Below are 141258 nucleotides of genomic sequence, written 5' to 3' on the forward strand. Positions count from 1 at the left end.
TCTGCATGTGACACAGGCCCCAAGGCAGTCCGTGCTCTGGCAGACGGGCCAGTCCTGTCTGCAGCTGCCCCTCGGCGTCCTCAGCTGCGCTGAGGCTGCTCCCAGCGCGGTGTCTGATAGGTTGGACAGTGGGTGTGTTTGCCTCCACAGCATAGGACCTTTTCTTTTGGCCCTGCCTTCCCAGTGTCTAGGCCTTGCACAGATGTTAGTGTTTGCTTGTATTATCGTCCAAGGAGTTCTGTTTTCTATTCACTCACAAAGTCCCTGTTTTTTAAAAACCTTCTATTTAACGGATGTAAGTTACTGGTAATTTCCCCATTCATTGGGAAAGTACCTGAGTGTCTGTGTCTTCCACGTGCAGCTGGAGTAGGCTGATGGAGAGGAGGTGAGGTCCGGCGGGAGCAGGCACCAGGTCACAAGTTCGTCTGCAGTCTCGGTGAGAAGCTGCCCCACCGGAGACGTCCGGGGTCACTGGAGGGCGCCTGGAGGCTTTGTGCGCGGCCGCCCCGTGTGGTTCCCACTCCAGCAGGATGGCTGCCAGTTGAATGAATTGAACGGGGCCCAGGGCAGAAACAGGGAGGTCAGGTATCAACTTTATCAATGCATGTCCTGTTGGCTCTGTTTCTCTGGAGAGTCCTCAGTAACACATCATCCAAGCAGGAGAGAGGAAGGGGGTATAGACCAGGACAGGGGCAGTGGGGTGGTGAGCGACGGTGGGATTCAGGATGGGTTATTAAGAGACAGGAGCTCTGTAGCCGGATCAGATACAGGATAGGAGTTGGGGAGCAGGCTCGGGTGACCCCGGGTTTCTGGCTGAGCCTTGGAAGTCGTTGCCCTCCGCTGAGGAAGGCCAGACCGCAGGAAGAGCTGGCTCAGGGGGGAGTACCAGGAGCTTGAGCTCGAACATGCTAACTGTGAAATTCCTATCAGATAACGGTAAGTGCAGGTGGCCTGGGGTCGAGGAGAGAAGCCTCGCTGTGGGCTGGACCAGTGGGAGTTTATGGCTCTGGGTGATGGAGCCCCAGGCCTGGAGCACGTGATCATTTAGAGGTTGGTGAGATGAAATGTGCAGAGGAGGCTGAGAAGGAACACCGGCAGGGCCCGAGGAAAAGCAGGGGGGAGAGCCTGTTTTACAGGGTGCGAGCTTAGTGCCCTGAGGGTGTATCTCTTAGTGCTTTCAAGGAATTATTTTATGTTGTTTTCCCCACATAACTCCTTGAGGGTGGGGATTTTCAATGAATCTCCACTTGAGCACAGTACCTGGCATGTAGCGGGAACTCAGGTGTCTGAGTGAATGAATTGTCTTTGTGGGTCCCAGTTATTTTCTAAAAACAATGAGAGTTGCTTCCCCATTTGCTCCCATCTTGAATAAATCCTGAATCTGTCTTTACTCCTCTGACCAGAGCTGATTTCCCTCAGGTTGGGGCGGGGGGTGGGTTGGGGGCGTGTGTGTGTATAATACCCTGGCAACTGTACCATAAAGTGTTTGCAGAATAAGTGTGTTTCACGGTGTAATCTGTCACACACAGTCTTGTTTGCGATGTGTTTTTTGGCTCCTCCGCCATAGCAAGGGGATCAGAATGATTCTGAGATGTCTGGCTTATAAAATTGGACGGATGGGTGGTGGTGTCATTTCCTGAGAAGTGACTGGAAAATGCTCGGTGAAGTGTTGAAGAGTTACGCTTTTAGTCCGTGTCAAGTGTGTTGTTTTGATTTCTCTGTTCCTTTCCTGAATTTTATTTATCCTGTTAGTGAGCGAACTGCTGTGATCTGGGTTTGGAACATGTTGATTTTAAGTTGCCCGTGGGCCTCCAAGAGGAGGTGTCAGGTAGGCAACCGGCTGTGTGCATCTGGGGCTGGAGGGGCCTGCCAGGCAGATGTGAATCCCGCTCTGCCAGGCAGCATCTCTGTGCTGTCGGGGTGAGCCGTCGGACAGGCATGCGGCTGTCTGCTCATCTGCCCGATGGGAACAGCGTCACGTGCTTTCAGGTTCAGGACTGAGCGAGCCAGACGTGCGGTGCTTAGCACGGTGCCTGCGTGGAGAGGAACGGCCTCATGTTACTAAGTGGGTCAGCCTGGGGAACAGTGCCGCCTTCTGAGAGCCGGCGCTGTGTCAGCTTACCAGAGTCCTATCAGTGGGGTAGTGTGTTTATTCCTTCCTGTTCCCAAGCGCAAACTTTTAGCTGCTGTGCCGATACTTCATCTTTGTAAACCATACCTGAAGCGTTCCTAGTAGCTCTCTCCCCCGTTTGTACCCCCCCTTATGTTTTTAATCCTCATTCTTTTGCCAATTTAAAGTACTGTAAATACCCCAGTGTATAAATGTGTGGATCTAGTAAAATTTCAGGAAGCTATTTGTGTTATAATTTCTACTTGATTTGTCAATTTTTAAGAAACAACTCTAGGTTTAAATTATGCACACTGATACGGACACGGGAAGCATGGTTATTAGGTTATTGCCAAAAATGAAAGTGGGAGGTGGGCACTGAGAATACCGACGTCAGTGCGTCTTTCCACTCCCTTTCCAAGTCTGGTTGCACGGTCGGCTCGTGCCTTGTGGGCGACTCAGTGGTGTGGGGTTTGTCTTCTTCCTGGGCTACTGGGATGACCTGCCATCTACAGCCGCTTCAGTCACTGTAAGCTTTTTGATAGGAACTATATTTAAAAATTTATTTTCTTCCCTTCTGAACAGAGAGGATGGCCCTTTCTTGAAAGTGCTGTAGACTTGGTCATTTCTTTTGTTCAGTGGCTGTTTGAAGTGCCTTTGTGGGAGGAAAATCTTTTAAGCCTCTTCACGGTGTGTATTTTCTGATACACATGGTGAGGCTGCCAGTTCTAGTACTGAATTTCATAGACAAACTCCAAATTCTATTTAAAACAAAAATTCTATGAGGACCTACCGTATAGCACAGGGAACTCTACTTAATACTCTGTAACGGTCTTTGTGGGTCAAGAATCTAAACAAGAGTGGGTGTGTGTATATGTGTGATTGTACAGAAGAAACCAACACAACATCAAGTCACTAGGCTCCCATAAAAAGTACTTAAAAATCCTGTTTCCGTCACTGACGCAGTGCTGAACCTCTTATTTTCTGCTTCCTACATCCCTGCTCAGTGAGCAGCGGTGCACTTCGGGGAACGTTTCTCTTTCCCACAAATAGTTCTCACTCTGCGAACTCTGACAGTGATTGAAGAAGCCATAGTTACGTTCTGAAAACCGAACTGAAAGGAAACAGGAGTGAAAGGTGTCTTTATTTTAAATCTGCTTGGGGTGTGTTTCCATTTGCCTTGTCTTATTAAACCCTGGTCATGTTGACAGCAGGATGGCCTGGAGATGGGAATGGCTACCCACTCCAGTATTCTTGCCTGGAGAATTCCATGGACAGAGGAGCCTGGCAGGCTACAGCCCGTGGGGTTGCAAAGAGTCAGATATGACTGAGCGACTAATACAATATTGGTTTAAAGTATAGATCGACATTGATTATTTTCTTTGAGAGTAGCAGTTACCAATGTTGTTAAACCAGTTCATTTCCTTTTATTTATAATGTAGATCTGTGTTTTTTCTACTTCTCTTAATGTTGGTTGAGATGCAAGATGAATGTGCGTATTGAGATGAAGCACTGCTTGGCTTGCAGACCACACACTGTTTTCTCCCTCCCTGCTGCCTTTCCCCAAAGAGAATGATTGATTCAGTCTTATATTATGAAGATAAGATTCACATTAATCATTTATTTTATTCAATACATAGCTTCCTTTTAGAATAAAAGTCAAAGTTAATGTCAAAGTCAATTTGTCAAATTTCATACTTCATACTTTCATATAAATTTCATATTTCAAATTTCAAAATAAGTCTTAGTTCCTATGAGTTGTGTTTGAGGTATAAGAAAATACTTCAAACGTTTTTTTCAAAATATTTAGGAAACATTTTAGTTAAAAGCATACTATTCAGTGAAAACATTGCATTTTAAAAGTGGCTAAAAAAGGGATGCTATTTCAAATACTGGCTACATCACATAAATTTTAGCTTCTGATCTTGCAACATTAACACTAAGTCACATCACTTTCTCTTAATGTTAAAAGAGTTCTGATGCTAAGATGGTCACAAAAAAACTCTTCTCTCTGGTTATAGGTAACTTAACTTGATGGGTAGTAATACGGTAGGTTCCATATTCGATGTGAGAGTGTTGGGAACCTATTCTTTGTGTTTCTGTCTACGTAACTTGAGATGGTGGGGATTTCATCCTTGTCTGGCCCCTCGGGGCCGCCCCCTGGGGTCCCGGAGAGCCCGGGGCGCGCTGCGCTCGGGGCCCCCTCGGGGCCCTCCTGCGGGCTGGCCCTGTCCGCGCTGCTCAGGAAGTCTCGCAGAACCTGCTTGAAGATGTAGACGATTTCCCACGGCAGGACATCGTTTTCTGCCAGGACTTCTCGAAATCTAGAGGCAAAGCACTTGTGAGTGTTCAATTCGGAAAATCTCTCTTGTCATAACCCTTTATCTCAAAAATTGAGCTTAAATAATGTGCTCATATAGTCGTTATCCATCTTTTGAGTAAGCTGCTTTAAAATTTTGCGTCTAGTGAAGAAATTTTGAAAGTGATTTTAAAACATTTCCTAGCCAGTGAGATATCAACAGATTTTCTTTTTTCTTGTCCAGCCCATTCTTAGGGATTTTGGTTGCTGAGTGTTTGATACACACGGTTAAAGGATTTATATGGTAAATAACAATTTCCACTCTAAATATAAGAGGAGCTTAAGAATTGATGGCAGACATCACGAGAAGAGAATGTAGTATTTTACCTGCTGAGAACAGTTCCCGTTTGACAAGGTTGAACCTGTGAGCAGAGAACTTCGAGCTGTCTTTGTTCAGTAGCTGGAATGGCTGCATGGGGACTCTGGTAGCTTCTCAGCCAGTTGTAGTCCACACCTGTTTTTTTCACTTTTTGCTCATTTTCGATCTCTTGAATCAGTCTCTCCCGTTCCTTCAGATGCCACTTTAATTCCCGAAGCAGAGTCTTTGTTACTACGTCTGAGTCAGGGTAGTGTGTGGATTTGTAGGAATCATATTTTGGCCATTTCATCCAGCCAAAAAATGGCATTTTAAGCCTGTGGAAAAGCTCTCACTTGCTTATTTGCATAAAATATTACGGTTCTGATCAGCAAATATTTGTTTCTCTACAGTAAATTTGCCAGAAAAGTGCATGAATTTTTCACTGGTTAGATATACAGGTCAGAGTAAGATTAGAATGGATTATTTCTAACTAGGTCAGTGCCCAAAACCAGGCTTTCGAAATACTTTTATGTAGCTAAGCAGGAATGAAATGCAGTCAGAGGTAATCTACAGACTGAACACTTTCTGAAAATAACACCAACACTTGCTATTAAAAGTTCTTAGGCGTCTCTGCAATATTAACATATAGGAAAATGCTGTCTGCAAACATACTTCTGACTTAGGTTTTATACAGAAACGGTTTAAAGGTTACCTGTGAAGTTGCTGGGTCCAACGTGGCCTGTTGCTGAAGAGTTTACTTGAATTGGTGACGGAGCTGTGCTTCACACAGGCACGTCTCCTCCTGGATGGGTCCCCTGTTGAGAGAATGAGCCGCCTCCTTTCCCCACTGAAACCGCCTTTGAGATAAATAACTTTCTATGTTAGGAATGAGGCTGTGATGTCTTCATTTGGAGAGAATGCTCATTAATTCACCTTGTAAGTAAGCTAGAAGAAATGACAAAAATAACTTATTATTTAATCTTTACAAATTACATAACGGTTTGCCTTTTGAATGTAGCTCAATCTCTTTGAAAAAGATGCTGGCAGCTACAGATTCTGGTCCTAAATGCATTTAGACATATCTTTGGTAAAGAGATGAAGAAAGGTCGTCTGAAGCACCACAGATGCGCTCCCAGCTAAAGAGAAGACGGTCGCGTGATGGGATGCTCTGCTGTGCGTAGCTGCAGGTCACAGTTAGTGCTGTATTTTTATGCCTGTAGAGCTCTAAAAATAACCATGTTGCTTTTATTCTTCAGCTTAACTTTCAGGCCATTTAGAAGCCAGGTCACTGTCCCCGCTAATGAAAGCATGGGAAAGGGATCGGACTTGACTCTTTGCACAATATACACACAGCATACATTCTGAGAAAACGCGTTACAATTGCGCAAAATAGGCAAAGAATGCTAGATATTAGTCATGTGTGAAATATTTAGTAAATGTTACATTCTGTACACATTAGTATTTCTTTCTAAATATTATTTAAATTTGTATATTTAAACAAGTTGCAATACATTACATATGATGTTATATACACTGAAGTAGATAACTTTAAAATATACTTTGTAATCTCTAGAAACATGGTGATAAGGCAATCTATTGATTAAGGTCAGAAAAAAAATAGAAACATAAGAACATATAAAGTTCAAAACAAAATCTTACAATTCATTATAGAACATAGTTTCTGTGTTTTCTTCTGGAGCTGAAAGTGAAACTCGCACTTACTGTTTGGGCGAGTGCGGACATGTGAGGTCCTTGTGAGGATCTTCTGTCTGAGAGCCCGTGTGTCTTTCCCTCGGGTGTGGACAGGTTCTTGACTCTCTAGGTCTGTGTTAAATGACTGCACAGCACTTCCCTTTTGTAATTTTTGTTTCTCGTGTTGCTCTTTGCTTCGTCTGAACTGTGACGAGTAGATGTTGTTCGTCCACATCAGACCTGCATGTCACACCCGATGAAGAGGGATGCGTGTGGCCACCCTGCAGCTCCTGTTACTCACGTGTTAGAAAACCCAGATGTCAGGATTCATTATCTGCAACGAGCAGGTTTTCACATTGCATCGTGCATAGCGCCATGAGAAGGACGGGAGGAAAGTTTCTTATGACAGAACTGTCCTCTTGGATTTCCTCCCAGTGGTACCGTGAATCATGCGGCTTCTCCCTCTGAATAACCTCCTTGTTGTCATTGCTTTAGTTCTTAACATGCTTGCCTCTGAAGTGTCAGAACTGTATGGGATGTGGAAGATAACCCACGTTTCTGTCCCGGGCTTGCTTGCTTGCACACCAGTGTCTGTCCCGCGTGTGCCCGGCTCTGACCCTTCAGCTGCGCTCACAGTGACTCTGCTGAGGGGCTTGTCTTTCTTTTCCATGTACCTGTACTGTAACTCTCTTTTTCAGGGCCCCATTTAAATACCAACTAATTTTTTCTTCGGTCTGAGGGAAAAACATCATTTTCCCCTTGATCCCTGTTTGTCTGAGCTCCGGTTGTATTTCTCTTCACTGCTAAGCTACTGTCCTTTGAGACCAGGTTCTGTTCTGCCCGCCCTGGGGTTGCAGCTCTCCTTCCCTCAGCAGGTATCCTTGAGTGTGCCCGACTGTGCCAAGGCCCGGGTGCACGTCGGGGACTGTGGGGGGCGGGCAGCGAGGGGCAGGGGGCAGCGGTGGACAGGTCTTTCCCTGCCCCGTGGGCCCCGTGGGCCCCGTGGGCAGATGAACTCGAGTCCCCGAGGGGTCAGTGAGGTGGTCCTGGCACACTCGAGGCCTCCCTGGTTGGCTGCGGGGGTCGGGGAAGGCCTTCTTGGGAACGGGCTGTCCTTTGAGCAGAGACTTAAGGGTCAGTGAGCAAGCCATACGGAGAACTTCTCGAGGGTGGTCTCGCACCTCTCCTGGACCTGTTAGCACCTAGCTGGCTATCGAGACTTGCCCAAGTCTGACCTTCACAGAAGGTTCCCTACCACCCTGACACATTCAGTACATTTTCCTTTGATCATCCTCAGATAAGCCAGTTTTTCTAATACTTAGGGTGTGGTGCCTGTAGTATTGTAAGTTTTGTTTCTTTTGTCCTAGCTCCTGAGATTGTTAGACTGAAATAGAGCCCAAATGCCATTCTCTGATCACAGCAGGTTCCCCTACTGTAATGTACATAGAGAACAGAAATATTTGTAGATCCAGGTAAGGAAGTACCTTTGCATTAATCCTGCCTGTTCATCAGAGTATAATCAGAATAATGTTGGATTTTATTCATCAAACATTTTAGTAAGTTGAATAAGTGAATTCTTTCTAATTAATTGTAATCTCGTGAGGCTGTTTTGTGTGGAAGACATAAAACTTGACCTGTGGAGCAGTTAGGTTAACTCCTTTTTGGTCACGGTCATGGTTTTCTAGGCTACATCTCGGCTGAATTGTAGAAAATTTTATAAGACAAAGTGAAATAGGATCATGTCATCTCTAGTGTGCATGTGTGTAAAAGTCTAAGATGTATTAGGAAGTACTTAAATTTAAGTCTAAAAAGACAAAATTTTGGAATCCTGGAGGGCAGGCTAAGGAGTCAGACTGCGTGTATGCAGATTTTATATCTTTATGGTCAGGGCCGCCTTACACAGTTCTCAGCAGCTTTCTGTTGCAATGAAAGGGAGATTTCTCATTGTAAGGAGACTACTCTCTTTTTAATCCCTTTGCTGCCGACCTCAAAGTTCTAGATTATTGGTTCTTTTTTTTTTGGTCTATTAAAGATGCAGTCAACATTTGGGAAACTGATGTAAAATTTCTTTCCCCAATGTTATTCCCTCCACAAGACATTTCACATTAAAAGCCACAGTTGTGCTGGCTGCGTTTGTGTCTTCCCGGAGGGAGGGGACTCTCGGCGTGCGCCCGGGTTGTGTGCTGCGTGCCCTCTGTTCTTGCCCTTTACCTTTGTGGACATGTTCACAGAGTTCATAACTTGCTCATTAATATTTTTCTTTCTTGTGTTCTTGTTTAAAGACTTCTTTACTCCAAAGATATAACGTAGAGGAAGATCAGTGTTTTAGGCTTAAAAAATAAGTACCTCCTGGGTGTAGAGTTGGTTTGGAGTTGATTTGCGGTTGGTGTGAGGTGGGGGGTCCCCAGGTTGGATAGCCATTATCCAAAGTCAGGGGTCGTCGCTTCGCCCAGGAGCGCTCCTGACGGCTCCTAGCGCAGTCCCTATGGGTACGCCCTGGGCGCTTGGAGTATCATCATATCATGGGCGCTGGGTCTTGCCACAGCCTGTGGGGCTGCAGGTTCCACCCGGCCTCTTGTGGGCAGCGATCTGCGGTCTGTTGGGGCCTCTGAGCCTCGGTAGGGCTGTCCGGATCTGTGCGCGGTTCTCCCAAGTCCGTGCCGGGCTGTCTGGGCTTGGTGCTGCGCCCAGCCCGGGTGAGCACGGCGGTTCTAGAGGTCCCGGGGGTCTGCAGCGTCCCGGGTGCTGTCCCGCCCAGGGCCTCCCTCTCCTGGTCCTCTGCCGGAAGTGGGGGCTTTCTTGTCCTGTTTTGCCAAGCACTTCCTGCAGCAGCCTCTGCCCTCTAGGCCGAGCAGTGGACAGACAAAGAAAAAGGGCCGTGAGAGTTTGCGCTGCCGACAAAGGTCCGTGTCGTTAAAGTGGTTGTATACGGATGTGAGAGCTGGACCATAAAGAAAGTTGAGTGCCAGACAACTGATGATTTCGAATTGTGGTCCTGGAGAAGACCTGAGAGGCCCTTGGACTGCACGGAGATCAAACCAGTCCGTCCTAAAGGAGATCAGTCCCCCCACACCTCTGCTGTGCCAGGGCCCACGTGCATGTTGTAGTGTGGGGAGTCCAGGCCAGGGGCTGCCGGGGTGAACGCGATGCTCTGTGCCCGGTGTGTGCTCTGAATTCTCATCTCTCCCCAGTCTGCCGCCACTGCTTGCTGGTCAGCACCCCCGGCAGCTGCCGCGCGTTCCGCCAGGGGCCCCAGCTCTCTTCTGCGCGGGGTGCAGAGTGCTCACCCGTCTCACTGGAAATGGGAACCTTGAGCTCGCTCCTGGTTCCTCTGTTTGGGCTTCTACATGTGCCACGCTTGTGCCTCGTCGCTCAGTCGTGTCTGACTCTCTGCGACCCCGTGGGCTGTAGCCTGTCACGCTCCTCTGTCCATGGGATTCTCCAGGCAAGAATACTGGAGCGGGTTGCCCTGCCCTCCTCCAGGGGATCTTCCCAGCCCAGGCCTCCTGCATGGCGGCGGATTCTTGACCATCTGAGCCACCAGGGACGCGGTTGTTTTACACAATGCAGGTCTAATAGTGACAGCATATTCTGTGGGCTCTGCTTTTCCTGCTGCCCCTCTGGTCTGAGCAATGTCCTCTCTGGCCTTGGTTATGTGGTGGTCTGTTAGGGGGTCTTGTTGCTTTTCTGCTGTGTCTGAGCCTCCATCATTCCACCCCACGTTACCCGGTCAGAGCCATCCTGTTAAAATAGGAGTCAGGTGTTGTTATTTCTCTCTCTATGGCCAAACTCACCTCACTCAGAGCAAAGGCCAAAATCTAGGATTTGGCCCTGCCAGTCGCCTGGTTCCCCTCCACCCAAATCCCTGGCTCTTCTGTAACTCCAGCTGCCCTCCCCGCCCCTGGCCACCGAGCTTTCTCTGCTGGAGCCACATGGGCCTTCTGCCCACTTTCCTGGCACTTTGGCTCAGGGCTTCTGCTTTCCTGACTGCCTCCCTCACAGAGCTGCCCAGTCTTCGTTTCTGTCTGGTCTTTGCCCGAGTGTCCCTGTGTATATTTTATACCACCCCCCCCTCCCCCCCCACACCACATCTTCTTTATCCATCCCTCTGCAGATGGTCATTTGGGTTGCTTCCATGCCTTCAGTTCAGTTCAGTTCAGTTGCTCAGTCGTGTCCGACCCTTTGCAACCCCACGGGCTGCAGCACTCCAGGCTTCCCTGTCCATCACCAACTCCCAGAGTTTGCTCAAACTCACGTCTGTCGAGTCGGTGATGCTATCCCACCATCTCATCCTCTGTCATCCCCTTATCCTTTTGCCTTCAGTATTTCCCAGCATCAGGGTCTCTTCCAAAGGGTTGGTTCTTAGGATCAGGTGGCCAAAGTATTGGAGCTTCAGCATCAGTCCTTCCAGTGAATATTCAGGACTGATTTCCTTTAGGATTGACTGGTTCGATCTCCTTGCAGTCCAAGGGACTCTCAAGAGTCTTCTCCGACACCACAGTTTAAAAGCATCAGTTCTTTGGTGCTCAGCTTTCTTTACAGTCCAACTCTCACATCCATACATGACTACTGGAAACACCATAGCTTTGCCTAGACGGACTTTTGTCAGCAAAGTAGTGTCTTGGTTATTGTAAATACTGCTGCTTTGAACACTGGGGTGCATGTATTTTTTCAGATTAGAGTTCTTTTCTGGGTTTATGCCCAGGAGTGGGATTGCAGGATTATACAGTAACTCCCGTTTTTAAAGGAACCTCAGACTGTTGTCCACAGTGGCTGCACCATTTTACATTCCCACCAGCAGGGTAGGAGGGTCCCCTTTTCCCACCCCCTCTCCAGCATTTATTGTTTGTAGACTTTAGAAGAAAATGATTTGGCGGTGTCTGGTCTTAGTTGTGGCACCCAGGCTCGGTAGTTGCGGCATCGAACCCGTGTCCCCTGCACTGGAAGGCGGGTTCTTAACCACTGGACTGCCAGAGCTGTCCCTATTATTTGTAGACTTTTTGATGATGGCCATTCTGACAGGGGTGAGGTGGTACTCACTGTTGTTTTGACTTGCATTTCTCTTATAATTATCAGTGTTGAGCATCTTTTCATGTGCCTGTTGGCCACCTGGATGTTGTCTTTGGAGAAATGTTTATTCAGGTCTTTTGCCCATTTTTTTTTACCTTTTTTTAAAAAAATTGAGCTGTGTGAGCTGTTTGTATAGTTTGGCAATTAAGCCCTTGTTGGTTGAATTATTTGCAAATATTTTCTCCCATTCTGTAAATTGTCTTTTCTTGGTTTCGTCTCCTTTGCAAAAGCTTATAAGTTTGATTAGGTCCTATTTGCTTACTTTTGCTGTTATTTCTGCTGCCATGGGAGACTGACCTAAGAAAACATTTCTATGATTTATGTCAGACAATGTTTTGCCTTTGTTCTCTCTGAACCTGTAGCATCTTGACTGCCTTTAGTTCAAAATAATCCTCATGCAAAAATGACCCGTGTTGGGGAGGCTCGTTCTGAAACCCCGCGGCCTCCACGCGTGTCTCTGCACATGCTCCCGTGTCTGCGGGCGCAGTGCTGCTCTTGGGAAGACCCTGAGGGAGTTGTGACAGATGCCGTAGATTGCCCTGCAGAGCGCATGGCTGTGTCTGTTACCACCCTCTCCTCCTGAGCTGAGACCATTTGTTCTTTTGGCCAGTTTGAAGGGTGGAAACACTTTCTCATTGCTTTAATTTGCATCTCTTTGGTGACTGACTGTGAATTTGATTGTATTTTCATTTGTTTATTGATGATTTGCAGTTTTTCTTGTAGGGCTTAATGTAAAAGTTAACTATTCAAGAATTCTCCCAGCACATGGAAATTTCTTGGCTTTTTATAAACTTTAAGTATACTTTTTATAGGCCTTTTATAAACAGTATACTAACTTTTAATATTATTTGCAGGCTCCTGGGCGAAAAGAGCGCAGAGATGGAGTATGTTGACAAATACAGACAACTTGAAGCACAAGAATTTTATCTGTATTTCCTTGATCACTTAATCAGTGGCTCAGGTAAACAGGTATCTTTAAATATCAGAAAATATAAGTGAGCTGTTCACAGCATTAAGCTCTTAAAAGTCCTTAAAAATGTAGTAATATTTTGATCGATGAAGAATCCATGTTGCTTGTTAATTCAGGATTTTTAGGGGAGTGAGTGTATGATAGATTATAAATCGTGAGTGTGTGATAGGTTGTAAGTTGCTCATTTTTTCTCTTCTAAGTATAGTGTCTAAATAGTCTGCCTTTTGGAAGACTAGTAATGGTCCCTTACCTTACTATTAATTAGAAATACTTAAAATTGTTGTGAAAGTTATTATATGGAGAAGGAAATGGCAGACCACTCCAGTCTTCTTGTCTGGGAAAGCCAATGGACAGAGGAGCCTGGTGGACTCCAGTCCATGGGGTCACAAAAGAGTTAGACACAACTGAACGACTAAACAGCAATACCAAGAATACCTGTGTGACTTTGTGAATATACTACAGCAAATTATTTACTGTAAGAGGGTGGGTTTTATACTGTATGAAACATATCTTGATGGAAATTCAATTGGAAGCAACAGTTACGCAAAGAAGGAAAATATATCCTTGGATAAGAGAAGAATCAATCAATCAAAATTCACCCAGAACTGACACTGGTGTTGGGATTAGCAGATAAAAACGTTTATTGATAGGTAGTTTTTATAACTACATTCCATATGTTCAAAAAGTTAAATAGACCTGAAAGATTTTTTTAAAGACCCAAATTAAACTTCTAGAGATGGAAACTATTGCATATGAGATAAAAAGAATTCTGGAGATGTCTCTCTTAGTCCAGTGGTTAAGACTCCTTGCTTCCACTGCAGGGGGCGTGGGTTTGATCCCTGATCAGGGAACTAAGATCCCACATGTCCTGCAGCAAAAAAAAAAAAAAATAGATTAGATTTTGCAAAAGAATTCGTGAACTAGAAGGCATGGCAGTAGAAACTATGTAAACTGAAATGCAGAGAGAAAATAATAATGAAAAGTGAATAGTTAGGGTACCAATGAGTTGTGAAAAAGCTTTAAGTCTCAAAAATATGTGCACTTGCTATCCCAAAACGGGAGGAAAGATTGGAAGAGGGGACAAAAAAGACTATTTGAAGAAATAGTGGCTGAATTTTTTTCAAATTTGGTGAAAACTACGAACATACTAATCAGTGAATCTCAGTGAACCGTAAGCACAAGAAACAAGAACGAGACTGAACCAACACAGGGCATAACCAGATAACTCAGAAGCGAAGATAAAGAGAGAATTCTTAGAAAAGAAGTAGCCAAAAGCAGAAGTCATATTATGTATAGAGGAACAAACATGATCATAGATTTCTCATTGGAAACAATGCAAGCAAGAATACAGTGGAGTAAAATCTGTAAAATAATAAAAGACCTCAAATATTGTACCTGACAAAAATATTCTTCAAAAATGGAAGTAAAGGAAAAAACATTTCAGATACATGAAAGATAAACGAATTTATCTAAGTCACATGTAGAAATTTAATGATGTTCATTAGCCTATAAATGTGAATTTTCTGTTTTATTTTTTAAAATCATCTGTATCATTAAATAGTTAATGAAAAAAGTTATAGTTTTAAAAATAACTATTAAAACACAATTTTAAATAATGCATAAACGTGTAAAATAGATAAAAGTCCCTTTTAATCTCTCCCCCTCCCAGGGGTGCAGCTGTTCAGAGTTTACATTGAGCTCGTCACTTCCTGTGAGCACGCGCTCTTCTTCTGTGCAGGCTTCCTTGTTAGCGTTCGGCCTGGTTCATATGGTAGAAGTAAGTTTCAGGTTTGTTTGCTTTACGCAAGTTCATCCATCACAAGCTTCCCACCGATCATCAGGAAGCTCTTCCCCCTTTCCTTCTCCCCTGTGTGTTAGGCTCTGATGTAGGGGTAGAAGTTGGGATTCGAGTAATATTTTCCTTTTCTTTTCAGCCTTTTTGAAAATTGCAAAATACAGCCCATATATAAAGGTATATTAATCCTTATTCTGGTCTTCACTTGGACTTCTCGATATAAAATACTGATATCTTTCATCAATTCTGAAAAATTCTGAGCCGTTGTCTCAGAGATCCCCACACTCATTCAGTTTGTATTTTTCATTTTCTGGCCACTCTGCTGCCGGCCGGTTCCTTTCTCCTTGCCGGTCTCTTTCCTGAGGCAGAAGCTTTGAGTTCTTCGTTTTCCCCTCTGCATTCCTGCCTTGCTAGAGACTGTGCCCGGGTGTTTTCCTCTCTCACCAGACTTTTGGCTTTTTAAAGATGGTGTTTATGTATTCAGTCTGGCATCTTTAGTTGTCCTCAGGGGGAATGTTTGTCTGCACAAGCCGGTACCTTATTACCAGAAGTGACAGTTCAAAGTGATAGTGTGTGTCCTTTGATCCAGTGTTTACTTACGCTAAGAAAAGTACAACGCAGCACGTGTAAGAACGTTCACTGCATCACTGCTTATGTGAGGGAGGCCTTTCGAGTCTCTTCAGTGTCAGTGAACAGAAGACTGGTGATTTTTTCAAGTCATTATTTATTTTTTTAATTGAAGGATAATTGCTTTACAGAATTTTGTTGTTTGCTGTCAGACATCAACATGAATCAGCCGTAGGCGAGGACTGGTGATTTGACCTGCAGACGTTGCTGGAAGCCCGCCACAGTGTGTGTTCCCGTGGACAGGCGGCCGTCGTTTGCCGTCTCCTGGGGAAGTGTGTTAGTTTTCAGACAGTGCTGGTATCGGGGCCCTTCCTGTTGCCCCTGCATACTCCGCGCCCGGCGCGCACCTGTTGGCCCCTGTGCGGAAACCGCTAGGTTCCAGAGGGATGCCTGCGAGTCCCAGGGTCTGCTCTTGGAACCTTTGATTTGGGTTCATATTTGAAACTCTTTGTGTCCTCTGCCCGTGGCGCCTTTAATGTGTTTGGAAATTTTCACTAGGGAGTCATACAGCTTTGGCTGCACTTGGAAGATTCACTCCAAGACCAGTGTTTATCAAGATGTGAGCCAGGGACCGTGGGGAGCAGTGAGCGGAGGTTGCCTGGGCTCTCCTCTTAGAGAGGTTATCATGTAATCACACAAGGTACCCGAAGGGTGCTTTAGAGGTGAATGCGCTGGAACGTAGCTCTCTGGGGACCTGGGACAAGAGTTGTGACTTGAGCTGGGGTTCAGGAAAGTAGTAATTGGGACTGGAACTGAAGGATGAGTAGAAGTTTTGGAAGTTACCTAGGCAGTGTGGGGATCGGGGAGAGGGGAGTATGTGCCAAGGGCCTATAATGGGAGAGAGTGAGGCTCTGGCCCTGGGAGAGTGAAAGGTGCTCAGTCGTGTCCGACTCTGCACCCCCATGGACTGTACAGTCCATGGAGTTCTCCAGGCCAGAAGACTGGAGTGGGTAGCCTTTGCCTTCTCCAGGGAATCTTCCCAACCCAGGGATCGAACCCAGGTCTCCCACATTGCAGGCGGATTCTGTACCAGCTGAGCCAGCAGGGAAGCCCCCAGCCCTGGGAGAGGGCCGGCACTGCTGGGCGTGGGGGGCCTGGGCGGGGGCAGCGGGGGCCTGAGTCGCAGCCCTCCCGAGAGGCCCACACCTTCGCCTTCAGAGCGGTGGTGCCTGTGCTGCGTCCATGGTAGAAGGGGCTTCGCAGCTCCGATGACGTCAGGAGCCTGAGACGGGGCTGCTGCTGGGTGGGCCCGGTGTGAGCACGGGGCTCTTCCCAGGGTCAGTAGTGGATGTGATGGCAGGTGCCGCGGGCTGCGTGATCCAGGAAGATGCGGGGAGCCAGGGGACGCAGGCCTTCCGGAAGCTGAAAAGGTGTGGGGAGGGTCCTCCCCGGAGCCTGCAGAAGGAGCCAGCCAGACTGCAGTGGGCCTGGGATGCTCAGAGCTGTAGGAGAGGCAGGGGGTGTGGTGTGAGCTCAGCGCTCAGGGTCCGTGTCGCCGGAGCAGGGAAGCTAAGCGCGCTCGAGGGGGAGATGCGGGTGCAGCTGCTGGCTGGGCCGGGCTGGGCCGGCGAGCTCTGATCCTAGAGCTCAGAGCAGTGGGCTGGAGGTTCTGGGTTTATCCTGGGTGGGTCTGAGGGGAGGAGTGTCCAGTGAGGAGTGTTCTGAGGAGACTGCGCCGCTCATACCGGAGAGACTGGATCGGAGGGGCCGGTGTGGACCCGAGAAGCCCGGGCAGCACTGGCTGGTGATGGCGGGGCGTGGGGAGCAGGTCTGGGGCCAGCTGGGCAGGACTCGGGGCGTGTGGACGGGGACGTGGGGGCAGAGGGGCTGTGGTGAGCGGCGGTGCTCACGCTCCGGCTTCTGAAGTGTGGCAGTGCCTGTGAGGCAGAGAGGCGGTTCTCTCGAGAGTGTGTGCACGCATGTGTGCGCGTGTGTGTGCAGCACACACACGCGTGCACAGCAGCTTCTATCCCTATTCTGTCTGTTTGCATTAAAACTGTGAGATTGCGTCAGTACCCCTAATTCTGGTCCAGCACCAAGGTTTCAGAGTGAGCATTTTGTCATGCCCAGATACAGAGCATGTTTGCTTTTGGTGTGATGCAGGTGATATTTCCTCTGTATTAACTCTTTTTAAAAATTATTTCTAAATAGAAATCCAAGAACGCACATTCACTAAATTTCTATGAGTAACATTAGAATTCTTTTGTATGATTAAAGGTAAATCATTCTTTCAAAGTAGAAATTTAGCAGCATCTCTGAGCAGCTTGGTCCCAGACTGGAGCCCTGCCGGGTCTCTGCTGTTTTCACACAGCAGTTTTGAACTCGTCCTGGGTGTGTCTGTAGTCGTGATGAAAGGCCATGGCATGGCCTCCCTTTTTGTTTGGTGATATTTCTGTTGGTGATTTTCATCCCTCTCAGAACTTTTCTTCTGGGTTTAAAAAATGGCCTTTATGGAGTTCTTAATAACTAAGAAGGAAACAGTCAAATTAAGTTTAATTTTGTATTTGGAATACCAACCCTTACTTGGAGAAAGTGATATGTAATTACTTATTTTGAAGATTTAATTTTATGGTTAAATCAGTAATGTAGTAATTAAGCTTCTTTCCTATAGTGTACAGTGTCTAATAGATTTTTTGATAAGCAGTGTTATGTTCTTCAGTTAAAATCCGTCATATCCATTGTATCCTATTTGGAGCCCTGAACTGCTGAATTTTGGGGTTAGATTTTAGATTTGGTTGATGCCAAAATAATGGGGTGACTTAGTAAAGAGAAACTAGCAATTTTCATGGTTTCCCATTTTTTCCAGGTCAAGTGAAATATCTTAATGATAATAACCTAGAGTAAAGAGAAAACAGGAAAATAAAAACCGCGGGCTCTGAGGGGAGGTGTTTCTTACGTCCCTTCTGAGTTGAGACCCGGCCGCGTGCAGCGCGCTTCTTCGCCCTGAGTTGCCCCGTCCTCCCCCACGTGCCGCTCGCGGCGGTTGCCTGGACCGCTCCGCTATCGGGCTGCTGCCTCACGGATGCAGGAGGTGCATGGCCGAGCCGCTCTCTGGTTCCCGGTCCTCCCTCTGGCGGTGGACGTGGAGGCTGGATTGGCTCTAGCCGCTGACCTAGAAATGTCAGCCCGTGTTTCGTGTTAAACAGAGGAAGGGCTATGGTTTAGACAATACAGTTAGGCCTTTCGGAATTTTTTCTTGTAGCATTTCTGTGTTTAAGTAGCAGCCTTCAAAATGCATGTCATCAAGGAGTGTGAGTCACGTTAGCGTGGTTAATATGATGGCTCGTTCAGCGGCTCTGGGAGCCGTGGCTGCCGGCCTCTGAGCGAGAAGCACCGCTGCCCGCCTCTGGTCTCTCTGGAGAGTCCGTGCCGCCTCGTGGCCCCGGCAGCCCCGGCCACTCACAGTGTCCCTCCCTCTGTCACCGCCTCCCTACCGCGTCTCTCGGGGCTCCCTGGGCTGTGGAGCCTCAGCCCTTCTGTTTGTGCTGGAAAGGCTGATTATTGATGGATAAGCCTGCCGGCCCCAGGAGAGGGAAGGGCCAGGTTTTTTCCCTATTTAGGCATGTATTAGCTCAGTTCTTGGATTTGTAGAGTCTGGGTACCCAGCCATCATTTAGAATTCCAAATAATTTAATAAAATGTTGGAACCATTTGTAAATTAGGAACTGTTCACACTCTGAATTTTGCTCAGTGTTTTGAAGATAGCGTGGTTAATTTAAGGGCTTTTGAGCCGAGTGCTTCTAGAAGGGCTGAGACGGGGAGGGAGTGCCCCGGTGGGAGCAGGGGGCAGCCGCACGACTGTGACTTGTGAAGGCGGGGAGGAGGGAGGGGAGGAGGGAGGGGGGGGGGAGGGGGGGAGGAGGGAGGGGAGGAGGGAGGGGAGGAAGGGGGGGAGGAGGGAGGGAGACGAGAGGCTTCTGAGTTCGCGGTCAGCAGTGAGGTGACTGGAAGGTCAGAAAGCTGTCGGGGGCAGGACTTGGAGAACTGCCTCCTGAGGTCGGTGCCTGGTGCCCCGGGAGGAACTCTGTTTCCACAAAGGGGAGCAGAGCTGGCCCCTCTGCTATCAAGGCTCAGAAGAAGTTCTTGGTTCAACGGCAGGAAAATAGTCATATTGTAATTATATAGCTAGGCCAGTTTTGAAGCTGAGGGTATGCGTAGGGGAGCACGTAGGAGAGCAGAAGAGAAGCCGGGACACGTGTGTTGGGTGGGACCAGCAGTGGCCGGGCAGAGAGGGAGAGACAGGCTGGGGCAGCACAGCGCTGGGGGGAGCAGGAAGGGGCATCGAGAGGAGGGTCGGGAGGGCCAGCCCCGTGCTGAGTCTGGGAGAGACAGGGAAGCTCCAGAGTTTACTTTGGAAATAAAATTATTTCCCAATAAAAGCTTGTATGCTGTGACTTTTGATGATTCTCAGCTTGTCAAGAATTTGTGCATCATCAGAGAGGAGCGTATGTTTTCATAAGAGAACCTTCACTGGGCTTCCCTGGGGGCTCAGATGGTGAAGAATCCGCCTGCCACGCAGGAGACCCCGGTTCCATCCCTGGGTCGAGAAGATCCCTGGAGGAGGGCATGGCAACCCACTCCAATATTTTTGCCTGGAGAATCTCAAGGACAGAGGAGCCTGGCAGGCTATAGTCCATGGGGTCACGAAGAGTCAGACATGACTGAGCAGCTCACACTTTTATTCACTCGCAGGACTGGGCAGAGCTCCCCTGGGGAGTCTTTGTCAGCGCAAAGACGGTCCCTCTCAGGATCCCTGTCCACAAGGGGGTGTGTGGTTGTCTACTGCTGATTTGTTCTAGTAGCGAGGAGTGAAAATTGATGTGAATTTTCAAATCAAAGTTAGTTCTTTAAGCTAATCATTTTTGTGCTGTTTGCAAGTGATGAGCTTTGCGCTCTGCAGGTCTCTTGCCTTAGAAGGTGGCGCTGGCCTGCAGTGTTGATGGCTGTGATGGATGGGGAGGTGTCGCTCCGCTCCTGTGCATTCCTAGTGGTGGGTGCTCAGGGACTTTGTGATGACCCTGCTCTCATTGTTAGCTGGTGAATGTGTGTGTGTGTGTGTAAACAGCTTGCTGTGTATATGCTGTATGTATAGACTAGATAAAACATGGGTTGTTGATCTTGCTTTTTTCACGTAAGAAATAGCATTGTGTTTGTTTGTTTTGTCTGAATCCAGGTCCAAGGCCACCTGTAGCTAAATCGAGCAATGTGATATGCATCCCACAGACAGCCTATAAATATCCTGATTTGCCTATAAGCCGATGTAAAGAAGAGGTAACATTATTTTTCTCATGATGTGGTTTTGTTGTTTGCATGCCAGCGACCCAGCCCTTGGTTTCTAGTCTGAAAGTGACGAGGGGCCGGGCGGGCACCGGGAGGCTCAGCTCCCCCCAGCTCCCCTTTTCCTGTTCAGTCCTTCGTCCCGTCTCCCCTGCTCTGAACTAGATGTGAGTGGGCACCTGCCGGCCCAGGGAGCTGCTGCTTGCAAGCACAGCTGCGCAGACCTGTTAGAACGCAGATGCTGCCTGCCCCTGGCCGCAGCCTCCTCTAGCATTCCCCTGGGGCTCCGTTACACGCTGGCTGTTTGTGTTGCCTGTGATCGATCAGCCCTTGATACATCATTTTATGAACAATGTCAGGCAATACAGCAGCAAGGTGATTGCATTTTTAATTAGTTGTGTGTTACTAGACCTGGTTGGGCTTCCCAGGTGGCGCTAGTGGTAAAGAATCTGTCTGCCAATGCAGGAGATGTAAGAAACGCCCGTTTGATCTCTGGGTCTGGAAGATGCCCTGGAGGAGGCCCTGGCAACCCACTCCAGAGTTCTTGCCTGGAGAATCCCATGGACAGAGGAACCTGGCGGGCTACAGTCCATGGGGATGCAGAGAGTCAGACACGACTGAGTGACTTAGCACGGCCTAAACCTGGTTAAAAGTAGATGCATTGAAATCGTGATTGCCTGTACTAATGGAGGAAATGGTCATAGATGACAGGAAGCTGTCAATGTTCTAAATTCATTTTTACTTTGTCTTAGATTGAATCCTGCAACTGTGTAGAGGAGATATGCTTCGTTAGTTTTAAGAGGCCAACATTAAAATTAATTTGCATTCCCTGACCATTTTGATGGCTAGAGTGATAACTGAGTGGCATTTTGGGTGGAGGTGGGGGAGGGGTGGATAACTGGATTAGCGCTGTAGGCTGCTCACACAGTCTGTGTGGGGCAGTGGAAGTTACTTGTTTTAAAGTGTGTCTGAAGAATTTCAAATGAGAATTGAGTGTACATTTCTTATGTGTAACAGCAGCTGTGTTTTCATGTTTCTCAGTAGAATTAGATGGAGGCTCATCACATAATTTAAAAATAATAGAAATTTAGACTTAGCAAGAGCTGTAGAAATTCAGTTTGGTATTTTCATTTTTATAGATGAAGAAGCTGAGACCTAGGGGGGCAGTGAGCTTGGCCTGGATTTCTGTAGCCGTTCGTCACTGCTCACAGTGGTCAGACGTTTCAAGGGCAGCAGCCACTAGTAACCTGTGTCCCTTTTGTGATGCTTAGGTGGTTAGGTTAAGGATTTAACCTGTAAGGATGAAGAGAAAAGAAATCCTGAAAGTCTTCCTGAGATTAAGCTTTCGGTTCGTCATTGTTAGATTTGTGGCAATTTTGAAGGAATTCTCTTGTCCCTTCTAGGTGATTTCTTTGATAGAAAGCAACTCCGTGGTGATCATACACGGCGCCACGGGCAGCGGTAAGAGCAGCCAGCTCCCGCAGTATGTCCTCGACCACGCCCTACAGCGCTCCGCCTACTGCAACATCGTGGTCACCCAGCCGCGAAAGATCGGGGCCAGCAGCATCGCCCGCTGGATCAGTAGGGAGCGTGGCTGGGTTTTGGGTGGATTGGTGGGCTACCAGGTGAGCTTCTCTCCTTGTTCACTCTGTCTCTTATGTAGGTCGATGATAGGATGTGATTTATTTTCTGCTGGGAAAAAAGATGCAATCAGTTGCTTATGGAGCAGAATTACGGCATAATTTCAAAAATAGTGAAAATCGGAAGTTCTTGGAAATAGCTTAATTTCTTTCTCAGTTGGATAGAAAAGAAGTGAGAATTCTCAGACTCATGGCTTTTATAATTGTATCTTTAATTATATCTTTATGTTGAAGAGGTCTTCGTATATAGTCATCTCAACATAAAAATGATACGGGCAATATGACTAGTAAGCCAATCTCTTCCCTCATCACCAAAGAAGAAGAAAAATCAATTTGAGAATTTATGTTGGTTTAGAACCTATATTTTTTGCGATATATGATAATTTTTTGTTCCCTTTCTTAGCTTCCTTATGAAATTAACAGTGCCTTCTTTGTAGTTAAGTGTAAACCATTTAAATGGAAAATTCTTTCTTTTTTCCTTTCCCAATTTTAGGTGGGGTTGGAAAAAATAGCGACAGAAGACACCAAGTTAATTTACATGACGACGGGGGTCCTGCTGCAGAAGATAGTCAGTGCCAAGAGCTTGACGGAGTTCACACACGTCTTCATTGATGAAGTGAGCGCCCTGCCCTCATGCTCCTGTTTCTGTTTGCTGAGAGAACACAGTGCGGGTTGCCTGTAAAGTGTCAGAAAGCTCTCTGAGTCTACGTCGGCTTACTCTGCTCTTGGAGGTTGATGTGCTCTTTTCATCCTTTGCTCTTCCTTCCAAGGCATGAGTGAGGAGGTTGAGGAGAATGCAGAGATTCCTTGTTTAGATCAGGGGTTGGCAGACTGCAGCCCTCATGCCAAATTTGGCCCATTTCTACAAATAAAGCTTTGTTGGCACACAGTTTTGCTCCATTTATGAGTGCTGTGAGGCTACTGCAGAAGGGGTGGGTAGTTGGGATGGGGCCATATGTTCCGTGAAGCTGGACATATTTGCCCTCTGGCCTTTTACAGGGAGCGCCTGCTGACCCTGGTTTGGAGTATTAGCCACATCAGACAATTAAAAGAACTTTAATTGTCTGTAGGTGTTTTCAGCACCTTACAGATACTTTGCATCTAATAAAACAAGAATAATAAGAACAATAAAAACATCTTTTAAGAAAATGAATAGATGATATTAATCTATTCACTTTTCTAAAAAAAAATCCCTAATGATGTACTGTGAACCCTTTCTCTGTGCTAGTCTTAGCTTTTTCAACTTTTCTCCATAAGGATGGAATATTTTAATTTGATTTTCATTTGATTTGACTTTATTCTGTCTTCTTTTAGCCATGCCATGTGGCTTGTGGAATCTTAGTTCCCCAACCAGGGATTGAACCCGCGCCCTCTGCATTGAATGTCGAGTCCTATCCACTGGACCTCCAGGGGATTCCCAATTTTGTTTATATGTTAAACAAGGGTTTTTGAGGTGAAGTGATGTTGTGTTCTAACAGTTGTCCCAGGAGCTCTGGAAGTACCTCCCCCCAGACTCTGGATGTTTAAACCTCAGCAGTAGTTATGCCTCGAGAAGCTTCACTGGTTTCTGGAGGCCTTGGAAACAGCAGGCAAGTGGGATCTGTGGGAGACTGCGAGGTGGCTCTGGAGCGCCCGGCAGAGGCTGGAGTGAGGCCCCTGAGCGGCCCTCAGGAAGGCCTGTCCACTCTGTTGGTACATGTGTGCTCAGCATGGAACCCAAACGTGCTGTCAGCGGGAATCATCAGCAAACAGTCTGCAGTAGGAATAGAGAAGGGTGCTATCTGAGCCAAACTGAGGATGATTGCCTGGGAGACCCAGATTCATGAAGCACTTGAACTGTGTTCTGGGCTACAGGATGGGGGCCTGGAAAGGCAAAAACAAATGTAACGCGAGCTGTTGTCAAGAATCAGGATTGGAGCTGGGGAGAAGGAAGGGCGCTAGTTACGCAAGGGTTGCTTGGGGTTAGACGGCTGCAGGGTTAGCGGAGACCTGAGACCATGGGGTTGCTGCTGGCAGAGCCCGTGTGAGAACGTGGTGGAGGCCTGGAGTCCGGCACACTTAAGGACATGCAGGTCCTCGGGGCTTCAGGGCCGTCTGGATTCATGTCCACAGCGGCCTCCTGCTCCGCCCTGGATGACTGAACCACAGTTACTCCATTTTGACTTTCAAATGCACCGTCTTCTTTAGTGGACAAAGAAGATGCATGATGCCTGTGTGGCAGGCCACCAAACACGGCTGCTCTAACTAGTGTAAAGTTCAAGCCATGTCGTGTATCAGCCAGAATGACTTCCCCACACCTCAGTATGTGAGCGTTTCTCCCATCGGCGCTGCAGGTAAAGCTGAGTGGGTGCGTTTCCTAGGCCGAGCACGTACCTGGTTTTGTGTGACTCTTGGGTGTTTGGGAGAGGGAAATGCCGAACATGTTCTATTCTTTGCAGTACAGTGGGATGCGCAGTGTGGCTCATATTTTCTTCATGACTTTTGGCAGCTTTAAGTATCTTTAGGTGGTGATGAAATCAAACTTCGACAGTATGCCCAAGGTGGTGTCAGTGTGATAAAGTTCACAGGAGTCACCGTTTGTCCCTGAGCCTTTCTCTCAGGCCTCCAGGAGGCCTGGCAAGGCTCACCCTGGGTCACCTCCTCCAGAGCCTCTGCTGCTCAAGCTTCTGCTCGTCTCTGCAGACCCAGCATCTTTCTGACTGTGTAGGGCGGTGTTTCTGCACTTGCACACCTGAGTGTCGTGGACACGGCTGTGTGCACTTTGTTACTGGCGTCCCCCTCTCCTGAAGCTGCGTGGTGGTACCTGAGCACGTCAGCTGCCCTCTGTGGGAACTTGCCCCCGCTGGAGCGTCTTGTCACTTGGCACTGTGATAACTGTTTGCTTGAAGAATGAATAGGTTTGGATAGGCCTGAAGTTTCATGTTTACGAAGAATATTGTTCCTGTTGTGTGGGATGATTTGAATTTAAAAACAAATATAAGAGCAGAAGTTGAAGGCAGCAGGCAGGAGAGAATGGAGTGTTCCTGTTGTTCTGTGTGTCTGACTCCTTGCAGCTCCAGGGACTGCAGCACGCTGGCTCAGACTCGTGTCCACTGCATCCATGACGCCATCTGACCATCGCATCCTCTGTTATCCCTTCTCCTGCCTTCAGTCTTTGCCAGCATCAGGGTCTTTTCCCGTGAGTTGGCTCTTGGCATTAGGTGGCCAAAGTATTGGAGCTTCAGCTTCAGCATCAGTCCTTCCAGTGAATATTCAGGGTTGATTCCTTTATGATTGACTGGCTTGATGTGCTTGCAGTCCAAGGGACTCCCAAGAGTCTTTTGCAGCACCATAGTTCGAAGGCATCAATTCTTTGGTGCTCAACCTTCTTTATGCTCCAACTCTCACATCCATATATGACTACTGGAAAAAATCATAGCTTTGACTAGATGGACCTCTGTTGGCAAAGTAATGTCTCTGCTTTTTAATATGCTGTCTAGGTTGGTCATAGCTTTTCTTCCAGGGACCAAGCATCTTTTAATTTCATGGCTTCAGTCACCATCTGCAGTGATATTGGAGCCCAAGAAAATAAGATCTGTCACTGTTTCCATTTTTCCTCATCTATTTGCCATGACGTGATGGGACTGGATGCCATGATCTTCATTTTTTGAATGTTGAGTGTTAAGCCAGCTTTTTCACTCTCCTGTTTCACCATCATCAAGAGGCTCTTTAGTTTTACTTTCTGCCATAAGGATGGCATCTGCATATGTGAAGTTATTGATATTTCTCCTGGCAATCTTGATTCCAGCTTATGCTTCATCCAGCCTGGCATTTCGCATGATGCACTCTGCATATAAGTTAAATAAGCAGGAAATGGAGTGGTCATGTCCTTAACTTCTTAGCTCCGGAAAGAGAATAAACTCACTTCAGGTGAACCATTCATTCAGTAAACATTTGTAGAGTACCTGCCTCGTTCGGTGCTGAGGTCATAAAGTTGGAGAAGCTGTCGTTTCTGCCTCTCTGCTGGGGGACAGGTGTCTGCTGAGGTGCGATTATGTGGACGGAGGAAGGCCAGCGTCAGGGAGAGGACCGTGGGACCCTGGAGTGGAGGGCCGAGTGGGTCCTCGGGCAGGAGGGGCTGCCTGGCCTCCAGCAGCGGGGAGAGGCGGTCAGGTGAAGTCTGAGCTGTGGGGGCTCGTCAGGGTGGCGTGGGGGCCGGGGGCCTCGGTGCTGAGGAGGGCCCCCTTGGGGCTCTTACCGAGGACAGCCCTTGTTTCTGCTTCTCAAGTACAAGGCAGCACGTTCGTGTTGCGGTGCTGCGCTCAGCGCTGAGTTTGCAGAGGGAACGAGCGAGAGGGGGGTTTCTGAGAGGTCCGGCCAGAGAAGCAGCCGTGGAGCCTCTGGCCCTGCGGAGAAGGGGCTCCCTCTTTGAGACTCAGGGGCTCGTCTCTCCACGTCAGCAGAGACATGGCCCAGGGAGGAATCCCCTGTGCCCGGGGCAGCCTGGTCAGTGTGAGAAGCGCCACGCCTGACTCGGCCCTTGGCGTTACCTGGTGGGGGTGGGCAGGCCCTGGGGGGATTCAGCTGGACGGCACTGTCTGCGCGGGGCAGCTTTCCACAAGCAGCAGGCCCCTGGGGCCCTGTAGCCCCTCGTCCCAGACACTCCTGCAAGGCTCTGGGCTGCCCTCTGCTCCTCCCCAGCCCTGCCCTGCTCGCTCCTGCCAAGCTCGCTCTTCCCAGGCCTCTTGTCAGTCCCCGCCCAGCCGAGCAGGCGGCCTGCTGCCCCACACACTGCTCGGCTGGGCCCGGGGCAGGGGCCGTGGGCCGGGCTGGCCGCGGGGGGCTGCTCTGTGCTTCTCCGTGTTGTCACAGGGGCCCAGGGCGCTGTTGGCATTGAGTGGGTGGGGCTGAGAGTGCTTGACGTTCCCCTGCCCGGATGCCAGTCGGGCCTACTGGGAACCCCAGGGTGAGGGGGGCAGTGGCCCACACACCTCTCCTGCACGTCCTTGTTTGGGGCTGAGTGACAGCGTCCGTCGCGGAGCCTTGGCCCTGGCCCTGGGCGCGGCGGTGAGCCCCTTCCCTCCGGTCACTCAGCACTGACCGATGCCTTCCCACGTGGGGGCCTCCCTTCTTATTTTGTAGGTACACGAGCGAACTGAAGAAATGGATTTCCTGTTGTTAGTTGTCCGCAAACTTTTAAGAACAAATTCACGTTTTGTGAAGGTAAAGTTGATTTCATGAGTAACTGAAATATTTAGGGTTAAAGTTTATTATGTAGTTTTGTTCAGTAGAAACGGTTGAAAGCACTGGCTCTTAAAACCGTTGTCTCTGCAGGCCTCCAGATCTTGCTAGGAAGCTGGCTAGAGGGCCTTCTTTTGGGATCAGACTGTGAAAGAGTTTTTCGTTATGATATTGCATTAAATTGTAAAATATTCTCCAGACTTTAGAAAATAATGAAATGCTGGGTATTGGAGCATGGCTTTGGGCTGAATAAGTACCAATTTGAGGGAATGTGACTCGTGTCTGTCATCTCTGTTTTACAAGCAGTGCTGAAGTTAGTGGTTATGTGCCCTGCTTTTATAGGAGACTTATGCTAGGAGCTAACCAAAAGTCTGTGGGAATGGCCAATATTGTTTACATTTTATCTGAACAGAAAGGATGAGGACGTGACCTTGGCCAGAGTAGCAGAGGGTTTATAATTATTGTGCAGTCTAGACACTGATCAGCCTGGCTCTGCTCTGCGGGAGCCTTCAGCGCTGCGGTGACTGGTGCGGTCATTCGTCACGGGAAGGGCTGTGAGAGGACTTGCTGTTTCCGGGACGCAGGTGCCCTCTAGACCGCACGGTGCCTTGTCTGCACATGTTCCGTCTCTCGGCTCGCTTAGGGAGACGTTCCTCCCTCCCCACCTTCCAGGGTGGGTACGTCAACCTTGGGAGGGTCACAGTCTCACCTGGTGGGCACTGAGGAAGTAGAACCCGAGGCTTGCAGTAGGCTGACTTATTGCTTAAGATAGGCTTTCCTGGCAGCTCAGTTGGTAAAGAATCCGCCTGCAATGCAGGAGACCCTCGTTCGATTCCTGAGTCGGGAAGATCCACTGGAGAAAGGATAGGCTACCCACTCCAGTATTCTTGGGCTTTCCTGCTAGCTCAGCTGGTAAAGAATTCGCCTGCAATGTGGGCGACCTGGGTTCAACCCCTGGGTTGGGAAGATTCCCCGGAGAAGGGAAAGGCTACCCACTCCAGTATTCTGGCCTGGAGAATTCCATGGACTGTACAGTCCGTGGGGTTGCAAAGAGTCGGACACGACTGAGCAACTTTCACTTTCACTGCTTTAGATGACCATCACATGATGCAGAGAATCAACAGAAACAGACCTTTCTTGATGACCATGTTTTAATAGTAATTTTATTTGTTTCTGGCTGCACTGGGTCTCCATGGTGTGTGGACTTCCTCTAGTTGCCACGGGAAGGGGCTGCTCTCTCGTTGAGGAGCGCAGGCTCTGGGGTGCTCAGGCTTCAGTGGTTACACTCTGGGCTCTGGAGCACAGACTCAGTAGTTGATCCCATGGCGTGTGGGATCTTCCTGGATCAGGGATGGAACCCGTGTCCCCTGCATTGGCAGGCAGGTTCTTTATGACTGAGCCACCAGGGAAACCCATGATTGTCATTTTAAGACTACTGTAAGATAATAACTTGATTATGGGTTTTTTTTTTCTAGTTTTTAGGAGTTAAGAGAGTTAAGACTGTTGGTGAATTTTAAAAAATCTGCTACACTACTGGAAATGGTGCTCAGGGATTTAGTACTGATCATATGCATAGTAGGGAATGGCTTGTCAGTTTCAGTCTTTTCATGATTTATTAAAAAAATATTTGAAGCATAATGCTTTCTGAGTATAGAACCTGGTAATGGTGTATGTCGTTGGGCTAAGAAACTAGAAGTCATGTTCTGTATGGCTTTGTAGTAAGTGTTTTGAAACTCTTGAAACTTCTTCCCTTACTCTGTTTTAAAAAGAGAGCTGCCATGGGGGCCTTAGATGCAGGAGCCTGGGCAGATGGGCCTTCCGGTCCCCCTTCTGCTCCGCACCCAGACCTCCAGAGGGCCCCAGCTTCGTGCTGACCCCGCCTGCCGACACTGCTGTTGGCGCTGGCTGCCCAGACTCAGCCGGGCCCCCCCCGCCGGACAAGCAGGTGTCAAGGCAGGCTGCTGAGCATCTGCAGGGATGAGCGGAGAGCTGAGCCGCGGGGAGGATGCAGGCGGGGAGGCTGGGGCAGCCTGGGCCAGCCGAGGCCGTGAGCAGTGCAGACTCGCGTTTAGGTGGGACAGAAGCCCTGAAGCACCCTAGCCTGGCGGCTCTGGCAGATGCGTTAGAGCTCTTCTGCTGGGACAGGTGTGCCCTTGGGGGCCTCACAGAGCCTGGCATCTGAGTGAGCTCTGGTCAGTGGGGTTTTGACCTTTTGTTTCTGACATCAGAGGGGAAATACAGACATTCTGTCTGCCCAATAAGTGTATTAATAATATCTGTGTAAAGTTTTTACTTTGCTGCGAAGACTTAGACTTCAGAAATACAGTCAGCAGCTAGCAGACAGCTGTGTCTGCCTCCCGCTTAGCATTTTGGAGCCTGGCGGGCGGTGGAGACCCTGTTAGTGCCTTCTCCAGGGCACAGCTGGCGGGCTGCGGATGCTGCTTCTGGCAGTCACAGCTGAGTTCAGGATATCATCCCAGATTTGCTTTCTGGCAAAACTGAAACCTGCAGGGAGCCCCCTAGCCTCTCCCGTCCCACTCAGTTGGGACTGGTTGCCGGGCGCCTCCCGTTTCTCTGCTTAGGGTCAAGGTTTCCTGGCTCCCTTGTCCTCTTCCTCTTTGCTGCTCTGCTCTCTCAGCTTTCTGGGCCACACCGTCTAGAGCTTGTTCTGTCCTAAGTTAGTTTTCTGATGCAAAGTGTCCTCTTAGGTAAATGGTTGTAATTGAGCTTTATTGGAGAAGTGTAGTTTCTCACTTGATAAAGTAATTGAAGAGAAATTGTAAAAGTTGACATCTCTGAGCATTCTTTAGATTGTAATAATTTGTATTACACTGGAGATCAAGTCAAAGTATTCAATGAAAGTTTTGAAAATTACTAAAACAAGAGAAGCCTGGGCTTCTAAAGAGCCTTTCAGTCATCATCACCATTGTCATTATTTTGTCTGTCTTGATGGTTTCTCCTCCTCCAGGTTGTCCTCATGTCAGCCACCATCAACTGTAGAGAGTTTGCAGACTACTTTGCTGTTCCTGTTCAGAACAAGATGAACCCAGCTTATGTTTTTGAAGTGGAAGGAAAGCCCTTTTCAATAGAGGAGTATTACCTTAACGACTTGGAGCACATCCATCACGGCAGGGTATGTTGGAACGCATTGTTTCTTTTACAGTGATTGTACTTCTGTGTTTGATCGAATCTGCATTCATTAGCTACAGTTGCAGACCTCTATTGGAGCTTAAAATTGGAGCAGGGCAATGGTGTGAAATGGGCCTGGAGAAGAACAAGAGGAAGCAAACAGCTGCGCTTGTTGTCATAAACTGTGAGCATAATAAACCCTCACATTGTATATCCTGGTGAAAATTATTTGGACTGGTTTTACACTTCATTGAAGAATAAAATGTAAGAGTTTGATTCATTGCAAAATCATAGATTCAGCTGGGGGTGGGTGGTAATTTTATTTCAGTTAAATTTTGTAATATAAGTTGTATTGCTGTCAACTAAATGAGTACATTGTGGGGACTGTGCATGATGATCTGTTCTTATGAGAAGCTGCAGGTGTTTCATAGTTGCTTTCACGTGGGTTATACATTCATAGGATTGGAAGATCAGAAAGTATTTGCAGGTATAAAGTAGCTCCTTCCTGCTCCTGTCTTCTGTCTGCCCAGTTCCCCTGCCAACAAGAGGACACAATTATCATCAGTTTCTTTGGATCCTTCCATAAATTTTTATGCTTATAGAAGCAAATATGGATGTATTGTTTTCCTTTTTTATAGAATGATTTCAGCCTATGTGCATCTTGCTTTTTATCACTTAACTGTGCACATTTTTTACATATCATTATATGATTTCTTCATTCCCTTTTTAGAGCTATATAACATTCTTTTATGTGAATATAGATATTTATTTTTTATTTACTGAAGTATAGTTGATTTACAATATTGTAAAGAAACCCTGGCCTATAACATATACTTTGACATTGCAAAGATGTACGCATGTGAATGCAAACATTATATATATATATGTGTGTGTATATTTATATTCTTTTCCATTGTGGTGTATTACAGGATATTGAATCCAGTTCCCTGGGCTCTAGGACCTGTGGTTTATTTTGTGTGTGGTAGTTTGTGTCTGCTAATCCCAAGCTCCTCATTTATCTCCCCTAGTCCTTTTCCCCTTTGTAAGCGTAAGTTTGTTTTCCATGTCTAGGTCTGTTTCTGGCTTGTAACTAAGTTCATTTGTGTCATGTTTTAGATTCCTATAAGTGATGTCACGATGCTTGTCCTTCTCTTCGTGACTCACTTCGCTTAGTATGGTAATCGCTAGGTTCGTCCATGCTGCTGAAAGTTACACTGTTTCATTCTTTCCTGTGCTTGAGTGACAGTCCCTTGTGTGTGTGTACCGTGTCTTCCTTACCTGTCTGTCTGCTGATGGACACTGAGGTTGCTTCCGTGTCTTGGCTGTTGTGAATGGGGCCGCTGTGAACACTGAGCACTTATTATCTTTATTTAGTAATCTTCAGTGTTTCTGATCTTTTCTTATTAAAAACAGTGCCAGAGAGAACATCTTTGCACATGTGAAAGTGTATCTTGTAGACCACGGTTTCTTAGCCTCAGCACAGCTGACATTGTGGGCCAGGTCGTTCTGTATGGTGAGGGCTGTCTTCTGCGTTGCAGGATGCTTGCTGGCCTTGATGCACTAGATGCAGGTGGGCCCACCGGGGCTCTTCCCACCCCCACCCTCTTTGTGACGACCCGGACAGCCCTGGAATGGGGGTGAAGCATCGCTTCTCAGGGGCCCTGTGTAGGATGTGCCCTCCTGGAATTTAAGTTCCTGGAAGTGGCTCAAAGGATGTGTATGCATTTGGGAATTTTGATGGATGCTGCCAAGTCGCTCTCTAGAGGAGTTTGACTTCTATTAAAAGCATCTGTAATGTTAAAGCAAGCAGTCTCTACTACAGTGAGTTGGCAGACTGGGGTTCACCTACTGTTAGAAGATGCATTTTGTCAAATCTGCTTATGTCAAAGGGAGGCCAGTGATGACCATTAGAATGTGGCACTTCTTTTTTCTTCCAATTTTTAAAATGACAGTATTTCAAGACAGCAAAGTTGAAAGAATTTTGTAGTAAGCACCTGTGTGTCCATCACCTAGGGTGTAGAGACAACATTTGCTTTGTAGCACTTCAAGAAAACCCCTGAATCTGTCAGAACAAAGAACTGACGTGGTGGATCACTGTGAGCCAAACTTGACTTGTTTGGAGTTCACTCGTTTTCCCAGTGTTCTTTTTCTGCTCCAGGATCCCACGTTGCGTTTGTTTAGCTGTTGGGTCTCCTCAGGCTCCCCTGGGCTGTGACAGTCTCTCAGACGTCTCTTGTTTTTGTGGCCTTGATGATGTAGGAGTAGCAGCCAGGTATCTGATAGCATGCCCTCCTGTTAGGGGCTTTCAGGTGATTCCCCATCGGACTGGGCTTCGCTGTGAGCTCGGGGCAGAGGGCCGCAGGGTGAAGTGCGGCTCGTCACTGGTGACGGGACCCTGACCCGCTGGCCGAGGAGGTCTCACCAGGTTCTCCCCGTAACGTTCCTCACTCCTCCTTTCCTTTGTCCTTTTTCTTTTTCCATGTGTGTGTGAGTGTGTACATACACACTAGGTGTGCTTGTGTGTGTGTGTGTGTGTACATACACAGTAGGTGTGCTTTGTTTGTGTGTGTGTACATACACACTAGGTGTGCGTGTGTGTGAGTGTGTGTACATACACACTAGGTGTGTGTGAGTGTGTGTGTGTACATACATACTGGGGTGTGTGAGTGTGTGTACATACACACTAGGTGTGTGCATGTGTGTGTGAGTGTGTATACATACACACTAGGTGTGCGTGTGTGTGAGTGTGTGTACATACACACTAGGTGTGCGTCTTTGCTTACTGTGTGTCACCCCCACCCCAAGGTAGGACAGAGTAGGGGGTACATTCTCCTCTCTCCTTGCTGGTCTGTGGTTGGAAACGTCCCTTAATGCAGCCTGTATTCAGGATGGAGGGAGAGCGCCCGTGTTTATAATGTTTGAACACTGCCTTGTCTCACTCACCCTTTCTGGAATACGAGTAGACATGCTTTACACTCTCTCCAGCTGACCACAGTCTCACTAACTCCTGTCGATTCCCCCAGGTCCTGCCGAGGAGGGATCAGGCCTGGACACAGGTGTGAGCCCCGGCGGCGGGCTGGCGGGTTGTGCTCCCGTTCGGAGGACGCCTGGCCCGGCCGTGTTTACATCTCCTGGTTACTGTCCGTTACTGTCTCAGTGAACGGACACTCAGGGCGTAACTCTGGATTAATTTTTACGTGCTTTATGTAGCTTCTCTTCTAACCCTTGGAGTCAGAGGACCTGCGTTAACATCACAGTCTTCTTGCTGAGATGCCTGGCGCTGTTGTGGTCCCTCGGTGGGCGGTCTCGGGTCGAGAGGGAGCATGGCCTCCCTGGGGTGGCAGCCTTTCCGCCGCGTGTCAGTCCCGTCCCTTCCCACCCCCTCGGGGCCTCAGCTTACCCACTGCCCTGCATCCCACACCTTTCCTGGCATCTTGTCCACATTTAAAGAGCACTGAGTCTCTCATCTTAGAAAACCCCTTCATTCGGTACCCTGCCGCTCACAGCTTTTGACACACCGAACTCTCATTGCTTACTTGGCGCCACGCTCGACTCGCTAGCATCTCTGGTGACCGCCTGGTGAGGTCCGGAGCGCTCGGGCCTGCATCGCGTGCCCCACGCTCTGGTTCTTGGTACTGTGGGCACCATGTATATGGAAATGCACCCGTCCCGTGGCCCGTGATGGCCTCCTGGTCTTTCTGTCACCAACTCGGCAGCTCCCTCCAGGGTCCTTTGAAGAGTCTTTCTTGTGCTTGATTTTCAGCTTGTTTTAATTGCCAAGAGCCCTTACAACCTGCTCCCCCACCCAGGGAAGTTCATGAATGTACCCGTGTCCTGAGATGAGCTGTGGCCACCATGACCTGCAGCTGGGCCAGAGGCAGAGCGGGTCCCACTCCCTGGGCCTGCCCTTCTGGAGGACGCTTAGTCTGTTGAGGTGATTTGGGAGGAGGGTATTTGTTGTTCAGTCGTTCAGTTGTGTCTGACTCTTTGCGACCCCCATGGACTGTGGCAATCTGGGCTTCCCTGTTCTTCACCATCTCCCGAGCTTGCTCAAGCTCTTGTTCATTGAGTTGGTGATGCCATCCAACCATCTCATCCTCTGTTGTCCCCTCCTCCTTCTACCTTCAATCTTTCCCAGCATCAGGGTCTTTTCCAATGAGTCAGTTCTTTGCATCAAGGAGCAAGCATCTTTTAATTTCATGGCTGCTGTCACCATCTGCAGTGATTTTGGAGCCCAGGAAAATAAAAGACTGTCACTGTTTCCACTGTTTCCCCATCTATTTGCCATGAAGTGATGAGACCAGATGCCGTGATCTTGTTTTTTGAATGCTGAGTTTTAAGCCAGCTTTTTTACTCTCCTCTTTCACCTTCGTCAAGAGGCTCTTTAGTTCCTCTTGGCTTTCTGCCGTGAGGGTGGTGTCATCTGCACATCTGAGGTTATTGATGTTTCTCCCAGCAATCTTGATTCCAGCTTGTGCTTCATCCAGCCCAGCATTTCGCATGATGTACTCTGTGTATAAGTTAAATAAGCAGGGTGACAATATACAGCCTTGATGTACTCCTTTCCCAATCTGGAACCAGTCTATTGTTCCATACAGGGTTCTAACTGTTGCTTCCTGACCTGCATACAGGTTTCTCAGGAGGCAGATCAGGTGGTCTCATGTTCCCATTTCCTTCAGAATTTCCTACACTTTGTTGTGATCCACACAGTCACAGGCTTTAGCACAGTCAATGAAGCAGAAGCAGATATTTTTGTGGAATTCTCCTGTTTTTTTTCTATGATCCAATGGATGTTGGCAATTTGATCTCTGGTTCCTCTGCCTTTTCTAAATCCAGCTTGAACATCTGGAAGTTCTCTGTTCATGTACTGTTGAAACCTCACTTGGAGAATTTTGAGCACTACTTTGCTAGCAGGTGAAATGAGTGCAACTGTGCGGTAGTTTGAACATTCTTTGGTAGTGCCTTTCTTTGGGATTGGAATGAAAACTGACCTTTTCCAGTCCTGTGTCTGCCGCCGAGTTTTCCAAATTTGCTGGCATATTGCGTGCAGCACTTTAACAGCATCATCTTTCAGGATTTGAAATAGCTCGGCTGAAATTCCATCACCTCCACTAGCTTTGTTCCTAGCGATACTTTCTAAGGCCTGCTTGCCTTCACACTCCAGGATGTCTGGCTCTGGGAGAGTGACCACACCATCGTGGTTATCTGGGTCCTTAAGACCTTTTTTGTATAGTTCTTCTGTGTATTCTTGCCACCTCTTCTTAATCTCTTCTGCTTCTGTTAGGTCCGTGCCATTTGTGTCCTTTATTGTGCCCGTCTTTGCATGAAAAGTTCCCTTGGTATCTCTTAATTTTCTTGACGAGATCTCTAGTGTTTCCCATTCTATTGTTTTCCTCTATTTCTTTGCATTGATCACTGAGGAAGGCTTTCTTATCTCTCTTTGCTATTCTTTGGAACTCCGCGTTCAGATGGATATATCTTTCCTTTTCTCCTTTGCCTTTGGCTTCTCCTCTTTTCTCAGCTGTTTGTAAGGCCTCCTCAAACAAACATTTTGCCTTTGTGTATTTCTTTTTCTTAGAGATGGTTTTGATCAATGCCTCCTGTACAATATTGCGAACCTTTTCCCATAATTCTTAATGCACTCTATCAGATCTTATCCCTTGAATCTATTTGTCACGTCCACTGTATAATCATAAGGAATTTGATTTAGGTCATACCTGAATGGTCTAGTGGTTTTCCCTACGTTCTTCAATTTAAGTCTGAATTTGGCAAGAAGGAGCCCATGATCTGAGTCACAGTCAGCTCCCGGTCTTGTTTTGCTGACTGTATAGAGCTTCTCCATCTCTGGCTGCAAAGAGTATAACCAGTCCCATTTCCATGTTGACCATCTGTTCATGTCCTTGTGTAGAGTCATCTCTTGTGTTGTTTGACGAGGGTGTGTGTTATGACCAGTGCGTTCTCTTGGCAAACTCTGTTAGCCTTTGCCGTGCTTCATTTTCTACTCCAAGCCCAAACTTGCCTGTTATTCCAGGTATCTCTTGACTTCCTTCTTTTGCATTCCAGTCCCCTATGGTGAAAAGGACATTCTTATTTTTGGTGTTAGTTCTGGACTATCTTATAGCTCCTCGTAGAACCATTCAACTTCAGCTTCTTCAGCATTAGTGGTTGGGGCATAGACTTGGTTTCCTGTGATACTGAATAGTTTGCCTTGGGAACGAGCAGAGATCATTCTGTTGTTTTTGTTGTTTTGGCAGGATGGCATGAGACAGAATAAAATTCGCCCCTCCCCTGTGCATATTCTGCCCTCCCGCCCCCTATCCATCCATAGTCCCCCACCTGCTCAGCCTGTCACTCACCGGAGCCCCCCTCTCCTCCTCGGGGAGCTGCCTCGGCCTGGGTGAGGCTGTCTCAGATGGACGCAGGCACTCAGGCTCCGGGACCTCAGCTGTGAACAGACACATGGGCGCTTCTGCCCCCCTCTGCCGACGGTCATGGTGCAGGAACGCGGTGGCGGGGGGCAGATGGAGTCGCCCGGCCGCACCTGTGTGAGCGTCCGCGCTCCCTCCAGGCTCCTGCCCGCTCCCTCCCGCTCCCTCCCGCACTGTTGACTGTGGTGCCCCCTGCCTGCCTGCCTGCCTGCCTGCACCGGGCTCTCCGGGAGCGGGAGGCCTGGCGCCCGTGTCTCCTCCGGGTCTCCTTGAGCACACGGAGGCCGTGGGGTCGGCAGCTGGCCAGTGCTGCGGCCGCGTGTGTCCTGGTCCCCTGCGTCACATGGGCTTGGAGAAGGCAGCGCTTTGCTTGGGGTCTTAGCGGGTGTCCACAGGGTGTTCTCTGGGCTTGGATTCCAGAGCTCAGTGAAACCTTGTGAACCAGTGTCGTGCTCTCCCCACAGCGTGTCTGTAGGAAAGCAGCTCTGGTAGGCTGTGGATGTCACTGATGGAGGTTGTGAAGACGGTACCTTTTCTCTGTACCTTTTTGTATGGTTGTAGTGTGGTAAGGTTGGAGAAGGAAATGGCAACCCTCTCCAGTACTCTTGCCTGGAAAATCCCACGGACGGAGGAGCCGGATAGGCTACAGTCCACGGTGTCGCAGAGTCGGACCCGACTGAGCGGCTTCTCTCTCTCTCTTCTCTAGTGTGGTAAGTACTGGTGACTGGGTAGAGTAGAAAATTGCTTAAGATAAAGGTTAAACATCAAGCATGTTTACTCAAAGTTAATTGACTAAATAGAAGATAATTTGTCATGCTTACATTAGTAGAATTGTAATAAGGAAACATTATTTAAGTACTAACTGACTTAATTTGCTCTAAAAATTGGAAAAAAGTTGGTATTTGTAGCTAACTTCTCCTAAAGTCTTTTTCTGATATGTTCTGCACACAATCAAATGCTATGTCTTTTTAAACAGTACTTGATGAGTAAAATTATTAAACAAAACAACCGTCTTATTCTTGGTGAAAAACTGCAGTATGGCTATAAAATAGATTTTATGGAAATTATGATGTAATGGTGGCTATTCTAGGGAGATGCATTCCCAGTGATGGCCTTGGTCATGTGAATGCTGTCAGCTCAGACTGGTGGTCCTGACCTCACCAGGGGGTGGTGGGTGTGGCTGAACCCGTGTTCCAGAGAGGCCACCCAAGGGCAATTGTAAAGTGACTGGGCTCCCTGGCTGGTGTTAACACCCAGTGAAAGTGGTCTGCTCGCCCCCGCAGAGCCCTGGTGGCTGCAATACGACGTGGCTACTGCCGCAGGCGCAGACAGACTGGTGGTCTTCCCGGGGGCTCAGTCCTCGGCTCTCGAGGGCGGGGTTGACAGAGGGGAGGGGAAGCTCCTCCTGGCTCCACGGGCATTTGGAGCACCTTTTCCATGTCTTCAGAACAGACGTCCTGCCCGATGTTTGACTTCCGCCCGTGTCTGCTGACTGCTCCTGACTGCTCCTCTGCCCCAGAAAAGGGGTCAGGGCGGTGCTGGTGGGGGCTTGTGTGTCAGGGGCTTGTTGTTTAGCGGGTGCCCGGATCCTGGCTGCCAGTGATACCATGTTCATTTGGGGTGTTTGTTACGAGTTCCCTTGATGAACCTCTTTGGTATTCCACCTTCCCTTCTTCTTCTTTATAGCTTTCTCCTCACCTCCTGGAGGAGCCAGTGATAACCAAGGCTGTCTATGAGGTTGCCGTCTCCTTGATTCAGATGTTCGATGACTTGGACATGAAGGAGAGTGGGTAAGAGATCTCCAGCGGGCTGTGAGCTTCAATGGGATTGGGAAGTCTTTGTTCATTTTGAAGAATTTTAGTGTTTTTATCATATTAACTATAGATATCTTTTCAGTGGTCACTCTATATATTTTAAAATTAAAGTTCAGTTCAGTTCAGTCTCTCAGTCATGTCCGACTCTTTGTGACCCCATGAATCGCAGCACGCCAGGCCTCCCTGTCCATCACCAACTCCCAGAGTTTACTCAAACTCATGCCCATTGAATCAGTGATGCCATCCAGCCGTCTCATCCTCTGTCATCCCCTTCTCTTCCTGCCCCCAATCCCTCCCAGCATCAGGGTCTTTTCCAATGAGTCAACTCTTCGTATGGGGTGGCCAAAGTATTGTAGCTTCAGCTTCAGCATCAGTCCTTCCAATGAACACCCAGGACTGATCTCTTTCAGGATGGAGTGGTTGGATCTCCTTGCAGTCCAAGGGACTCTCAAGAGTCTTCTCCAACACCACAGTTCAAAAGCATAAATTTTTTGGTGCTCAACTTTCTTCACAGTCCAACTCTCACATCCACACATGACCACTGGAAAAACCATAGCCTTGACCAGATGGACCTTTGTTGGCAAAGTAATGTCTCTGCTTTTTAATATGATATGTAGGTTGGTCATAACTTTCCTTCCGAGGAGTAAGTGTCTTTTAATTTCATGGCTGCAGTCACCATCTGCAGTGATTTTGGAGCCCAAAAAAATAAAGTCTGACACTGTTTCCACTGTTTCCCCATCTATTTCCTATGATGAAGTGATGGGACCAGATGCCATGATCTTAGTTTTCTGAATGTTAAGCTTTAAGCCAACTTTTTCACTCTCCTCTTTCACTTTCATCAAGAGGCTTTTTAGTTCATCTTCACATTCTGCCATAAGGGTGGTGTCATCTGCATATATCTGAAGTTATTGATATTTCTCCCGGCAAAATTAAAGTTAGTATCTAACAAATGTTTTACTAGAAATTTATATTTTAAAGCAGTTAAAACCATACTAAGTACAGTTTTAGGGCCGACAGGTTTTAAGCTGGAAACTGCGGCCTGAAGATAGACGTGCAGAAGTCATGCCTCGCCCAGTCCCGAGGTAAAACTTGCAGGACTGTTGTGGGAGAGACTGTTGAATGCTTTCTTTGCCTTTGATTCCATTTATCCTAAAGCTCTATTCCTGATTCTAGGCAGTTACCCATTGTCACTCAGACGCTTGTTAGTTGACTGGCTCTTTGAAACCTAGAAGGTATTTTCCCTTAAGGGCAGTTTTAGGTTACAGGTGTGGTTAGAGTCTTTCAGGATATTACACTGTATTAAAAAATGAAAACTTTTACTGTTTACATATTGGAACAACAAGCAGAATACGGATTCCGCCTCCTCAGGGTAACCAGCCCTGGACTTCTCGGGAGGCCATTCTCTGTAGACAGTAGGCACGCACAGACGCGCACTTCTCTGCTCTTAGCTGTTGGCTGTGTGATGTGAACGTGCAGTGAGTGTCACGGTATCGTCCTGCCTTCTTGCCCAAGGATGCCGTGGAGGGAGGCTGCTGCGTTCCGTGCCTTCAGAATAGGTTTCCTGCTGACGCTGCACTTGGGTCTGTCTGGATTCTGTCTGGACTCTCCTCCGCTGATCAGTGACAGGGCCAGGGATGTACCAGGACCACGTGTGCCTTGGGCCTTGAGCAGTGCTTGACACCCCAGTTGGAAAGTAACAGCTTACGTGCAAACAAGTACCATTTTTAACTGTTTTTAAGCTCCCACAGTTTTTTGTTATTTTTATATGATCAGTGGGTTTACATTTACTCAAATACATGTCATTTTATGCATCATTCTTTCATCTTAGACTTTCTTTCTTAGATCGTTTCCATTCGTCCCAAAGCATGTCCTTCAGAAGTTTGAGTCTGTTGGTAAACCTTCTCAGGTTTTATATGGCTAAAAAGGCCCCACGCTCATTTGAGAAACACAGTTTTGTAAAATGTAAAATTTGGTTTCTATTTCTCTCATTACGTGTACTTTTTCTAATTTTTTAGTTTAAATAACTTTATTGATATGTAATTTACATATGTCAAATGCACCCCCTTTTATTGTTCTCTCAGTATTTTATGATATTTTCCCGTAATCTCCTGGCTTCTCTCATTATGGTGAGGACCTTCTGATTCAGCTGCTCCTTGTAGGTAGATGTGTCTGTGCCTGGTCAGCTCTCCGTCGCGTTCCTGGTCTTTGACACCGTGCGGTGTGGTTGCCGTGGAGAGCTGTGGCTGCCTTTTCATGAACCTGCGTGAGGCTCTGTGGACTCAGGGCGTCTGCCTGCTGCTGCCAGCAGCTTCCCATCCAGCGGTGTCCTCTGTTCAGGTTCTCTCTCTCCCTTTGATCAGTCTCAGTGGTTGGTGTCTGTTAGGACTGTGTCCATTTCCTGTCTATTTCTGATCTGTTGGCCTTTGGTTGCTCATGGTGCTCCTTTACAGTCCTTTTCCTTTCTGTAAAGTCAGCAGCAGTGTCTTCTCTTTCATTTTTTTTTAAAAGCAGGACCTATTTTATTTATTTATTTATTTTTATTTATTTATTTTTTAACAGAAAGCAGTTTAAGTACTCGCTTCCTGGCTGCAGGGCCTTTGTGGCTGTGCTCAGGCTTTCTCTAGCTGCGGAGAGCGGGGCTCCTCTTGCTGTGGGTGGGGCGCGGGCTCGAGGCGCTTGGGCTTCAGTGCTTGCTGCGCGCGGGCTCAGTCGTCGTGGCGCGTGGGCTTAGCTACCCCGTGGCATGTGGAATCCTCCAAGACCAGAGGTTGAACCTGTGTCCCCTGCATTGGCAGATGGATTCTTACCCACCGCGCCACCGGGGAAGCCCCTCTTTCGTTTCTGACTGTAGTAACTGGACTCTTTTTCTTTGGTCAAACTAGGTAGATTTGTCAGTTTGTCTTTTCAAAGAGCTAGGTTTTTGTTTTCCTGTTGTTTCTCTTTCTCTGTTTCATTAATTTCCACTCAACTCTTTTTTTTTTTAAATTCTTGGAGAAGTCAAGAAACCACAGTCCACACCATTCCTGGGAATAGTGACCAAAGAGAAAGAGGCGAGGTGAGAGGGCAGCCCAGTGGCCGCAGTCTCACTGCTGAGCTGAAGGTTCCCACTTCCTTGTTCTTGTCGGTCTCTCCAGCTCGGATGTGAGCAGGGCAGGGAGCGGGCTGTCTCACTGCTGTGCCCGCACCCGGGCGGGCCGCGGGGGTTTGTGGAGGAATCAGAGTCCTGACTTCACACGAAGTAGATGGGCTGATGGAGGCAGGAGGCGAGGGGACGGTTTGAGATCTTGGTATATAAAAATGCTTTCTGATAATCGTTTTGATTCCTTATAAGTTTAAGTTTTGTTTGTAATAGTTATTCTAAATGTTTTGTATTTTGAGGGTCTAGATTACAGTAACTAAACATCAAAGACTTTTGCTGATGGTGGGTTTTAATGGGAGGAAGTAGGCAGGAGGCTGGAGGCCCCTTGGTTCCCTGTGGGGCTTTGGGCTGTGTCTCCCGTCCTGGGCCCCTGTGTTGTCTTATGTAAAGGACAGAATGTTGCAGTGGGTGACCTGGAGGTAAGAGCCTCTCTGGGTTAGAGGCCTGTTCTCCCGGGGCTCTGTAAAAACCACGGCTACTTCACCTTGACTAATGCTTGTGCACCTCACCTTTTAACAGGGCCAAGACCCGGCCGGGCACCCTGTTTGTGTCAGAGCGAAGCAGTGTGCTGGTGTTTCTGCCGGGTGAGTGCCATCCTTTCATGACGTGGCATCGTGCTCAGGATGGAGGCTGGTTTGTGTCTAGCACATATGGTGAAATGTGGTGTTTGTAGTGTGGATTCATTGTTGGACTCTGGGAATGGGGATGGGTGGGGTTCTCAGTCTGACTTCTTACTATAATCTTTGTGTTGCTAAAAACGTTGATAATAAGAGTTTAACATTATTTTTGAGGGCAATCTGACCCCCTTCAGGAAAAAATTGTCTGTTAAGTTTGCTATTTTTGAGGTAATTGTCATCCATCTGTATTTAAAGTTCATTTAATAATAACATCATTATTTTAATACCATGAAAATAATCAAGGTAGTCCTCGAGTTCTTTTCTCTTCAGTATTTGAGAAAATAATCTGTTTAAGACACTTGACAATATGCAGTTCAGTCCAGTCCCTCAGTTGTGTCTGACTCTCTGCAACCCCATGGACTGCAGCACACCAGACCTCCCTGTCCTTCACACCGTCTCCTGGAGCGTGCTCAAACCCATGTCCATCGAGTCGGTGATGCCATCCAGCCATCTCATCCTCTGCCATCCCCTTCTGCTGCCTTCAGTCTTTCCCAGCATCAGGGTCTTTTCCAATGAGTCAGCACTTCACATCAGGTGGCCAAAGTATTGGAGCTTCAGCTTCAGCATAAGTCCTTCCAATGAATATTCAGGACTGATTTCCTTTAGGATTGACTGGTTTGATCTCCTTGCAGTCCAAGGGACCCTCAAGAATCTTTTCCAACACCACAGTTCAAAAGCATTATTCTTCGGTGCTCAGCTTTCTTTATGGTCCAACTTCTTTATGGTCCAACTCTCACATCCATATGTGGCTATTGGAAAAACCATAGCTTTGACTAGATGGACCTTTGTTGGCAAAGTAATGTCTCTGCTTTTTAATATGCAGTCTAGGTTGGTCATAGCTTTTCTTCCAAGGAGCAAGTGTCTTTTATTCATTTGACAAGATTAATCTATGTTAAATTGTACTTTTTCCAAAATGATGGTTTTTTTTAATGACTTTTTAATCAAGTGATACAGCTTGATGAAATCTTATGACATTTCCTGTGGGTTTTTTTTTTTTTGTTGTTGGAAAGTAATATATAGAGGATGTGGGTATTTGTGCTAGTTTTGGTGGAGAACAAAAAGCCTGAATAAAGGTAACTTATTTTACTTTGGAATACAACATGTGCGCTGAGAGCTCTGCTCATGTGTTGCTTAAGTTGATACTGATTAGCTTTGTGTCCAGGAGACAGCCATCAGCGGGCGGTGGTGTGCGCTGCGTTTGCCCGTATAAACAGGTCAGCGAGTTCTGTGTGCGTGACGTAGGAGGACGCGCTGGAGGGGAGCCGGGGCAGCGTGCTCCCGGGAACCCCCGACGCCAGGGGGCGCTTCCCACCGCTGCACGCTGCCGGAGCGAGGTGCCTGTCAGTGACACCTTGCCGCCCAGCCTGTCCTCTGTTCCGTGTTTATGTGAGCTCGGGTTGGACAGTATGTTCGTCTCATTAACTGATCTTTGGGGATGGTTCTGTGTTAGTGCTTTCAGGGCTGCTGTAGCAGCGCCATAAACCAGAAGGCTTAGAACGGCAGACGCTTATTCTCTCGCTGTCCTGGAGACAGGAAGTAAAAATCACAGTGTCTCAGGGCCCTGCTCCCCCTGAGGCTCCAGCTGGACTCCTCCCCGGCCTCTTCCTGCTTCTCCTGGCCGTCAGCCTTTGGCCTCCCTTGGCTCGTGGCTGTAACACTTCTTCTGCCTTGATTGTTACGTGGTGTTTTGTGTGTGTGTCTTATAAGGACACCAGTCCTATTGAAATAAAGGCCTGGTCTTCTCCAGTGTGACCTCCTCTTAACTAATTAGATCTGCAGTGATGCTTTATTTGCAAATAAAGTCACATTCTGAGGGACTGGGGTAGGGGCTTCCACATGTTTTGGGGGACACACAGTTCAACCCATAGAGGTTCAAATATTGATAATTCAGGATGTGGCAAAATCATGTGCAAACTTTATATATATCAATGAGCATTTCTGAACCTAATGAGAAAGATGTAGCATATCTTTGTGACCAGTACTTTTTAAATACTAGTTTTTGGTTGTAAAATTTTTTGCATAATTAATGTAGAACATTTGGAAAACCAGTGGAGGGGGGCAGGAAATGTAAAATTACTCATAGGGCCAGCAGTCACAGGCAGTCATTGTTGTGGGAAGGAAAACATTGGAAGAATATGGTTCTTCTCATATTTTTGAGTTACTGGTAGAGCCGACTCATTGGCAAAGACCCTGATGCTGAGAAAGATTGAGAGCAGGAGAGGGCACCAGAGGATGAGATGGTTGGCTGGCATCACCAGCTCAATGGACATGAGTTTGAGCAGGCTCCGGGAGATGATGAAGGACAGGGGAGCCTGGTGTGCTGCAGCTCATGGGGTTGCAAAGAGTTGGACATGACTTCGTGACCGAACAACAACAAAAACAATATTGTATGCTTGTCACTTGTAATACTGATGTATTTCGGTGAAGAGGATAAAAAAGTCAAATAAAATGAATTGGTAGTACCATCTTTGAAAAAGATGTCATCTTAAAGGTTGTTTTTTAGAAATGAATACAGATCTCTTTTTTTTTTCCTCCACAATCTTTCTTCCCTAGGTCTGGGTGAAATAAACTATATGCACGAACTTCTCACAAACATGGTTCATAAAAGGTGTGTTTAAAATGATCACCTGTATGTTTTCACTTGTAAAGCATTGTGTTGTTTCTGCCCTACATCATTTTAATTATCTTAATGAGTAGTTGCTCGTTTTCGTATATATTTCCCCTTTGTGGATATTTTATTTCTTTTACGTCTTTTCTAGGTTGCAGGTCTATCCACTCCATTCAAGTGTGACTCTGGAGGAGCAGAACAACGTGTTTTTAAGCCCAGTGCCCGGGTACAGAAAGGTGGGGTGGCTGGGGCACCTGTCCTGAGCTCTGAGCACCTCCCCCTTAGAGACCCCGCTGATGAGGCCCTCACAGCCCCGCGGGTGGTGTGGCGGGCTCTGTAGCGGTGGTTGGTCTCCACGAGTGCGTGCCGATGAGCCAGGTGTATGATTTCATTTTGCCTTTGTTTTGTAAGTCAGTTTGCTAAGGTTTGTCATTTCCCCAGCCTCAGGGCCTTGTTTCTCGTGGGCTCAGGGCCTCTTGTCCCTGGCACTGCCCTGGAGATTGTGGTCAGAGCCCACACTCTTGATCCTGCTTAAGACCATTTCTTTAATCTTTTACGGGTGGGTGATGGGATTATCTTGTCACAGCCCTTGGAGTGTGGCTTCAGATCATCAGCCCCCGGACGTGCAGCTCAGCCCCCCTGATTCTGGGAGAAGGTTTTGCGTCTCTGGGGCAGCCTAGACCTTGCCGGCACCTCCGGGCTCTCAGGTGCTGTGGCCCTGCAGGGCCTCTGCCTTGAGTCTGTCATGCTCTGCGCCCCTGGGTAACTCCAAGAGCCCCTGAAGCTGCCGAATCTGGGGTCAGGGAGAGCTATCCTTGCCCTGTTTCTTGCCTGCTGCATTTTGCACCTGCTGTGTGCATGAGCCTGGATTTCTGTGCATTGAGAACTCTGCTGGACCCCTGGGAGCGATTCCACCAGGAAAAAGCTGTAACTTTACATGGAGGTGAAGGGTTAAGCGCATGCGTGTGGAATTGGACAGATGATGCGAGGCTCTGTCCCTTGTACGTGTGTGCCTTTGAGCACCTTGCTTCTGCAAGGCTTAATTTTAGTGTTTGAAAGTAGAGTCAATAAAATCACCTTGCAGAGCTGTTGGGAAGGTCAGTCACGACAGCATTTGTCTGTCCTTGACCTGTGGTGGTGGTGCAGGCCCGACACAGGCGTGTCCAGTAGCCAGATGCGAGCGCTGTGGGGCGTGCTGAGCGCTCGGCTCATGCCGGGGGCAGTTCTGAGCATCCTCTGTTTATTAACCCAGATAATAGGGTGGGTATTAATGTTATCTCCATGTATAGGTGAGAAGAATGAGGTGAGTGGTCCAGGGCCCCACACTGGTGTGGAGCAGCGCCCCCTTCACCGACTCCTCCTCACCTCACCCGAGACCCTTGACCAATTGTGGACTTTAGTGTAAAATAGAAAAATGGCTAATTTTAAAATTTGAGTCCAGTGTTTTTGCCTTTAAGTGATTTTGAGTCGCTTTATTTTCGCTTCACCTGATGCCTCCCCATACATGTGAGTGTGTCAGATTCCTTTCTTCTTTGTTTGGCAGATCATTCTGTCCACCAACATCGCAGAGAGTTCTGTCACGGTTCCAGACGTCAAGTACGGTGAGATCTCCGTCTCCACAGCGTGGCCGTGGCGGTCATGGCCGTGTGCCCCTCGGGAGGCCCCCGCCCCTTCACTGTCTCCTCCCTGTTCTGGAGGAGAGAGTAGGAACCTGGGCGCAAGCTCCATGCTCTCCTCTGAGCACGTGCGTCCTTTCACGTGGGCAGCCTCTGGGCACGGTCACTAACACAGGAAGTGATACGGCGCGTGCCAGGGGTCTGTGGGCAGCAGAGCTTTGGGGCTGCCCCGCCGGACTTCGTGACTGGAGGGAGGACCCTGAGTCCTCCGTGTTGCTGAGGGTGGTTGAGAAGGACCCCACGTCCGCGCAGGGGTGAGGGCACTCAGGCTGGGCGCCCACGTGTGTGTCCTTGATGACTCTGTGAGGCTGTGGGCTCATGTTCGGGAGCCGAGGGGCTTCCCTGGCGGTCTCGTGGTTCAGGTTGCGCTCCCAGCGCGGAGGGCGTGGGGCGCATCCCTGGTTGGGGAGCCAGGTCCCGCATGCCGAGCATCACAGCCAAGAAAAGGTTTGGGAGCCTAACACGTGCTAGGCAGTGTTCCCGCTGGGAGGCCTGCAGGGTGGACAGGCCGTGTCTTCTGGGGGGAGAGACAATTCGCAGGTAAAAAAGTGTGTGTGGTTCCAGGTTGAGATGGACGTACATAGGAAAATCACTCAGTGAAAGGGGTTACAGTTAATTGCTCCCAATGACCTTTTGGTTGGGGCTGTGGGGGGCCCCTCTGTGAGGAGGCCATAGCTGAGGGGCGTCGACTTGGGGGCCCTGAGTGTGGCGGAGCCGCAGGGCACCGGCGTGGGGCCGGGCCAGCGGGCGTCCCGGGCCTGCAGTGGTGCCCAGACCACGCGCGCGTCTCTGCTCGTGACGCGGTGCAGGCGGGCCCTGACAGGCGGTGAGATGAGTGACCGCAGCCGCAGGGTGACTGCGGGTGTCGGAGGGTGAGGCGCGGGCAGAGGGGCGGGGGCCTGTGCTTGGTCATGAGGGGGGCAGGTCGTTAGACGAGGGGCGGGACAGGGAGCTGCTCCTCAGAGGGACAGACCGCGGTCCGCGTGTGGGGCGTCAGGGCTGCTGGGGAGGGTCGCAGGACAGCGGTGGGGGAGCTCCAGTTCCAGAGAGGAGTCTGGATATCGAGCCTGAGGGCGTGTCGGGTGGGGGGCGGAAGGCCAGGGGGTGGAGGACGGGCGCAGGACGGAGGGCCCGGATGCTGCTGGCCCGTGTCTGGGAGTGGAGGTCCCCGCGGGTGATGGTGGGAGGGGTGTCAGAGCCCGGTGGAGCCACCAGGACGGGCTGGGGGCGCGTGGTGCTGTGGACCCGCAGGAGGCTCCGCCGAAGGCAGGCTGCACTGAGGAGGGGTGAGCACGTGGGGCGGGGCCAGACCCACTTCCTGCGCGGAGCCTGCCTCCTCCGTGCTGGGCCTGGGGCGTGGGGAGAGCGGCACGGGTCCAGTCCCCGGTGTTAGAGCGGAGGACCCTGACACACACAAGCAGCCGCCTCTGCCCCACACATGCGCGCACACACACACACATGCGCGCACACACAGGGCTGAGACCTGACTGCATGCGCACACATACACACGCACATACACACAGCTGAGACCTGACTGTACACACACACACACACAGGGCTGAGACCTGACTGCGCGCGCACACATACACACACACACACACACACAGGGCTGAGACCTGACCGCACATACATTCACACGCACATACACACAGCTGAGACCTGACTGTGCACACACACACACACACACAGGGCTGAGACCTGACTGTGTGTGCATACACGCACACACACAGGGCTGAGACCTGACTGCGCACGCGCACACACACACACACACACAGGGCTGAGACCTGACTGCGCGCACATACACACACACACACACAGGACTGAGACCTGACTGTGTGTGCACACACGCACACACACAGGGCTGAGACCTGACTGCACGCGCGCACACACACACACACACACAGGGCTGAGACCTGACTGTGTGTGCACACACGCACACACACAGGGCTGAGACCTGACTGCGCGCGCGCGCACACACACACACACACACACACACACACACACACAGGGCTGAGACCTGACTGTGTGTGCATACACGCACACAGGGCTGAGACCTGACTGCGCGCGCGCGCGCACACACACACACACACACACACACACACACAGAGGGCTGAGACCTGACTGTGCGTGCACACGCGCACACACACAGGGCTGAGACCTGACTGCGCGCGCGCACGCGCACACACACACACACACACACACACACACACACACACACAGGGCTGAGACCTGACCGCACACACATTCACACGCACATACACACAGCTGAGACCTGACTGTGCACACACACACACGCACGCACACACACACAGGGCTGAGACCTGACTGCGCGCACACACACACGCATGCACACACACACAGGGCTGAGACCTGACTGCGCACACACACACATGCATGCACACACACACAGCTGAGACCTGACTGCGCACACACACACACGCACGCACACACACACAGGGCTGAGACCTGACTGTGCACACACACGCATGCACACACATACACACAGCTGAGACCTGACTGCGCGCACACACACATGCATGCACACACACGCATGCACACACACACAGGGCTGAGACCTGACTGCGCACGCACACACACGCATGCACACACATACACACAGCTGATACCTGACTGCATGCACATACACACAGGGCTGAGACCTGACTGCGCACACACGCACACACACACGCATGCACACACACACAGGGCTGAGACCTGACTGCGCGCGCACACACACGCACACACACACACAGGGCTGAGACCTGACTGCGCGCACACACACACGCATGCACACACACACACACACACAGGGCTGAGACCTGACTGTGCACACACACGCATGCACACACACACACACAGGGCTGAGACCTGACTGTGCACACACACGCATGCACACACATACACACAGCTGAGACCTGACTGCGCGCACACACACATGCATGCACACACACGCATGCACACACACACAGGGCTGAGACCTGACTGCGCATGCACACACACGCATGCACACACATACACACAGCTGATACCTGACTGCATGCACATACACACAGGGCTGAGACCTGACTGCGCACACACGCACACACACACACATACACACAGCTGAGACCTGACTGCGCACACACACACGCATGCACACACACACAGGGCTGAGACCTGACTGCGCGCGCACACACACGCACACACACACACAGGGCTGAGACCTGACTGCGCGCACACACACACGCATGCACACACACGCATGCACACACACACAGGGCTGAGACCTGACTGCGCGCACACACACACGCACGCACATACACACAGCTGAGACCTGACTGCGCGCACACACACACGCACGCATACACACACAGGGCTGAGACCTGACTGTGCGCGCACACACACATGCACACACACACAGGGCTGAGACCTGACTGCACACACACACACACACACACACACACACAGGGCTAGACCTGACTGCACACACATGCATGCACACACACACAGGGCTGAGACCTGACTGCACACACACACACACACGCACGCACACACACACAGGGCTGAGACCTGACTGCACACACACACGCACACAGGGCTGAGACCTGACTGTGCACACACACACACGCATGCACACACACACAGGGCTGAGACCTGACTGCGCACACACATTCACACGCACATACACACAGCTGAGACCTGACTGTGCACACACACACGCATGGCTGAGACCTGACTGTCCCCGCTTCAGCTGTGCTTCTGCACGGCCGTGAGTCCGGGAGGCGGGTGTGGCAGTCCGCACCAGCTCCCTGTGCCGCGGGGGCTCTGATAGGCAGTCCTCTTTCTGTCCGGACGCCCAGTCTGTAGAGGGAGAGTGTGACCACCGCTTCCCGTCCCGGGCAGCCGGGAATGGCCAGTCTTCTCCGGAGGCTGCTGTGTGCAGCAGTTCTAAAGGCTGTGTGTCCATAAATCAGCTTATTGCTCTGCGCTCTGATTGCTACCGTTATTTCTTGCTAGCCTGGCACTTACATTCCCTTTTTTATGACAGTTATAGACTTTTGTTTGACCAGAACTCTGGTTTGTGATGAAGACACGAATTACCAGAGTCTGCGACTGAGCTGGGCCTCTAAGACCAGCTGTGAGCAGAGGAAAGGTAAGGTGCTTGTGTCCAGCCCAGCCCCAGGACTTGGTGACACAGTGGGGGTACTCCTAAATGTTTTGCTTTTGAATGTTTAGTTACTCAGAGATTACCTTTATTGGATTCAGTTTTACATGTAAAACAACAGCATCTCACACTATCAGACCCTCTGTCTACGTGCCCGACCCTCCTCTCCCCTGACAGCTGAGAGCCTTGGCACGTCCACCATGAGCGTGTGGTCGCCTTTCACGGTGACAGGTTGCGAAAGCTGGCACTCATGTTCTCGTCTTTGAAAGTTTGCAAGCTAAAGGGTTGTGTGTAGAGGACTTATTGTATGTCCCCCAGTGTGTATTTTGTCTTTTACTCCTCTTAACAGGGTATTTCATAGAGAAAAAGTTACATTTTGGTGTGGTTTGGTTTATTGATATCAGTTTTTCTTTTTATGGATCATGCTTAAGATGTGACGTAAGAACAATTCTAGCCTAGATTGCATAGATTTTTCTGCTTGTTTTCTTCTAGAGGTTTCACAGGTAGGTTTTTGCCTTTGTGTCTGTGACCCATTTAGTCAGTTTTTGTAGATGATGTGCAGTTTGTCTGTTGATGCAAAGTGTCCCCGCACCATTGTCGACCTCCTATTGAGGGGTGTGCGGGCCTTTGTGAGCAGCACTGGGGTGTGCTTGTCTGGGGCTGTTTCTGGTTCTTCATCATCTTCTGTTGCCTGTTTTTCGCTCCACCAGTAACACACTGTCTTGATCACCGCATAGTGAGACTTAACATGAAGCATATGGACTTCTCCCCTTCATTCTTCATTCTCAAGGTGGTTTTAGCTGTTCTGTTACACTTAGCCTTTCTGTGTAGCCTTTAGAATAATGCCGTGTACACACACACACACACACACACACAGAAGCTGCCCATGGTACTGCTAGGACTTGTGTGAAACCTGAGCATCAGTTTGTGGAGATCTGAGTCTGCCTGTCCCTGAATGTTGTGTGTCTCCCTTTATTTAGGTTGTCTTTGATTTCTTCAGCCAGCATGGTGTTATTTTCAGCATGCAGATGCTGCAAGTGTTTTGCTGGAAAGTATTAGTCACTCAGTTGTGTCCAGCTCTTTGATCTCATGAACCGTAGCCCACCAGTCTTCTCTGTCCATGGGATTCTCCAGGCAAGAATACTGGAGTGGGTTGCCATTTCCTTCTCCAGGGGATCTTCCTGATCCAGGGGTCGAATATGGGTCTCTTGCATTGCAGGTAGATTCTTTACCATCTGAGCCACCAAGGAAGCCATTTTGCTAGATCTGTATCTGAGTATTCAGTTTAATTGAAGTGATTGCAATGATTATGAGGGCATTGTTCACTCTGGTTTTCACATGTTCGTTTCTAGTGTATAGACGTGATTTATTTTCTGTGCTACTATCGAATCCTGTGACTTGCTGATTTCACTTGTTGGTTCTAGGAGTTGCGTGTTTGGTTTTGTCATTACCTTGGGATTTTCCATGTGCAGTCCTGTCATCTGAAGATACGGGGGTGGGGTGGGGATGGGGGTGGGGGTGGAGGCAGATGCCTGGACACTCCACTCAGTCTCCTGGTGGCGAAGGAGGAGGACTCCTGGGGGGGCAGAAAGGGCAGGGGTCCAGGCTGCACAGGCACCTCCCTGGGCTGCCCCACTTTTTAAAAGCGAGTATTCGTGAAGGAGCCCCCTCCCTGCCTCCCGCGCTCTCAGATTTTATCCTGTTTTTGGATAAAGCAGTTTTCTCTGCATGAGCGATACCATCTCAAGAGAAGAGCTGCTTATCGCTGGTCTCCGCGGGCCAGGCCTGCTTCTGAGCTCTGCACACGCGAGTCATGTGACGTCGTCGTGGTGAGGGCAGACGCCTGTGCACGGGTGTGGGGACAGGGCACAACCAACCTATCCGCCGAGGGAAGCGTGGCTTCTCTCGCCAGCTTGATTATCAGTGTGAACTATGCGTTCGCAGGAGAGTGTGGTGTTTATAATGTTCCGATTGCTGCTGCATTCTGCGGCCAAGGTGGTAGTCTTTGGAAACGTGCATTTGATACTGTACTGAGTACAAGTGAGCGTTTAATTTCTGTGTATAAGGTTGCTCCTGACACTGACCTATTGCGAAGTTTTTACTGACCTGGTTTGGTAGAGGATAACAGTTTTTTTTTTAGTATTTAATGGTTATTCTGAAACATCTCTATGCTTATGCTAAAGTAACTAATACCAGCATTCAAATGTTTCCCCTTTGAAGGCCGCGCTGGACGGGTGTCTAAAGGATACTGTTACAGACTCGTGCACAAAGATTTCTGGGACAACTCCATCCCCAGCCACGTCATCCCCGAGATGCTGGTAACCAACTTTGGTCATCTTCCTGGTTGGTTTTTATGGGCAGTTTTACCCAACAGTCTAAGGAGTGTATTTTGAGTGTCATAATTTTGACCCTGGAATCGTCACCTGTGACCAGGGTCGTCTTTAATGCCAGTACTGGCTTCATCGCCTGGGCCCCAGGCCCTGAGGGGGCTCACGCCGTGCCAGGGTCCTGGCCCGAGGAGCGCTGTCCCCAGCTGCCGCCCGTGTGCGCCCCTCGGTCTTGCACCGTCGCCGGTGCCGCTCGCTGCTCCTGTCCTCCCCTCCTTGGAGCTCTGCGCCCCTCTCCTCCTCTCCCGCGGCTCTTCGGCTCCGGTTTCTCTCTCCTCCACCGCCCAGCCCTCTGTCTCTTTCTGTTTTCCTTTCTTAATTCTCTTTACCGCCTCTCTTGCGCTGCTTCCTTTAAAGTACTAGTCATGTGAGTAGGTGAGTTGATTTACTGATTTTTACTGTTTCTAATTCAAGTTCTGTTCTTTTCAGCGTTGTCCGTTAGGAAGCACAATATTGAAGGTGAAGTTACTTGACATGGGTGAGCCCAGGGCTCTGCTGGCCACGGCCCTTTCTCCACCTAGTCTGAGCGACATTGAACGCACCATCCTTCTGCTCAAGGAGGTAGGACCCTCTCATACTTGTTTGTGCTGGGAAACGCTAAGGTTTTTTGGGTGAATTTTATACATTTCACAGTGTGGATATCCTCCAGGTGTTTTGCTGGTTGTGAAGAGTGTTTCCTTGGCTAGGCATTCATGACTGATAGTTGATTCCAGCTTCATATAGCAGTTCAGACCAGCTTTGTTAGAAGCTCCTGCTCTCTCACCACCCGTCACGCACCTCCCACCAGGCTTGCTGTTTGCCGGCAAGGCTGAGAAGCCCCGGAAGGGCCACTGGGCGCGGTGCGGCCCTGTTTCCCAGCTCTGGCTGCAGGATCCCTCTCCCCGCCGCCCCCAAGCCCTGCTCCTCAGCCCCTGCCAGCCCTCTCCTTCCTGGAGCTGGAGGCCCTGCTCTTGCCGTGAGCTCTGGCTCTGCCCCTGCCGCGGGCAGCCGGGCCAGGTGCCCCCGTCTGCCGGCTGTGCACGTCTGCCTCTGGCCCTCGGCCTTGGGGTGCCTCTCATACCGCCCGTCCTTGCTTGGGGGTCCGTAAAATACACTCTGTCCAGTTGAGGACATCTTTTTCCACGCGGGGTCTGCTCCATCTGGCTGTGAATGATGCAGCAGTTGGATGTTTGATGTTGGGCCTGCCACGTTCGTTAACCTGTGAGTTACATGGAAAAGATGAAATGGCGTTCTCAGTTTCAAAAAGACCTTTAGTCTCAGTCTTTAGTAAGCTGACTCAGAGGCCGTTTAGAACCTTGGTCACCCACATTTGGACACTGCCTCAAACTCCCTGCCTGAGGGAAGAAGGGCGTGGACAAAGCCGCGCTTGCTGACCGCCCTGCTTCATTTGATGAAGGTGGGAGCGCTTGCGGTCAGCGGCCAGAGAGAAGATGAAAACCCCCACGACGGTGAGCTGACCTTCCTAGGAAGAGTTCTCGCCCAGCTTCCTGTCAGTCAGCAGCTCGGCAAGCTCATAGTGCTCGGACACGTGTTTGGGTGTCTAGATGAGTGTCTTATCATCGGTGAGTGTGCGGTGGCCAGGCGGTGACGGAGGGTGTAAGCAAGGCCCTTCTGAGAATCTCACATTGTCCTTGTTTATTCTCTTGATAGCGGCATCTCTTTCCTTGAAGAATTTTTTTGCGATGCCTTTTAGGCAGCATCTTGATGGATATAGGTATTTAACATTCATACTTTTAAGTCACTGTGTTTTAATGGGATCAAATGACACCCTTTGCTGTCTGTTTATAGGAACAAAGTGAATTTCGCCGGCAGCAGTAGGAGTGACTGTATTGCGCTTGTTGAAGCCTTCAGAGTAAGTTCTCCGTGTGCCAGCTCCCAAAGCAGCTCCCCCAGATGTCAGTACCCTGGCATGCGACGCGCCTGTCTCTGTCAGGAGTGTCTTCAGTGTTACTGACCCCTGATATGAAAGAAACTGTTGGGAGAAGTATGTCGGGATGGGAGTCTAAGTCTATGAAGTTGATCGGAAAAAACCTCCCAACTAAAAATACTAATTCACCCACTTAAAAGAATAATTTTAGTATATAGTAGAACTGTATGTTAACTTTGCTCTGTATTTTCCAAGTCTCCTGAAAATGTGTTATCATCCTTTGATAATTTTAAAAAAGAAACAATAAATCTGTAAATTGTCTGTGGTCGGGGAAGAATTTTGAGCCCGATGGTTTCTTTGCAGGCATGGCAGACCTGCAGGCAGAGAGGGGAGCTGCGGCACCCAAAGGTCAGTGGCTGTTCCCTGAGTTTCTCTGCTGAGACCGCCGGCACCCCGGAAGCTGCCCGGGCCCCCCTCGCTCAGCCTCATCGCCATGTGCGAACTGGCAGTGCCCGGCCTGAGCGGAACGGCCAGCTCCTGGAGGCGGCAGGGCCTGCGTGCAGCCGCGCTGCCTGCTGCCCGCTTCCGAGAGCGGTGACCCTTCCTTGTCAGGAGCCCCGGCAGCTGCTGGGACCACAGGCCTGAGGGCCGGGCCTGGGCTGCTGCTCGGAGCAGTGGGGCTCGAGGCTTTCCATCTGCTGCTGCAGCCCTGTGTCCCAGAGTGGGCTTGGAAAAAACCAACTTATTAGCCTTTGTTTTTTGGGGGTGGGCGTGGTCAGGTTCTTCTAAACTGGGTGTGTTTGAAAGGGTTGCTGGTAGGTCTGTGTGTGTAAATTTGCCGTGCTCAGATGCATTCTTAGAGCAACTGCCTGAGTTACTCATGAAAGCCACTGTGTAGACAGTCAGCCCAAGAAGAATTAAATGCAAAAAGGCAAAATGGTTGTCTGAGGATGTCTTAGAAATATCTGAGAGAAGAGGAGAAGCGAAAGGCAAAGGACAAAATGAAGGATAAATCCATCTGAATGCAGAGTTCCAAAGAATAGCAAGGAGAGATAAGAAAGCTTTGTTAAGTGATCAATGCAAAGAAATAAGAGGAAAACATTAGAATGGGAAAGACTAGAGATCTCTTCAAGAAAATCAGAGATAGCAAGGGAACGTTTCATGCAAAGATGGGCTCAATAAAGGACAGAAACAGTAAGGACCTGACAGAAGCAGAAGCAATTAAGAAGAAGTGGCAAGAATACACAGAAGAACTGTACAAGAAAGATCTTAATGACCCAGATAACTGCAGTGCTGTGATCACTCACCTAGAGTCAGACATCCTGTAATGCAAAGTCAAGTGGGCCTTAGGAAGTATCTCTATGAACAAAGCTAGTAGAGGTGATGGAATTCCAGCTGAGCTGTTTCAAATCCTAAAAGATGATGCTGTGAAAGTGTAGCACTCAATATGCCAGCAGATTTGGAAAACTCAGCAGTGGCCACAGGACAGGAAAAGGTCAGTTTTCACTCCAATCCCAAAGAAAGGTAATGCTAAGGAATGCTCAAACTACTGCACAATTGCACTCATCTCACACGCTAGCAAGTAATGCTCAAAATTCTCCAAGCTGGGTTTTGACAGTACATGAACTGAGAACTTCCAGATGTACAAGCTGTATTTAGACAAGACAGAGGAACCAGAGATCAAATTGCCAATGTCCATTGGATCATAGAAAGAGCAAGAGAATTTCAGAAAGACATCTGTTTCATTGACTACACTAATGCCTTTGACTGTGGATCACAACAAACTGGAAAATTCTTAAAGAGATGAGAATACCAGACCACCTTACTTGCCTCTTGAGAAATTTGTATGCGGGTCAAGAAGCAACAGTTAGAACCGGACATGGAAGAACAGACTGGTTCCAAATTGGGAAGGGAGTACGTCAAGGCTGTATATTGTCACTCTGCTTATTTAACTTACATGCAGAGTGCATCATGCAAAATGCCAGGCTGGATGAAGTACAAGCTAGAATCAAGATTGCCGGGAGAAATATCAATAACCTCAGATATGCAGATAACACCACCCTTGTAGCAGAAAGCAAAGAAGAACTAAAGAACCTCTTGATGAAGATGAAAGAGGAGAGTGAAAAAGCTGGCTTAAAGCTCAACATTCAAAAAAAGAAGATCATGGCATCCAGTCCCATCACTTCATGGTGAATAGATGGGGAAAGAAAGGAAACAGTGACAGACTTTATCTTCTTGGGCTCCAAAATCACTGCAGATGGTGACTACAGCCATGAAATTAAAAGTTGCTTGCTCCTTGGAAGAAAAGCTATGACCAATCTAGATAGCATATTAAAAAGCAGAGACATTACCAAGAAAGGTGTGTATCATCAAAGGTGTGATTTTTCCAGTAGTCGTGTATGGATGTTAGAGTTGGACCACAGAGAAAGCTGAGCACTAAAGCATTGATGTTTTTGAACTGTGGTGTTGGAGAAGACTCTTGAGAGTCCCTTGGGCAGCATGGAGATCCAACCAGTCAGTCCTGAAGGAAATCAGTCCTGAATATTCATTGGAAGGACTGATGCTGAAGATGAAACTCCAATACTTTGGCCACCTGATGTGAAGAGCTGACTCATTGGAAAAGACCCTGACGCTGGGGAAGATTGAAGGCAGGAGGAGAGGGGAACGACAGAGGATGAGATGGCTGGATGGCGTCACTGACTCAATGGACATGAGTTTGAGCAAGCTCCAGGAGTTGGTGATGGACAGGGAAGCCTGGCCTGCTGCCATCCATGGGGTCACAGAGTCAGACACGACTGAGCGTCTGAACGGAGTCAGCCTGTGCTTCCTGTTGGGTTGTCCTCCTCCTGGTGAGATACGTGTGTTACAGTGGGTGTGTCAGTCCTCGTTTGTTACACTAACATTGAACGTTGTGCTTTTGTGTATTTAAAGGATGAACTTGAGTGGGGACGGTTAAATTACATTCAGATCAAGAGAATCAGAGAGGTAAGTGTGTATTCTGTGAACGCAGGTAAAGGCGCCGTTGTCAAGTGCCCGCAGCGCCCAGGGTGCTGCGCTCCACTTGGTTGCTCAGCCGTGTGGGGCTCTTCCCGACCCCCTTGGGCAGCAGTGAGCCTTCCGGGAAGTGCATCCTGTGTGCAGCCTTAGTAGAATCTGTGTGCTGCAATCACAGTTACAGTTTGTTACAGCTGAAGGACACAGGTGAAGATCAGCAAAGGCACAAGGCGGGTGGGGAGGAGCCGGGAGAGACCGTCCCCGCCCGCAGTTGACCTCTTGCGGCAGGTCCTCCTGGGCAGCACGGGTGCTGACAGCCGGCAGGAGCCTCTGCGGACCAGGGGGGCTCGCGGAGCCTTGGTGTGCAAGCTTGTGTTGGGGGTTGGTTGCATGGTCAGGGGGTGCTCCTCTAGTTGACCTTACTTGCCTTAGTTTTCAGCACCTCCGAAGGTCACACTGATACCATGTGGCCCAGGCCCCTTGCCCGCCGCCCCCACGATGTCACGTTGCTCCATGAACTGCTTGTTGCAATCAAGGCCTCAGCTGAACAAAGATGCTCGAACGAGGCAGGATATGCCAGGGACCCGGAAGTGAGCTGCCCAGGGCCAGACCTTCCTTCGGAACGTCTAGGGCGTGGCCAGCTGGGCCTGCTGACTTCGGTCCTTTACTGCACCAGTTTGCGAGATGCTGTGTCTGCTTTATTGTATTATCAGAGAACTTACTCCTGGTTTGATTTGACAGTTTTACTGTGCAGGTATTTTGGGGGAGAGGAAAGGTGAAAGATTTCAATGGATTGACTTTGGCTTTTTTCCATTAATTTAGTTTTTCTCTGGTTTACTTTTTTAGTGTTACTGAGATGAGAATTTAACTTATTATCACTTTCAGTCTTTCTAAGTCTTGCCTGACTCTTTTGAGACCCCATGGACTGTAGCCTGCCAGCCTCCTCTGCCCATGGGATGTCCCAGGCAAGAATATTGGAGTGGGATGCACTTTCAGTCTTTGTAATTAACAGTGGTTAAAGCTGTGAGTTTTCAAAAAAAAAAAAAAGCTGTGACTTTTCTTGTGAGTGGTTTGAGTCCATTGGTCTTTGACATCCATGTGGGGATGCACGTTCCCTCCCAGCTATAGGGAGCTCACTGCTATCCGCATCTGAGGCTTATTTCTCTGTTGGCTTCCTGCTTGATTCAGGGTCTTCTAGAAGAGTGTTAGAGTTTCTAGGCAGAAAGAAATATCTTTAGGTATCTTGTTTTATTGTTAATATTTTGATTTTTATTGCATTTTGGGCAGAAAAAGTGAGTTGCATAATTTTAAATCGGTTTTTAATTGGACAGGCTGAGATCACCTGCAGCCTTCTGGGTGATCTCAGTAGTGAGTGTGAAAGGGGCCAGGCTGGGCCCTTCCTGCTGTGTCCCCATGCTCTCCTCCTCTCTCATAGGTCAGGACTTCTAAGAGTTTCCATCCTTACCATTCTTTTTCGTATTTTCCAGCTACGTTTACAACTGTGGCTTGTATAGTTTTTTTCCTTCTTGTCACTTACTGAGATAATTTTGTGCTAAGTTAATTTATGATACGTTCATAGGTGTTTGGATTTGTGTATTCTTGTGTGTATACATTTGAAGTGTGGTGAAATCATTTTATGTGAAACGATTCTGTTGAAACTAAAGGGGTTTTTTTGTTCAGGGTGACTGTGTAGCCATTGTTTTTAATCACAAAGCAGTACATGTTTATGGCAGGAGGTTTTGGAAGTGTTTCAAGGACTTAAAGCAAGGGCTGTGGTCAGGGTGTCCTGCTCCCCTGACGTGGTAGGTGGCGGCGTGTGCATCTGCAGTGGTCTCCCGTGTGTGTGTGAGCTGGGATTGCGACGCACTTAGAGCTCCATCCTGTCGTTTGTGACACTGTTGTGTGTCCCTTCCACCCCTGGTTAATCAGTCTTGAGCACTGGTTCTCAGCAGCTACAGTGTTTCACCCGTAGGTGCACTAATGTTTCCCGGTGTGTACTCCTTTTCTAGTGTTCCCAATATCCTGAAGAGCATGGTCACCTGGAGACACCATCTCCCAATGTGTTTTTCTTAGGTGGCTGAGTTATATGAAGAGCTGAAGACGAGGATCTCACAGTTCAACATGTATGTTGACTCCCGGCGGCCTGTCATGGACCAGGAGTACACCCACAAGCAGAGATTCATCCTGCAGGTACGTGGGAGCACCCGCATGCCTTTTCCTGGTTCCTTCTGCTCCTTTGGTCTCACGGGTGTGAAAGTGCTTGCTCCCCTCTTCTGATACGAGTTGTATCTCACAGGAGAGCCTAGATGCGCAGTGTTCACGCTGTGTTGGAGAACAGGAAACACTCTGCTCTTGCGTTTAGGTTTTCTGTGTCACTGAGTTGATGATCCAGACCCAGTTCTGATCTCTGGAGGAGTGTTTCTGAAGACTGCTGTCTTTACTGCTTCCAGAGAGATCCTTTTATTTTGGCTTTTAAGAAAGTAAAATTACTGTTAATATTATGTTGCTTTTACCTTGCATTGAAAAGTTATTTTAACTTTGGAGGCCATGATCAGATTCCCTTGTTGGTTGGAGCCTTCTAGGCTTGTGTAGAGGGAAGTGTATCTTGGAAAGGCAACCAGTGTTTCTAACTCAGGGCTCAGGGGAGGAGACGGTCTTGTCCTGCACCCGTGTGTTGGCTGACACATACAGAGTTGGGATCCTGTAACCTGGGGGCTGCTGGGAAACGGATGTCAAGTTACTTTAAGGTTGGAAGAGTCTTCCTTGGGTGTTTGTTTCAAATGGCATGTTTTTAACTAAAGAAGTGGCTCTTTGCAGAGTGCTTTTTGGAAGTGAACATTGAAGGCAGGCCTGGTGCTCTGAATCTGTGTGCCCCAATTATAACTTTACCTGAACATTTTGGAGAAGGCCTGACCCATGGAAGGAAGTATGTCGAGGACAAGGTAGAAAATGCTGGCCAGCCTCCAGGGCCCTGTGTGTGCAGTCATTCATGTCCTCGTTCAACTCACCACTGTTTTCTAAACCTCGTTCTTTTTTCTAGCTGCACTATGTGGCTGGTGGGATCTTAGTTCCCCAACCAGGGATCGAACCTGTGTGCCCTGGATTGGGAGAGTGGAATCTTAATTACTGGACTGCCGGGGAAGTCCCTAAACCTCATTCTGAGAAATAGTCAGGCTCCTTGGAGGAATGATCTTGTAGAATGTGTTTCTGTTACGGGGAGGTAACCAGAATCGTGACTTTCTGCTTGATTGATTAAAGGCCCAGGTTTTTTAAAAAAATATGAACTCATCTTTTATATTATGGATGTCATTCTGGGATGAGATTAGTGTATTAATGAGACAATGTGATAAAGTCTTGCTGTCACTTCATGAAAACACGTCTGTCTTCCAGGCTGTGTTGGCAGGTGCTTTTTATCCGAATTACTTTACTTTCGGGCAGCCTGACGAAGAGATAGCCATGAGGGAGCTGGCGGGAAAAGACCCGAAGACAACCGTCGTGGTAGGTGGGGGGGGGGGGGGGGGGCGGCCTTCCCTGGGGGAGACTGGGCGCCTGGTCTTCAGACAGGCGTCAGTCCAATGTGGCTGATACAGAACATTTTATTCCCCCTCTGTGTCTGTATAAATGCTTAGTGGATTTTTTCCCCCCTAAAGTGAATTTCATGGCTTGTCTCACCTTTTCACATGCCTCCACTGGTTCCTGTCTCATAGACCTGGCCTTAAGAGAGAAAGCCTTGTGGAGTGAAGTATTCAAGGCCAACCTTGCCTGCTTCGTCTTGTTTTGAAGGCTTTAAGATACTTCTCCATAAGTTTAAGAGCACGCAGTTAATAGCTCACTTCATTTTACGCAAAGAGTAAAGGGTTATTTGGTTGGCAGCTTTGTACTGCGATTTAAACTCTGATCCCCATTCACACATAACAGAATCATCTAGAGTGTGTGTTTATTTTGAAATTCAGACTTGAGGCCCGTGCCACAGAATCTGAACTAGCAAATGTGGCCTGAAAATCAGTGTTTAAATAATGTGAGCTTTGGGCGAATCTGATGGTCAGTCACAGCACTCACCACTGGATCAATGTTGGTGGACCCTGTGTTTAATCAAACCTGAGCCCAGGGTGACTTCAAGGTCGGCAGCTGAAATAAAGCATTTGGGAGTTGGGCTTTCGTGGACTCTTGCTGCGTCATCAGCTGCATCTAATAAAGGGGGTGCAGAGACCTGGCAAGGCTCCGAGCAGGTAGTGAGCCTGCCAGCACTGCAGCTTCTCCTCCCCCTGCTGCGCCCATCACCCTGGTACTGAAGAAGCGGAGTTCACACGGGCGGGGGGAGGTGTCTCGGGGGAGCTCCGCGCTTTGGCCCGCTCTGCCTCGCGGTTGGGGAAGCCTGGCTGGGCCTCTGCCCGTCCTGATGGCCGTGCTCTCTGGGCGGCGGCCTCCCCTCCCCTGTGCACTGGGGGAGGACCCCGCGGCGCGTCTCTGGATGTTGGACTGTGCTCACCTCCTTCAGCCGCCGTGCGGCCTGTCCGCCGCACTCTGCGGCCAGAGTTCCCTCCCGCGTGCTTTGTAACAGCCCAGTTTGTGCTCGTGGGGACGAATTGCTTGTCCTCCGAGAGCGCCTTTGCTCTAGGTGCTTTTTGCTCATTTTCCTTTGCATTTTGCCCTTCGAGTGAGAGATTTATCATCACCCTTAATTCATGATGTGGCTGGGGGGGTCCGAGGGTGGCTCTGTGACTTGTCTAAAGAGACTGAACGAGGCAGGACTGAACTCAGACCCGAGTCCACGGCCCTTGCTGTTTACTGCCTGCCGCCTCTTGTGGAGCTGTGCTGGGCGCGGGGCACGGGCTCCAGGTTTCACACCAGAGCCGGAGCTCAGAGCCCAGATGGCCCTGCGGGGAGGGCAGGGTGGGTGTGGGGAGGGGGCGGAGCGGGGAGAGGCAGGGAGGGGTTGCCCAGCGCCTCCTGGTTGGGTGCTGCCTGCACGAGGAGGACCCATTCCCGCCTCTCAGGGGCGTCTGCATTCCCACCACTGCCTGCATAGACATACCATGTTTGACAAAGATACATGGGCTGCTCTGTTATTTTAAGATAGAATGAAGTCTTAACTTCTATATATTGGACTTTCGGACTATTTTAATGAGAAAGAATCAGTTTTCATTCCAATCCCAAAGAAGGACAATGCCAAAGAATGTTCAGATTACTGCACAGTTGCACTCATTTCACATGCTAGCAAGATTATGCTCAAAATTCTCCAAGCTAGGTTTCAACAGTCCGTGAACCGAGAACTTTCAGATATACAAGCTGGATTTACAAAGAGCAGAGGAACCAGAGATCAAATTGCCAACATCTGTTGGATCAGAGAAAAAGCCAGAGAGTTCCAGAAAAACATCCACTTCATTGACTACGCTAAAGCTTTTGACTGTGTGTGTCAAAACAAACTGATGGGATGGAAATATCAGACCACCTGACCTGCCTCCTGAGAAGTCTGTATGAAGGTCAAGAAGCAACAGTTACAATCAGACATGGAAGAACAGACTGGTTCCAAATTGGGAAAGGAGTCCATCAAGGCTGTGTATTGTCACCCTGCTTATTTAACTTCTGTGCAGAGTACATCATGAGAAATGCTGGGCTGGAAGAAGCACAAGCTGGAATCAAGATTGTCAGGAGGGATATCAATAACCTCAGATATGCAGATGACACCACCCTTACGACAGAGAGCGAAGAAGAACTGAAGAGCCTCTTGATGAAGATGAAAGAGGAGAGTGAAAAAACTGGCTTAAAACCCAACATTTAAAAAACCAAGATCATGGCATCTGGTCCCATCACTTCATGGCAAATAGATGGGGAAACAATGAAAGCAGTGAGAGACTTCCTTTTCTTTTTTTTTTTTTTTTGAGAGACTTCCTTTTCTTGGGCTCCAAAATCACTGCAGTTGGTAACTGCAGCCATGAAATTAAAAGACGTTTGATCCTTGGAAGAAAAGTTATGACCAACTTAGCCAGCATATTAAAAAGCCAGAGGCATTACTCTACCAACAAAGGTCTGTCTAGTCAAGGCTGTGGTTTTTCCAGTAGTCATGTATGGGGATGTGAGAGTTGGAACATAAAGAAGGCTGAGTGTCAAAGTATTGATGCTTTTGAACTGTGGTTGGAGAAGACTCTTGGGAGTCCCTTGGACTGCAAGGAGGTCCAACCAGTCAATCCTAAAGGAAATCAGTCCTGAATATTCATTAGAAGGACTGATGCCGAAGCTGAAACTCCAATACTTTGGCCACCTGATGCAAAGAGCTGACTCATTTGAAAAGACCCTGATGCTGGGAAAGATTGAGGGCAGGAGGAGAAGGGGACGACAGAGGATGAGACGGTTGGATGGCATCACCAACTTGATGGACATGAGTTTGAGCAAACTCCAGGAGATGGTGTGAAGGACAGGAAAGCCTGGAGTGCTGCAGTCCATGGGGTTGCAAAGAATCGGACACGACTGAGCGACTGAACAATGCGGAAGAGTTAGCCTTTGTTTAGCGTGTATTATTAAAGCTTAGTTCTTACTTACCCATAGAAGTCGTTCGTCCTGCAGCGCCCTGCTGTGGGACCCGCCTCTCTGGTTAGAGACGGCGCGCTCTGCTCTATGAACGCGGTGACTCTCGGGGGCTCTGGGTCCGCCCCTGCTAATGCCTGCCGTGTTTTGCAGCTGAAGCATATCCCTCCGTATGGATTTCTCTACCACCAGCAGCTGCAGTCTCTCTTCAGACAGTGTGGCCAAGTCAAGTCCATTGTGTTTGACGGGGCAAAGTAAGTGCTCTACTTTTGTAACCCACTGCAATTATGAAAGAGCCGTGAGATTTCCCTCTTTACAGGGGCTGATTCTTGAAACTGGGCGTGTGGGAGGATGGGTCATCAGAGGGCCGCTGTGGACAGCTCTCGAAGCGTAGTGTAGCTGTGGTTCATGTCGTTGTCAGGAGCAGTGTGTCCTCTCAGCCGAGTTCCTCCTAAAGGAGCCAAGCTGTGTGGTCCCGGGTCTGATGCCCAGGGTGTTCAGCAGTGTGAGGGGTGCGGGCTGGCGCTCAGGGGGCCCAGCGCTGCACTGGGCTGTGTGTGGCTGAGATTTCACAGGTGGGCCGGCCACCAGAGATGCCCCCAGGAGACTGTCTGCTTCAGTCATTTAGAACCTGGGGGACAAGGAGCAAGGAGCCACCGAGGGGAGGGAGCGGGAGGAGGCTGGGAGGGAGGTGGGGGTGTCGCGGGCTCAGCCTGCTCCACCTCTTGAGTTGGGAACACTCAGGGAAGAGGAGAATCATGGAATCGTGGTCTAGAGTCTTTGAAAGAAATGATGTGTAAGGAGAGACCTGGGTGCCTTCTAGAGACAGCTGGTGGGAGTGGAATGGATGTGCATAAAGGGAGCCCAGGGCAGGTGGGGGTCAGTGGAGGGGGTGGAAAGGGAGCTGAGGCGGGACAGTGCCATGGGGAGGGGCTGCAGAGAGGCTGGGGGTGGACGGGACGAGGGAGCGGGCCGCTCTTACCAACTCAGGGCCCCGGCTTCCCCAGGCTCGCGCTCTCCGGGACAGCACTTGGAGGGTTACAAGTCTGTTTCTGAGTGTGATGCTTGACCTGGGCGGTTTGACATTGATTCGCCAACAAATGTGGAGAGAGGGTTTTCCCCTTTATTCCAGGGAGTGCCTGGCAGGCACCCATGCTGCATATTTGATTCTTACCCGCAGAGGGCGGGGTGGGCTAGCAGGACACTGGATGGGGGCAGGGGGGCGTGTCTCAGCATCACGTGATAAACCGGATGTTTGTGGGGGACCAGAAAGGTCACTGAGCCGCTCAGCTGTGTGGTTCTCTCTCTCCATTTTATTCTACAATAAAAAAGAAGAAGCCCAGACCTATCACTTTGTTCTAATGATGACAATTAAGATTTCTTAGCTGAACATTCCTCTTGAAGTTGGTCTTTATTTCACATTATACTGCATGATATGTGAGGACGATACTTGGTTTTGATTTAATGCTATGTCATTGTAATTTTTATTGCTTTTAAGTGAGTAGTTTCCTCTTGAATACATCTTCTTGATTAACCCTGTGTTGAGAAGTTAGTTACTGGTAGTTTTGAGGAGATGTGTAGCTGAAAATCTCTATCTAAACCTTGAGAGAAATTAACATACACTTAATATACACTTTTGTTTGAGAGAAATTAACATACACTTCTGTTTCAGACGCCTCGTAAGCTTATTTTTTATCTGTATTTGTGGAGCAGGGCCTTTGTGGAGTTTTCACGCAATCCAACAGAGAGGTTTAAGACGCTCCCCGCCGTGTACATGGCCATCAAGATGTCTCAGCGCAAAGTGTCCCTGGACCTCAGTGTTCACTCCGCGGAGGAGATTGAGGCGAAGGTGCCAGGAGGGGCCGTCTCCAAGCTCCGGAACACGCGGTAGGCTCGGGAGGCCCGTGGGCACGGCGCTCCCCGACTGCGTGTCCTCAGCGCTGCGTTTGAGCAGCTGTCTCAGCGTGCTGAAGGGCACACTGCGAGCTCCGCCTGGGCGCTGCTGTGTGCCGGCACGCGGCCCTGGGCCTCTCTGAGCCTCAGCGTTTGCGTCTGTGCGACAGCTGGGCGCCTGTCAGGGCTGTCCGGGGGAGTGGGCAGGATCACTGTGTCATCTTCAGTTTAGGCCGAGGGGCCCGAGCCTGGTGTCAGCCCCCTTTCTTCCTCCTTCCCGTCGCTCCTTTTCTCAAGCACAAGAGGGTCTTAGCGGAGCTGACACCGGCTCGGGCTGCCCCTCCTGCTGGGCAGGGCGGAGGGTCTGCCTGGCCCAGGGCGCGGCCGTGCAGGCGGCGGCTCTGCGCCTCTTGGAACGTCCTGAGTGCCCTCGGCGTCCCTGACAGAGGGCCGCTTTCGGGGCTGCGCCCACAGAGCTGCAGTCCTGTGTCTTTTCTCTTGGTCATTGTGTAAGCCCCCGAGGTGTCCGACCGGAAGTCGAGGGGTGGGGAGGAAGGGAAGTGTGGCCCCGAGTATGGCTGGTGTGGGATGGCCTGGCTCCATCAGGGCGGCAGCTGGACGTGCCCAGTCTGGGGCCATGTGAACGCACCCGTCCTGCTGCCTGACTGCCTGGGCCATGCGTACTTAACACACGGGTCTGCGGACTGGGAAGAGGCGGGTTAGGATCTCTCATCATCCTTCCTCTTCATTTAAGAATAAAATGACTAGGAAAAAAAGGAAACCTTTTATCAAACTTTAGTTCTATCTCCTTGCATTTTAGCATTTGCTCTGTTACTGCTTTAAGCGGTGATGGTAACTTTGGGTTTAAACCACATGTGTGTTTTCTAGTGACATGACACAGGCGTGGATTCGTGGTTTTCTAAAGGTCAAGGGTCACTCGCCTCTGAAACCGCAAGTCAGGAGACCTTGCAGTTTCCAGATTAGACTTTATATCCTTGAAGGCAGAAATTCCACGACAGTCCCGAGCGTTAGGACGTGTCTGTAGAGGGTGGTGTGTGACTGCGGGGCGCACGGCCTGCCCCAGGGCAGCCCAGGACACCGCAGAGTCTCTCGTGTGAGGCGAGATGCGATTCGTCATCACTGTCTGTATTTTATTAAAACCTTTTCTTGTAGTATCTGTGGACTAGTTCAAGCAGTAACTTCATGTATGTAAACATACATGTGTTCTTTGTAACACCTCTGTTGCCTTTTAAGATAAGTGGTGTCTTAACAGGGTGAACGTGGACTTCCAGAAGCAGACAGTTGATCCTATGCAAGTCTCCTTTAACACGCTGGACAAATCGCGGACCATCACAGACCTCCTGCTAACGATCGAAGTCACAGAGGTGAGAGCAGTGTGACCCAGGCGTCAGAGCTCTTCCGTCCTCTTTGTCTAGAATTGCCTCGTTGAACACACGGGACAGTGGGCGTGGAGATGCACGCGCATGCAGCCTGTGTGGCTCGGTCACCCACACTGGACCCTTGAGTCCTCGGGTAACTTATGGTCGGCCCTCTGTGTCCGTGGCTCCTCTCATCCTCAAATTCGACCAGCCATGGACCGTGTGGTCCTGTATCTCAACTACGGAAAAACCTTTCTGTGAAGGACCCTCACGGATCACACTAGCATCATTTAAAGGGCATCGTTAAAGGTCACCTGGAGTCAGTCTGGGTGAGCTTGAATTACTCTCACTCATTGAATTGAAACGTGGCTGTAACACAAAATGAAACACAAATATTCATCCTAGAATCAAAGTTTAGTTTTTAAAATGTTACTACATTTGAAATGCTGAAAAACACCAGTTTTAGCAATAAGGTACAATAAGGTACGTAAAATGTTACTGGCTCAGTGCTGTTTGCCTGTGTAATTCAGTTTGTATCAGCAAAGCTAGCATCGGCAGCATTATTTGTTGGAGTGTAGTTTTTGCTTCTTCAAAATAAAATTTCAGTCAAATTGCCCCGGGCTTCCTGGCAAACGCGTGGTCCCCTTCCCTGGGAGACTCCCCTTAGCAGCCTGGCCTCCTGCCGACTGGAGGGCTGCAGGGGCGCGACCAGGGCCATGTGGTGGCGGCAGCAGGCGAGGTTGTCCGCACTCCACCCCATGCTGCTCCGGGGGCCGCGTGTTTGCCCAGAGAGCCCGTGGGGCGCTGTGGGCTTGGTGGACCCTGGGGGCTGGCCAGGGTGGAACAGCCCTGATCTCATGTGGCCCCAGAGCCTGCATTGAGTCCCTCACCTCACTTGACCGGAACCCCCCTTTTATCATAAGCAGTGACTCAAACCCTGGAGAACCTGGGGACCAGGGAATGTAGCTTGTGACCTGCAGTGGGGGGGGGGGGGGGGGCACGTCAGGCCTGCAGTGGGCATGCCTGTTCCTCTAGACAGAGATCCTCTCCAGGGTTCCTCTCCTCCTCCCCTCTAGGTGGTTGAGGTGGGACACTTCTGGGGGTACAGGACCGATGAGAAGAACTGGGAGTTTCTGAAGAGGCTGACCGCCGAGATAAACCGCCTCACGCTGGTGCCCCTGCCTGTCCACCCCCACCCAGACCTGGTCTGCCTGGCTCCCTTTGCCGACAATGATAAGGAAAGCTACTTCAGAGCACAGATCCTCTATGTTTCCGGAGATTCTGCCGAGGTATGTTTTTCTGTAATAAATCTCGCAACGGGAAATGAGGCAGACTCACAGCAGTTGACAGAAAGCCTTCTGTCTTTTCAAGTGGAAGGTAAATATAAAATGGTTACAATTAGAGAAGTGGTCCAGTCGGAACGTCCCTTGCCTCAGTGACCTGAGGATTCGTCCCATCCCTGGGAGTCCCGAGGAGCGGGGCGGGCTGGGGTGGCCGAGTCCGGGTTACTGGCCGGGCCGTGCTGACGCACCCCCCGCCTCCTACAGGTGTTCTTCGTGGACTACGGGAACAGAGCGCGCGTGGCGCTGGGCGTCCTCATGGAGATCCCCTGCCAGTTTCTTGAGCTCCCCTTCCAGGTGAGGGGGACATGCCTGTGTCCTGAGCGTGTGAAGCCGGAGGGGTCTTGGAGGTCAGGGCTCGCCCCTCAGCTTGCAGATGGGCCAAGACCCAGAGCAGGAAGACACTCATTTTCTTGTACTCCCCAAGTCTGGTTTCTGCTTTTTCCCCAAAATATATTGCTGTAGATGTTTTTGCTAATAGTGCTTCTGGAGCAAGCTAAAGTACATGGAGGGTTTCAAACTTAGTGACGTTTCTAACGCTTTCCCACCTGTGCTTTGTAAAAGTCATTCTAAGCGTTTTTGTCATCGACTAGGGAAACCACGTGACTTTACCTGTGCCGTCCTCGGTCACCCTGACATGCTTCTGGTAGGATCTGTGGCGGCCCTGGTGCAGACCCTGCCCAGGGCTACTTTGAGTGGCACCTGGGCTGAGCGTCCGGCCTGCCCTCTGTCCCGCAGGCCCTGGAGTTCAAGATCTGCAAGATGCGCCCGTCGGCCCAGTGTCTGGTGTGCGGCGAGCGCTGGAGCGGCGCGGCCGGCCGGCGCTTCTCCGTCCTGGTCGGCGGCCGCACCCTGCTGGTGAAGGTCTTTTCCGTGGTGCACAGTGTCCTGCACGTGGACGCCTACCTCCCCTCGGGGCTGCAGGACACGGTCAGCGTCCGGGGCATCCTCATTGGGCAGGGCTACGCCGAGCCGGCCGAGGAGCCCTACGAGTCCAAGGTGCGTGCTGCCTGTGGCTGGAGCACGTGTGTGTGTGTGTGTGTGTGTGTGTGCGCGCGTGTGTGCGCGCGTGCGCGCACCCGTGGGCGGGGTGGGGAGTGAGGCACGGGGGCCCTTGCCCGCTCTCAGGACCTCAAGGGGTGCAGAACCGGACAGCGATCGGCGTGTCGAGATCTGTGGTTCCTTCCTAAATGTCTTCTGCTTTCTTTGAGACCAAATCGTGATGGCCAGGTGATTTGGTGGCCAGGTACTGTTCTTGTTGGTTTCCGGTTATGAAGCTGTCTTTTTTTTTTTTTTTCTTCTTGGAACGAAAGTTAGATGTGAAAATGTTCTCTTTTTGGGGAGTTTTTAAAAAATGGATTCCAAGATTTATGTCCCAAATGAATTTTATAATTCCTTTATAAAATATTTGTTTCAAGTGTTTGAAACATTTCAAAATGTCTTTCAACTGTTTATTTCAAAACCATTTCTGAAGCTGCCTTTCTTGATCTGGAAGTTTGAGATGTCACTTTGAAGCGCGTGTTGAAGGTGGTTCCTTCTACCTCATCTGCTAGGAATGAGGTACTGGGTTAGGCAGGGGCAAACCAGCAGGAAAGCGTCACTATAGAGCCGGCTGGGTTTGTGTTTCCACTTGAGAAAATGCACCAGGCGTCCTGGTCATAGCCCCAGGGTGAAGCTGACATTTTGTGTACAAAAACCCTGTGTCACTCTTCAATTCTCTGATGGCTGAAAGCTTCCCTTGTGGCTCAGCTGGTAAAGAATCCGCCTGCAATGTGGGAGACCTGGGTTCACTCCCTGGGTTGGGAAGATCTCCTGGAGAAGGGAAAAGCTACCCACTCCAGTGTTCTGGCCTGGAGAACTCCATGGACTGTATATGTCCAGGGTCGCAAAGTGTCAGACACAACTGAGCAACTTTCATTTTGACTGAAAGGTAGTAAAGGCTAATGAACTGAGCCTTTAGTGAGTTCTGTCTTCTTTTGTTTGAATCGATAAATTATCTTTTGACATCTTAATGATCTAAAGGTCACCTAATGATAAGGTCATGCCTATGAAATGCTTTGATTAGTTTGGAATAAAATTTCTTAATACTGGTTTTCCTTTCAGCAAAATGAATTTTTCTTATTTTGTTTAGCAAAGCCACGAAGTTCTCAAGGGTCTCTTTTCCAAATCAGTAGAAAACCTGACAGACATGTCCATGGTATCTCCTGGGAAAGAAGACGAAAAGTACCTGATCCGGATTTTGTTAGAGAGCTTTTCTTCCAATAAGCTGGGTAACCCGAACTGCAAGGTAATTTATAGAAGTTGTTCTAAAGCACAATTAAGAGCTTTGAATACTCTACAGCTGAAAGCTGTGTTGTAGCTGGAGGTCACGGTGGTTTTCTGTTCTTGGTGTTTAGTGTTGTTACTTCTCTCACTGTGGAGCCTGTACTAATATGAGAAAAACCTAGATTTTTTTGTAGAGATGGGTGTTTGACTAGTTCTTTTTTTTTTTTTTTTTGAGTGGTTCTTTTTAAAGCCAACCTTTCCAAAGGCGACACCATGTGAAAAAAATTACACAGCCTAAAAGCTGAGGATTATGTTTGTTATATTTGGCGGACTTTCTGAGGACTCAAGCCCAGGAGGCAGCCTCTCAGACAGTTCCGAGGAGGCAGAATAGATGGGAGCTTTGCAACAAAGCCAGGCAGTTGAGTGGCAGACTGCGTTTTCAGTCGCAGTGACCAGTGCTTGCTCGTCAGAGGGAGGGGAGCAGGGCTGTGGGCTTCGGAGAACCAGCGTCAGGGCTTAGCTTCGTCCCATGGAGGGTTGACTGGGGCGTGTCCCCTCACCCTAGTCAGGGACTCTGCTTTTATTGTCCTGGCCTTTGACTGTGTGGTCTTAGACCTGCCGCTGCAATGAAGAGAGTCCTTTCACAGAAGTGTTTGACAGTGTTTCCTTTTCTTGACCAAAGGCTATCTTATATATGTGTGTGTGTGTGTGTGTGTGTATTTTATATGCATAATATGAAGGTTAGCAAACCATTGATGGAAGCAGGTGCATCCCAGAAGAATACCCCTTTTAAGGCGTTTTTCCTCATTAAATCTTCAAGACCTTATGACTAAGACATAGCTTTTTTTTCTTTCTTTGAAACTGTGAGCTGACTTTTGGATTTTCAAAATGGAAGTAAAGTGACATTTTACTTATTAGTAACATTTTGTATGTCTTGTGTGTACAGGCAGTACTTCATGGGCCTTTTAACCCTTACGAACTGAAGTGTCACAGTCTGACCAGAATATCCAAATTCAGGTAAGATTAAGATTGCCACGAAGCGTCTTTCTCTGCTCCTCTGTTCACAGGGCTTATCAGAAACTAAGCTTTTCTATGTCTAACCTCTCGGAACGTGCTACCTTTTCCAAGTCCTTCCGGCCTGTGCGCTTACTCCAGACCTGAGGGCCCCACATTCTCTTAGGTGAAAACCATTCTGCTGAGACCTGGGCTTCGTCAGGGCCCTCGTCACTTCTGTTCTTGGCGTCGTCGTCATTCGTCCAGCAGGTCTGGCGTGCCTGCCGTGTCCTGGGGGGGGTTAAAGCAGTAGTGACCGCGGCACAGGCGGCGTCCCCCTCCCCCCGCTGTGGGTCCAGCCGGCACAGCGGCCGGACAGAGCAAACCTCTGACTTCACGGAGGGTTGGTGCGGGCCTTGATGGGCTCATGGAACACCATGGAGGCGTCTCAGAGCGCCCTGACCACACTCAGAAGGCTGTCGGGTTTCAGAAGTCCGAGACCTGGAGTGTGCAGAGGAGTGAAGACCAGGAGCGTCGTGCTGGCAGGGCAAAGGCTGCCGGGAGGGTCCTGAGGGCTGGGGGTGGGTGGGTAGTGGGGTGTGTGTGTGCAGGCCGGGCCTGGCGTGAGTGCTCCCTTGAGGAGGGGGAGTGAGTGCTCCCCTGAGGAGGGGCAGTGAGTGCTCCCCTGAGGAGGGGCAGTGAGAGCCGAGGACCGCTGGGAGGCACCGGGCGCCGAGCCTCAGCAGGCATTTCTTCAGGAGACGCGTGCAAAGCGTCATTTTGTGCATCTTAAACGATTGCTTGGGCTGCAGGGGAAAGCCCTGGCTTGCCAGAGTCTCCTCCCAGAACCAGCAGCACGCGTGTCCCCGAGAGCCTGTGAGGGATGCAGAGCTCAGCCCCTGGTTCGCAGCAGGAGCCCCAGGGTCTGCAGGCGCCCCGCGAGCACTTGAGAGGGTGCAGAGCCCACACAGAGGAGACTCTGGAAGCCGTTCCCTCTGCACTCCAGGCGGGTCACCGTGGACTGTGTCCACCGCAGGAGGAGCAGAAAGTTCAGGAGAGCTTTCGGTGTGGACTCGACAGGCTGACCTGCAATTAGAGTTGAAGGTTTGGGAGGAGCAGGCGTGGAGGGGCCCTGCTGGGCCGCTGTGAGCAGGGCGCAGGTGGGCCAGGCCGGGCTTCCCCCAGTCTGGTGTCCAGGGACAGCCTGCTGGGACGCAGGCGGCGGCCGAGGCAGGTGGGCAGCGCGGGCGGCAGTCTGGCTGCACGTGGAGGTTCAGGCGGGGCAGCACGTGGGTCTGGGCGTGGCCGGGACTGCAGCGCGAGGAGACTCTCCCAGCGGCAGGTCGCTCGCTGCATTTGCGGGTCGGCCTGTATCTGAAGTGGCTCCTCCTGGTCTGGTGTCAGGCGCTGCCTCGTGGAGGGGCCGCCTCTCCTGACAGCTCTGTTTCCAGGTGCGTCTGGATCGAGAAGGAAAGCATCAACTCGGTCGTCATCAGCGACAGCCCGGAGGATGTGCACCAGCGGCTGCTGGTCGCCGCCTCCCTCTCGGTGAACACGACTGGTGAGCGAGGGGCGCCGCCCGCCCCGCCCCGCCCCGGCTGTGCGCTGAGCCCGCGAGCCGGAGAGCCCCAGCCTTCCGCTCCCTGCGCAGGGCCGCGGGGATGGACTCCTTGGCGGTCCATGCTTTCCGTCATCTCGGCCAGACGGGAGGGCGAATCTCAGGTCTTGGCCTGGGGAGAAAGGAGAGGAGGAGTGACCAACAGACCAGGATCAGAGCCAGGGCCTCAGGCGGCGGGGTTCCCCGGGGGCTGGGGGACCCGCACCAGGGCGCCCCTCCCTGCCGGGCGTCTGTGCAGGGCGGCGGCCTGAGGACAGGGAGGGCGCGGCGCCCGCGGTGACCGCCTGCCGGGCCTGTCCGCAGGGTCCACCATGCTGCTGCGGGAGACCACGCTGATGCCGCACATCCCGGGCCTCCCCGCGCTCCTCAGCATGCTGTTCGCCCCCGTCATGGAGCTCAGGTAGGGAGCGCTCGCAGCCTGGGCCCCAGGCCGCCGTGGGACGCGGACCGGTGGTGGAGGCGGGCGTCCTCGTGGGGGAGAGCGCTGACGGAAAGGCGCCCTGTGGGTCTGCCTGCCGGTGGGCCCCCCAACTTCAGCATTCACGTGGTTTGTGGGGCTGCGCTTGGATCCTGTTCAGGACGCTGAGCGGGCCGACAAGGACGCGCAGCCTCCCACGGGGCCCCGGTGACAGAGCAGCGAACACACTCGGGAGGGAACCGGAGGCTCAGCAGCGCTGCGGCGGGGCGTGTCCGTAGCCAGGGGGCCGGAGGCCACGCCAGGCGCTCTGGCAGCGGCGTCAGCGGACACCGGACACCGGTGTGTCCTGCGCGTTGCGGGCCGTGAGCTGAGAAGGCAGGCGGAGCCCCTGGGGCGGAGTGAGCATGAGCGCGACAGCAGGCCGCCCGGAGACGCCGCCCGGTGCACGGCCTGCATTGGAACACCAGGGTCCGCAGGCCACCACCGAGGCGGCAGCCCTGCTGGGCTTTGTTGGGTTGCCGGGTGGCGGGGACTCAAGAAAGGAATGCGGCTGGGCCTTCGGGAGCCCACATTCTGGAGGGTGAAACGGACGACCTCTCCAGACACTGAGGCAGGCCTGCGTGCACTTGAGGAGGGCTGGCGCCCCTGGCTTGTGCCCCGTCCCCCTCTCCTGGGAGCGGATGCGGTCCATCGACCAGCCTCCTGGTGCGAGTTCAGGGCGGTAGCCCGGTGCCGACTCAGCCCTCCTCCTGTGAGGGCTGCTTAGAATCTGCTGTCACATCTCAGGTATGCAGTGGTTTTTAAGAAATGATGATGATAATTATATGTCTTTTTCTCCTACTATAAAAACATATACTACTTACAAAAAAATACTGTATGGGGAAAAAGTGAACATTACCAGTATGTTTATTTTCAGTGTTCACCTAGATAAATATATACACTTTAAAAAATTGAAGTATAGTTGATTTACAGTGTTGTGCACATGTTTTATTTTGTTTTTTAACTTTTTCATACTACATTTTATAAGCATTTTTATAGTACGATGGCATCTTTGTAAATATTCATTGTAAACATTGCATCATATATTACTGAGTGGACGTATCGTGGCTTTTATCAACTATGCCCAGTTTTGTTTACATTTGTGTTTGTTTCTGACCTGCTTTGGCCCTGAAGGAATTTAATATGCCTTTATGTGTTGGAATTTGGGTTCTGTCTAGTTTTGTAATAATGGTGTGATACATATCTCTAGAATAAAGGCATCTTCTGGGTCTTTGTAGGGGAGACAGATGTGAAATCAACACACCGGGTGCGATGCTCCAGTCAGAAAGCTCCATGCGGGCAGGGACAGGGGTCTGAGTTGGGAATGCACCACCACGTCTGTCCAGGCTCCTGCTTCAGCTCTTTTTTCAATACAAACTTCTTGAGGACTTGAGTAATGCAGTGTATTTTTTTTTTTTTTTTTCACCAAGGTGAATACCTCTTTAAGAATTCTGGATGGTGAGGTGTCTGGAGACACGCAGAGCCTGGGCAGGAGGAGCCTGGCGCGCGCCGGGCCCTCTGCCTGACCGCACTGCCAGCTGTCCCGTGCAGGGGCTCCCCCATCACCTCCGGCGCCCCATACTCCCCCAGCCGAGCATCCTTGCCCACTTGCCCTGGAGGGCCAGCACGGGAGCGCGGAGCGGCTCACGTCTCCACCCTGTGTGCTGATGGGCCGTCTCAGCTGTTGGCCAGTGTATTCACCGGCTGCTTTTGTAATTTTAAAAAACCTTGCTCCATACCCCATATGTTTTAAAAGCCTTAGGAAACATGAGACCACAGCAGAGGGACCTGTCAAGCACTGGAAGCGGGTGGGGTGGTGAAAATATGCATTAAGAAAGGGACCTGGGCTTGCGCTCTGGCCGTGCCTGGCACTCCCCGAAGTCTGGGCTTTCCCAGCTCTCAGAGGGGCCCTCCTGGGCTCACAGGACGGTGGAGGCAGCTCGGAGACTTGTGCACTCTTGGCGCTCGTAGACGCTGCAGCCCTCACCGTGACTCAGGGCCTCGCTGCTTGCTTCTGGCAGCAGCGCGGGGAGGTGGGCAGAGCCACAGAGGACAGCCTGGGCAGGGTTTGGAGATGCTGTTAGACTCCTAACACTTTGAAGGTTAATACAGTATGCATTACAGAGTATTTAACGGTGTTTTTTTATGGAGGTTTCAGATGGATTTAACATTTACCTTTTGAGGAAGTATATTTCCTTATTCAGCAAAACTCTGGAAAATTCTTAAAGAGATGGGAATATCAGATCACTTGACCTGCCTCTTGAGAAATCTGTATGCAGGTCAGGAAGCAACAGTTAGAACTGCACATGGAACAACAAACTGATTCCAAGTTGGGAAAGGAGTAGTCAAGGCTGTATATTGTCACCCTGCTTATTTAACTTGTATGCAGAGTACATCATGAGAAACACTGGGCTGGGTGAAGCACAAGCTGGAATCACGATTGCTGGGAGAAACATCAATAACCTCACATATGCAGATGACACCACCCTTATGGCAGAGAGCGAAGAAGAACTAAAGAGCCTCTTGATGAAAGTGAAAGAGGAGAGTGAAAAAGTTGGCTTAAAACTCAGCATTCAGAAAACTAAGATCATGGCATCTGGTCCCTTTACTTCATGGCAAATAGATGAGGAAACAGTGACAGACTTTACTTTCTTGGGCTCTAATACACTGTAGATGGTGACTGCAGCCATGAAATTAAAAGACGCTTGCTCCTTGGAAGAAAGTTATGACCAACCTAGACAGCATATTAAAAAGCAGAGACATTAGTTTGCCAACAAAGGTCTTTCTAGTCAAAGCTATGGTTTTTCCAGTAGTCATGTATGGATGTGAGAGTTGGACTGTAAAGAAAGCTGAGCGCCGAAGAATTGAGGCTTTTGAACTGTGGTGTTAGAGAAGACTCTTGAGAGTCCTTTGGACAGCAAGGAGGTCCAACCAGTCCATCCTAAAGGAAATCAGTCTGAATATTCATTGGAAGGACTGGTGGTGAAGCTGAAACTCCAATACTTTGGCCACCTGATGTGAAGAGCTGACTCATTTGAAAAGACCCTGATGCTGGGAAAGATTGAGGGCAAGAGGAGAAGGGGACGACAGAGGATGAGATAGTTGGATGGCTTCACCGACTCAACGGACATGAGTTTGAGTAAACTCCAGCAGTTGGCGATGGACAGGGAGGCCTGGCGTGCTGCAGTCCGTGGGGTGGCAAAGAGTGGGACACAGCTGAGCAGCTGAACTGATTTCCTTATTTGGCGCATATGAGGAGTTCTAGGATATTAGCTTGCAAGAACCATCTGCAAGGAACTGTTTCAACATAATTTTAACATACTGCGCATAGGTTTAAAGCTGCTTGTTTAGAGAAGTTAGCCCTTCCAAAGACAGCGGTAGTGAGCTCATATAGACTCCGGCTCCTCTCCTGTCTGCCGGCTCTGGCCGAGGTGACACCACAGCGCGCCTCTCCTCTGCTCTCTGCGGGGTGTACTTTGTTTTGTCCTGTCATGATTTTTGCAGTTTTCAGTTTGAATCTGACACATGCTTTGAAAAGGAAGTAAAAGTATTTTTGTGGTCTTAATCACTGTTTCTTAGGTGCACATAGGGTGTTTAGGATCCCTAGAAGAGAATTAAACTCAGCGCTCTGATTACCTTTATTAATGTAAGATTTAGAGTCGATGAGCGTAGAATTGCTACCCCCGTGGGGTTGGTTCAAGGCTGAGTGTGTGAGGACCTGCCTTGTCCAACGTGTGTGTTCTCACAGGGGAACAGTCAGCTTAAGTCTCATCACAGCTGCAGTAACGTAGATGTGATGTGGTGTCTCAAAAAGCCACGATGAAGCTGTCATCCTTCATTTTGGTGAGCCCTGGTTATTGTGTTTTGGAAAGATTTTGTATAAATTGAAATAATAAATTGCATTCATTAAAAACAGATGTGGGTGAGCTTGCCATTTAAGGAAGCATTTTGGTGACTGTTACGTAAAGCACATACTCAGCATCTAATGTGTAAGTGAATCTGAGTCTCTCTGAGTTTACTTAGAATGTGATTCCCTTTCATTTTTATTAAAGTGAGGGAAAAAAGTGTGTGTCTATGTGTATGTATATGTCTAGGACCAAGAAGTAAACTGTTTGCCTAGAATATTTTCATCAAAGTTTTATTGATCTAGATGATGGGAAAAGGTCTGCATTGATTAAGAGCCAAGTAAAATTACCAAAATATTTTAAAAGATATTTAATATCAATATTTGTAAAAAGTGAGAAGACCTAAACAGACATCTCTCCAAAAACAACATACAGATGGCTAATAAACACAGGAAAAGATGCTCAACATTGCTCATTGTTAGAGAAATGCATATCAAAACTGCAATGAAATATCACTTCACATGAGTCAGAATGGCCATCATCAAAAAAATCTACAAACAATAAATGTTGGAGAGGGTATGGAGAAAGGGAACCCTCTTGCACTGTTGGTGGGAATGTAAGTTTATACGGCCACTGTGGAGAACAGCTTGGGGCTTCCTTAATAAGCTAAGAATAAAACTACCACGTAACCCTGCAGTTCCTCTAGTGGGCATGTACCCCGAGGAAACCATGATTGAAAAAGACACGGGTACCCCAGGGTTCATCGCAGCGCTGTTTACAGTAGCCGGGACAGGGAAGCAGCCTGGATGGCCATCAGCAGGAACTGTGGTTCATACACACAATGGAGTATTACTCAACCGTAAAAAGGAGTGCGTTGGAGTCAGTGCTAATGGATGAAGTGGATGAACCTAGGGCCTGTTATACAGAGTGAAGTAAGTAAGAAAGAGAAAAACAAGTATTTTATACTCACATATATACGGGCTTCCCAGGTGGCGCTAGTGGTGAAGAACCCGCCTGACAGTGCAGGTGGACGTAAGAGACGCTGGTTCAGTCCCTGGATCAGGAAGATCCCCTGGAGGAGGAAATGGCAACCCACTCCAGCATTCTTAGCTGGAGACTCTCTTGGACAGAGGAGCCTGGCGGGCTGCTGCAGTCCAGAGGGTTGCACGGAGTTGGACAGGACTGAAGGGGTTTGGCATGCGTGCACATACATGGAATCCAGAAAGATGGCCGGTGAACCTGTGCGCAGGGTAGCAGTGAGACGCAGACACACAGAACAGACTTGGGGACGTGGCTGGCAGGGAAGGGGAGAGTGGGGTGGGTGGAAGGAGTAGCGTGGGGACGTGTACACCACCATATGTAACATAGATAGCTGGCGGGAGTTTGCTGTGTGATGCGTGGAGGTCAAAGCTGGTGCTCTGTGACCTCATGGAGGGGGTGGGTTGGGGCGGGAGGTTCAAGTCGCAGGGGATACATGTATACCCGTGACTGATGCATGTCGGCATGTGGCAGCAACCAGCACAGTATCACAAAGCAGTTATTCTCCAACTAAACATAAAATGTCAAAAAATATTTTATTCATTTGATAATACCAGTATTTCAGAATGTTCATTCATTTGATAATCTGTTGGGCCTGTCATGGGCTGAGACCCTGGTGTTTTAGACTAATGCCTATACCATGCGAGGGAGCTTGGGGCGAGGGGCCTGGGGTGTGTGTGGTGGGGAACAGAGTCCCTGCTGGAGGAGCCTGCTCCCCTGCTGCCGGGAAGCCAGAGAAGCAGGGGCCTGGCCGGGAGTGTGCTGTGTGATGGAGCCCTGCAGAGGTGGTGGTCAGGGGGCTGTGGACACCGCTGGGAGCCCTTGAGCCACAACGCAAGATCAGTGGACGTGTCCTGAAAAGCCAGTGAAGGCAGACTCGAGGAAGCAGGAGTAGATGTGGGGTAAATTGGCCGGACGCTGACTGCCCAGTGGGAGATGGCAGTGGTTTGGGCGAGGCCAGAGGCTGTTGGGATGGAGAGGATGAGTGGATTTAGGAGAACTGTGGGAGACGGAAGTGGCAGGAGCTGGTGGTGGTGGCGGGAAGCAGTGAGCTTTTGTGCAAAGAGGATGTAGTGCTCTGTATTCTTGGCGTGTGTGATTGTTTTGCAGTGGAAAGGTGGGACAAACAACTTGAGCTTTTACTGGGTGCTAGACTTCTTTCACAGGTCACACATATGTTTATAACCCTTTCTCCAGAAATATCACTTATAAGACTTCACTGGGGAGGGAATTCAAAAGTAGGGAAAAAACCATATGTGGTAAAATATTCTTTACGTTGTCTTGTCTAGTGCAGTGAGAATTAGAAACCTAAATAATAGATTAGTAAAAATACTTTTTTAATAACTATATATACTCTATTCTTTTTAATATAAAAACTGGAGGAGAAAATGCAAAAATGAAATTAGTTGCTGCCTTAGGGGTTGGCAGAATTTAGGATTTTATTGGTCACTTCCTTTAACATTCAAACAGGGCTTACAGACTTGCATGGGCTTCCATGGTGGCTCAGACGGTAAAGAATCTGCCTGCAGTGTAGGAGACCAGGGTTCAATCCCTGGGTCAAGAAGATCCTCTGTGGAAAATTCTTAAAGAGATGGGAATATCAAACCACTTTACCTGCCTCCTGAGAATCTGTATGCAGGTCAAGAAGCAACAGTTAGAACTGGACAAGGGACAACGGACTGGTTCCCAACTGGGGAAGGAGTACATCAAGGCTATATATTGTCACCCTGGTTATTTAACTTCTCTGCAGAGTACATCATCCAAAATGCTGGACTGGCACAACAGCCCCAGGGAAATTCCTAAATATATTTTTACTATTATCATTTTTTAATTTAAAAAATTTTTTAAGTTCTTTATTACTCCTTTAACTTTCATTTTTATAACCTACTATTACCTTGCAAAAAAGACCCTATTTTTAAAGCAAATTTCATATATATATTTTATAATTTTTGTGATTGATTTTGTTTTGTATTTTTAATATTGTTAACCTCTAGATTTTTAATCTTTGCTTTTTGATATTTGTTATCAGTTTTATGATAGCTCAGTTGGTAAAGAATCCACCTGCAATGCAGGAGACGACTCTAGTTCAATCCCTGGGTTGAGAAGATCCCCTGGAGAAGGGATAGGCTACCCACTCCAGTATTTTGGGGCTTCCCTTGTGGCTCAGCTGGTAAAGAATCCTCCTGCAATGCAGGAGACCTGGGTTCACTCCCTGGGTTGGGAAGATCCCCTGGAGAAAGGAAAAGCTACCCACTCCAGTATTCTGGCCTAGAGAGTTCCATGGACCGTATAGTCGATGGGGTTGCAAAGAGTCAGACACGACTGAGCGACTAACACACTTTGTACCTTTAAGAATAAAATCTTTAGTATCCTTTTTCACTTAGGGGTGTGATTAATGGCTTGATTGCTCTCTCCCCTTTTGACTCTCCCTTTTCTCCCCCAGGTCACCTCTATCTCCTCCCTGTGCCTTCTCTTCTCTACTTATCTCTGTGAATCTCTCTGGGTGTTCCAAGCTGTGGAGAACACTTAGGGAACTGATTACTGGCTGGATTGTCTTTCCATTTTTGACTCCCTGTCTTCTCCTCCTGGTCACCTCTATCCCCCTCCTTCCTCTTTTCTATCTCCCTCCTCCCTCTTCTCTTCTCCATGTAACTCTGTGAACCTCTCTGGGTGTCTGTCGCTGTGGAGAATTTTTTCACCATTAACCTAGATGTTTTATCATCTGTGCTGTATGGATGGAGAAGTCTTGAGGCTACTGTAATAATAAGACTGAAAGCCAGAGGCAGACGGCTTAAATCCAAAACTTGAGAACATCAGAGAACTCCTGATTCCAGGGAACATCAATAGACAAGAGCTCATCTGAAAGCCTCCATACCCACACTGAAACCAAGCTTCACCCAAGAGCCAACAAGTTCCAGAGCAAGACATACCACACTAATTCTCCAGCAATACAGGAACACAGCCCTGAGCATTAAAATACAGGCTGCCCAAAGCCATGCCAAACCCACAGACACCCCAAAACTCACTACTGGACACTTCATTGCACTCCAGAGAGAAGAGATTCAGCTCCACCCACTAGAACATAGATGCAAGCTCCCCTAACCAGGAAACCTTGACAAGCCACTAGTCAAACCCCATCCACAGGGAGCAAGCTCCACAATAAAGAGGAACCACAAACTTCCAGCTTACAGAAAGGCCACCCCAAATACAGCAATTTAAATAAAATGAAAAGGCAGAGAAATATAAGGTAAAGGGCACCAAACCAAACAAAAGAGGAGATAGGGAGTCTACCTGAAAAAGAATTCAGAATAATGATAGTAAAAATGATCCAAAATCTTGAAAATAAAATGGAGTTACAGATAAGTAGACTCGAGACAAGGATTAAGAAGATTAAAGAAATGTTTAACAAGGACCTTGAAGAAATAAGTCAATAATGAATAATTCAGTAAGTGAGATAAAAAGCACTCTGGAGGGAAACAAGAGAAGAATAACTGAGGCAGAAGATAGGATAAGTGATGTGGAAGATAGAATAGTGGAAGTAAATGAGGCGGAGAGGAAAAAAGAAAAGTGAGGACAACCTCAGAAACCCCTGGGACAATGTCAAACACCCCAACATTTGAATCATAGGAGTCCCAGAAGAAGAAGACAGGGCATGAGAAAATACTTGAGGAGATAATAGTTGAAAACTAAAATGGGGAAGGAAATAACTACCCAAGTCCAAGAAACCCAGAGAGTCCCAGACAGGATAAATCTGGGGCAAAACACCCCAAGACACATATTAATCAAATTAATGAAGATCAAACACAAAGAGCAAATATTAAAAGCAGCAAGGGAAAAGCAACAAATAACACACAAGGGGATCCCCATAAGGATAACAGCTGATCTTTCAATGGAAACTCTTTAGGCCAGAAGGGAATGGCAGGATATACTTAAAGTGATGAAAGCGAAAAACCTACAATCCAGATTACTATACCCAGCAAGGATCTCCTTCATATATGAAGGTGAAATCAAAAGCTTCACAGACAAGCAAAAGCTGAGAGAATTCAGCACCACCAGACCAGCTCTTCAACAAATGCTAAAGGATCTTTTCTAGACAGGAAACACAGAAAAGGTTTATAAACTCGAACCCAAAACAACAAAGTAAATGGCAATGGGATCATACTTATCAGTAATTACCTTAAATGTAAATGGGTTGAATGCCCCAACCAAAAGACAAAGACTGGCTCAATGGATACAAAAACAAGACCCCTACATATGCTGTCTACAAGAGACCCACCTCAAACCAAGGGACACATACAGACTGAAAGTGAAGGGCTGGAAGAAGATATTTCATACAAATGGAGACCACAAGAAAGCAGGAATAGCAATACTCATGTCAGATAAAATAGACTTTGAAGTAAAGGCTGTGAAAAGAGACAAAGGATACTACATAATGATCAAAGGATCAATCCAAGAAGAAGATATAACAATTACATATGCACCCAACATAGGAGCACCGCAACATGTAAGGCAAACGCTAACAAGTATGAAAGGGGAAATTAACGGTAACACAATAATAGTGGGAGGCTTTAATACCCCACTCACAGCTATGGACAGATCAACCAAACAGAAAATTAGCGAGGAAACACAAACTTTAAATGATACAATGGACTAGTTAGACCTAATTGATATCTATAGGACATTTCACCCCAAAACAATGAATTTCACCTTTTTCTCAAGGGCACACGGAACATTCTCCAGGATAGATCACATCGTGGGCCATAAATCTAGCCTTGGTAAATTCAAAAAAATTTGAAATCATTTCAAGCATCTTTTCTGATCACAATGTGGTAAGATTAGATGTCAACTACAGGAAAAAAAAAAACTATTAAAAATCCAAACATATGGAGACTAAACAACATGCTTCTGAATAACCAACAAATCACAGAAGAAATTTAAAAAGATCAAAATATGCATAGAAACGAATGAAAATGAAAATACGACAACCCCAAATCTGTGGGATTCAATAAAAGCAGTGCTAAGGGGGAAGGTTCATAGCAATACAAGCTTACCTCAAGAAACAAGAAAAAAAAAAAATCAAATAACCTAACTTTACAGCTAAAGCAACTAGAAAAAGAAGAAATGAAGAACCCCAGAGTTAGTAGAAGGAAACAAATCATAAAAATTAGGGCAGAAATAAGTGAAAAAGAAACAAAGGAGACTGTAGCAAAAATCAACAAAACTAAAAGCTGGTTCTTTGAGAAGATAAATAGACAAACCGTTAGCCAGACTCATCAAGGAAAAAAGGGAGAAGAATCAAATCAGCAAAATTAGAAATGAAAATGGAGAAATCACAACAGACAACACAGAAATACAAAGGATCATAAGAGACTATTGTCAGCAACTATATGACAATAAAATGGACAACTTGGAAGAAATGGATGAATTCTTAGAAAAGTATAACCTTCCAAAACTGAACCAGGAAGAAATAGAAAACCTTAACAGACTCATCACAAGCATGGAAATCAAAACTGGAATGAAAAATCTTCCAACAGACAAAAGCCCAGGACCAGATGGCTTCACAGGTGAATTCTACCAAAAATTTAGAGAAGAGCTAACACCCATCCTACTCAAACTCTTCCAGAAAATTGCAGAGGAAGGTAAACTGCCAAACTCATTCTATGAGGCCACCATCACCCTAATACCAAAATCAGACAAAGAGGCCATAAAAAAAGAAAGCTATACAGGCCAATATCACTGATGAACATAGATGCAGAAATCCTCGACAAAATTCTAGCAAACAGAATCCAACAACATATTAAAAAGATCATACATCATGACCAAGTGGACTTTATCCCAGGGATGCAAGGATTCTTCAGTATTTGCAAATCAATCAGTATGATACACCACATTAACAAATTGAAAGATAAAAAGCCATATGATTATCTCAACAGATGCAGAGAAAGCCTTTGACAAAATCCAACATCCATTTATGATAACTCTCCAGAAAGCAGGCATAGAAGGAACATACTTCAACATAATAAAAGCCATATATGATAAACCCACAGCAAACATCCTCAATGGTGAAAAATTGAAAGCATTTCCCCTAAAGTCAGGAACTTTAGGGTGCCCACTCTCACTGCTGCTATTCAACATAGTTTTGGAAGTTTTGGCCACAGCAGTCAGAGAAGAAAAAGACAGAAAAGGAATCCAGATTGGAAAAGAAGAAGTAAAACTCTCACTGTTTGCAGATGCCAGATCCTCTACATAGAAAAGCCTAAAGACACCACCAGAAAATTACTTAGAGCTAATGAATATAGTAAAGTTGCAGGATATAAAATTAACACACCGAAATCCCTTGCATTCCTATAGACTTAACAATGAGAAAACAAAGAGAAATTAAGGAAACAATTCCATTCACCATTGCGAGGAAAAGAATAAAATACTTAGGAATAAATCTACCTAAAGAAACAAAAGACCTATATATAGAAAACTATAAAACACTGATGAAAGAAATCAAAGATGACACAAATGGATGGAAAAATATACCACTTATTTACAAAACAGAAATAGGCTCACAGATATAGAAAACAAACGTGGTTAAGGGGAAAGGAGGGAGAGCAATAAGTTAGGCAGGGCGGGATTAACATACCACACTCCTAGATACAAAATAGAGAACAGCAGGGGATTACTTAGCAGCACAGGGAACTCGACTCAGTAGTTCTTTAATAACCTGTAAGGGAAAAGAATCTAAAGAGGAATGTATGTATTCTGTATATCCATATAGTCAGGTGTTTATTTGTATGTGTGTGTGTGTGTGTATACCTGAATCACTGCGCCATACCCCTAAAACTAACATGACATTATAAATCAACTATACTTCAGTAAAGAAATATTTTATATACGTGCATATATATATAATAAGCTCAAGATACCTGTTGAAAACAAAAAACCGAGTAGCTTAACAATGAACTTTTCTCAAAACTTTTCGTGTAGAGTTAATCAAGATGGCAAATGCTATACTGGCGTCCTGTGTGGCCTGGGGTGCAACCTGACCACAGGGGCCCCAATCCTGCCAGAGCATGACATGGAGCTTGCGTTCGACGTGCAGTTCAGCGTGGAGGATGTCATGGAGGTAAGGCCACGGTCGTCATGGCGTGGGAGCTCCTCCTCACTCCGGTTTTGCTTGTACAGTCGTTCAACATGCCGTGTCTGACCCGGTGCTGTTGACACAGGCTTATACTTCTGGTCTCTCTGTGATGAGAACCTTTTCACAGACCTGTACTGAGCTCCATGAGGATCAGAAAGGTTGGCTCAGTGGTAAAGAACCCGCCTGCCAGTGCAGGAGACATAAGTGTCGTGGGCTCCATCCCAGGGTCGGTGAGGTTCCCTGGAGGAGGGCATGGCAACCCACTCCAGTATTCTTGTCTGGAGAATCCCATGGACAGAGGAGCCTGGCGGGCCACAGTCCGTGGTCGCAGAGAGTCGGACACGACTGAGTGGCTGAGCCCGTGTGCCCGTACACGCGCCACCTAGGGTTTGGGGGATAATCACATCATGGCAGGTGAGGGAACAAGGAATTTTGGAAAACAGTGCTTGACTGGAAACAGTAAGGTTATAGATAAAAAGAAAATGCACATAAACACTGTTTTCTCCTTGGTAAAGTTGTTCTCAAGGAGTGCAAGTTCTGAGATGGCTCAGCATGTTACTGGAGTGGAACGGGTGAGTGAGGGATGTGGGCACCGGTTCCTTACTGTGGGACAGGACCTGGAAGCATGCAGGAGAGGAAGGCGGGGCACACCCTGTGAGCAGGATGACCGAGAGGCATGGTTCAGTGGGCATTCGTGTCTAACTTCCTGCGTGCAGGCGAGTTACATGTGCACACGTGATCTCAAACATGTGCCTGGATTCCCCAGCGGTCTGAGAGCCAGAAACAAGGGCAGCCAGTAGCCAGCCATGGACAAACCCAGGGCCTAGACAGTAGTTTCTGATAGGATTTTCCAATAATAGGATCCAGGACTCCACAGAGAAACGGGCAGAGGAAGTACGTGAGCCTGGAGCTCCTTGTAGTGCCGGGAATGAAGACGTGCTCAGGAAATGGGTGCGGCTGGTCAGAGGGCCATGGGCGTGCCCGTGCCAGAGCCGGAGCAGTTAGAGCCACAGAATAAACGGAGCTGTGTTGGATGATAACTCTAGAGTGTGCGGGGATATAAACCAGTGATTGAATAAACAAATGAGAAGAGACCAATCTTCTGTCCTGGAGAATTCCCAGCAGCACTTGAGAGGTGAAGCTCAAACCTCCCCTTCCCCTGCCCCTGCTTTAGGAGTGGACTAGACTACTGACCGGCTTTCACTAAGCCTGGCAGACTGGGCTCAGTGGCCAAGGCCAGCATCCCCAGTGACCCGTCGTGGTGATGGCACACACATCCTGACGTGATGGAGTGAGAATGGCCCCCATCTCTGTGGGCCTCTCCCCCAAATTCACCAGCCCAACCTAGTCATGTGAGAAACATCACGTAAGCCCAAACTAGGGGGCATCTCCCAAGATACCTGACTGCTCAGAACTGTCAAGGTCTCAAAAGACAGGAGAAGCCTGAGAATCTGCCCAGGACAGGAGGAGGCTGGGGAGACGGGACTGCAGGGGCCGTGGATTGGGTCCAGGAATGGGAAGAGGACACCAGTCAGATCCACATGGAGCCTGGTGTTTAGTTAACAGTGTGGCACTCGGGTCAATTCCTTGGCTGTGACTGGTAGGCCATGGGGGGCATGGGGTGTGGGGGGTTGAGGGATGCAAAAGTTCATTTAGTTTTTTCTGTAAGATGGCTCCAATAGCAGTTACTTATCTTTAACTTTATCCGAAACAATTTTATTAGGTTGTGTTGTGACAGCTGTCAGTATCAGCATGCATTTTTTAAAAATGCCTATCAAAATTGGTTAATTTTTGTGTAACCGTTTTAATACTGAAGATGGAAAAGAAAGCAACATTTTTGGTGCATTATGCTTGATTTCGAGAAAGGCAAATGCAACTGAAATGCAAACAAAATTTGTGCAGCATATGGAGAAGGTGCTGTGACTGATTGAATGTGTTAGAAGTGGTCTGCAAAGTTTCGTGCTGGAGATTTGTGACTGGATGATGCTCCGTGGTCAGGTAGATCAGTTGAAGTTGATAGTGATCAAATTGAGACCTTAATGGAGAATAATCAACGTAATACAACGCAGGAGATAGCCGACATGCTCAAAATATCCAAATCAAGCATTGAAAATTATTTGTACCAGCTTGGTTATATTAATCACTATGATATTTGGGTTCCACATAAGTGAAGATGACCTTCTTGATTGTATTACTGCATATGATTCTTTACTTAGACATAACAAAAACATTCTGTTTTTAAAACAAATTGTGATGGGCTCTGAAAAGTGAATCCTGTGCATTAATGTGGAACAGAAAGGATTATGGGGCAAGTGAAATGAACCATCACCAACCACACCAAAGCCCGGTCTTCATCCAAAGAAGGCAATGTTGTGTTTATGGTGGAGTTGGAAGGGCGTCCTCTATTATGAGCTCCCTTTGGAAAACCAAACGATTAATTCCAACAAGTACTAGTTCAGTTAGACCAACGGAAGGCAGCACTTGACGAAAGCATCCAGAATTAGTCAACAGAAAACACGTAATCTTCCATCATGATAACACAGACAGTATGTTTCTTTGATGGCCGAGCAAAAGCTGTTACAGCTTGGCTGGGAAATCCTAGTTCAACCACTGTATTCAGCAGACATCGCATCTTTGGATGTCTGTTTATTTTGGTCTTTACAGAATTCTCTTAATGGGAAGAATTTCAGTTCCCTCGAAGACTGTAAAAGGGACCTGAAACAGTTCTTTTCTCAAAAAGATAAAAAGTTTTTGGAAAGACAGAGTTATGAAGTTGCCTGAAAAATCACAGAAGGTAGTGGAACAAAACACTGAATACACTGAACAAAGTTCTTGGTGAAAATGAAAAAGGTGTCATTTGTTTTTACTTAAAAAACAAAAGGACTTACCTGGTGGCGCAGTGGCTAAGAATCGCTCGGCCAGTGCAGGGGACTCAGGTTCAGTCCCTGACCTGGGAACATCCCACATGCCTCGGAGCAACTCAGCCCGAGCCCGCGCGCGGCAGCCGACGGAGCCCACGTGCTGCAGCGGCTGGAGCCCGAGCTCCACCGCGAGAGAAGCGCGGCAATGAGAAGCCTGGGCATCGCAGCCAACAGTCACGCGGCCCCCTGCGGCGCCCCCGGCCCGCAACAAGAGAGAGCCCGCAAGCAGCAGTGAAGGCCCGGTGCAGCCATAAATAAACGAGCCAGTAAACAACCCTAGGGAGCCTCTCAGCCAAACCAGTACTTTAAATTGTCTCTAGATTACCTATAACACCTAACACAGTGTAAATGCTCTGTAAATAGTTGCCAGTGTACAGTAAATTCAAGTTCTGCTTTTTTGGAACTTTGTGGAGTTTTTTTTTTTTTTTTTCTGAATGTTTTTGATCCAAGATTTGTTGAGTCCACGGATACAGGGGCTTCCTGTGTATAAGATGCAAGTAGGTTTTGAACAGTGTAGCCCCACGGGCTAAACTGTTACATTCTAGAACAGAAGTTTAAAGAGTGTGCTTACACTGAAAAGCCTGAACCTTCCTGACTGGTTTTTTTTTTTTCCTTTTGTCATTGTTTCTTAAATCATGATAGTTGGTGGCTCAGACAGTAAAGAATCTGCCTGCAATGCAAGAGACCTGGGTTCGATCCCTGGGTCAGGAAGATCTCCTGGAGAAGGAAATGGCAATCCACTCCAATATTCTTGCCTGGAAATCCCCATGGACAGAGAAGCCTGGTGGGCTGCAGTCCATGGGGTTGTCAAGAGTCTGATACAGCTTTCACTTTACCGGTGTTATTTTTGCTTTGATAATTTGTTCCAGAAACCATACTGACGATAATTGTGAAAATACTAAATCGAATGTTTATGAATTATTTAAATGTAGATTGAGATTCAATCATAGTGGAACCACGTGAGCATGTATGTTGCTGTTTATTTACAGATTAATATTCTCAGAGCTGCTATCAACAAGCTAGTGTGCGATGGACCGAATGGATCCAAGTGTCTTGGACCAGAAAGGATCGCGCAGTTACAGGACAACAGTCGCCAGAAACTCTTAGGGTGAGCTGGGTGGCCACGCGGGCTTCTTTCTTAGCCATCTGGACTGTGAGTGTCTTGCACTGTCTGTGACAAATGCATGTGCTGGGTTAAGCCTCTGAAGTGCGGACGTGTCTCCCACGTGCCGTGACAGAGGCCTCAGCTTCCTGGGAGCAGCGGGCTATGTCCTGGGTGTCCGCTGGGAGCCGGGCAGGAAGCGGGGTGGTTTGAAAACAGTGTAATACAGAGAGCCCTCCAAACGGCACGGCAGGGCAGAGGGAGTCCACGGTGGGACCTTGAGGGCAGAGAGATGAGGGGCCCCCGGCTCGAGGACCACCTCACAGGAACTGAGTCCCTCTCTTGAGCTTCCCAGCTGGCTCTAGCTTGCCGCTTGCTGGACTCCCCGTTGACCAAGCCCAGCCAGAAGCCCTGTGACCAGGGCCCTGACTGGGGCAGCCCGTGAGGCCAGGTCAGCCTGGACGGCTCAGAGGAGGCCGAGGCACGGGACAAGGTGGGGAGGAGCAGACAGAGGCCCTGGGCGCGTTGGGTCCCGCGAGCCGCACTCAGCCTCTCTCCTGGGCTGGCTGCAGACCCTGCCTGGCCCAGGACGGTGGCCTGGCCTGCCGGGAGCCAGCTGAGGACAGCGAGCAGCAGGGCGACAGACACTTAGCGCTGCCTTTGCGACTGTGATGGAGGCTGAGGTGCAGTTTATGTTGAAGTTCACACACGCAGCACAGAGGTCATCTCGGCGTGCGCCTGGTGGATGGAGCATATGACCAGCTCCGGAGGGACCCCGTGTTGTAAAACATTAGAAGTGTTCCTAAAACTGAAGGAGACCCAGCAAGATCCACATGGGAGGCGCGGCAAGTCTCCGCGGTGTCGCAGGCCCCGTCCAGATGCAGCTGTGCTCCCAGCAGCAAGGCCGCGGCTCGTCCGGAGGGAGCAGGCACCGCCCTGCATGTCCTGAGGGCACCCCCCCACCCCCAAGGCGGGCGGCGTCCTGACTTGCTGGGCTCCGCATGGGGGGAGGGAGGTTGGGTGCAGTTCCGTGGTTTTCAGTGAGTGTGTGGAGTTGTGCTCAGCACAGCACAACTCTGCTACAACGTTCTGTCATCCCCAAAGCTGACTTACAAATAACCTTAAAACAGAATTGTGGTGATAGTCACACAACGCTGTAAATCTACTAAAATTATTAAATTGCATACTTAGAATCAATTAAAGTATATAATGACCTCAAAGAAGCTGTTTTTAGAATCACCAGTCCTTCCCATCCATTTGTCAGCAGCTCCTGTCCCCAGCCGAACTCCAGGCAACCACTGGCCTCTTATGGTCTCCATTGATTTGTCTTCTCTGAAAATTTTTTATAATTGACCTAATGATTTAAAAAATCTGGCTTTGTTTGTTTAGCAGAGTATGTTTGAGGCTCATCCGTGTTGTAATGTGTTTCTTCTTGGTGACCAGTACCCCACTGTGTGTGTATGTCATGTTTCGTCTTCCCATTCAGCAGTTGTTGAAATGCTTGGGTTGTTTCCAGTATTAGGCTGTTTTGAGTAATGCTGCTCTGGGAAGGCACGTAGTCTTTGAGTGGACGTGTATCTTCTCTCTTGGGTAGGTACCTAGAAGTGGAACGGTAGGTTGTATGGTAAATTTGTTAATTTTTTAAGAAATGGACAAACTGGTTTTCAAGGTGACTCCTATATCACATTCCCGCCAGCAACGTATGACCGTTCCCTTTTCTCCACATCCTTGCCTGCACTTGATTGTGAGTTTTTTATTGTAGTTAATCTCGTGGCCTTACAGTGCAATTCAGTCTGTCAGTCGTGTCCAACTCTTTGTGACCCCATGGACTGCAGCATACCAGGCTTCCCTGTCTATTACCAACTCCCAGAGCTTGCTCAAACTCATGTCCATCAAGTTGGTGATGCCATCCAACCATCTCATCCTCTGTCGTCCCCTTCTCCTCCTGCCTTCAATCTTTCCCAGCATCAGGGTCTTTTCCAATGAGTCAGTTCTTCGCATCAGGTATTGGAGCTTCAGCATCAGTTCTTCTAAGGAATGTTCAGGATTAATTTCCTTTAGGATTGACTGGTTTGATTTCTTTGCAGTCCAAGGGACTCTCAAGAGTCTTCTCCAACACCACAGTTCAAAAGCATCAATTCTTTGGCACTCAGCTTTCTTTATGGTCCAACTCACGTCCATTCATGACTACTGGAAGAACCATAGCTTTGACAAGGTAGACCTTTGTCAGCAGTGTCTCTGCTTTTTAGTGCACTGTCTAGGTTGATCATAGCTTTTCTTTCAAGGAGCAAGCGTCTTTTAATTTCGTGGCTACAGTCACCATCTGCAGTAATTTTGGAACCCAAAAAAATAAAGTTGGTCGCTGTTTCCATTGTTTCCCCATCTATTTGCCATGAAGTGATGGGACCCAATGCCACGATCTTTGTTTTTTGAATGTTGAGCTTTAAGCCAGTTTTTTCACTCTCCTTTTTCACCTTCATTAAGAGGCTCTTTAGTTCCTGTTTGCTTTCTGCCATAAGGGTGGTGTCATCTGCATATCTGAGGTTATTGATATTTCAGACCTTTCACCTGTTTTTTAATTGGGTTGATTGTCATCTTCTTACTGAGTTGTAGACATTCTTTCTAAATACTTGCTGAAAGTCTCTTATGAATAAATTTGCAGATACTTTCCCCATCGTGTAGTTTGTCTTTTCATTTTCGTTCTTATTTTCACATTCTGAAGAACACACAGATTTAACTTTGATGATATCTACTTCATCTTTGGTGTGGTGTATGCTTTTGGTGTTAGATGCAAGGTCATAAAGGTTTTCTCCTGTTTCCCTCTCTTATATTTGTGTTCAGTTGCTCAGTTGTGTCTGGCTCTGTGTGACCTCATGGACAGGCTCCTCTGTCCGTGGAATTTTCCAGGCAAGAAAACTGCAGTGGGTTGCCATTTCCTTCTCCAGGGCATCTCCTGACCCAGGGATGGAACCTGTGTCTCTTGTGTCTCCTGTATTAGCAGGCAGTTCTTTACCGCTGCACCACCTTCTTGTATTTCGGTTTTTGATCCATTTTGAGATGATACTTGAATGTGATATGACATGTAAGAGTCTTTGAAGTTTGTTTTCTCACATATGAACATCGAGTTGTTATATGTTAGAGCATCATAACATCATATTATATGTTATAACATTTGCTGAAGAACTTTCTTTTCCCTCATTGAATTACCTTGGGACCTGTCAAAAATAAATTGGTCCTTTTAGGTTTATTTATGAACTTCCTCTTTTGTTCTATTGACTTATGTCTGTTTTTAATAGTAATTCCTGAAATTGAATAGTGTTAGTCCTTGTATTTTGTTTTTGTTTTTTTTTCAATGTTGCTTTTACTTTTCTAGATCCTTTTTCTTTCCACATACGATTTAGGATCAGCTTGTCAGTGTCTGCAGTAAACCTTGCAGAAATCATGCTGGGGATTGTGTTGAGTCTGCAGATCAGTGTGAGGAGGGTTGCCATCTTGGCAGTGTTGAGCTGCTGGGCCCACCTGGATGGAACTTCCGTTAGACCCTTCAGCTTCACTCAGCGCTTCTGTGGCTTTCAATGTGCAGGGCTTGCACTTTTAAAATTATTTCTAAATATTTTTGTCTTTTTGATGCTATTGTGAGTTTAAATAAATTTCTTTATTTTTGCGTTATGCATTGTTACAAATGAACAATTGATTTTTATACACTGGTCTTTTATCCTGTGACCTTATTAAATAGTTAGTGCCAGGAGTTCTTGTAGATTCTTTAGGATTTCCTACATACAGGATTATATCTGTGAGTAAAGACAGTTTTACTTCTTCCTTTCCAATCTGTATGCTCTTAATTTTTTTCTCCGTTTTATTCGCTGGTTAGACCCCTCAGTATGTTGTTAAACAGAGGTGATGAGCGCACATGCCCTTGCCTCGGTCCCGGTTTTAGGAAGAAGCCTTGTCATTGGTTGAGTGTGGTGCTGGCTGTAAGCTCTCTGTAGAGGCACTCTATCAGGTTGAAGGAGTTCCTTTCTGTTCCCAGTTTGCTGGCAGCTTTTATCGGGGAACAATGTCACATTGTGCCAGTGCCTTTTTTTTGTGTCTGTGAGAAAACTGTGTTTTTTAAAGTTTATATAGTGTATTATATTAATTGCCTTTTGGGTGTTATAACCAGGTTTGCATTCTTGGGATGAATTCCACATAGTGTGTAACTCTCTTGATAACTCGTTTGCTGTTTCTGTTGTTAGGGTTTTCCCTCTATGTTTATGAGGGTCACTCACTGGTCTGAAGTTTCCTGTGATTTCTTTCTTGGATTTGGTATCAGAGTGGCACTGGCTTCACAGAACGAGTTAGGAAGTGTTTCCTGACACTGTTTTCAGAAAGAGTTTGTATAGGATTGATATTATCTCTTTAAATATTTGATAGAGTTTACCAATGAAATATCTGAACTTGGACTTCTCTTTGTGGGGAGATTTTAAATTACTACTTCAATTTCTTGTGTTTTAGGTTGATTCAGATTTTCTATTTCTTTTTAAGTCAGTTTTGATCATTTGTGTCCTAAGAATTTTGTTCAGTTCATTTAAATGAACTAGTTGGCATGCAGTTGTTCAGAATCTTTTCCAGGAGCCCTTTTCTCTGCGCAGTTGGCAATCAGGTCCCCCTTTCTTGCTTTGGGTTTTTGTGTGTATCGTGTCTCTTTTTTCTTGGTTAGCTTATCTAAAGTTTATCAATTCTATTGATCTCTTCAAAGAACTAACTTTTGGTTTCATAGATTTTCCCCCCTAATGTTTATCTTTTCTGTTTCATTGATGTTTACTCTCATCGTAATTATTCCCTTGCTTCTGGTTGCTTTGGGCCTAACTTGCTCTTTTTCCAATTTCGTAACTTAGAAGCTTTGATTATTATTTTGAGAACTTATTTTCTGTTACATTTAAACCTGTAAAATTCCCTCCATTACTGTTTTTGCTGCAGCCCATACTTTTTGATCAGTTGTATTTTGATTTTGATTCTTTTAAAAGTATTCTCTAGTTTCCTTTGTGATTTTTTTCTTTGCATTATTTAGAAGCATACTGTTTAATTTTCAAATATTTTCTGAGATTTTCCAAATATTTTAAGTTGTTAATATATAATGTATTTCTGTTGTAGGTCTTATACTGAAATGAATGACTTCAGTCTTTCATAATTTCTTTTAAAATGTATTGAGACTTGCTTTATGGCCTGGCACAGAGTCTTTCCTGGAAAGTGTTCTGTGTTCACTTGAGAAGAATATATGCATTGTTGGATGGGGTTCTCTGTAGATGCTGGGTGGGTCAATGGTGGGTGGTGTTCTAGGATTCACTATGCTTGCTGATTTTCTTTCTAGTTTTATGAAAATCGAAACTGGGATATTAACATTTCTAATTACTGAAGGAGAAGTATTTCTCTTCTCTGTCAGTTTTCCTTTATGTCTTTTTTGGCTCTATTAGACTTGTTTACATTTATAATTTTGTATCTTCCTGAGGTATTAGCTCTTTTATCATTATGAATTCTCTATTCTGATAATACTTCTTGTTTAAAAGTCTATTTTGCCTGATACAGCTATTCTGCTTGGTTTGGTTACTGTTTTCATGACATATCTTTTCCTGTCCTTTTACTTATAACCTACTTGCATCTTTGAATTTTTTTTTGTTTTGTTTTGTTTTTTGTTTTTTTTTGCATCTTTGAATTTTTAGAAACCTCCTTTCTGCCCTGCTCCTGCTCTCTCCTTGGGGACTCCCATCGCACGTGTGTTTGTGTACAGCTGACCTTGTCCCGCTGGTCTCGGAGGCTCTGAGCGTTCTTCTGTGTCCTCCTCCTGCCTGTTGTTCAGTTAGGTGACGTCTGTTGCTCTGTCCTTAAGTTCACTGACTCTGCTTCCGTCTCACTCCTACGGATTCTGGTCTCCTGTAAGGACTTCTTCATTTCCATTATTGTACCTTTCAATTCTAAAATTTCTCTTTGGTTCTTGTGTATAGTTTTAAACTTTTAGTGAGATTACCTTTGAGTCATTATCATCATGTTTTCCTCTGTTTCTTTAAACATGGTTTGCTTTAATTCTTTGTATGTGCTTGCAGTGGCCTCTTTGAAGTCTTACCTGCTAAACCCACCTCTGAGCCCACTCAGTCAGCTTCTGTTGCCTCCTGTTTTATTCCTGAGTGTGGGTCACACATTCCTGTTTCTCACATATTTTGCTAAAAATTAAGTATTTTAGGTAATGTAGTATATATGTAGGATTTTGATTATTCCCTGAAGGATTCTGCAGAATGGGTTTCCCTACCATGTTGTAAGGCCACTGATACTTGTGGTTTTTTTTTTTTTTTTTTTAAATTCTCCTTTTATTTTTCAGCCTGGCTTGTTAGGGGTTGTCCTTGTGTCTGCATGGCTAAGTGCTCAGCCTTTGATGAGTCAGAAGTTGTGCTTGGACCCCTGCATCACTAAGGTTTCTGCCCTGTGCTGGTGGGTCTGTGTGTGGATTGGCAGTGCCTCTGGGACTCAGGCAGTGTTAAACTCTTCTCTGCCTTGTATTTTCGCCGGGCCCGTGGCGGGCTTGGGACCTTCGTCGGGCTCCTCTGCGCCTGTGTGTGCAGCTTCCCCACCACCTAGGGGCCGTCTGGGAGCCCCGCTGGCCTCTGCCGCCCTCGGGTGTTTCCGGGGAGTCTGCTGGTCTGCGCTGGCCCCAAGCAGGACCACGGCCAAAGGCTCGCAGAGCTGGGGCTTTCTCTGTTTATTTCCTCCTGCGCTCGTCTGACAGTGCTGCCAGGCGTGAGGCTTCACCCTCTGCTTCAGACCAAGTGAAGTCAGTCTGGCCATGAGGAAGCCTGTTCTCATGGCCAGCTCCCCTGGAACTCTGGAGCGCCAGGTTGAGCTGCTGGGGTGGGTGTGAGTGTGGCTGGGAGCAGGGTGAGCTGCTAGGGTGGGCATGAGGGTGGTTGGGAGCAGCCCCAGGCTCGAACTCCGCAGACTCCACTCTTGCTGCCTGGAGTTCAGCAGTTTTTCTTGAATGAATGCTTTTCAACTTCTTTGCTTTTGGTTAACATCCAGAGCCTTCAGATGTCTTCCTTGAACAATCGTGTTTAGTTTTATAATTGCTGGGGAGGAAGGAGGTGCAAGAAGATTTGCAAACTTCTTTATTCTCTTATTGCTAGAATTCTCTATCTCAGCCTTTTGACATTTCCAGCTTGTCACAGCTGCTTAAGAGTAAATGGTATACACGCTTCTGTTACATTTCCCAGAACTTGACTCAGTGACGCAGAGATGTTGGGTGATGGAGCAGCCTGTGCTGGTTCCAGGGGAACAGTGCACAGCGGTCAGCCTTAGAGGCCGCGCCACTTTATCCCCTGCTTCTGAATGCGTGAAAGTGAGAGTCAGTCACTCAGTTGTGTCTGGCTCCTTGCGACCCCATGGAATTCTTCAGGCCAGAATACTGCGGTGGGCAGCCTTGCCCTTCTCCAGGGGATCTTCCCAACCCAGGGATCAAACCCAGGTCTCCCGCACTGCAGACAGACTCTTTACCAGCTGAGCCACAAGGGAAGCCCAAGAATACTGGAGTGGGTAGCCTATCCCTTCTCCAGTGGATCTTCCTGACCCAGGAATTGAACTGGGGTCTCCTGCATTGCAGGCGGATTCTTTACCAACTCAGCTATGAGGGAAACCCTTTTGAATGTATAGTGGATTAAAATATTCTCTGATCACAATTACATAAATTTTGACCTTTTAAAAAACTTACTGGAGTTATAATTCTGAGAGAAAGTGCGTAGAATTTAAGTCTCTTTTTAAATATCATAATAGTGTTTTCAGTTACTAACATATAATTAAGATGACTTAAACTCTCTTTTTTAAAATTTTAGTCTGTTTTGCCAATTGAAACCGAGACAGAAGGTTGTTCCCAAGTGGCATGAGAAGCCATACGAGTGGAATCAGGTAAGCAAGAAGCCTGAGGCCATGCGGGCCGCCTGCCCGCAGGAGGGCCTCAGGGTGGAGCAGGCGAGGGGGGGCAGGGCTGTCAGTCATGTGGCGGGGCTGCAGGCAGCCTGCCGCTGCTGCGTAGGGCGTCACTCGGTCACTCAGTCACGTCCGACTCCTTGCAACCCCATGAACTGTAACCCTCCAGACTCCTCTGTCCATGGAGTTTTCCCAGCAAGATACTGGAGTGGGTTGCCATTTCTCTTCCAGGGGTCTTCCTGACCCAGGGATTGAACTCGAGTCTCCTGCATTGGCAGGAAGCCCTCTGGATAGTATACCGTATGTGAAAAGTTAGACCCCAGGCTAATCATCCTTTACTTCTAGATAAAACAGGTATGAATGTCTGGACGAGCACTTAGGGTACATTTGTGGTTGTTTCAGTCTTCTCTGGTTGTCATAACGATATGCCACCCACTGGGTAGGAACAGCAGCAGCAGTTTATTTTGTGACAGTGTTAGAGGCTGGATGTGGGTGCTGAGGGTCCCGGCGAGGCGGGGTTCTGCCGAGGGCTTTCCTCCCACTTGCAGACATCCACCTTCTCACCGTGCCCTTGCGTGGCAGAGAGTGGACGGCATGCTCTCAGGGGTCTCTTCCTGCAAAGGCACTGATCCATCGTGAGAGCCTCCCCCTCACCTCGTCTAGCCCGACTACTGCCCAAAGGCCTGCCTCCTAACACTGTTACACTGGGGGTCTGGACGACACGGTTCGGCCCACAGCACTTGTGAAGTGTGGCGGGGCCCACACTGGGCACCGTGACATTTCCTGCCCATGAGATTTAGAGAAGAGAATAAAATGTGATTTCAGGAAAGGAGCCCAGTGAGGAATTTTAAGCTCTAATCCGAGAGCCAAGAGAAAAGAGGAGACATCAAAGGCAAACAAGAAAGGGGAAGATATGCCCAACTGACTGCAGAGTTCCAGAGAGTAGCAAGGAGAGATAAGGAAGGCTTCTTAAGGGAACAGTGCAAAGAAATAGAGGAAAACAACAGAATGGGAAGGACTAGAGATCTCGTCAGGAAAATTCGAGATATGAAGGGAACATTTCATGCAAAGATGGACACAATAAATGGACAGAAATGGTACGGACCTAACAGAAGCAGAAGATATTAAGAAGAGGTAGCAGGAATACACAGAAGAACTGTACAAAAAAGATCAACACCAACGATGATGGTGTGATCACTCACCTAGAGCCAGACATCCCGGAATGTGAGCATTAGGAAGCATCACTATAAACAAAGCTAGTGGAGATGATGGAATTCCAGTTGAGCTATTTCAAATCCTAAAAGATGATTCTGTGAAAGTGCTGTACTCAGTATGTCAGCAAATTTGGAAAACTCAGCAGTGGCCCCAGGACTGGAAAAGATCAGTTTTCATTCCAGTCCCAAAGAAAGACAATGCCAAAGAATGCTCAAACCACCCCACAATTGCACTCACCTCACACGCTAGCAAAGTAATGTTCAAAATTCTCCAAACTAGGCTTCAACAGTATGTGAACCGAGAACTTCCACATGCACAAGCTAGATTTAGAAAAGGTAGAGGAACCAGAGATCAAATTGACAACATCTGTTGGATCATAGAAAAGGGGGAATTCCAGAAAACATCTACTTCTTCATTGACTACACTAAAGCCTTTGACTGTGTGAAGTGAAGTGTAAGTCATTCAGTCATGTCTGACTCTTTGCAGCCCCATGGACTATACAGTCCATGGAATTCTCCAGGCCAGAATACTGGAATGGGTAGCCTTTCCCTTCTCCAGGACATCTTCCCAACCCAGGGGTCAAACCCAGGTTCTTTACCAGCTGAGCCACAAGGGAAGCCCTTTGACTTCACAACAAACTATAGAAAATTCTTAAAGAGATGGGAATACCAGATCACCTTATCTGTCCCCTGAGAAACCTGTATGCAGGTTAAGAAGCAACAGTTAGAACTGGACTTGGAACAACGGACTTGTTCCAGATTGGGTAAGGAGTAAAAGCTATATATTGTCACCCTGCTTAATTAACTCACATGCAGAATCCATCATGTGAAATGCTAGGATGGGTAAAGCACAAGCTGGAATCAAGATTGTCGAGAGAAATAACAACCTCAGGTATGCAAATGACACCACCCTTATGGCAGAAGGCAAAGAAGAACTAAAGAGCCTTTTGATGAAAGTAAAGAGGAGAGTGAAAAATCTGATTTAAAACTCAACATTCAGAAAACTAAGATTATGGTATCTGGTCCCAACACTTCATGGCAGATAGATGGAGGAAAAGTGGAAACAGTGAGAGACTTTATTTTCTTGGACTCCAAAGTCATTGCAGACAGTGACTGCAACCACAAAATTAAAAGATGCTTGCTCCTTGGAAGAAAAGCTATGACAAACCTAGACAGCATATTAAAATGCAGAGATACCACTTTGCCAGCAAAGGTCCATCTAGTCAAAGCTGTGGTTTTTCCAGTAGTCATGTATGGATGTGAGACTTAAGGAAGCACTCAGACTTAAAGAAGTCTGAGTGCTAAAGAATTGATGCTTTTGCATTGTGCTAGAGAAGGTAGTTGGACAGCAAGGAGATCAAACCAGTCAATCCTAAAGGAAATCAACCCTGAATATTTATTGGAGGGACTGATGCTGAACCTCTAATACTGTGGCCACTTGATTTGAAGAGCTGAGTCATTGGAAAAGACCCTGATGCTGGGAATGACTGAGGGCAGGAGAAGGGGACAGCAGAGGATGAGATGGTTGGATGGCATTGCTGACTTAATGGATGTGACTTTGAGCAAACTCCGAGAAATTTCAGTGGAGGACAGAGGAGCCTGTGTGCTGCAGTCCATGGGGTCGCAGAGAATCGGACACGACTTAGTGATTGAATGGCAATAATCGTAGAGCCAAGGCTGTCTGTATAAGGGAACCAGCTGGGGCAGTGCTTCCTCATCCCTTTGGCGGGGAAGTGAGATGCTGCCCTTGCAGACGGTGTTTTCTACTCCAGGTCTGACGGTTGCTTCTGCTGCAACGTTCCTGCTGTCCGTGTGCCCACGACGGGGTTCCCCTGTTAGAGCGCTGGTCACTGGAGCCGCTCTGTCACCTGCACGAGCTCTGCCCACGGGGAGGGATGTGGAGGGCGCGCTGGCCACCTCTGTCACAGCCTCTGTGGGGGTGTGAAGCTAGTAGCAAGACTTAGTTAGGAAGCCGTTCAGAAAACTTACACGTGCTCTAATGCCTCTGCGAAGTTGCTGTTCATATTTATATAAAAGAATGCGAGGGAGATTTCTGAGTAAAGGTTACTGTATTATTAAGACAAATTGAAAGATGGGTGTTGTGAGAGTAGAGAAGCATTCTATAAATATTCTTGGGAAATTGAAGCGTGCTTCCTGCGCTCTCTGTACACACACACATGAGGTCTGTGTGTGTATTACTTTGTTTTACTTTATGTCTAGAAAAGCGCTGTTGCAGAGCCTGACTGGCCCTCTTGCCCCGACAGGTCGATCCGAAGCTGGTGATGGAGCAGGCAGACCGGGAGAGCAGCAGGGGCAAGAACACCTTCCTGTACCAGCTCCACAAGCTGATCGTGCTCAGCTCCTAGAGGGCCGGCCCGGCCCCCCACGGCGCCCCGCCCCTGAGAGCCCGGGCTGTGCCGCGCTGCAGGGCTGCTCCGTCCGGGCGCTCGCCTCCTGGGTGGGGGCTGGAGGGTGGTGTTTCTGTTCACGTGGGAAGGGCTGGGAAATGCCCGGTCTTCTCTAGAAACAGAAAATCACTGTATTAAACATTTTGGGAAAAATTGTTCTGAAGGAAGACTTCATTTGGAAAAAGGTTCTCTTTGCTCTCAGTTATTAAAGTAAATATCCGTAGGTAGTGTTCAGTGTGAGGTTCTGGATCCAGCGTGTGTTCTGCCTTGTTGCCATGGTTTAAATGCCTGGGCCCGGGGGAGACCAGTGCTCCCAGCTGATCACAAGGGGAAAGCTGGGTGTTTTTTCCCAAAACCATGTGACCTTTTCTAACTTTTTTTCCATGAGGGGAAATATCTAATTTTGGTAAAAATACTTCCATTTTGTATATCGCAGGTTTTTCCTTAAGTTACAATTCTTAGTCCACATTTTGGAAATGAGAGAGATCACCTGGTTACTAGCATATCTGTGTTAAAACAATAAAAGTATTAGACTGAGTTTGTTTCTGACAGTTTTTAGTCAGAGGAGATTAAAATATATTTTGTTCTTTAAAAAAAAATCCAGATTTCTAAAACTGATAAAGGGGTGTTCAGTTCAGTCGCTCAGTCATGTCTGACTGTTTGTGACCCCATGGACTGCAGCACGCCAGGCCTCCCTGTCCATTACCAACTCCCAGAGCTTGCTCAAACTCATGTCCATTGAGTCACTGATGCCACCCAACCATCTCATCCTCTGTCATCCCCTTCTCCTCCTGCCCTCAATCTTTCCCAGCGTCAGGGTCTTTTCCAGTGAGTCAGTTTTTCACATCAGGTGGCCAAAGTATTGGAGCTTCAGTTTCAGCATCAGTTCTTCTAATGAATGTTCAGTGTTGATTTCCTTTAGAATTGACTGGTTGGATCTCCTTGCAGTCCAAGGGTCTCTCAAGAGTCTTCTCCAACACCACAGTTCAAAAGCATCAATTCTTCCGCACTCAGTTTTGTTTATAGTCCAACTGTCAGACCCATACATGACCACTGGAAAAACCATAGCCTTGACTAGACGGACCTTTGTTGACAAAGTAATGTCTCTGCTCTTTAATATGCTGTCTAGCTTGGTCCTAACTTTTCCTCCAAGGAGCAAGCGTCTTTTAACTTCATGGCTGCAGTCATCATCTGCAGTGATTTTAGAGCCCCCAAAATAAAGTCAGCCACTGTTTCCATTGTTTCCCCATCAGTTTGCCATAACCTTTATGAGACAGGGTTTCAGCAGCAAAGCAGAGCCACTGTAAATGCAGCAGCCAGCGAGATCTGAGTTAGCTCCCACACAGGTGTGACCAGCTGGAAGGAAGGTCTGGCCGGCTAGTGGGCAGGTAGGAGAAACGGTCCTCCTGAGTGGGGCTTCCAAGGAGACAGCTTGCGGCCGGTGAGAAAACACGAGAAGCGCTCGGGTTTGCTCCGCTGGTGGGGTTGTGCCCAGGAGCTCATTTGGGGGACTCGGAAACCACTCCGCCTCGGCGCGGGGAGGATTTCTGTAAACTGGGGCCTGGCCCGGCGCTGCCCTGGGCCTCCGCTGGTCAGCCGGGCCAGCAGCCGGGAAGCCTGCGGACGCGCGTGTGCCGGGCCGCGCGGCTGTGTCTGTCTGGACCGTCTGAGCGCGTCACCTCCGTGTCCCCGGCCTCCAGTCTTGCTCGGCTGCGTCGGGGCAGCTCTGAGCAAAAGCACCCCCTGCAGGTTTCCGGGGAGCGCGCTTCCCGCCAGCAGCACACCGGCCTTCCTCAGCTGTAAGGGTCAGGTCTCACCTCCGCGAGGAGGTCCCACCTGCCCGCTGTTTGCTCTCCGCGCCGCCCGTCGCCCGGTGGGAGTGGCCGGCCGGCGGCCGAGGGAGCAGGCGCGCGGGGCAGGCCGGGCCTGCGCTGCAGGCGCGCTTCCTGCTTGTTAGCGTTTGAGTATCCGTTCTGTGAGTGGTTAAAAAATTAAGTAGTACCAAAAGGCTTGTGTTAAAAAAAAAGGAGCGGGGGGACTTCCCTGGCGGTCCAGTGGTGAAGACTGTGCCCCCAATGCAGGGGGCCTGGGTTGGAACCCCGGGCAGGGAACTAAGATCCTGCAATTCACAACCGAGACCCAGTGCAGCCAAATAAATTTAAAAAAAAAAAAAAAAATCCAGTTTTTTTATTTCTGTGGTTCTAACTCTTGTTTTTTTTTTTTTTTTTCCTGCAATTGCCTCTATCTTAATAAGTATTTTATTGAGTAAATTATGCTTTTGCATCATTTCACCTTAGTGGTTAACTGCTCGCTGCTGTAACAGATGGAGGTGGGGCTCTTTCCACCCTTCTGCACCTCATTTTCCCAGGCCAACCCAGGCATCCGTGTTGCTGGTTAAATCAGTCGATGGTCTTCAGCACATTAACTTTGTACCTGCTGTTTTCTCAAAGACCAGGTAGTGTATCCGATTGCCTGTCTTTCCATATAACTTTGATTTAGAAGGTAATTGCCATGCTTTTCGTGTGAATAATTCTCTACTGACATTTTAAAACAGTTATTTCTGTTCTTAGTCATACATGCCCCTGGTGTGAGATGAAGGGGTGTTAGAGGGTAGGTAGGAAGAGTCCGCCTTCTGCCCACCAGCTTCCAGCTGTCCCCAGAGGCGGCCGTGGCCTCTGTCTGCACCGTCCTGTGGGGGTTTGTCAGGCACGTGCTGTTGCTCCGGGACTGTGACGACCTCACAGAGCCGACCCTGGGGAGTGGGGACAGGAGGCCCAGCCAGGCCGGCAGCGGTGAGAGCCCATGGGGCGGGTGAGGGGCGCGGAGGGGGGCGTGGCGGGCTGCTCTCGGGAAGGGGCCGGCCCGGTGGTCCGAGTCCTGGGCACGGGGGCCGTGAGGTGTCTGTGCTGCTAGGCAGCTCTGCAGCCATCACTCAGAAGTAATCACAGGTGATGCTTCGATGAATCAGCGAGGCTGGGTTCCAGCAAAGCTTTATTATATGAACCAGTGTCAGACTGTGGGTTGTGGTTTGCTGACCTGGCGATGGAGGGCGGGTGCAGGGAAATGACAGCGTCAGGGAAAGCTTCTTGGTGAGGGGACGGCAGATAGAGATCTGACCTGAGGCTGTGTTGGGAGGAGGAATTCTGGGCAGAGGAGATGAGGGAGCACAGGCTCGGAGTATTTGGAGAGTGAGCCGGGAGGCGGGGCAAGGATGCTTAGGAGCAGAGGCCACGGGCGAGTTCGCCTTTCATTCTGCGTGGGGTGGGGGCTCTCAGAGGGGCTTGGGCAGTGACGTCACACCTGAGCTGACTCTTGAGAACGACCATCCTGGCTGCTGCACGGGGCACGGGGCAGGCCACTGCAGGAAAGGACTCTCACCCAGGGAGAGACACCGGTGCTGAGAGCAGGTGGCCAGCGGGGGCGTGTGTGCCGAAGCACAACGGTCACAAGGAAGGGGGTTGGATTCGAAAAATCAGAGGAGGAGAGTTCTCCGGACTCCACTGTGTGGGGATGAATGATGGCTGCAGAGTCTGTGTCCACACCTTAACCCCTGGGGCCTCTGTCATGTGACCTTATCTGGAGAGAGAGTCTTTGCAGGTCTGATGAAGGATCTCGAGATGAGAAATCAGATCTGGATTTAGGGTAGGCTCAGAAGCCAGTAACCAGCATCCTTTTAGGAGACACCCAGAGGACACAGAGGAAAGAGACTGTGTGAAGACGGCGGGTCAGACAGCAGACAAGGCGTACCCTGAGCCCCCAGAGACCAGAGGCGGCGGGGACCCTCCCCGAGCGCTTCAGGCAGGGTGAAGCCCTGCCGGCCCCCTGATCCCAGACTCCTGGCCTCCAGAAGCGGAGGCCATCCATTTCTGCCGTGCCAAGCCCCCTCAAACCCCCGTGTTTGTGATAACTTGCAGCAGCCACAGAAGGCTAATCCAGACATACTGTCTGCTCCCTTCCAGAGGCTGTCTCTCTGTGCACACACGCCCCGGGTCAGTTCTCACATCTGGCTGTGTGCTGCATACTCTGATCTATGCCTTAATTTTTTCGCTGCATTTTTATTGTGGATCATATTTCTAGATCACTACATAAAGAGTTATCTCATGCTTCTTAACTGCTTTGTGGTATAGAATTTTGTTGATTTTTCATAATTGACTACCTTTCCACACCAGGTATTTAAATATTTAGTAGTCTTACTATTAAAAACAGCATTGCAGTGAATATGCTCGTCCACCTGTATGATACGGAATAATATGAACTTTAAAGTCAGTTTGTTGATATCCATATAATGACTTGCTGGGATTTTGGTTGGGATTGTGTTGAATCTGTAGATCGTGTTGGAGAGAGCTGACATCTTAACAATATTAAGTCTTCCCATCCATGAACAAGGTTAGAGACATCACTTTGCCGACAAAGGTCTGTCTAATCAAAGCTATGGTTTTTTCCAGTGGTCATGTATGGATGTGAGAGTTGGACCATAAAGAAAGCTGAGCGCCAAATAATTGATGCTTTTGAACTGTGGTGTTGGAGAAGACTCTTGAGAGTCCCTTGGACTGCAAGGAGATCAAACCAGTCAATCCTAAAGGAAATCAGTCCTGGGTGTTCATTGGAAGGACTGATGCTGAAGCTGAAACTCCAATACTTTGGCCATCTGATGCGAACAGCTGACTTATTAGAAAAGACCCTGATGCTGGGAAAGGTTTAAGGCAGGAGAAGGGGAGGACAGAGGACGAGATGGTTGGATGGCATCACAGATTCAATGGACATGAGTTTGAGCAAGCTCCAGGAGTTGGTGAAGGACAGGGAGGCCTGGTGTGCTGCAGTCCATGGGGTCGCAAAGAGTCAGACACGACTGAGCAACTGAACAACGAATCTATGAACATGAAATATCTCTCCATTTATTTAGATCTTCTCTGGTTTCTTACATAAGAGTTTTGTACTTTTCTGCTGGGTCACGTACATGTTTTGTTCGATCTATTATGAAATACTTATTCTCCTTTTCTTTGGTGCTAATGCAAAAGATACTGTGTTTTAAATATCAAATTCCTCTTGTTCAGTTGTTGGAATACTGGAAACCACTGGACTTTTTAAAGTTTTTTTTTTTTTTAATCAGACCTATTTTTTTACAGTCATCATTGAATTTGTTAGAACACTGCTTCTGTTTCATGTTTTGTTTTTTTTGCCCCAAGGCATATCAGATATTACTTTCCCAACTGTACCTCCTGCATTGGAAGGCAAAGGCTTAATCACTTGACCTCCAGGGAAGTCCCAAAAGCAGTTGACTTTTATATGTTGATCTTGAATCCTGCAGCCTCACTATAATCACTTACGAGTTTCAGTTGTTCAAGTGATTCTTTGGGATTTTCTTTATCGATAACCACGTCATCTGTGAATAAATGGAGTTTTACTTCTTCCTTCCCAAACTGTATGCATTTATTTACTCTTCTTGTCTTATTGCAATAGCTATGCAGACTATGAGACATAAAACACACCTTAATCCCTTTAATAGAACATATATTATGCTCTCAGAGCACTAAACTAGAAGTCACAAACAGAAAGATAGCTAGAAAAATCCCACAGTATTTGGAGATTAAACAACACATTTCTAAATAGCGTTAGTAGTCAAAGAAAAACTCAAGAATGGCAGTATTACAGTCTAAAAGTAGATAGGGACCTCCCTGGTGGTCCAGTGCTTAAGAATCCGTCTTCCAGTGCAGAGGTTACGGGTTCGATCCCTGGTCAGGGAACTGAGGTCCCACAAGCCATGGGTAACAACCAAGTCTGAGCGGGGCAACGAGAGACTGTGCTCCAGCAAGGAGCCATGCACCGCGACGAAGACCCAGAGCAGCCACATGGTAATAATAATGACAGTAATAATGAAATATTAGAGGGGATGAGAACGGAGTCACCTTTATACAATATTGGCTTTCCCTGGTGGCTCAGACGGTAAAAAATCTGCCTGCAATGTGGGAGGCCCAGGATCGATCCCTGGGTTTGGAAGATCCCCTGGAGGAGGAAATGGCACCCCACTCCAGTACTCTTGTCTGGAGAATCCCCATGGACAGAGGAGTCTGGCAGGCTACCATCCGTGGGGTCGCAAAGAATCAGACATGACTGAGCGGACATTTACAAAATTTTATGTGGGAAAAATGGCTCCAGAGGAAACCCCCAGTGTCGGAAACTCTGATAAAACTGTAGACAGACACACCTCCCCAAACACTCCCTGCAAGAGAGTTAACCCTAGTGAGAATCTTTTGGGAGGGGGGAAAAAGCAGAAATGAAAACAAAACTACTTTGTTTAGAAAACTGAGCATGGGCTTACATAGATTTGGTGAAATTCATTCCCGAAAGTACTTTTTCGGTGAAAAATTGCACTGTTGACATAATGCAAATGTATTTAGATTCACACGCTGTCAGGATGGTGGCAGGTGGCGGGGGTCGTTTCCTGCCCCACGGCAGCGGGTCCACCCCGTGACCTGCGCGTCACGGCCGCTCAGCAGCCCCCGGCCCAGCCTGAACACGCCTTTGGCTGTGGTGTCTCCACGCAGCCTTGCAGCCAGGGTCCCCATCCTGTGGGGCTGTTTCTCATCGTGTCCTGAGCATTTCATCTCCCTGGACATTCTCTGCACATGCTGTTCCCTCCGCTTGGACAGCCTGCTGCCCCTTGGTAAACGCCCCCCAGGGCGTCCCTTGTGCTGCGATGCTGTCCGCAGGTGTCTGGACAGAAGGAAGTGCCCCATCTCCCTGTCCCTCCGGGCATCTGGTTTTGCTCCTAGAATTAAACAGTTCACTTTTTCCACAAGCACTTTTGGGTTCCTTTTGGGGGTTTAGGGTCGAATGACCCAGCCCCATAGTGAAGGCTCAGAGAAGGCTTTTCACACTGTATTACAGGTCTCAAGAGTAGAATCTGTATTTTATTAATTTCTAAATCCGAAAGACCTGGCACCTACTTGGTATTCAAATGCGATTTGAACAGAACCCATCACAGTCTGGGGAGGACCTGCCCGCCACCGTCAGGAGGCAGGAGGCTGAGGGATGGCCCTCGGGTTTAGGGGATCAGGAGGCCCGTGTAGGGGCTGGAAGCCAGGGGCGCACACCAGTCGGCCCGCCTCCGTGTCCAGGCTCCGCGGCAGGGAGACCCGCTGGCCGGACCCTCGCGGGGTCTTGAGGCCGCCAGTAAGGTCACCTCCTGTGTCCTAGGGCGCGTTGCCATGGAGATGTCCACGTGCTGTGCTCAGATGTAAGAGCCATTAGTTACATATAAAACAGAGTAGTGAACGACCGCAGCTCTTAGAAGCGCAGAGAGAAATTGCTGTGAACGGAAACTGCCTCAGAAAAAGGCAACCTTCTAAGCCATTGACGGCCTCCTGGCGGCAGGCCCAGGCGCTGGGGAGCGCGGTCAGGAGGCTTTCTGCCCAGAGCTCGCATGGCAGCGAGGAGACCCAGGGCTCAGAAGGGGCACGCTCTGCCCTCTCATGGGGCCGCCGGGGCCCTGGTGCGGGGGCGTTGGGGGGGGGTGCCGCGGGGACTTCCCGCAGACTCAGCGGCAGAGCTGGAGGGCAGAGGAAGGATCCGCGGAGGACAGTGGACTCGAGGGGCAGCGGCAGCCTCTTTGAGGCCCTGCGTGAAGACGGTCATGACAGCTGCACGGTGGAAGGCGGACGACTCAGGAAGGCTCGGCCGGGGGAGAGCAGGCAGGGGACGCTCTGGGGGGTTCTGATGGGCAGAGAGCGGTTCACGGCCTGTCTGCCCTGCAGTGCCGCCTCCCCCGCCCCGCCCGATCCTGTTCTGAGAGCTGACGACACTGAACACCTGATTCCGAGCATCGCTGCTCCTCCCGGGCCAGCTGTGCGGGCGGCCCCTGTGGGTCCAAGGTGGGCCCCTGCCGTCACTGAACCGCGGGGTCCTTCGGGGTTTCACGCTGGAGATCACGGCCTCAGGCCACGCAGAAACCAGGAGGCCTGCGGCTGGAGTGGTGGCTGAAGCCGCCGTGTCCAGAGAGGCAGGGCTGGGAGGGGCCGGGGCTTGGTGGACATCTGAGTGCCTGGTTCTGGGCTCGGTCCTGCCTCTGGGCTCCGTGACACCGCCCAGGAGTCTCACAGGCTCTGCTGGCTAGGTAGGCTGGCTTCGGTTGGGGTTTGTCTGAAATAATGCCGGCACACAGTGGAGCGTGGGGTGTTATACTGAAGGCGGCGCCTGCCGCCGAGGGCTGGTAAGCAGGGCGGTGCGTGGTCCGGTCTGAACTCTCCGGCCTCCCCCGGCTGCAGGGTGATGAGTAGATGGGGGTGGATAGCAGCAGGAGAGGAAGTGACCGAGGATGAGGAGGACAGCTGCTTGGACGCGAGGAGGAGGCCGTCCACGGGAGAGGCGGACAGTGGAGTTGGGGAGAGAGAGAATATGGATTTTCAGAACTTGGAGGAGGTAGGCTTGATGTGTGAGTGACAAGCAGCGTCCTGCAGTTCCTTCATTTGGAATTTTGTTCAGTTGCTCAGTTGTGTCCGACTCTTTGCGACCCCATGGACTGCACCACACCAGGCTTCCCTGTCCATAACCAACTCCCAGAGTTTACTCAGACTCATGTCCATCGAGTCGGTGATGCCATCCAACCATCTCACCCTCTGTCTTCCCCTTCTCCTCCCGCTTTCAGTCTTTCCCAGCATCAGTCTTTTCCAGTGAGTCAGCTCTTCATGTCAGGTGGCCAAAGCACTGGAGCTTCAATTTCAGCATCATCCCCTCCAATGAATATTCAAGGTTGATTAACCACAGAGACTTTAACAAAATTTACTCAGCAAGCTTTGAATGACAGTAATCACACCATTAGCTTGTCCAGTTCAGAAGTCTTCATGATGAGAAAATCCATCCTATAGAAGCACGTGGCCCTAAGCACTCTCTAACTGCTTCCCACGGGGGCACTGGTGTTATGATACTGAATATCGGGTTTTTATACCTGATGCGTCTTCTAACATAATTCATCTTATGATACGTGTAAGAATAAATCTCAGCTCTGAATGATCCTGTCCCTGGTAGGGGAGATGTAAGGGACGATGGTACGCTTCAGGAGGATCTCTGCGCACCTGCATCTCTTTTTTTCTTCTATGTGAATACAATTCCTGTTCTTAAAGAAATGCCTGTGGGGTTTCTGTGGAGGCTCGGTGATAAAGAATCCACCTGTCAAGGCAGAAAACATGGGTTTGATCCTGATTTGGGAGGATCCTACCTGCCACAGAGCAACGAAGCCTGTGCACCACAACTACTGGGTCTGTGCTCTGGTGACCAGGAGCCCTAGACCAGTGCTCCGAAGAGCAGCCACTGTGATGAGATGCCCGGGCACTGAAACCAGCCCAAGCAGCAGTGAGGACCATGCACAGCCAAAAACAAACACACACATTAAAAAATACACAGACTACACGAGGAGCCATCCTCAGTTTAATCAGTTTTCCCATGGCCTTTGTTTTCCAGGTCTTTGTGACCCCATGGACTGCAGCACACCAGGCTTCCCTGTCCTTCCTGGAGCTTACTCAAACTCATGTCCATTGGGTCAGTGATGCCATCCCACCATCTCATCCTCTGTCATCCCGTTCTCCTCCCGTCTTCAATCTTTCCCAGCATCAGGGTCTTTTCCAGTGAGTCAGTTCTTCGAATCAGGTGGCCAAAGTATTGGAGTTTCAGCTTTAGCATCAGTCCCTCCAATGAATATTGAGGTCTGATTTCCTTTATAGTCTTTTTTTTCCTGGCTGCATGGCATGTCCATCCCACCACATACCTATCCCTTCACCCTACCCAGCCTTGCCACACACCTGTCTGTCCGTCTTGCCCCACGGTGACTCATCAGATGCCCACACGGCTCCCCCCAAACACAACCCACAACACAAGCACCCAGCTCCCCCTTCACTCATAGGAGTTCACTCTTCACATGCCTGCCCAGCTCACCCAGCATGCCAGCTGGGGGAGGGTGCTGTGAGACCTGAATGAAAGCCCCTGCGTGCCACCCCCAGGGCCCCCGCCACCCAGGTGACCTGCTCCCGCCCCCTCTGCTCTCCTACGCATCTTCCAGAGCATTCTCCCAGCATGTGGTCCAGGCCTAGAGCCTAGCCTAGACCCCAGGAATGCAAGCTTCCCAGACGCCTGGCTCAGAAATCCCAAGGAGGGGCCCTGACAGTCCACGCTCCGATTGTAGCAGGGGGTCGGGAATGCCGGCACAAGTCTGCGGACCTCCGGTGAGACCAGGGGTCAGCTAACCAGGACTCAGCTGTTCCCCTAAGTGAACGTGACCAGGCCGTCTCACCCGCACCCCGACGTCCCGGGAGGTGTAGGGAGAGGCTGGGAGAGAGCCGCAGCCCCGGGGCAGCTGGCCTTCTGGGGGCAGATGGCGCCCACCCCTCAGTCCACCCCGGGACAGACGTCTGGTCCCGGCTCGGCCTCGCCTCTCTGAACACCGGCTCTGCACCCCAGCGCCTCCCTGCTCCCCGCTGAGCCCAGTGACCGGGGGGAGCACCTGCTGGCCACCTGGGACCTGCCCAGAAGGGAGGCTGCAGGCTCCAGGGCAGGGCCGCTGAGGCAAACTGGGCACCAGATGCTGGCTTTGCCTCGCCAGGGCTCTCTGACCTGTGGCCGGCCAGGCCACTGACCACGGACAAAGGGCAGCCTGGAGGGCGCAGGACTGCAGAGAAAGGGCCCGGGGGCCGGGCGTGAGGCCAGCCTCCTGAGAGGGGGCGTGTCCACCACAGGGCAGGCCTCAGGAGGCCGTGGGGTGCGGCGGCGCGCTCCGTCAGCCTTACAGGAACATGGGACTCCTCCCATCGCATGAGCACCTGGAGGCCGCTGGCGGTCCTGAGTCGGACTGGTTTCGTGTTGCTGCGTCGCAGGGGACAGGGAGGCCCGCGGCGTGGGGGTGGCGGGACAGCCGGCCAGGGGGGGCGGTCAGAACACACGCTCCTGCCCATCAAGGCGCTGGCTTTGTGCGGGCGGCTCGAGGTGCCCCCAATCAATGAGAGTGTAACTTCCGAGATCGCGGGGCGCCGTGAGCATCACCGTGGGGACAGTGATACAGCCTGAAGGTCGAGAGAGGGTCCCCAGGACGCGACGCAGAGAGCACACGCTGTCGGAACCGCGGTTCAGACGGACGTCCACACGGGGGCTCACCGGCCTTCCGTCTGTGAAAAACGCGGCACCCGCAACGGGCAGGGAGGCAGGGTCCCCCTCCCGCCCCGCCGTGGGGAGCTGTGGCCCGAGACGAGTGGCCGGCGACGAGGGCTCCTCCGGCGCCCTGGCTCCACGTCAGTGAGGTTCCCGCCCCGTTTCCTCACCCCTTCGCACTGACCGCACTTCCCGGAAGTACGGCGCTTCCCAGAGTTCCGTGGGCGACGTCGGCGATCAGGTGACCCGAGGAGGGGGTCGTGGGCCCTCTGATCTACCGCTGGTCAGAGGCCCAGGGGACAACCTAGCCTTGCGACTGGGGTCTGAGGCGTGGGTGGCGGGGGGCACTCCCCAGGTACCTGCTGGGGCTGGGGTCAGGGATCGCCTTTGGGGGGTGAAGGGGAGCTTGAACTGGGTCAGGGACCCAAGAGAGGGCAGAGAGAGAGCAGATAGGTGGCTCTCAGACACAGCGGCGCCACCCGTGTGACCGCGGGCTCCGGACAGAGCGGAACGGCGTCCCCCCCGGCCCAGGGGGTCCGGCCCCTGCAGGTGCCTCCCCGCGGCGAGGAGGCGTGGGGTGTAGCCTGGCCCTCAGAGGCCACCAGGCAGCTGGCTGGGGGCGGGGAGCCGGGGTGGGGGGGCGCTCTGAGGACGACGACACCCCGCGGGGCGGCCCCAACCCCGTGAGACCGCGGCCGCCGGGACCCCAGGGCCTCGGGGCGGCCTGCACAGCTGTCCGGAGTCAGAGGGAGCTGCCCTCAAGCCTGTGTGGACTGGTCACTGCGCGCACACTGCCTCTGGAGGGAAGCCCGATCTTGGGGGGTCTGGGGGGCTGGGGAGCAGGGCTTTTTCAGCAAAGAAAAAACAATACCCAAAGAGGACTGACAGCCGAGGCCCTGCCAATTGGAGGGGACATGTGTCCTCTGGAGAGGAAGCCAGGGCAGCCCCACGGCGTTCTCAGCACGGCCTGGCAGGACAGCGAACCCGGCGGCTTGCTGCACCTGTCGCTCACCAGGGAAAACATCCCCCGCCCCGGAAAACATCCCCCAGCCCGGAAGACATCACCCCGACCCGGAAAACATCCCCCCCCACCCCGCCCCTGGAAGACATTCCCCCCCCTCCCCGCCCTGATCTCACCACGCTTGGAAGTCACCCAGACGTGGTGTTCATTTGAACACTCCACCTGTAACCGTTCCAGAAGGAAACACAGATGGGGTTTCTTTGTGACTTGGGGTTAGACAAAGATTTCTTAGGAAACTCAAAGGAACTAACCGTAACATAAAAATCTTAAATTATAAACATCAAAATCCCAAACTGCTGTTCATCTCAAGACACTGTTAAAAGAATGAATAGACTACATACAAAGAATAACTCAAAATGGGTTCATAAGACCTAAAACTGTAAAATTCCTGGAAGAAGAACTTCCCTGGTGGTTCAGTGGCTGAAACCCTGTGTTTACCAGTTCAGGTGGCTCGGGGCTGACCCCTGGTCAGAGAACTAGACCCCATGTGCTGCACCTAAGAGAGTCCAGGGGCACAACTAGAAAAAGCCAGCCTGGGGCAAGCAAGGCCGGCAAACGCGGGGCCTGCAGCTGAGACCTGGCACAGCCAAGTGAACAAATCCATATTTTTAAAAATCTCCTGAAAGAGAACATGGGGAAAGCTTCTCGGCCCTGGACTTGACAATGGTTTCTTGGACATAACACCAAAGTACAGGCGACAAAAGAAAAAAACTGACAAATAGGACTACGTTAAACTTAACTTTTGTGCATCAAAGGAATCTGTAGACAGAGTGGAAAAGCAACCGACAGGAACAAAGAAAATACTTGCAAATTGTGTATCTGATAAGGGGTTAATAGTCAGACTATGTAGAAGACTCCTACAACTCAACAAAAATCAAGTAACTCAATTACAAAACAAGCAAAGGACTTGGATAGACATTTTTCCAGATTATACACAAATGACCAATAAGCACCTAAAACAATGCTCAACCTCACTAACTATCAGAGAAATGTAAATAAAACCACACTGAAATATCCCCCTACACCCAATGGTGTGGGGGGGGGGGGGAGAAAGAAAGACACCCTAGTGGTCCAGTGGTTAAGAATCTGTCTTCCAGCACAGGGGACCCAGGTTCGATCCCTGGTCGGGGAACTAAGATCCCACGTGCTGTAGGGCAGCTCATCCCACAGGCCGCAACAATCCAGTGCAGGCTTGCTCTGGAGCCCAGGGGCCACAACCGGAGAGAAACCCACACCCCACCGCAAAAGACCAGACACAGACAAAAATAAAAATAAAATCAGAAAACAACAAATATTGGTGAGGCAGTAAAGAAACCGGAACTTTGTGCACTGCTGGTAGTACTTTAAAAGGGGGCAGCCACTACGAAAAACAGTATGCAGGGCCCTCAAAAAATTAGAACTTGAGCTGAAACCATTTGGTGGTGCTTTGTGGGGTCCCTGGGTCAGGAAGATCCCCTGGAGGAGGGCATGGCGGCTCACTCCAGCCTTCTTGCCTGGAGAATTCCAGGGACAAAGGAGCCCGGAGGGCTACAGTCCATGGGGTCGAGAAGAGTCAGACATGGCTGAAACGACTGAGCACGCACACACAGGAAGCTCCAGTCCTCTATGTCTCAGTGCATAAAAATTCATCAAGAGGCAGAATGATAGATAAGAAGTGACTTATTAGAATAGGATGCTTGTGAGGCTGACAGGCAGGCGGTCAAGAGGATGCCATATCCGGAGAACCTAGCAGGCTACAGTTTTATAATAAGAGGAAGCGTGGGAAGGGAGAAAAGACCCCTTTCTTCCTCACTATTGAGTAGATGTCGCGCTTCCACCATCAGCTCCTCCTCCAGCTGGCCAGAGGCGCTTTCTTGACCCTACATGGTCAAGTTAGGGCCACAGATTACTGTTTTTCATGTGTGCACAGTGTCCTACCTCACTCAGCTCACGGGCAGGATGTGCGTCTCACGCCACCATTGTTTTATTGTCTGGGGGGCATGTCCCGTTCTTCTGGTGAATGGCTTTGTTGCTAAGCCAGTCTGCTCAGTTTTGTGGTTAAGCAAACCTGCCTTCTTGAGTAATCATTAACTTACAGGGGTCCCCTGTATTTTCTCTGTTTGCAGCCTCCTAGTGGGATTAACTATTTAATCACCTGCATCATCCCTTTACTCTGTCTGTATCAGAACTACCTATGATCCATCAATCGGACTCTGGGCCTTCGTCCAAAAGAATTTAAAGCAGTGTCTTAAGGACATCCTTGCACACCCGTGCGCAGAGCAGCGCTATTCACAACAGCCAAGAGGTGACAGATGAGTGGATAAGCTCAATGACCATCCACACAAAGGACCATTATCCAGCCTTAAGAAAGTAAGTTCTGACATGTGCTACAACACAGATAAACCTTGAGAACGTTATGCTGAATGGAACAGGCCGGGCACAAAAAGACAGACCCTGCATAACCTACTCATGAAGATATTTAAAGAGGCCAAACCTAGAGACGGAGAAAGAAACATGGTAGGTGTCAGGGGCTGGGGGTAGGTGGAACGGGGAGGTGGTGTTGAATCAGATTTTCAAGGTAAAAAAATTCTAAAGATCTGCTTCACAACAAGGTAAGTAAAATTCACATTTTTAAATGGTTAAGATGGCGATACGTTTGTGTTTTTTACCACAATACAATGAACAGGCAAGGTTAGACTAGGATAAGATTTTCACAAAGTGTGTGCCTGACGAAGCGCTTGTGCCCTAAACAGAGGGAGACCTGCCCCAACTCAGTGAGACAGACACAAACAGCCCCGAGGCGGGCCACAAGATGGCCGCAGATATGTCACAAAAGAAGCTACAGGCAGAGTGTAATAGAAAGAGTGATTAATACAAGCGGATTAACTACTTAGTGGGGGTCAACAGAATTCTAAAGGCTATGGGAAGACGGACTTCACCGGTGGTCCAGAGGCTGAGACTCAGCGCTCCCAGTGCAGGGCCCCGGGGTTTGACCCCTCGTCAGGGAACAAGATCCCACATGCCGCAACTCGGTCTGCAAGCCACGACCAAAGCCTCGTCTGCTGTAAATCTGGCCCCTGGTTTATTAAGCCAAATAAATGAGCAAATTTCTTTTAAAGACTATAGGAAGAGAAGGTCAAAGCAGCCAGCACTTCGAAAAGTTCGGCCGTTCCTTATAAGGTTTAACCACTATCTGCTCAGTAATCCCACCAGTTCAGTTCAATTCCGTCGCTCAGTCATGTCTGACTCTTTGCGACCTCATGGACTGCAGCACGCCAGGCCTCCCTGTTCGTCACCAAGTCCCCGAGTTTACCCAAACTCATGTCCATTGAATCAGTGATGCCATCCAACCATCTCATCCGCTGTCGTCCCCTTCTCCTCCTGCCTTCAATCAAAGAATGCTCAAACCCCACCTCTGCTAGATATTTATCCTGTTTATCTAAGGGACAGGAAATCATGTATCTATAAAGACTTGTTCACAGCAGCTTTCTTCGGCCCAAAGTGAAAGCAATCCACATCAGTAGGAGAACGGATAAATAAATTGGTGGTTTTTGTACAACGGATAATAAAAGAACAAATCATTCAGTCATACAACAACATGAATGAACCTCAAAAAATGCTGTGCAAAAACTAGCCTGACCAGAAGAGTACGTGCTGTAGGATTCCATTTATATGACCTTCTACAACAGTCAGAACTAATCTACAGTGAAAAAAAAAAAAACTAATATACAGCGAAAGAGATCAGAAGGGTGCTTGTTCCGTGGGGAGCCTTCGGTGCTGATGGAAACAGCCTGCTCTCTTAGGGAGGGCGCAGCTGCGTGCATTCATCAGCTCCTTCAGGACTGTAACTCACACCCATGTACTCCCTGTGTGTAAGTGCTAGTGCTAGAGTTAGCCCCTTAGTCGTGTCCAGCTCTCTGCGACCCCATGGACTGTGGCCCTCCAGGCTCCTCTGTCCATGGGATTCTCCAGGCAAGAATACTGGAGTGGGTAGCCTTTCCCTTCTCCAGGGGAACTCCCCAACCCGGGAGTCAAACCTGGGTCTCCTGCATTGCAGGCAGATTCTTTACCATCTGAGGCACCAGGGAAGCCCATGTGTAAACTATACCTCAAACATTTTTTTCAAAAATGAAAAAAAAATAATAACCTCTGATTTAGAGCTCTATATGAAGAAAGGAGGGGACATCTTATCTTTTTAAGCATTTTATTTAGGTGCGCTGGGTCCCAGTCAAGGCGCGCAGGATCTTTAGTTGTAGTGTGTGGCGTCTAGACCCCTGACCAGGGCTTGAACCCAGGACGCCTGTGTTGGGTGCTCTGGGTCTTAGCCCCTGAATCACCAGGGAAGTTCTCAAGGAGACATTTTTAAGAGATCTGGTAACATCTTTTCACTTTATACTCTTCCCAAATGAGGTTATTTTGTAATAACTCTAAACAACCAATAATATACAAACAATAAACTTATATAACTCTCCAAATTGTTTATAAAAATGCTTCCACAAAGCTAGAAGAAGTTCTGCTTTCTTGTCATAATTGCTCATCTATATTTCCAATTTTTTTTTTCATTTGTGAGGCGTTCCCTCCCATTACCAGGTTGCAAGCCAAAAATTTGGAAAAACCTTATCTACAGACCGACAGCCGCTGAAACAAAACCTGCAGTTCTGAGAGTGGGTCGCTAGATGGCAGTGCTGCTGCTCTGACGGCTCTCAATTTAGGAGGGAAAAAGCACGTCCCCCTCCCTTGAATAGGTTTGTTGAAACCCAAGTATAAGTAGCGCATTGTGAAATGCAATTTTAAGCAAGAAAATATTATGTAAGAGATAATGCGCCTCTCTCTAATTACAGGTCTTCAAAAGCGGGGCCTAATTTAAGATTCCTCTAAAATCTTTCCTGTCATCTTTCAACATTATACTACTTCTCTGAGGTTATAATGGCACATTTTTCTCTCTTGCTTAAAAAAAAAACAAAAAACCTCTTCAAGTTAATGTTCTAAGACTATTATTCCAATTCAAAAGCAAATCCAGGGATTAATCCAGAACATGCCAGAAAACAGAGCGCTATTTTCTGCAACACTTCCTCACGTGGTGTTTAATCACTCTCCCAGCCACTCTGCTCTGGTTTCCAGGGAGTCCTAACTTGCTGTCGGGGACTGGGTCAGATCCCCGCTTGTGTTCCTTAATGTTCAGGAAGCTTCCTGGTGCGGAGAGAAGACGCTCAGGAGACATTCAGTCACTTGAATTCTGTGATTTGGATACTGTCTGTGCTTCTAAAAGGAAGCCTGGGCTTTTCAGAGTGGGAAGCAGTGGTCAACTGTTACTTCGAATTCAGACAAGTCAGAACGTATAGCCTGGAAGCAAATATCCACAGCCGCACTGAATCTAGACCATAGCAATGTGCCTTGGTCTCTTTTTGGGATTTTTAACACTTCTGAACCTACCAAATCAGTTCAGTCACTCAGTCGTGTCCAACTCTGTGACCCCATGGACTGCAGCATGCCAGGCTTCCCTGTCCATCATCAACTCCTGTAGCTTGCTCAAACTCATGTCCATCAAGTCAGTGATGCAAGCCAACCATCTCATCCCCTATCAGCCCCATCTCCTCTGGTCTTCAATCCTTCCCAGCATCAGGGTCTTTTCCAATGAGTCAGCTCTTCGTATCAGGTGGCCAAAGTGTTGGAGTTTCAGCTTCAGCATCAGTCCTTCCAATGTATATTCAGGACTGATTTCCTTTAAGATGGACTGGTTGGATCTCCTTGCAACCCAAGAGACTCTCAAGAGTCTTCTCCAACACCACAGTTCAAAAGCATCAATTCTTTGATGCGCAGCTTTCTTTATAGTCCAACTGTCACATCCATACATGACTATTGGAAAAACCATAGCTTTGACTAGACGGACCTTTGTTGGCAAAGTAATGTCTCTGCTTTTAATATGCTGTCAAGGTTGGTCATAGCTTTTCTTCCAAGGAGAAAGCATCTTTTAATTTCATGGCTGTAGTCACCATCTGCAGTGATTTTAGAACCCAAAAAAATAAAGTCTCTGTTTCCATTGTTTCCCCATCTATTTGCCATGAAGTGATGGGACCAGATGCCATGATCTTAGTTTTCTGAATGATTAAGACCCTGTCTCCCCCACAGTCAGTCTCTCCCATCAGGAAGCTCCCATAAGCCTCGGATCTTTCTCCATCAGAGGGCAGACAAACTGGAAACCACAACCACAGGAAACTAATCAAACTGATCACATGGACCACAGCCTTGTCTAACTCAGTGAAACTATGAACCATGTCATGGAGGACCACCCAAGACAGATGGGTCATGGTGGAGAGTTCTGACAAAATGTGATTCACTGGAGAAGGGAATGGCAAACCACTTCAGTATTCTTGCCTTGAGAATCCCATGAACAGTATGAAAAGGCAGAAGATAGGACACTGAAAGATGAATGCCCCAGGTCAGCAGGTGCCCAATATGCTACTGGAGAAGAATGGAGAAATAACTCCAGAAAGAATGAAGAGATGGAGCCTAAGCAAAAACAACACCCAGTTGTGGATGTGACTGTTGATGGAAGTAAAGTCTGATGCTGTAAAGAGCAATGTTGCATAGGAACCTGGAGTGTTAGGTCCATGAATCAAGGTAAGTTGGAAGTGATCAAACAAGAGATGACAAGAGTGAACATTGACATTTTAGGAATCAGAGAACTAAAATGGACTGGAATTGGTGAATTTAACTCAGATGACCATTATATCTACTACTGTGGGCAAGAATCCCTTAGAAGAAATGGAGTATCCCTCAATAAAAGAATAAAAGAATCCAAAATACAGTACTTGGATGCAATCTCAAAAATGACAGAATGACCTCTGTTCATTTCCAAGGCAAACCATTCAATATCACAGTAATTACTGCCCCAACCAGTAATGCTAAAGAATGAACAGTTCTATGAAGACCTACAAGACCTTCTAGAACTAGCACCCAAAAAAAGATGTCCTTTTTATCATAGGGGATTGGAATGCAAAAGTAGGAAGGCAAGAGATACCTGGAGTAACAGGCAAATTTGGCCTTGGTGTACAGAATGAAGCAGGGCAAAGGCTCATAGAGTTTTGCCAAGAGAACGCACTGGTCACAGCAAACACTGTCTGCCAACAACACAAGAGAATACTCTACACATGGACATCACCAGATGGTCAGCACCGAAACAAGACTGATTACATTCTTTGCAGCTGAAGATGGAGAAGCTCTATACAGGCAGCAAAAATAAGACAGGGAGCTGACTGTGGCTCAGATCATGAACTCCTTATTGCAAAATTCAGACTTAAATTGAAGGAAGTAGGGAAAACCACTAGACCACTCAGGTATAACCTAAATCAAATCCCTTATGATTATATAGTGGAAGTGAGAAATAGATTTAAGGGATTAGATCTGATAGACAGAGTGCCTGATGAACTATGGACAGAGGTTCATGACATTGTACAGGAGACAGGGATCAAGACCATCCCCAAGAAAAAGAAATGGAAAAAGGCAAAATGTCTGTCTGAGGAAGCCTTAAAAATGGCTGTGAAAAGAAGAGAAGTGAAAAGCAAAGGAGAAAAGGAAAGATATTCCCATCTGAATGCAGAGTTCCAAAGAATAGCCAGGAGAGATTTAAAAAAAGGCTTCCTCGGTGATCAGTGTGAAGAAATAGAGGAAAACAATAGAATGGGAAAGACTAGAAATCTCTTCAAGAAAATCAGAGATACCAAGGGAATATTTCATGCAAAGATGGTCTCAATAAAGGACAGAAATGGTATGGACCTAACAGAAGCAGAAGATATTAAGAAGAGGTGGCAAGAATACAGAGAAGAACTCTACAAAAAAGATCTTCATGACCCAGAAAATCACGATTGTGTGATCACTCACCTAGAGTCAGACATCCTAGAATGTGAAGTCAAGTGGGCCTTAGAAGGCATCACTATGAACAAAGCTAGTGGAAGTGATGGAATTCCAGTTGAGCTATTTCAAATCCTGAAAGATGATGCTGTGAAAGTGCTGCACTCAATATGCCAGCAAATTTGGAAAACTCAGCAGTGGCCACAGGACTGGAAAAGGTCGGTTTTCATTCCAATCCCTAAGAAAGGCAATGCCAAAGAATTGCACAATTGCACAATTGTACACAATTGCACTCATCTCACATGTTAGTAAAGTAATGCTCAAAATTCTCCAAGTCAGGCTTCAGCAATATGTGAACCGTGAACTTCCAGATGTTCAAGCTGGTTTTAGAAAAGGCAGAGGAACCAGAGATCAAATTGCCAACATCCGCTGGATCATCAAGAAAGCAAGAGAGTTCCAGAAAAACATCTATTTCTGCTTTATTGACTATGCTAAAGCCTTTGACTGTGTGGATCACAATAAACTGTGGAAAATTCTTAAAGAGATGGGAATACCAGACCATCCGACCTGCCTCTTGAGAAACCTGTATGCAGGTCAGGAAGCAACAGTTAGAACCGGACATGGAAGAACAGACTGGTTCTAAATAGGAAAAGGAGTATGTCAAGGCTGTATATTGTCACCCTGCTTGTTTTGCTTATATGCAGAGTACATCATGAGAAACACTTGGCTGGGTGAAGCACAAGCTGGAATCAAGATTGCCAGGAGAAATATCAATAATCTCAAATATGCAGATGACACCACCCTTGTGGCAGAAAGCAAAGAGGAACTGAAGAGCCTCTTGATGAAAGTGAAAGAGGAGAGTGAACAAGTTGGCTTAAAGCTCAACGTTCAGAAAACTAAGATCATGGCATCTGGTCCCATCACTTCATGGGAAATAGATGGGGAAACAGTGGAAACAGTGGCTGACTTTATTTTTTTGGGCTCCAAAATCACTGCAGATGGTGACTGCAGCCATGAAATTAAAAGATGCTTACTCCTTGGAAGGAAAGTTATGACCAACCTAGACAGCATGTTAAAAAGCAGAGACAGGCTACAGTCCACAGGGTCTCAAAGAGTCAGACACCACTGAAGCAGTGAGAGGAAAAGCCCTCGTCTGCAGCGTTTGCCAGTTTCTGTGGCATAAATAATCTCGTGGACAGTTTTAAGCTACCTATGTGACATCACTGAACAGGGTTGGAAAAAGATGCGGAGTAGCTTACCCTTACATAATATTTTTGTTGTACAGATACGATAGGGATAAATAACCTCTAGAGCTTAGATAACAATAAAATGCAATAAAATAATTAGCAAGTGAAAAAAAAAAGCAGAGACATTACTTTGTCAACAAAGGTCCATCTAGTCAAGGCTATGGTTTTTCCAGTGGTCATGTATGGATGTGAGAGTTGGACTATAAAGAAAGCTGAGCGCTGAAGAATTGATGCTTTTGTTTTTGTTTTTTTCTCTTTCTGGTACTGTTAGACTTGTTAGATCATGTGTATGGGGTACTCTGGTTTGAATGGAATGAAAAGAAGTGAGGAAAGGAAGCAGTAAATCCAGGATTCTCTGGCTTTTCATCAGGAGGGCTGAGGACGATGCCCCTTGATGAAATCCTATTGATAGGGGAAATTGAGCCATTTGAAGGGGCTCCCAGTGAGGAGACTGATCCCTCCTGTAGTGGGATGGTGGATCCCGCCAGGAAAATTTTGTTTTCAGGTCTACCCTCCTTTGGAGGCTCTGAAAGTGAAAGCGAAAGTGAAGTTGCTCAGTCGTATCCGACTCCTTGTGACCCCTGAATTGTAGCCCACCAGGCTCCTCCATCCATGGAATTTCCCAGGCAAGAGTACTGGATTGGGTTGCCGTCTCCTTCTCCAGAATTGATGCTTTTGAACTGTGGTGTTGGAGAAGACTCGTGAGAGTCCCTTGGACTGCAAGGAGATCCAACCAGTCCATCCTAAAGGAGACCAGTCCTGGATGTTCATTGGAAGGACTGATGCTGAAGCTGAAACTCCAACACTTTGGCCACCTGATGTGAAGAGCTGACTTGTTTGAAAAGACCCTGATGCTCGGAAAGATTGAAGGCAGGAGGAGAAGAGGACGACAGAGGATGAGATGGTTAGATGGCATCACTCACTCAATGGACATGGGTTTGGGTGGACTCTGGGAGTTGGTGATGGACAGGGAGGCCTGGCGTGCTGCGTTTCATGGGGTTGCAAAGAGTCGGACACGACTGAGAGACTGAACTGAACTGAACTGAACTTGTTGATGCTGGGAGGACAGTTGTCTTTATGGTTGAGTAGGTATTCCTGCTGATGGCAGAAGTCTTGATGCCCAGTAGGGCCCTGTGGGGCTCCCAGGCACAAAGGCCTTTTTATCCCCTGTGAGGCTGCCAGGGTTAATACCATGACGGGCGGCCTGGACCTAAGTTTTAGCTTCCCCCGAAATGGTAAGATTCCCTACCCCCATCAAGTAACCTGGAGCCAGCCAATCAATATGCGCCCAGTAAGAACAAAGGGAGAGCTGAAAAGCCCGCGAAAGTCTGTACGGATAGAATTGCTTTGCAAACATGTAACCAATCCGCTTAAGCCAGTTACTAACCGCTTTTGCATATCTCATAAATTTGTGTAACAAGCTTGAGCTCGGCGCTTTCTGACCCTGCACCATTGTGATGTTTGTGGCAGAAGGCCCTGGCTCGAGACAGTAATAAACTTCCCTTTTTGCGAGTTGCATTGTCTTGGAAGCCTTCTCTCTCTTCCCGCTTGGGGATTCGGACATCGGGCATAACACCCCCATTTCTTATAGGCAAGACTCCATGACCTTCCCTTTGTTCCAAACAGCAGATTCTAATAGTTGCTAATCAGGGAAGGAGCAGCCATGAAACCACCCGAGGCAAGATTAAAGGGGCCAGAGAGGCTCATTCAGATTAGGAGAACCTTACCGTGGTGGCTCAGATGATAAAGTGTCTGCCCGCGATGTGGGAGATCTGGGTCGATCCCCAGGTCGGGAAGATCCCCTGGAGAAGGAAATGGCAACCCACTCCAGTACCCTTGCCTAGAAAATTCCATGGATGGAGGAGCCTGGTGGGCTACAGTCCAAGGGGTCGCAAAAACTGCAGAAGGAGAATGCAAGACTATTACCCCCTTGATCCTTATCACATACCCCTTTGTTGTTGCTGTTAACTGCTACATTCTGTTAGACTCTCTGCAACTCATTGGACCGCAGCCTTCCAGTCTCCTCCGGCCTTCACTATCTCCATTGGTTTGCTCACACTCATGTCCATCGAGTTGGTGATGCTGTCCAACCATCTCATCCTCTGTCATCCTCTTCTCCTCCTGCCTTCAATCTTTCCCAGCATCAGGGGCTTTTCTAATGAGTCACTCTTTGCATCAGGTGGCCAAAGTATTGGAGTTTGAGCTTCAGCATCAGTCCTTCCAATGAATATTCAGGGTTGATCTCCTTTAGGATGGACTGGTTGGATTTCCTTGCTGTCCAAGGGACTCTCAAGAGTCTTTTCCAGCACCACAATTTGAAAATACCAATTCTTCAGCACTCGGCCTTCTTTATGGTCCAACTTTCACATCCATGCATGACTGCTAGAAAAACCATAATTTTGACTATAGGGACCTTTGTCAGCAAAGTGATGGCTCTGCTTTTTAATATGCTGTCTAGGTTTGTCATAGCTTTTCTTTCAATGAACAAGCATCTTTTAATTTCACGGCCGCAGTGACTATATTCAGTGATTTTGTTGTTTTTGTTCAGTTGCTCAGTTGTGTCCGACTCTCTGCGATCTCATGGGCTGCAGCACTTTAGGATTCCCTGTCCTTCACCATCTCCCAGAGTTTGTTCAATTTGTTTATGTCCATTCAATCAGTGATGCCATCCAACCATCTCATCCTCTGTTGCCCCCTTCTCTTCTTGCCCTCAGTCTTTCCCAGCATCAGGGTCTTTTTCATTGAGTTTGCTCTTCACAAACTCATTGGCCATCTCTGATGGCCGATGTATTGGAGCTTCATTTTGGAGTCCAAGAAAATTAAATCTGTCATTGCTTCCACTCTTCCCCTTCTATTTGCCATGAAGTGATGTGATAGGATAGGATGCCATGATCTTAGTTTTCTTAATGTTGAGTTTCAACACGGCTTTTTCACTCTCCTCTTTTACCCTCATCAAGAGGCTCTTTAGTTCCTCTTTACTTTCTGCCATAAGGGTGGTGTATGCATAAGATAAAGACAAAGTTGCACACCCCCAAATCCTGTCAGTTACAAGAGGGATTGGATTCAGACTGGGGTTCTGGCAGATGGAACAAGTCAAGGTCACTTGTTTAGATGGCTATCCTATGGGTCTTGCAGAATCAGACCTGAGCGACTAACTCTGACAAGTCAAGTTCCAAATTAGCCAATCTTTTGTTTTGTCTTAGGATAGGAATTGGGTTTCCCTGGTGGCTCAGAATCTGCCTGCTGCAATCCAGGAGGCCAGAGTTCAATCCCTGGGTCGGGAAGATCCCTCGGAGAAGGGAATGGTGGAATTTGCATTTTTAAAAGTGGGCCTAGATGAGGGTTCCTAGAAAGGACCAGGTAGAACATTTACATCTGAAAGACAGAGGAGGAGAAAAGCAAGTCTCTCCCAAGAAGACTTTGATCCCTTAAGACCAGACCTTTTTTTTTTTTTTTAACTCTGTCTGGCCATAAAATAGAAATTTTATTTCATCACTTCCAGGAGTCAGAATCAAGTCCGGAAGGGCTCTCTCTGGAGAGGAATCAGTTTTCCACCAAACCACGTTGTGGTTCCCCGCCCCTGTGTGGGTCCCCTACAGGGCCTTGGTGTGCTGACCCCAGGGAGGGCTACACAGACTGACTCCACCTGCGGGGAGTTCTTCCTGGTACTCCCCATCCTCCTCCATCTCCTGGACTGAAAGGCGAGTGAGTGACTGTGTGTGTGTGTGTTCACGCTCTGTCATTTCCAACTCTTTGCAACACCAAGGACTATAGCCGGCCAGACTCCTCTGTCCGCGGGATTTCCCAGGCAAGAATACTGGAGCAGGTTGCCATTTCCTCCTCCAGGGGATCTTCCCAACCCAGGGATGAAACCCATGTCTCTAGAGATTCTAGCATTTGCAGGCAGGTTCTTTACCACTAGCGCCCCCTGGGAAGCCGGGACTGCCGCGGATAGGCTCTACCTAGCCCTGGAGGGGGTCCCCTCGGGCTTCTGGACAGTGTGAGTCGACTGGCTGGGGTCTCTGCCTGCCCCACCTTCCAGGGCAGAAGACTCCAACGGCATGGTCTACAGTGCTGGGTCAGCTGGAGCGCCAGAGCCCGTGGGGAGGGCCACCCGCCCTCTGCTTTGGGGGTCCTCGGGCTCCACCGTCGGTGAGGCCATGGCCTCTGTGCCACAAGTCACAGCGACTCAAAACGCCCCGGGCCACTGGGGCCGCTGGAACCTGTCCCTAGCACCTCCCCGCTTAGGGGCCTGCCCCGCCACTCCCCGGCGGGGACAGGTACAGGCCCGACCCTGCGGCGAGTGCCCGCCCCCCAGGCCCCGCCCCGCCGGCCCGCCCGGTCCCCTCGGAGCCCTGGGTGGCCGGCATGGCGCGCGCGGCGGGGCCCGAGCGGCGGCTCCTGGCCGTCTACACCGGCGGCACCATCGGCATGCGGAGCGAGCGCGGCGGTGAGCGGGGCGGGCGCCCGGCTCGGGGTGGGGGGCGGGGTGGGGGTCGTGCTCCCGCCGGCAGGCCTTTGACCCGTCCTGACCCGCGCTCCGGTGGGCGCCCAGCGCCTCCCCCGCGCTGCCGCCGCTCCTCTCGGGCAGAGCCCCGGGGGGGCTGTGGCTCCCGTGGGACCCCCATCCCTGCACAGATGGGCTGGTGGGCAGGTGTTCAAGGGCTGTCCGGGCCTCTCACTCGGGAGACCAGCGGGTGCCGGGCGACCCCGGCCGCTCCCCGCTGTCCCCGTCTGGCCCGCGCGGGGGGCAGGGGCGCCCGCCAGCTCTGGGCAGAGCTCACTGGCACCAGGATTCTGGGCGGTGGGCGTTCCCTGTCCCCTGCTCCGGGGCGCTGACGGGATTTGGGCCAGGGAGGGGTGACTGTTGGGTGGGGGAGAGCCTGGGGTGGGCGCCCGGCTGGAGGACCCGGGGGCAGGCGTGCCCCCAGGCTGGGCAGAGCGCCCCGGGCAGGAACCTGGTCTGGGGAGCCTGCAGGGGTGGGGCGGGCACCGCACACACCCCCGGAGTGTTGCAGCGTGGCCTCCGCGTGGGCCCTGGGTCCTCCAGGAGGGGCCCAGACAGCCCCTCAGCCCTGCTCTGGAGCCTCGCCCCGGTACTCTGGAGCGGGGATGCTGGCCCTCCTCCGCCTCCGTCCCCCCAGGCCCCCTCCCCAGCCCTCCACAGCTCTCTGCACCCTCGGGCCCCTCCGCGGGCCTCACTCGGGCCGCCCCGCCCTGGCCTCGGGGTGGCCTCCTACTTGAGCTCTCCCAGCTCCCCAGGGCCCTCCTCCTGTCTTGGAACCAGCTGTGTCCCCCCTATGACCCCCAGGGCTAACAGAACATCCTCCGCGGCCCCCCCACCACCACACGGTTCCCCTGAAGCAGCCACTCAGATGCCGTGAGCCCTTCCTCACGCCAGCAACTGCTTCCCGTCCTCTGTCCCTGTTAATGCCCCCCTCCCCCGCCAGTTCACAGATGTCTCCAGGGCCCATCCATGCTGGGCCCCAGGGCTTAGACCCCCAGAGAGCCCTGTCCTGGGGGACTTTCCACATCCCTTCGTACCCTGGGGGTCTCTCCTCCTGGACTGCAGGGCTGGGGCAGAGAGAGGGGAGCGGGTGGGCTCTGCGGGCGTCCTCAGATGGCCTTGACACATCCCGGTCGCTGCCCACCCCGCCAGGCTTGGCACTTGGCCAGCTGTGATGCCTGTGATTCCATTGAGCTCAGCTCTTGGGGGTTAAGGGTCCGAGCTGCAGGGACCAGGGGGACTCTGACCGTGACCCCATTTGCACTGCGTTGTGCACCCCCCATCACCGTCCCCCGCCACCTGGACGCCCCCGGCTCACTCCCACAGGCCCTGCATTTGCCAAAGAGCTTGCAAACCCCCTTGTTTGGAAGGGGCTCTAGAAAGATGGAGTGTGGTGGGCAGTGACCTCCCAAGATCCCGCAGGGCAGCGCCTCTGGGCTGGTAGGGAGCCAGCTGGGGCCAGGGAAGAAGGGCAAAGGGGGTGCGTGGAGGACACAGGCCTGGCCCATGGGGACCCCGCTCTGAGCCCTGCTGGAGGCACGGGCCGCCCAGCCGCTCCAGGCCCTGCCTGCCTGGGGATTCCGGTCGGTCGCGGGGTCAATGATTAACCGCCCTGGCTCTGCGGCTGTGGTCGAGGGGCCGGCCTGGCTGTTTGAATTCTCACTGTTGGGAGCATTTTTGCGCCTGCTGGTAAACAGTGACCTGCCGGGCATGCGGGGCCTCGCACGCGAGCCCTGCCAGAGGTCAGGATGCTGAGGGGAGGGCAAGGCCGTGGCGGCTGGGGAAGCCCCTCGCACGCCCCCTCTCTGAGCTCAGAGATGATGTTACAGGTCAAGGGGCGTCGTGAACCCGAGATCAGTTGATGACGGCAAGCCCAGGGTCAGGCAGCACCCCGGCCGGAGACCCCGCCACCCCGTGTGACCCCTGTGGGCCCGGCTCCCAGTGGGCGGAGCCTCGGGGTCCGCAGAGGCCAGGACGTCCCAGGAGGCCACAGGAGAGCCTGGCAGCCAAGCCTCATCCTGAGAGGGGATGCCCACGGCTTCTCCTGGCCTGGACACCCTTCACGGAACAGGCTGCCACGCGCTCCCTGTCCTGGGGGCAGACTGGCCCTTACAGGGGAATGTGTCTGTGGGGCCGCTGCCCGTGACCAGCTCCCCATCTGCACTGCAGGGAGACGAGGCCCCGTGCGGCTGCTTCTGCTTGTGGAGGGCCTGAAGCTTGGGGGCCCTCATTAAGAAAAAGAATCCAGTTTACAAAATCAGAATTAGATGTGAAAGCAGATGTTGGCTTATTAGTTGTTTTGTCTTTGCTGCACTGCAAGGCAGGTGGGATCTTAGTCCCCCGAGCAGGAATTGAACCCGCACCCCCTGCAGGGGAAGCCTTAACCTTTGGACAGCCAGGGAAGTTTCCCAACCCCTTCCCTGCTTTTTTTATTTTTTTTGGTAACAGATGTTTACTTAGATTGATGAAGGAAATAACAAACTCCCTGTTCTTAAAAGTCAATAATATTACAAAATCCACAAAAATATTTTTTGTTTGTTGACTTCCTGACACTCTCTCACCACCGTTTCCCCCACATTTTTGGCTGCTTTGGATAATGATGCATCGGCAGAGTTTTGCCCCCGGAGAATAGAATGGAAGCAGAGTGTGGCCTCCTCTTGGGCTGGCTCTGCCCGTCCGTCCGCCTACCCACTCGCCAAGCGGGGCCACCAGGCCCGCCGGCCCTGAGGTGGGATGTTCCCGGAAGTCAGGGACCCCCCGAGTCCCCCCTCCCCGAGCCCACCAGCAGTGGCTTGGCTCTGGGGTGGCAGTGAGTGTGCACACCACCCGCCCTGTCAGTGGATCCGCAGATTTCCACGGCCACCCCTCAAGGGCACCCACCGCAGGGGAGCTGGCGCAGACAGTGGCGGGGGAGCCTCCTGCACCCGCCCTGACCTGGGGCTGCAAACCAGGGCCTCGGGCAGCAGGAGGGCCCTCTGGAGACCTCCCCCACCAGGGCTCTGTCCTTCTTCCGCCCTCCCCTCTGAGTGTCGAGCCTGCTCACAAGGATGCGGGTGGAAGCCAGGAGCCAGCGTCATCTCCTGAGCTCACACCCACAGAGATGTTGCCTCTCAGGTCCTGGGGCTCAGGCGGGGACATCCACGGGCCATCTTGTTCCCTGCCGCAGCGGGGTGGGCGGCCCTGGGCCTCCCTCAAGGCCCAGGTCTGAAGTCGGGGCCTCCCAGCAGCAGGGCTGGTGAGTCCCGCGCTTTGTGCAGGCGGCCGCGTGTCCGGCCACCTCCAGCATCTTGGGAGGGAGCCCAGCCGGGCAGTCTCGCACTGATGTTCCCTGAGCACGTTGCTTCTGCAGCAAAGGGTATGGAGTCCCCACGGGGGCTTCCTGGGTGGAGGGGGGGTGGCTATTCAGGGTGCCCCCTTCCCCGAGGGATCCTCCTCTGGCTGGGGAGATGGCACCCTGAACTCTGAGGCTGTGCTCCCTGCGGGGCTGGTGGGAGCTGGGTCTGGGGTTTAGCGGGTGGACGTGTGGAGGGGGCGCTGGGGCGGGAAGCCCACCCTGCCGCCCAAAGCCTGCGGCTTCTGGCCAGTGAACATTGCTGCTTTGGTTCACTGAGTTTGTGCGGATTTGTTCCTCGGAGGGCGAGGCACAGGGAAGCTGAGCGCTGCCCCGAGCTGCAGGGTGGGGCAGGGGCATCAGTGAGCTGGGGGCGGGGCGGAGGGTCTGATGCTGGGCCCACGACCCCAGGGAAAGGGGTGAGGGGCCGGATTCACATCTGGGGAGAGATCCTGGCCGCCAGCCTGAGGAGACACATGCCTAAGAAGGCACCAGGGTGGGGGGCGGGGTGAGGCTGGGGGGCGGGGGCGGGACGGCTGTCGGGCTCCACTGAGGGAGGAGAGGAGGCAGGGTGAGATCAGAGAGATTCAGAGTGTGAGGACCCACCGGCCGTCGCGGGGGTCCCCCGGCCGGGGCTGTGGGCAGCCCCTAGGCTGGGAAGGCTCATGGTGGCGTGAAAGCTGGCATGAAGCTGAGTTCTGCCAGCTGCCGGGTGAGCCTGGACCAGACCTGCTCCAGCACCTCCAGGAAGAGCGCGTCCCGGACACCCAAACCCACCCCATGCCCCACCTCCACTGAGACAATGAAGGGTGCTGTTTAAGACGCTAAGCCCGGGGCAGCTTGTTACACGGCAGCAGGACGCTGATACGCCTGGCAGAGAGCAAAGGCTGGGAACAAGATCGCCACCTAGGTGCCCACTGCCGCTGGCCCTGAAGGTCTTCTGTTTCAGCCAAAGAAGCTTCTCTGGAATGGGGGCGGGGGGGCATGTTGTCCTTGCTGCTGCGGCCGGGCATCCAGCACGGCCAGGCACGTGGGCGATGCCCAGCAGAACCTCAGTGAGGAGGAGTCAGCTGACCTGCCTCAGGTCACAGAACTCGCAGGGAGCAGGATGGGACAAAAAGCCAGGGCCGGGATGCAGTGATTCTTCTGGGAGCCTTTGCTGAGGAAGTTGTTTGTCTCCAGGAAACACTTGGGACTTTGTGAGCTTTTCTTAGAAGGCGTGCCATTTCTGCCTAGTGCCTCCTTAGATGTGTGCTTCTGGCCGGGGAAGGAGAAAGGGTAATCGGGTGTGTGTGGCAAGGGCACCGGGACCTGGACATCAAGCAGGGCTTCCTGGAGGTGGTGCCCTGCATCGGGGGGAAGCATCTGCTGGGTGAGAAGGGGGACGGGGCAGGGGACATCAGGCAGAGTCAATGGGGCGTCCTTGGGCAGAGTGGTGTGGATGTTCTGGGAAGTCGGGGGGAGACTTGTATTGTGAGGGGACCGGGGCGCCCTGAGCCTTGCTGGGGCTGTGGGCTCATCCGGAGGTGGAGGTGTTAGCCAGGAAGCGGCCAGAGCCCCTGGCAGACCCTTGAGCTGTCTGGGGGAGAGCCAGGGTCCAGTCCCCGGGCGGCGGTCCACACTTGCCAGGGCCCTGGGTCGGCTGCAGACCTGAGCACCCAGTCTGACTCCGCACAGGGCCAGAGCTCACCCGCAGCGCCCAGTCCTGTCCTGCCTGGGGCCCTGGTGGTGGCTGCCAGCCCCTGATCCTCCGCCCACCCTGCCCACAGTGCTCGTGCCCGGGAGGGACCTGGCCGCGGTTCTGAGGATGCTGCCCATGTTCCATGACGAGGAGCACGCCCGGGCCCGCGGCTTCCCCGAGGACACCCTGGTGCTGCCGTGAGTGGGCGCTCCCGTGGGTCCCGGGCATGGACGATGGTCGGCTGTCACAGGGTGGGGGGAGGGCACCCTGAGACTGGCACCTGCCAGGCCGGCGGGGCAGCTGTGGCTTCTCAGGGTGTCCGTAGCGAGCTGCTGGAGGGCGCCGCCCCCACGGCCCTCCACTGTGGCGGCTCTGGAACTGACCGCAGTCCCCTTTAAAGTCCATCAGGACAGGCAGGGGCTGGCCCCAGGGTCCCCCCGCCCCCAGGAAGGTCCTGCTTCCCAGGTCGGGGCCCAGGCTGCCCGGTGGTCTTCCCTGCTGGCCGGCGGGGCAGGGGTTGCCCTCCTGGCCGCTGACCCCTCCTGCCAGCAGCCCTCCTCCTGGGGGTGTCCTGGTTCACTTCCTGCCGTGGAGCAGCCCTTCCCGGGGACCATGGTCCTTGTTCCTGCAGCCTCAGGCAGAAGCGGGCTGTGGAGGTGCAGGGCCCGAGGCCACGCTCCTGGGTGCCCCACTGGGTGGAGGGGAAGGGGCCGCCGACGGAGGGGGCGCTGAGTGCGAGCCTGCCCTCCGCCTCCCGCAGGCCAGCCAGCCCCGACCAGAGGGTCGTCTACAGGGTGCTGGAGAGCCAGCCCCTCTTTGACTCCAGTGACATGACCATCACCGAGTGGGTTCAGATTGCCCAGACCATCGAGGTGACCAGGGAGCGTGGGGAGGGCTGGCGGTGGAGGTGGGGCTGGGAGGAGGCTGATGAGGGGCCACACCTCAGTGGCATGGCTCCCATGACCCTCTCTCCTGCACCCTGGGTGGGGGGGCATCAAGGACCATGTCCACTCTTCCGGTGAGGAAATGGCCCAGGTGGCCGTCTCACTTTGAACACTTAGCTTGTCCTAGGCTGTGTCCTGGGCGGAGACTGAGACACTTCTCTGCAGACTGACCACCCCACGCCTGGTCCACCCCGCACCCACCCTGGAGTGCAGTCTTAGTGGGTTTAGGGCTCGTGGTTTTGAGCACTGAGTGGCCGTCTCTCCTGCAGCCAGAGCCCCTCACCCCAACCAGTGCCGGCCCCAGCTACTGCCTCCCGGGGTGGGGGCCCTCCCAGCCCAATTTCTCACCTTCCCCCCTTAAGAAACCCTGCTCCCCAGAGAGGGGCTTGTCACTGAGCCACCCTTCCTGGCAGCTGGCTGGCCCCAGGCCTGGCCCCGTCTCTGGATGTATGCAGCTGTGTCTGGGGCAGTCTCCCTAGTCTCTGGCCAGCAGCACCCACAGCTGGGGCCTGACGGCTTTTCTGAACGCCTAGGACTGCTGTCCAGTTCAATTCAGTTCAGTCACTCAGTTGTGTCTGACTCTTTGCAACCCCATGGACTGCAGCATGCCAGGCTTCCCTGTCCATCACCAAGAGCTTGCTCAGACTCAATTCCATTGAGTCGGTGATGCCATCCAACCATCTCACCCTCCGTCGTCCCCTTCTCCCGCCTTCAGTCTTTCCCAGCATCAGGGTCTTTTCCAGTGACTCAGTTCTTTGCATCAGGTGGCCAAATTGTTGGAGCTTCAGCTTCAGCATCAGTCCCACCAGTGAATGTTCAGGACTGATTTCCTTTAGGATGGACTGGTTGGCTCTCCTTGCACTCCAAGGGACTCTCAAGAGTCTTCTACCACAGTTCAAAAGCATCAATTCTTCTTCCTGCTGGCCAGCCATGTGCAAATTCACGGTGTGGCCGGCAGAGGGCGGCCCAGTCCACCACGTGCCTCCGCTCCCTGGCAGCTCCGAGCCCCGCCTGGCTTGGTCTATCAATGGGCCTCAAGAGAGGTCCCAGGGCCCCATGGTTACCGGGCTGTGTCCCTCGCAACCACAGCCCAGGCCAACTGCCCCCTGAGGCCTTGGCTGCTCCTACGGAGGCGGTGGTTGGGGGGTGTCCCTGCAGAGCTGGCCTGCTTGCCGGGGGGGCCTTCTGACTCCCTGGAGGGGCCGTCCCCATGCCTGCTGTCCGCACCCTGCCCACCTCTGACCTCTCATCTCCCAGCACAGGCTGTGTCTCCTGCCTGTTGCTTCTGTGCATGCCCGGCCCTCCCGCTGGACCGAGTGGCTGGTGGGCTTCCTTGCCCCACGGCCCCTGCTGCCCCCCGGGGCAGTGGTCGTTCAGCAAGGGCCCTCCGGAGCACTGAGCTGGGCCCGGCGCTGTCGTCCAGCTGACGGAGTGCTCAGGAGCCCAGGTCGGGCGTTGCGCGGGGAATCTTCCCACCTCGGGACCAAAATGCCCGGAGACCCCCACCAAGTTCTCTCGGGGCCGCGGGGTGTCACTGGGAGGCCCCAGGGTCTCAGGGGAGGAGGCTGTCCTGGGAGAGAGCAGAGCATAGGGACAGGGGCTCCGTACCCTGAGGGCTTCCCTGGCTGGCAGTGACCGAGGCCCGCCCACGCGTCCCCGAGTTCCGCCAGCTGCGTGTGGTGGGCACCAGTGCCTACTCCCAGGAGCTGGGCCGCCTGAGCTGGCCGCCGCCCCTGCAGAGCCACTACGGGCAGTACGACGGCTTTGTGGTCATCCACGGCACTGACACCATGGCCTTCGCCGCCTCCGTGCTCTCCTTCGTGCTGGAGAACCTGCAGAAAACCGTCATCCTCACCGGGGCCCAGGTACCTCCCCGGGCGCCCGCTGGGCAGAGGCCACAGGACAGCTGAGAGGGCAGGTGGGTGCCCGGCGCCTGGCCCGGTCCTGCAGGTCCTGGGGCTCCGCGCGGTCAGTGCCTGGATCCTGCCCGCTGCCAGCCTGCTGCCCTGCTCTGCCTGCTCTCCGCTGCGCTGGCCCCGGTGGGACGGCCCTGCTGTAACCAGGGCAGATGAGGCGCAGAGGCCAGGCAGCTGGCGCACGTCCACGGGCCTTATGAGCACCCAGGACTGTGGCTCAGCCCAGGGCGGTTCCATTGGAGGCCCTGGGGGACTCCTCCCCAGCCGACCCCTCTGCCCACGCCATGGCAGGCCAGCCCTTTCCCGCCTTCCTGGGTAGGGGTGGGGGAGCTGGGTGCGGGTCAGTCACCGCTGGGGCATTGGCCCAGGTCTGTGACCCAGCACTCGGAGGCCCCGCCTGAAGCTCCTTGCCCGCCCTCGCACCTGCGGTCGCCCGGCTCCCCTCTGCCTGCCCCGCCCAGGCACTGGCTTGGGCAGCATGACAGCAGGGCCTCGCTGCCCTGGGGGCCAGGGAGCTGGGCTGGGCAGCGACGGGTCCCAGGGCGTCGTGTGCTCCCCGCAGCGTGGGGACTGGCCGGCACCCGGCAGGGGGCCCTGGGGTCTGGGGGAAGCAGAGGGGGCCGGGCCCAGGCCGGAGGAGCGCGGTCAGCAGGGGCGGGCCTCCAGCGGCAGCGCCAACGGCCTGAGCTGCCCCCGCCTCTCCCCAGGTGCCCATCCACGCCCTGTGGAACGACGGCCGGGAGAACCTGCTGGGCGCCCTGCTGCTGGCCGGCCAGTACGTGATCCCCGAGGTACCGCCTCCTCCTGCGGGCGGGGCGGGGCGGGGCGGGGTCTGGGCTCCAGCGCGGCGTCGGGGCGGGCGCCTGCCTGCCCCGGGGGACGCAGGTGAGGGGGCCGGCAGGGTTAAACCTCAGTCTTTTACCTTGAACATGAGCTACACCCTCACCGTAGAGAAAATGGGAAAGCAGCAGGCAGCGGGAGCCTGTGCCCACGTCCCACCCCAGACACCTGCGGCTGGCGGCGCGGGTGCACAGAGACATTTCCCAGACCCTCCCTCACGTCTCAGGGGAGGAGAGGAGCCCTGGGGGGCGGGCCCGCCATGGGGAGGGGCTTCACGAGTGCCATTCAGAGCCCCCGCCCCAGGAACAGCTCCAGAGCGGGGTGGGGGTCCTGGTGGATGAGGGGAAGCAGTGGGGGGGGGGGGGCCGGGCTCCCCGGCGCTGAGCTACGCGCCCCCCTCCCCGCCCCGCAGGTCTGCCTGTTCTTCCAAAATCAGCTGTTTCGGGGCAACCGGGTGACCAAAGTGGACGCGCGCAGGTTCGCGGCCTTCTGCTCCCCCAACCTGCCGCCTCTGGCCACCGTGGGTGCTGACGTCACGAGTAAGCGAGCAGGGCCCCGGCGGGGGCGTCGGTCCCAGGGTTCGTGTCCCACCGTAGCTGCTGTGGGTGCCCCTGGGTGCGGGAGCGCGGCTCTCAGCTCTGCGGAGAACCTGGGGGTGGGAGCTGCTCAGAGTGGGGACGCCCCCCACGTCACCCCGGCTCACAGCCAGGCCATGTGTGGGGGGTCAGCCTCTCGGGTGCCCCTCCCCAGGCACATGGCCCCAGGTCCAGGAGCCCTGCGGTGGCCTTGCAGGGACGTGGTTCCGGTGGGGTGAACTGCATTCTGGGGACTTTCAGGGGAGTCTCTGTGCCCCAGCCCCCCTCCTGGGGCTGTCTGATGCCTCCAGCTGCTGGTGGGTCCTGAGATCTCACCCCCGAGGCCCCCCACGCTTGCCCTGGGAGGAGAGGACCTCTGCCAGGGGGGCCGTTGGCCGCAGCGGGCGGGGTGGGAGGAGACCACGGGCTCAGAACCGCACACCGAGAGGGAAGAACCATGCAGGGAGGTGCTGCGGCCCTGAGTCCTGAGTTCATTCTGGGGTCTAAGCCTGCACTTCCCTCCCCCTGCCCACCCATCCTGCTTGTCCGCATGCCCTGGAGGGTGGGGAGGCCCAGGACACATCAGTGTATCTGCGGTGTGTGTAGCACGGCCAGGGTCTGGGGGTCAGGCAGGGGGCACGTGCTTGCTGAGAGTGAGAGTCAGGAAGGCTTCCTGGAGGAGGTGGCGCATGGGCTGCTGCTGGTGGATGGATCTGCCTCCGGGCTGTGCTGAGTGGTGGTGCTCAGCCCCTCCTGCCTCGGTGCCAGCCAGCTGAGGAAGGAAGAATGGGCACGAAGGTGGGGCAGCCCTGCCTGCCCTGCGGGGCTGAGTCACTCCTGGTCTGAGGCTCAGAGGGGAACTTCTGGGACGCGGCCCGCTCATGGGTGCAGAGGAGTTCACTCTGGGTCCCAGGCCCCTGCCGGGGCCACGCCAAGCCCACGCTGGCCTCGAGGCACAGGGCACGCTGGTGCAAGTGGCTGACGCTGGCCCTGAGTGGCAAGACGTGGACCCCCCACGTCTGTGATCCCAGGAGGAGCGTGTCCTCCGGCCCAGGGGGAGGGTGCCCGTGTGGTGTCAAGGGCACCAGGCCGGTCCCGGTACCCAGTGCTGAGACGCACCAGGCTTTGCCTGGGGCATGCCCGGCAGAGTCCCTCACTGCTTCCTGCTGCATTTCCCATCCCTCTGTGAGGCTGGGGCTCGGGAGGGGCTGAGCTGTGCCAGGAGGGGAGCACGGGGTGCTGCCCCCCACGGTGGTCCCGACAACCCCCTGCCAGGTGGCTGTGGCACGTGTGGTCACCCGTGTCTCCAGGAGCCCCAGGTCCTCTCCAGGCAGAAGCCCCCACCCTGGGAAGGGCGAGTCAGGCCTCCAGGCTCCGGCCAGCGGGGGCCCAGTGGCTGCAGGGGACTTGGAACCACCATCCCCCAGTGCACCAGGCTAGGCCGTAACCCTGAGGCCTCGGTCAGGACCCAGCGGGAGCCCGCCTGGCCGCGGTGGGCCTCACTCCCCTCTCGGCCCCTCTACATGTGGGGGCAGCGTCCCTTGGAGTCTGATAGGCCTAAGGGGAAGGACTCGAGTCCCGTGGGCTCTCGGGATGGGCAAGCTGTGTGGGGAGCGTGGGCCCTCTTTGTCTCTGCAAACCCTCCTCTGCAGTCAGAACTCCTGGCTGCCCGGCCCTAAAATAAAGAACACCGCTCCCCGCTGCTGCAACAGCCGCCCTCCACCCCCAGCTCTCCCCCAACACTCAGCTCCTTCCTCTCCCACCTCCCAGTGCCACCCCCCAACTCCCTGTGAAAGGGCAGCCTGTGTCTGGAATGTTCCTTGGTTTATTATCACATGACAATTACTTTTCATTTGCAAAGATGGGCACAATAAAGGACAGAAATGGTTGGGACCTAACAGAAGCAGAAGATATTAAGAAGAGGTGGCAAGAATACACAGAAGAACTCTACAAAAAAGATCTTCATGACCCAGATAACCACGATGGTGTGATCACCCACCTAGAGCCAGACATCCTGGGATGTGAAGTCAAGTGGGCCTTAGGAAGCATCACTACAAACAAAGCTAGTGGACGTGATGGAATTCCAGTTGAGCTATTTCAAATCCTAAAAGATGATGCTGTGAAAGTGCTGCACTCAATACGCCAGCAAATTTGGAAAACTCAGCAGTGGCCACAGGACTGGAAAAGGTCGGTTTTCATTCCAATCCCAAATAAAGGCAGTGCCCCCAAATGCTCAAAGTATAGCACAATTGCACTCATCTCACAAACTAGCAAAGTGATGCTCAAAATTCTCCAAGCCAGGCTTCAACAGTATGTGAACCAAGAACTTGCACATGTTTGAGCTGATTTTAGAAAAGGCAGAGGAACCAGAGACCAAATTGCTAACATCTGCTGGATCATTGAAAAGCAAGAGAGTTTCAGAAAAACATCTACTTCTGCTTTATTGATTATGCCAAAGTCTCTGACTATGTAGATCACAACAAACTGTGGAAGATTCTTCGAGAGATGGGAATACCAGACCACCTTACCTGCCTCCTGAGAAATCTGTATTCAGGTCAAGAAGCAACTGAACATGGAACAATGGACTGGTTCCAAATTGGGAAAGGAGTACATCAAGGCTGTATATTGTCACCCTGCTTATTTAACTTATATGCAGAGTACATCATGAGAAATGCCTGGCTGACTGAAGCACAAACTGGAATCAAGATTTCCGGGAGAAATATCAATAACCTCAGATATGCAGATGACACCACTCTTATGGCAGATTGAAGAGGAACTAAAGAGCCTCTTGATAAAAGTGAGAGAGGAGAGTGAAAAAGCTGGCTTAAAACTCAGCATTCAAAAAACAAAAGATCATGGCATCTGGTCCTATCACTCCATGGCAAATAGATGGAGAAACAAGGAAAACTGGCAGACTTTATTTTCTTGGGCTCCAAAATCACTGCAGATGGCGACTGCAGCCAAGAAATTAAAAGACACTTGTTCCCTGGAAGAAAAGCTATGACCAACCTAGAGAGCATATTAAAAAGCAGAGACATTACCTTGCTGACAAAAGTCCATCTAGTCAAAGCTATGGTTTTTTTCTGTAGTCATGTGAGAGTTGGGCCATAAAGAAAGCTGAGCGCTGATGAATTAATGCTTTTGAACTGTGATGTTGGAGAAGACTCTTTAGAGTCCCTTGAACTGCAAGAGATCAAGCCAGTCAATCCTAAAGGAAATCAGTCTTGAATATTCATTGGAAGGACTGATGCTGAAGCTGAAGCTCCAATACTTTGGCCACCTGATGTGAAGAACTGACTCATTGGAAGAGACCCTGATGCTGGGAAAGATTGAAGGCGGGAAGAGAAGGGACGACAGAGGATGAGATGATTGGATGGCATCACCGACTCAATGGACATGAGTTTGAGCAAGCTCTGGGAGTTGGTGATGGACAGGGAGGCCTGGTGTGCTGCAGTCCATGGGGTCGCAAAGAGTCGGACACGACTGAGCGACCGAACTGACTGAGCACTCCTCTGGTGGAAACAGCAAGAGGCAGGCAGGCTTACAGCCGCCACAGGACGGGCTGTCGGAGGAGCCCTGGGCGGGGGTCCTGGAGCCCCCATTCCCCTCTGAGTTCTCCACCTGACTCTGGGCGGCCTCTCAAGCCCCTTCCCTGCTCTGGGCCTCGGTTTCCCTGGGCTGGATGAAGGGGTCTCCCTTAACAGGCTCTTGAAGGGTCTTGGCACCCACCCTCTGCCCACTTGAGGGGCCAAGAAGATGGGACTCTGGCTCAATGCCATGCTCCTGAGGGTCAAAGACCCGGCCTGCTGCCCAGACCTCTGCCCCCTGCCCCCCGCCCATGGGTGCAGCAGGAGGGCTGGGAGGCTCTGGCCACGCAGTCCCTGCAGAGCAGCTGCCTCTAGGCCCACAGGGAGTCTGACAGCCTGGGGGTTCTCCGGGTGGCGGGCAGTGACCTCCAGGCCCCACACTCCTCGGGGCTCAGGAGCCAGAAACCCACCCTGGTGTGGGGAGCGGGCCAGGCTCACATTACCCCTGAGACTTTGGAGTGAATGAGACGGAGGTTTCCCCAGAGGTGAGGGATCCGGAAGACTCATTCACTCGGTCATTTATGGACCTGCTTGGCTCGGGGCCCAGTGGGTGCCCCGCCAGGGACCCGTGAGTCTGGCTGGTCAGAGGCTGCTGCCCCAACTGCTGGTGGGAGCCGGGACCCCGGCTCCTGGGCCCTGCGCGCCCTGCCCTCT

General features: G+C 50.2%; 3 protein-coding genes across 3 annotated transcripts in view; 2 read left to right on the forward strand and 1 right to left on the reverse strand.

Moving 5' to 3' along the window:
• The first annotated feature begins 460 nt into the window (after positions 1–460).
• Positions 461–102422, forward strand: TDRD9 (tudor domain containing 9). The gene is made up of 36 exons (XM_061159737.1): positions 461–580; positions 12381–12487; positions 20092–20189; positions 21599–21820; positions 22329–22451; positions 26957–27037; positions 30024–30188; positions 38299–38402; positions 42085–42149; positions 44796–44850; positions 45002–45086; positions 46394–46451; positions 50554–50658; positions 52891–52988; positions 53487–53618; positions 54454–54619; positions 54708–54771; positions 54846–54909; positions 55288–55332; positions 57856–57909; positions 59992–60108; positions 61309–61416; positions 64597–64697; positions 66157–66330; positions 67610–67721; positions 68792–69004; positions 69263–69352; positions 69794–70054; positions 71187–71342; positions 72267–72337; positions 73765–73874; positions 74235–74331; positions 86247–86385; positions 90311–90429; positions 98277–98349; positions 101849–102422. The coding sequence occupies exons 2-36, from the start codon at positions 12406–12408 to the stop codon at positions 101948–101950; spliced, it is 3909 nt and encodes a 1302-aa protein (XP_061015720.1). The 5' UTR covers positions 461–580; positions 12381–12405; the 3' UTR covers positions 101951–102422.
• Positions 4134–5092, reverse strand: RD3L (RD3 like). Its single transcript, XM_061159736.1, has 2 exons — positions 4794–5092; positions 4134–4431 (listed from the first exon to the last, which is right to left on the reverse strand). The coding sequence occupies exons 1-2, from the start codon at positions 5090–5092 to the stop codon at positions 4134–4136; spliced, it is 597 nt and encodes a 198-aa protein (XP_061015719.1).
• Positions 102423–127591: 25169 nt separating the features above from the next.
• ASPG (asparaginase) overlaps positions 127592–141258 on the forward strand; it is a 22904-nt gene continuing 9237 nt past the window's right edge. Inside the window, exons 1-6 of the mRNA XM_061159133.1 lie at positions 127592–127673; positions 132831–132939; positions 133503–133614; positions 135426–135551; positions 136310–136393; positions 136855–136981. Coding sequence (XP_061015116.1) covers positions 127592–127673; positions 132831–132939; positions 133503–133614; positions 135426–135551; positions 136310–136393; positions 136855–136981 — 640 coding nt within the window. The remainder of the gene's footprint in view (positions 127674–132830; positions 132940–133502; positions 133615–135425; positions 135552–136309; positions 136394–136854; positions 136982–141258) is intronic.

The sequence above is a fragment of the Dama dama genome, chromosome 13 (genome assembly GCF_033118175.1).
Source record: "Dama dama isolate Ldn47 chromosome 13, ASM3311817v1, whole genome shotgun sequence".
Classification (NCBI taxonomy): Eukaryota; Metazoa; Chordata; class Mammalia; order Artiodactyla; family Cervidae; genus Dama; species Dama dama.

Coding starts and splice junctions, on each gene's coding strand:
- RD3L (XM_061159736.1), bottom strand. CDS start 5,092: ATGCCATTTTTTGGCTGGATGAAATGGCCAAAATATGATTCCTACAAA. Junction 4,432..4,793: donor ACGGGAACTGTTCTCAGCAG/GTAAAATACTAC, acceptor CTTTGCCTCTAG/ATTTCGAGAAGTCCTGGCAG.
- TDRD9 (XM_061159737.1), top strand. CDS start 12,406: ATGGAGTATGTTGACAAATACAGACAACTTGAAGCACAAGAATTTTAT. Junction 20,190..21,598: donor TAAGCCGATGTAAAGAAGAG/GTAACATTATTT, acceptor TGTCCCTTCTAG/GTGATTTCTTTGATAGAAAG. Junction 69,353..69,793: donor TTCTTGAGCTCCCCTTCCAG/GTGAGGGGGACA, acceptor TCTGTCCCGCAG/GCCCTGGAGTTCAAGATCTG.